Genomic DNA, 144,179 nt, shown 5'->3' on the forward strand with positions numbered 1-144,179 from the left:
CTCTATTGAATCCCTGGAGCTGCAGTCCTGACTTTTTTTTTTTTTTTTTTTTTAGCTTTGAGAGTAGCTTTCATTCATTTCTATGATCTGGTTCACTGTCTGTTTAAAGCTATAGAGATTTTGTTATACATTTCCAGCATTAACAAGGTCCCTTGACATATAAAACACTTCAAAATAGATTTTCCATTTGCAAATCTAACTCCATATAAACGTGCTCACTAACTGAGGATAATTGGTTGATTATATCTTTAAGTGTACGGGGATGCAATTGTGCAGACATTTTCTGACATTTGCTGCTAAAAACTGTTGCTCTAATACCACAGAGAGATTAACTGGCATATTATCCTCCAAAAATATGAACACATCAAAAATCAAAAATAATTGAAGGGAAAGGTTTCTTAAAGAAAAGAAGAACAGATTGACATTCTGAAGGATATAATGAAGCAGTGTTCATGCTTCTGCTCACCATTAATGGCACAATAAAAACCAGCCACTTCAGCCACTGTCTGTGACTTTGGACCATGTCACAGCCTGGAACTCACTGATTCATACAAAAACACAGTTTTCTGTGGCTTTAATTCTGCCTCAGTCCTGATTGTGCTGTGGAAACGTATATCATTTGGTATGATTTTTGCAATAATGTTGTTAGTGATCAATAATTAGTAGCAATCACACTCGACTTAATGTCACATTTAGTGTCTTCTTCACAGCAATTTGCTTTTATTTTATTTGTAGTTACATTTGGTTTAGGTAACAGAGCAAGAGCAGGCAATATCAGTAAAGTGTGGTGATAATGATGTTAGGAAAGTATCAGTGATAAAATCCAGTAACATACCATAATAGCTTCTAATGCACACAATGATTTTGTCGCAATTGTGGCACAATGTTGATGAATTTAGTTTGAATATGTTGATAATTATATTTTGGTTGTTAAAGTCCTATAGCTACTATCTTAGGTGCGGTGGTTTTGAGCATGGCACTTAGCTCTGTGGACATTACTGGTGATCCGCTAATCTGGCAGAAGTGAGCTAACTAGAGGCCAAGATCTGCTCTGGTTTGTCAGGGGAATGTGGCGCTTCACAGACCTACTATATGAACTCTGACCTCTAATGGTGTTTCTTCCAATGGGAGTATGCCCACCTTCTGCTTCTTGGTGTATTTTGGTGTTATTTTTATTTCATCTGCTGCAGTAAGAGCAAAACATAAGTTTCACAAACATATTGCTTTTTTTTTTTTTTAACAGCAGCCTGTGTCGTTATTCAAGAGACAAGCGACAGCACTGAAAGCCGTGTTTCAGAAACACAACCAGAGACAAAAGTGATCAGATATAGTTCTTATTGCGTAGTCCGAAGCTGTGATTACTGAAACACCAACTCGCTGAGCAGATCTGAAATTTTAGAGAATGAGTAAGAGGCTATTTTTGTGCATTAATGTGATTCTGAGTAAAATACACAGTTTTTATGGAGGAAAAACAGATTTTTATTTGTTGAGGTTTAACAGCTCTTGATGTGATGATGATTTTACTAGAAAATATAGTTTATATACTTTTTAACCAGGTTATGGCACAGATATAATTATACACACTTCGAATCACCCAAACCAAAAACAGCATCCAGCCCAGAGTTCAGTCTGACCCATCTGACTCAGCATGCTGAACGATGTTGCGATGTTTAAATATCAGCTCAATCAGGCGTAATTACGAAACGACATTCACCGGCACATCGGAAAGACAAAGATATTAACTTTGTAAAAGTCACAGCTGTGGGAGCAGTTTATAACCCGCTGCGTATCAGGAGGAATGCATCTCTGCTCTGTGGTCATTAACAAATGTCACCTGCCTGTTCACTGGAGAGAAAACACAAGATTACACAATAAATCCACTGCGTTTATCCAGGGAGGTTAACTGAGCCTGGCTGCTCACGCTGAGAGTCTAGTGCAGCCGTGCTGTTCAGCTGACGGTCATTGAGCTGCTATGTGAGGCCACATCCAGGTTAAGTGCTTCACTTAGCAGCACCTTTTCATGGGATTTGACCCAGTGACCTTTATGTTCATACTTCTGTCTTTGCCAGCTAAAGCCATCTGAATTCAGCACAGGGGGTTTTCTAACAGAGCTGTCTGATGTTCCAAAAATGTCAGTACTTTATCGCTGGTTTTAATCAATAATGCAACGTCAAAGTACTTTAAAAGCCACTGACAGTGTGTCTATAAGTGATTACTTCCATTAAAGAATCAACTGTGCCTCTGAAGACAGCTCATATTATCTTCTCGACCACATGAAAAAGCCTGCTGTAATGACTAGTAAATGGTTTGTCAAGCAGAGACGTGAGTTTTTAATGTAAGGTGAACTATTATCTTAAGACCTGTGTTCTGTGCAGTCGGATGATTTATTTATTTATTTTTTTAATTTTTCCCTCTCGTGGCACATCCTTTGTAGAATAGCACTGCTGCATTAGTGTAATGACAGCCTCCAGCTCTGGTCACACAAAGTTAAAACTGCTGACTTGCTTCTCAAAGTTCCTCACTCCGAGAAGTATAGGAGAGGGTTTCTGCACAAGTGATTACACTGCAGATATTTGGATGAATGATGTACACGGACAGGAGCACACACCCGGGCTGAGCCCCGAGACAGGGGAGGGAGACCAGAACTTGTTTTTGGTGCTACTTGAGTCTAGATTTGACATAAAGCTTGTTAACACATGTAACAACATTTTAAATGTTGTAGCTGCTCATGTAGAGACAATAATGGTGGTGCTGCTAAGAGAAACACAGGTGCAAAGTGCCCACTCAAACATATCCCAGATTAACTTTACATTTCTTCCTTCTGCAACTTTATTTGAATATATGTCAAGGACAAAACTGCTGGCCATACTTATGGAAACAAAAATCAATATCTCTAAAAGCCTTTCATTAGACACACACCCATTTGTCTACGTGCAGCTGCCAGGGAAACTTGTGTCTGGAAAAAATCCTGTGGTCCCCGTCATGACTGAATAATCACAAACAAAGCGGACAGAAAAACAACCATCGCTGAGGCTGGAAACCATTTAGCTGCAGACCTGTCTAATTACTGTGTGTCCAGATTATTTGCTGGTTATGAGGAAGTTGTGCTTCAGTTTCAGCTCATAAAAGGTCATTTAAATTCATTTATTTCCTGGAGCCTTCTTTGTGTGAGTGTGCACCAAATGCTTGGTGGTTTTATAGAGCTCCAGGAATTAGTATCCTGCAAAGCCGGCTCTGTGTTTTAATGCTATAGAATATCCAGTCAAACTATCAGTGATTGTTGGGATTCTCACATAATTCAATCAAAGTCCATTTACCAGATTTTTCCAGACACAACATCCGCAGTTGGAGTTTAGTTGCCATGGAGATTAACCTATTGATATGTGCCTAAATTTCTAAAGCAAATTAACTATTATTTTGAGTACTGATTAACCTGATTATTAATTTCATTATTAATCAACTGATAATTTTATTTATAGTATAAGCAAGCACCTGAAGGGTTTGACCAATAATCAAAAAAACTAAACAAAACATAAGAAGTTAAAAATTACATGGAGGGAGACAAGTGTTATTTTCTCATATTGTAACATTTGTTCTTGACTTGTTTTTAACTTTATCATCAATGAATCAGCTCTTGAAATAGTTACTGATTTATTTTGTGTTGATTACCTAAATAAACTGAATAACTAACTGTTGGCATCTGGTTTCACTTCTCAGGACTCCTCAGGACGTCAGTATTGGCTCAAAAGTTAAACAATATCTCAGATTTTGCTAAATAAATGTTTAGTGAAATCAGGAAAACGCAACGGTGGCTTATACATATACCTATAATTACAGTACTGAAAAATATATCACAATAGTAATATATTTGCAGCATTACTGGTGTGAAGGGAATTGTTACTGCTAATGTGAGCAGTCCCGCAACTGCAGCTTCACATTCGAAAATGCAACTGGTGAAAAAAATGAAATGACTTTTATGATATTAAGCAGTCGGAAGAAAAAAAAGTAAGCCCTGCATTTACTGCTCATTAACGGTCCGTAAAATTCACTCTAGACTCTGAAGAGGCTGAAGAGCCTTAAATTTTCATTCTATCCCATAGCGACCAGCGGGGTGACTCCGCTGGCTGTAAATGGGAGTCAGATTATATTGAAGTGTATGGGAAACTGGTCCTGCTTCTAACTTGATCTATTGGCGCAGTGAACATTTTCCAAATGAGCTCATGGTCTCAGTCTCTAGTTTCAAGCCTTTTTAATACACCATGGTGTTCATTCTCATTCAGAGGAAAAGTAATGCATTAGGAGTACAGAGCAGGTCAAATCCAACCCCAACTCCTCCTCGGCGCCACTTTTTCCACTTTTTGACGGACAAATTACAAGCTGTAGGCTTCAAAAGCACAGCTCACAAACCGATGGATGACATCACACTGGATCGCAACTCGTTACTGATAACATTAATCAAAAACTACCCATCCATTACACATATTACTTTTCCTTACAGGGCTGCGACGGGGCTGGAGCCAATCCCAGCTGACACTGGGCAAATGTGGCATCATACTACACGGGGGACATGAAGACACAGCCATTCATAATCACATTCACACCTATAGCCACAAATGAACCTTAACCTGCAGTCCAGTCTTCGGACTGTGGGAGGAACAGTCCTCACACAGGCACAAGGAGAACAGAAAATCTCTAGCTGGCCAAAGTGGACCTAGAACCTTCATCCTGGCAGTACCAGCCAATACATCACCATGACATTCCTGTTCATCAAAAATGACAACAACAACAACAACAAGAAAAAAGACAATGTTCACTTCCAGCATTTCCTTAGGGAGTGAAGGAAGAAAAGGAGCAGCTGCACTGAGTAGCACATCTCCACGTATCCATCTCTTCGCATTGTGCTCTCCTGCTCACATATTCGAGCTCTGCAGCATGAAATCAGATCATGGGTGCTAACAGAAAGATGGAAAGAGGCAGATTAGTTTTTGAATTATTTATTCAAACAGCTCTTCTTTGTTTTGTTGTTTTGCTGCACCAAATGAACCTGGACGTAAAGGTTGGAGATTACCACTGAAAAATTGGAATTAAGTAGTTGGAGTCAACAACCTCCTCCTTAAGAGAAGCTAAAATGTATTCCCCAATGAATGAACTGTAAAAATGAAAGCTCAGTCGCTCCTTCTCCATCATCACTGATGGTGATATGATGACCATATTAACAGATGGAATGCTGGAAGATGAGCTTTACTGCTGACGTCTAAGATTGTTGCTGACACGTGGATGAAGCAGTAAACATAGTTTTTCAACTTGAGTGGACAAATTGATACAATAGGAGGTTGATATGGCTGATTGAAGTTGAAGTCAATCCCCCTGACTTAGTGGTTACTTTGCTCGGTGCTGATATTTTTCTCTCTCTGTTGTTTATATTAGGAAGAAAACCTCTGCACCTACAGTAACATGTCCCGGTTTCAAAATGACGCTCATGTTTGAGCATAGTCAATTTTTTTTTTACTACTAAGTAAAAATTGTACAGTCGCTATAACAGCATTGGCCGCTCTCAGTGAAGAGCTTGATGAGGGCCGTTGATATCTTAGCAGCCCTTTAATAACCAACTGAGCTTGCAGTATCACCAAACTGTGTGGATGAGAATTGATTCATCTCACATGGGGACCTGCTGAATGGATATTTAATGAAGGCTTTTCCTCACAGTTTCTATTCAATTATCTTTGTTATTCAGTATAAACTAAAACTCTCTACACCAGATGTGTTTGTTCCATTTGTCTGTCAACTAATGAGCTCCATTTGCCAGCAAGGTATTTCATATTACAGCTAACTCCTGCATAGTTTGTTCATCTGTTTCTTCATACTGAAAATGATGCTGTTAATGGAATTGCTGAGTGCTTCATTTCTCACCTAAAACTTCTCCAAGGGAACCACAGCTGCATTACTCTGAGTGCTCTCAAAGTATATATATATATATATATATATAAAAACAACTAAAATGTTTCTTTATTTTTTTTAGATCAGTATCACATCTATATTTTTACTGCAGCCTGGACACTCAATCCAATTTTGAAATGTCTTATCAAATGCAATTATCCTGAATCCTGGATCTGGTGCCATATTGTTAAATGGCTGGTAGTAATTTGATACAAATAACAAGTTTCCCTCCAGGCTTCTTAAAAACTGAGAGGAGTTTTACTGAGCTGGATTCCTTTCAGTAGCTTGGAACAGAAAGTGTGACAGAGAGGCGGTGGGGGGGAGGAAGGGGAACCCTGGCAGCGTCAGCATCCGCAGAGTGAGCCGGGCGTCAATCAATAGCTCCTGCAGTGGCTGCTGTTTACAGACGGAGCCAGCTCTAAACTTGCAATAACCTCTTTGGCTCGCTGCCACCTGCCACTTAGCAGACAACTCCTGGAGCATCAAAAGAGCTAAACGGTGTAGTTCTTAACAGCAGCCGCTTATACAGGGAAAGCTCCAATTCAGTTTAGTTTTCCAGCTGCTCTATTTTTGCAATTAGTCCAGTGTTTTCTGCTGGACGGCGAGACATGCTCAGGCCGAACCACATGAAGGAACGAATGCGTGAAAGAGAAGAGAGGTGACAAATCAATGCGCTTCAGTCATATGGTCCACCAGCCGAGACGCTGAGGAGGCAATAAATGCTTACTGATTTATGATGATGATTTGTGCCCCTTCACAGCTTCCTGTGGATTTACAGAGACATCACAGCCCAAAAGCAGGACCTGTTATTTCATACATTTAGTTAAGAGGTGCAAAAATTTCTGTTACTTCCATCCCTTTTCAGTACTGATCAAGGATGATCTCCATTATGCATCTTTGCCTCAACATGCATCAATGGATGTGATTTGTCCACATGGGGAGCAGATGCATTACTGTCTTTTCAATATGAGGTGGAAAACCTGTAGCTAACTGCATAGACGTCCAGCAGATAAGGAGCGCTAGTATCATTCATTTGTAGTTTTAGATTCTTGATGAATATAAGTCAAATATTTACTCTTTCTACACTTTTAGCTGTGTTTTGGTTTCAACCGACTCCTGAGGGGAATATCTGGCTCCTTAGCTGCTAAAAGCTAACAAGCTGTTTGCTGACTGCCAGGCTGGGGTTTGGTGCTGGGCAGCGGCTGTGCAGTTCAGTTCTGATTCTTTTTAACTCAAAACTACCGCCTGCTGTGACTGGACATGATGCTGATAAGGGCAAAATTGAATAATGAAGTTTAAAACCTTAAGTTCTTATTTATAAGATGATAAAATACTCCACAGGTCTGAGGGGAACTGTAGAGTCAGATAAAAATTCAATCAAAATGAATATTGATTATAGCAGCTGCAATATGAACTCCAGGAGAGGAAACAAATTTAACCAAGCGATCTTGAAAGTTCTTAACATGATTTGTGGTGTGCAACAATGGAGTATTAAAAAAAGATTGACGAAATGAAGTAGGTAACACTGGATGTGACAGAAAACTAAACCTATTATGATGTGAACCAACATTCTGTATCTACAGTACAGGAATGTAATCATGTCTCACATTTGCTCCTCCCGAGGCCAAACAGATAATTTACCTTCATTTTACTGAAGGCGGCAGTTCGAATCTAGCTCTGAAATCAGATCTCTGGGTAGGGATGGGAAACTTAGCTGACGTTGGGGCTGTGATGAGGCCTTGGCTGAGGGCTGCTGTGCTAACAGGAAGCAGCAGTGTGACCTCCATATCTGTAGGATTTCCGGAGAGGAAGTCCAAAAGCTCTGAGCTCATTACCTTGTCTGAGTCAGGTCCTTCAGAGGACACATATACTGGTGGGGATGTTTACTGGTCACTTGGTCAACAACTGTGAGCAGTAGGACCTGAAGCAGTGACCTGCCTGATATGAACCACAGCAGCTGTATTTCGACATGAGTTGTAGCAGAACACCTTTGGCCAAACAGGGTGGCCGGGTCCTGTTAAAGCCTCCATTGTTAACTGTGTTTGGTGTTGTGGCCAGAGGGCCATCTGGGGTGGAAACAAACAAACAAAAAAAACCCTCTAGTGCAGGAAGCTGTCAAGGCGACTCTTTTGGGCTTCGTTATCCCAATAAAGCTTTGGATTAGCTGACAGGTGTTGGCAGTCCAAAGGAACTGCAGCCTGTGTGTACAGGATGAGTTTGGTGAGTTCAGTGAAAATTTTTTTGATTAACCTCAGCTCTGGCAAAACATCAGACACCTCCGGAAGTACCATTTTTCCCAGACGTGTGTAAGTATTTCCTGTTTGATGACAACTGGCTACAACTTTGCAAAAAAGGGGCCATTTGAGGAACTTTGGGCATCAGGTCAGAAAGCCTCCTGGATATGTCAAATTGGGAGGACACCCTGAGGCAGGCCCAGAACTTAACAGGGAGGTTCAAACGTAACTTTTAGTCTGTGAATGCCTCAGGATCAAGCAGAAGAGCTGGAGGGCATGGTGGAAGGTCACCACTGAGATGTGGAACTGGATGAGTGGTGATGATGGACGAATGGCACATATTAAGAACTCAGGTAGTCTGTTACGCTAAGACGATATGTTATACAGCAACCTGCTTGGAACACTTCCCAAAAACATTTTTTTAATTCTCAAATACACAAATGCACCATAAAAGAAATCTTTGCTGTGATGTTAGCACCTAAAAAAAAAAAAAAAATTCCGGGGAAAAGAAATCGACAGCCACAGCACAGGCTTGATGTCAGGGCTTGTGCACTTACTGGGCTCCACCGGCTAGCTCGGCTAAATTAACACTACAACCTGTGTATGTAGGACAGATGTGTATTGATACAATCTATTCAAATATCTGGCTGAAATCAATGGAAATTACAGAGCAAATATGGAGCATCAGAACGTGACCATCATCATTGTTAAGTTTTGCTGCAAAGCAACATCTGTTGTTGGTAGTGACGATGACAAGAGCGAAGGTAAAAGTGCAGTGATGTCATTTGTGACAAGGTCAGAGGTTTGGGTAGATGGATGGATCAACAGAACACAGGAAAGCCATGTTCGACTCCCATTTGAATTGTTTCTACTAACCAGTCTGGTGCTTGACAAAGTTATCTGTGTTGTTAGATTAGTAGCCATGGCGACAAAGATTGTCCGATGTTGAGAACGCTAATTTTAACCAGAATTTTTCCCACAACCTAACCGAGCCATGACTTATTATAGAAAGCTAGGTCTGTCACCCTCAGGCAAAAATGTGTTGTACTGGAAAATGAACAAAATACACAATACGCTAAATGTTACAAAACACGCCTTTATCTCATCTGGGACGCTTCATGAATGTGAGAAAACATTTTAATTCATGGACACTTTTGTTTTTATGCAAACGGGAAAACTAATTAATCTTTTGGTTCCCAACATTTCAAGGCGATAAAGCTTTTCAGAGCTTTATCCCTTTGTCAATTTTAAGAGACTCCCACTCAGAAGTGAGCGCAGCATGAAACGTGTCGTTTCTTTAATGATGGCATTGAAGTGCAGCTTCTGAAGGCATAAAATAATTATTTACTGGGTGGAAAGCAGATAGAGGGATGATTAGTGAATTATCATCCTCCTACTCTCTGCACCGTTCCTGGAGATTCTCTGATCCATTTTCACTAAGAGCAGGAAACTTTGAGTGCACGAACGCCAGTGAGAAGTGCATCATATGAAAGTGATCCGGTGAGGCCGGCTGGGCCCCCAGACCTCCACCCTGGCTACACGGAACTGTAATGGGCAGCAAATTACCAATATTACAGATAATTACTAATACAGCATGAATGGCGATTAAGATGTCTGTTTGAAGAATCTGAACGTTTAACGAAAATCAAGATGTGAAGGTTTTTCCTTTTTCCCGATCAATAAATGAGCACTGACACCAAAATGATAACAGGGTGATCAATTTGTTTTATTTCTAGGAATATAAATAAAGTAAAAATGGCAAACAGACAAAGAAGCCAAATCCCCAAAAAACCTAGAAATCACAAATCAGAGTGATTCCATGAAGTTCAACAAGTACCACAAAAAGAGTGAAAGACAAAATGGGTGAAAAATGCACGCCCATATACTAGAGAGGATTAACTTTGATGTTACTACAAATAAGATAAAAATACCAAGAATGAGTAAATAATGAGGAAAAAATGCAGAATTTGTCATTAACAGTCTTTGCCATTTCAAAAATGACAATAAAGAGAAAAACAAACTCCCCAAAAAGTGTTCCTTCACATCCACAGGTGCTTTATACAGATGCACGTTTGGTTTTACAGGCATTATACACAACAGACAACAGCTGGTTTGATAATCATGAGACAAAAAGAATTCTAAATGGCCATTGTATGCCCACATGATGTAAGTGTATCATGTAACATTTAACAATGCGGTTAATCTGCAAAGGAACACACAAAGAGCAGTCTACCTTCCATTTCATATACAACTGTAGTGATGATAACATGCTAAAAGTCTTCCAAGCATGCAGCTGCCACAGTTGTTCTGATCCATTTCATGGGCTGTTGGAGATTTGGATACAGAGGAATGATTTCACACAGAAAATGTTGTCCCATCAGATTTGTGAGAAGCTGCTCGGAGGCGTCTTCGTGCATCGGTGCAGACAGGTTCTACAGAGAATCCAGTGTTTTGGGAAAAATAAACCCACAAAAAAAAAAAAACAAAAAACAAAGAACCGGTTGGGATAAAAAATTCACTGTTTCCTCTACAAGCTGAGAAAAATCAGTGGAGATAACTTCAGTGAATTTGATCCAGACGCCACTCCCTGTTCGTCATTGTAGCCTTTAGAGTTATGCCCTGTGGTGTTTCTGTGTCTTGCTGCTCTCTGAACAGACACAGGTTTCCCATTTACTCAGCATACTGAGGATCTTTCAAGAAGTGACACCTCTCAATTCCAATTTCTCATTAATTTAACTTGAGGACACCAGAATCTATAAATGGACAAAAAAAAAAAGAAAGAAAGAAAGAAATATAGCTCCTATAGAAACTTCATTAACAGATCAATTAATCACAGTGCAGGCTGCAGAAGATCTGCTGCCAGCCCTTTAATATAAGATACTATCAAACTCAATAACAGCACTTTCTCAAAGTTTTCACGTCTGTGCAATGCAGCTGATGAGATGCAGAGGGATGCTGCATCATTCATCTTCAGCTCTGTAAAACAAACCAGCAGTCCACCAACAGCACCAGCAACATTTATTTTCATCTATCTGAGCAGAAAATCCATCTCCATCGGAGAAAATGTATGAAGGTTCAAAAACAGAAAAATACATTCATATCATAAGACAGCAGCAACACAATTTTAGAAGTTGAAGACGTTCACATGACTTGAGGGGGAAACAATGAGTCAGGCTCTGTCTAATCTAGACAAAAAACTGTATAAAAACATCAGGCTGTGAGTACCTGGAGTCTGTTGAACTGTCCCTTTAAAGATACGAGTCTGCAAAGATGCTGTAGATGATTATCTGCTACAAAAACTATTTCCATCAGCTTTCGTCTGACGTCCATGTGAAGGTTTGTATTCAAATACATACAGGGAAGGCACTTGACAACAGTGTGCTGCCAATTTAAAGTAGGATCAATTCGGCTTTGAGCCTGGATACCTCAGAGCTAAATATGAATTCTGCTTCTGATGCAAAGCAGCTGACCTGCTGTGATCCATATGCAGGCTAAGTCTGTCAGTGACCCTGTCCTTTCAAATGGAAATCCTTTTGTTTGTCTGACTTCTCAATGTTGTTCGGAACATTTAAAATTCCTTTTTCTGTTGGTGTAGTCGGCGCCGAGGTCCCAGTTCCGATCAAGGTGAGTCAAAGCAACAACTGAAATGGGAGCCAAGTAATGACAAAAGATCGTCTCGCACAGGAAATAGCCGAACAAAAAACCCTCACACCGAACGCCAGCATTGCTGTTTTTTTTTTTTAACTTTCTAGGTTTGGCTTCTGCTTCTTTGACATCTGCAGTGGCTTGGGGGATGTCAGTGATCTTAGCCTCTGGCGAGATGTTGTTTAAAAGCAGACAGCTCATCAAGGTGAGTGACAAGTGCTGGGGAGGGAACTTAAGATTCACTTTACTGCCTGTAGCTGAAAAGTTACATACTGTGGCTGTAAAAATCACTAAAAATCTTTCAACTGGATTTTTTTTTTTTGGACACATCCCAGAGGGTAATGATGTAAGAAGTCATAATCAGCAAGGAGCTTTGAAGGAGTCACAGCTGTTCATCGACACAATAGTTGCCCATAAAATAAGAAAACAACTGCTGCAGTGGAAGTTGTCACTCTTACTTTGTAGAGTCCCCCTGCAGTAAAAGACTGTGTACAAGGGCCAGGAGGCTTTTGATGAATTAACATAAACAGAAGTATTGAGTTTTGATGAGGCTTGGACCTGCTGCTCAGATATCTCAATTTTCTGATTTTACTTTTAAAATTGAGTCCAAGCAGTCAGTTGAATGTTGTAATAATAGCCTGCTCCATGAATGTGCAGCAAGGCAGTGATTGATTTTTTTCGGCTCTATATTCTTATTGCTTTGGATGATGGCCAGTTTTGCCTGATTTACTTATGAAGTCCTTTCAGTGACACAGAAGGAACAGATCGAGAAGGAGTTAGAGAAGTTTCTCAGTCTGCACTGCCAGAGTCTGGAAAAGTAATATGAGCTGCATGTTAGCAATTGTGATGTATATACGGACCTACGCTCATTCAGCAGAATGCATTAGTATCAGCCAACTATTGAACACTGTGGGAAATAAAGAAAAACACAAAAGCACAGAGTGCACTGAACTGGCTCACATCTTCATGGAGCTGTGCTGTAGGTAAATGAGGACTGTTTTTAACACTGAGCTCAGTATTTGTGATTGTACATTCTGCCTCAGTAGGATTTAGCAGAAAATGTAACAAGGAGAAAAATACACGAGATAAATTTACGGCGAGAAACTGACACAGACTTGATAACTGATTGCTTGGTGTCTTTGCCAAGTTCATCAAGTCTGTTCTACGTGCTGCCTTAGACAGATTTTTGTGCCTGAAATAACTACAGCTAAACCCTCATTGAGACACACTGAAATAAAACAGGCTTTAAATAAAAACATGTGCCTGGTGCTCTTACTGGGCCTCACACCTCTGGTTGACATATGAGGGAGAAATGTTTGCCAAGATTCCAAAATTGTGACTGGCAAAAAAAACAAACAAACAAAAAAAACCCCACTTGACTAAGAGCTCTCCACCATGGTGCAATTCATACATTGGAATGTTTCCTTTAGTGGGAGCAGATGAAGGCTGGATTAATTGAAGACTGTAGGGGATTACTGGATAATGTAATGAAACATTTAGGCCAGTATAAGATAATTAATGTTGGTAATCTGTGAGGGCAGACATAGACTCAATTTGATTCACATCCCACTGTGGGCAGTTTGGTTCCTGTTAGCCTACAACAACATAAACTTTAATACACAGTAGATGTTTTGACGTTGGAAAATCACAGGTGTCAACATTAACAATGCTTCTGTAGTGTTAAAAGGTCCCAGTAAGCACAAACCCAAGACCCCGGAACTAAAGCAGCATCCTGGAATTCATTCGTTTTATTATTAATACCTGAATCTTTCCCACTGCAGCAAGAGGCTCTCTTCAGTTTGGTGGTCTATAAAATGACTGTCATCAAAAGGGTTCAGCTCCACAAACAGGCAAACATCACATGTTTACACACTGCTCAACATAAACACAGCATGTTTTCCTCTGTGGTATTAAAGTCATTAAACTACCCATAGAGCTAAAACATCAAACTCTGCGGCTCACTGTACACCAGCCCCTGAGGTAATGTGTGGTGGTTATACATAGAAAGTTATTCTTCAAAATCTTATTTACATCATTTCATTATTTCTCATCCAGAAACATTTCCTCCAAGGGAAGAATAAAATAAACTGCTCACAAAAATGCATTGTTGGAGCCTTCTCAAAGCAGATGCCCAGAGTGCAGATGAATGTTTTTTTCTGAAGCATCTATTCACACATTGTGAAGAGATCAGTATACTGCTGAGGGAGGATAAGCATGCTTTAGTGCGCGTCATTCTTTCCAAGTGTTACTTACACACAGATGTGCGTCTGTAGCCTTTGACTTCTGAGGATTCCTTGATGAAAGATCTGCGTCTTTGGCAGCCTAAGACTTATTGGAGCCATGGCTTTGCTCCATCGTGTTGAAGAAGAGACAGACTCCTGCAGTGAGCAGCAGGTGCATGGACTCGTACAGTAATTTGGGTGAAAAGACGCTCCATACGAAGAGATGGTAGCGCAGCACAGTCACCAGCACAATGTAGGCTGCAGCTGGCACAGACCTCAGCAGAGCTAAACAGTAGCAACCATGGCCGACTGCGACGGGGCTCCTGCAGAGAGAGAAAGGATTCATCAGAAGGGAGGGAAGCGCTGCAGAGAGTGAAGGAGGCCACTCTGCTGTCAATAACAGGAAAACTTCCTGTTGAGGAAAGCAGGAATGTTTGTGTGGCCAAGGTCATCCTGAGCGGATTTAGTTGTTTCTGAATGAAATGTAATGATGTCGATTCAGCAGCTGCAGACTGTTTTTGATCATTCAAGTCATATTTCCACATTCTGGGTGCATGTGTAAGTTTTTACCTTACACATGCACCCAGGAGAAGAGCCTAGTCCAATTATCTTCTCACATTAATGCGGGTTGCTGCCATATTCTGAAAAATAAGTAAATGACTTTAAAACCTGCACAACAGGAGGAGTGAAGCAGGAAGAAGATTAAGAGCTGATGATGTAAAAGTGAACACACATGGATACACAGAGTCATGTGTACATTTGATCTATGACGCACTGAAACACATGCGTGAATTGCGCAGGGATCTGTTCATTCCAACACGTCCAACGGTCCCAGCTGAGGGTGTGGAACTCCAAGCCTTTTTCCAAGACAAGAGAAGACAAACTGATGATGTTGTCCAGCTTGGAGGTGGCAGTCCAGCCAAAAGGCCAGTTTATAAGAATCATCAAACACAGACCAATAATCATATAATGTGGGCAGCAGAGAAACGTGTAAGTGTAGCTGTCACAATGGTATAAACCTGGTTGGACTAATCCAATATTCCCGGAGGTGAAACTGAACTGACACTGTAGATCCCTAAGTTTTCACATTGAGAAACAAATAAAGCCAAATGTCGGCTCAGTTCAATATCACGGCCTGCTGCCTGTAAAGACGATCGCTATACACTGGACTGTCTAAGTCATGCCTTCAGTTTTAATGGTGTGACTGGTTTGAAACTTGTTAGTAATGTCTAAATACACACAAACCTAGTGATGAATTTACAAGTAGCGGGTGCGACACACTTCTGGTGATCAGAATTGAAAAATCTCTCCAGTGTAATGCAGACATATAAACCACTTAACTGAAAAACAGCAAGTGCTGTGATGTCCCTTAAGATTCAATGCTAAAGCTCTAGACGTGCATAAATACAGTGAGCACAGCAGCTCAAAGTGGAAGCAGGACTTAGGCCTTTAATTTCTGATACATTTTTCCAGCTGATTTTTTCAAGTTTTCCGTTGTGAGGCTAGTAGAGTCACACATTATGGCAACAGCTGCAGAAAAAAAATTCAATATGAATAGATACAAAGTTTGATCTCACCTAACAGCAACTTCCACAGAGCCGCTGTTTTTATTTCTGCCTCTTGTTTCAAAGAGCAACTCAGATGGGTTAGCAGGGTGCACAGGCCAGCAGTGTGGGGAAGCTATACCATGACACTGACATCTTCTCTAAAGTTTTACAAATGAATGAGGTGGAAAAGCGGCTTAACTCCACTTCAGCTGGGTGGTGTTCATCCAGAAGGACAGAAGGGGAGAAGAAGAAAAGTTACAATGCACTCAGCACTTTCTTCTGCTGTCATAATGTGCAAAATGAAGGATAAATGAAGCAAAGCTGACTGTCCTTCAGGGCATTGTGTCAGTAAACCACCTCACTTTTGAGTGAACAAAGAGCTGCACAAAAGATCAACAGCCTGTCACCACTTGAGCAGTTTTCCTACTTTTACCAAAAGTGATATGAAAGAGCCACGTTGCATCTTGCAAAGAGAGGCTAAAGTAAAGAATGATCTGAAAATGCTTAGTTACATCTCTATATGCCCATTTATGCCAGCATATGTGACTTTGTAGACATTTTAATGAGGACAGTAAAGTAGTCATCAGCCAGTCCTGAAGGTGACTGCTCTGTGATTTTATGAACTAAAACAATGAAAACTTTCTCCTCAACTGATGGTATTACTTTGGGTGCAGTGTGACAGTGTCAAGGGAAAGTCATTGAATAGATAATGATCAAAGCCCATTTCCAGTACTCGGCTTGTGGTTGAGCTGCTGATGGTGCAGAGTGAATTTTAAATGAGCTCTGGTACTTTGCATCAGAGTATTTCAGAGTTTCATTCTTCCCTGTATCTCTTAGTGCACACTACAGGTGGGGTTTCTTTGGAAAGCACCACGCTGTGAATGATGTCCAGCACTGTAATGCAGCGCGTAATGTTTACAAGGCGCCTTAATGCGGTATTAGTTTGAAGGGCATCACAAAAGAAGATTTGAATCCCTGCAGTGGCTTCTAGAGGCTGCAGTCAGCGAGCTGGTTGGGTGAGGGGTAAACCCACAGTGATGAGTTGAGGCGAGGCAGCCAGGCACCAGCACACCTCACTTTAGTGGCTGTTAGGGAAAGGATCAATCGCGTCGTAAGACTGAATGAGATTTACCGTCAGCTTGCATTGTTGTTGCACTTTAGGTTCACGCATGAAACAGATCGATGCGGGAGCTGCATCTGAATTTAGTTTGTTGGAGGAAATATTTTAAGCAGAAATTTGATCTCAAAAAACACAAGACCTCAAAGGTGTCATGTTGGTCACTCCCGAGTGCCGCTGTATTTGAGATCTGACGCGCTCTTCTCTTTATTGCTTCCAGTAGAAAATGAAGACAGTGCCACAGCTTTACCAGACCTGCTGTAATATGGCTGAGTTTTAATCTCCTGTGTGAAACTACAGTCCTCTTTGAGTCATTTTTAATATTTCTATGTAGAAGTGGAATTCCTAGGGTAATGACAGTGAAAAGTTCCTGAATATATGGAAGCTTTCTGCCATGCCTTGATCGCCAACATCATGGACTCATTCTTTGGGGATATTCAACATCTATATCAGATATCACGGCGAGCCAGTCAAGCACTTCACTGGATCAAAATATTGGATGAATGAATCGATAGACTGCTTCTAGCAGTGCCAAAAATTTGAAGATGGCTAAAACCTTTGCAATCAGAGACTGGACTCCTGAAATGTTAAATGCATCATATTCAAATGTGGGATCAGGGATCATTAACAATCTCAATCATGCATGGATGTCTCCTCACTCTGCAGTCTAATTTCTGTCGGACAAAATTAAAAACTTACCTTTTACATCACTATAGTGACTTTTAATCACAAGGATGCAGCTGATAGACCCTTTAAATGCTGTTATGGACTTTTAACCAACAAAGGCAGGTAACACAAATCCCATTTATTGAAATACTATCCTTTGTCTACATTAAAAGGGCATCTGAGTTTTGGCTCTATTATCAGGACAGCTGCTGCCCAGCCACAGACATCATCAGTCAGAGCTGCGAAGGGGCCTCATGCTGAGGGGAGCTTGTTATTACTGGCAGCATTTACACATATACAATGACTAAGCTTGCGCTTCTCTCCAATTTCGGTCTTATGCAGGTTAAACTGTTTGCATGCATCTTGGATCGTTGCCACAAATAAACCCAGGTAACAGAATATTTTTGTGCCCTTGTGCTGCCCTAATAGAGAAAATTCAGAACAAAAGCCTGAGAGAAGACATCACCAATTCTCCTGGTGGATGTGCTGTTACAGATGGTTTAAAACCAAAGCAAAAGAATTGTGTGTTTAAATATAATGTACTTCCACCTTCATGTTTGAAATGTGTTTAAATACAACTATTTTCATGTTCCAAATTGTTAATAACATCAAAATATTTATGATAATATCAATGTTTTCATTACATCATATTGTCAGTGTTAAGTTTGTATTGACCAAATGGATTTTATAGTGTGACCACTTGGAGTGAGAGAAGCTGGACAGCTCAAGCTGTTCCATCACTTTCACCTGGTTACATTTTATTTCTAACTCTGCTGTTTCTTTTAACTTTTTTTTGTTCATATTTTAACAATTTATCCATTACTATAGTTCAGTATTGCAAGTGTGCTTGTGCACAGTAGTTTTCAGACTCAGGCTGATGAGCAGTTTACCAATCCTGGCCCACATTGCAGTAAAGGCCGACATCAGTTTCTAATCTTATTTTGATGTTTATATTCTTTTAAACATGTGCAGATTATATATTCATACAAATGTTCATTTTAATAAGTTTAGTTCAGTAGATTTAGTGAATTAGACTTTCCACCATGGACACTGCAGTCATCCCACCAGAGCACAAACAACCTGGTTGGATGTCAGTGCCACAGAGTGACGTGCAGTCTGACGCTTACCTGTCTCTCTCTGAGCTGAGGTAGCAGACGAGATGACAAGCCCACAGGAGGGGCCCTGCATAAGTGTTGAGGGCCGTTAAGAAGATGGCAGGTGCTTCTACATAACTTTCCAGTCCAATGAATCCCACAGAAATGTCGACAGTGGCAATGTTGTTGGAATTGCCCTGCATGGACACACAAAAAACCTTATTTTAGCATTGCCAGCATTGCAGGAATAACTTCTGCCTGTTTACAGACCAAAAAAAGAATACACAACTATCTGTGGCTGAAGCTTTGTAAACATTTCGGGCCTTAAAAGAACAGGCCGTTGGCTTTATCATCATTACACTGAGCTCCTGGCTTCCAGCTTTGCCTTCCCAGCAGCACAGTTGTTTGTATTTCCCCTGACCAGAGCAGCACACATAGCTTTCTATCTGGAGCTGGACTCTTGTTAGAGCCATTCAGGCTCCTGTGTATGTGTGAATATATGTGTGTGCCAGAACACACGCTTAGTTTATACTTAGTTATGCTTTAATAAACAACCAGTATTTCTGATAAAAAGCCAAATATGTCTGCAGTTAATTGAAAACATAAAACTTTTCTCAAATTATTTTTCTTATTTCCTGTCTAGATGAAGATTTTGAAGATTTTCTCCAACACAATGGAATCAGGAGTCACGGCCACAGTACAAATGGAACACACTTATGTACGTGTAGGATATATTCACATAAAAAAAATTAGCCTTGCTTCAAATGCAACTCAAAAGAGGGGCTGACAATATATGCAGATACGAAGAAAGATGTCAGAATCTTTAGATGCACGCTTCATCACAAGCTGAGCCTGGGGGGGAGTCATTATATATAATCTTTTAAACTGAAGAAAAATATATGAAAGCGTCAACTTCATTTTTCAGATCTATGGCTGGTGCAGACTGAGTGTCTCAGAGACAAAACACATTTTGTAGCTTAACCTTCATAATAATAATTATTTAGTCCGAAGTTCAAATAAGTATTCACGTTGAATCAGCTGCTGAATGTCATTTCTGGGTGGCACATTTGGATATTTTCCTACTAAGTTCAAATTCATGTTCCTTGTGCATAAAATGCCATAATTACCTTTAAAATTTATTCTGACTGTTGGGTTATTGTGATCATGTCTTAGCTCCCACACAGACAGACAGACACACACACACACACACACACTCACAAACAAAATAACATTTAAATGCAGACAAATAGACAAGGACAAAACCAGTGTGTGATTCAGGAGAGCTCATGGATGGCTGTCTTGCTAAAGTTGAATGCAATGATTCATTAACTGTGTCACTGTTTGTTACTCTTTCCTTGCACAGACAAACAGAACATAAACAGCTGGCTCCATTTTTAACAAACAAGCGGCGAAGAGCAGTGAGCAGGTTGGCGGCTGCGTGTGCATGTTTTCGACTTGATTTTTGCTGAAGCCACGCTGTGGTCTTTCAAATATCGTCCAGTACCATCAACAAATATATCACTTATGAAAAACCAGGAGAGCAAGAAATGTTTTATGTATGAATTTCAGACAAAATTGATTGTCATAACAACTGTCAGCGAGTGAGGTTGGTCAAATTGAGCTCTTTGCTGTAGTGTACATCATGTGAAATAAATAAAAGCCTGAAAAACAGATGATTCCAGAAAACTCAATATTGATGTCTGTTATTTGTGAGATGAGTAGTTTTGTGTTGCCAAAGAGAAACACCTTCTGCCTACTGCACATTATTGCGAGTTACTTTTGTTAGATTTATTAAATGTGAGCCCACCTTTCAGTGCGGAGCTCTAAAAACATCCCTGTGATGGTATTGATGATTCATAATTTCTCCAGAAGGTTGCTATATTGCATCTCAAAACCCGTGAGGTGACTCGTCCCTTCTCATGTAGGAACATTTGCACAAACTGTCTCATTTCTGAAGAATAAACACCTTCTTGTTGCTTCACTGACCATCTGGTTTTGGTACGGAGATAAAGCCACAGAAAATCTCCAGACTCGTCCATCACTGTGAATGATCAGGACAACTACACACAGGCCGCCAAGACAACTCCTGCTAGGCGGTTACTCCATTGTGTAATATAATTTAACCCTTTCCCTGACATCAGCAATGTCTCTGCAGGTATTGTGGAATATTTTCCACAATCCCCATGTGTTTCTGTATGTATCGGTGCCAACAAATGTTGACACAGAAAAGAACAGCTTTCAGACAATATTTGTAACAAAGCTTCTGACAACACGAGAAAAAGCCAGTTCTTGGATTCTCGAGGTCCCTGATCAGCTGTTCTCGCTGATTAGATTTTAATCCAATATAATTTAGGTTGTTCTGAATGGCATCAGTTTTTGTTTCAGAGCAGCAAGTTTAAATCACATATGTTGCAGCTGTACAGAGCCACAATGGTTACAGCTTGGATGAAAACATTATTACTCAAAGGCCTGTAATTACACGTCTGTGGTAATAGTATCATAGCCACATTTGAGGAACATTCATAGCTCATAACACCATAACGCAATGATAGGAAGCAAGCAGTCCAGTTGGCCTTCAGGAGTGCTGGATGAAACTAATATAATTTATACGCAAACACTTCCTCAAGTTGCCACCTATTCCTTTCCTAAATGTTGCTACACTCTGTCACAGCATTAAATTAGGTGTCTCTTAGGATCAGACAAGGAAAATCTCAGCTCAGGGTTGTTCCTTGTGCACCTCCTTGTGAGGTTAGCGGCGATGTGCGTTGCTGTTAAAATGGCTGCAACTTGTGAAGTGGTCATTGTTGATCATTTATTTTGAGATAAGACTACCTTGATATAATGTGAATGATAAAATGTTTTCTGTCTTTGCACAAATTCCTGAAATGAGCAAAAGCAAAAAGAGGTGCAGCACTAAACCATCCATTCGGGTCCAACAGGCTGAAAAATTAAAGCTGCAGTTCCTGGCTCCAATGTTAAAATGTCTCAAAAATGTGTAAATTCTGTCCAGACTTCCGTCCAGATACCTGCATAATTGAGAATGTGGAACTTTGAGTGACAGGGGTGTGAGCCTATTCTTACCACAAAACAAGCCCCTCTTAGCTGCCCATTTTTGAATTAGCAAGGGGTTGAGCAGAGTTTTGCACTGGAAAGACAGCAACGACTACACTCATATTTATTTATAGTCTATGTTAACAAACCAACACCAGCCTTTACAAAATCAGGTCTCCAGGGTCGGACATCACTTAAACACCACCTCACCTCACAGTAATACGTGTGCAACTGAAGTAAATCACACTTCAGGCTAGATCACAGAAGGAAGTGACAGCCTTCACCTGCACATCTTCCCTAATCAGTTGGTTGGTAAGATCTTGTTGATATTTCATAATGTTAACAGCCACATCACAGACTGGACAGAAACACCCTTTTTTAACATTTACTGTAACTCGTCACACCCCATACTCTTTTCATTCGTTTTTTTCATACTAATCTGTAAAGTAGCTGTTGGTTTGCATTAGCAGAAATGCTACTTTGCAGTTTTCACTGAAACATCAATAACTCATACCAGACACATTTGATGATGTTCAGGATTCAAATAGATACAGATCTCACAGGATGTTCACTTGGCTGGGCGTGGTTAAGTGCTTGTCAGCTTGATGTTAGTTACCCAGTAAATTAGTTTTAACACATGCAACATAACACTGACCAGACATGATGGCAGTTTAAATGTATGGTTAGGGTTCTTTACCTGAAAGTAAAAGAAGGCCTGACCGAACCAGTAGTGCATGATGGTGGTCTGGGCTGAGTCATAGTGGAGCTTCTTCCAGATGAACTGCGCCATGAGTGTCTGGATCAACAGGCAGCCGCACAGTACTGGCAGGTTGTGAGCTCGGAACAACAGCGAAACCAACAAGACCAAGCCGCTGTAAATCTCCCACAATCCCCTGCTCTTCAGTTTGGCATCTGCTGTGATGATCTGGGACCGCAGTAGGTCCTTGGTGCCCGTGAACAGGATGCCCAGAACGAAGACGTAAACAAAGCGTGCCTCCACTGTTCCCCTAGAAGACAAAGATTCCAGACTGTCATTTTTGCATCTGCAGCAAGCCAGTATTGACTTTCCTCCACAAAACTCCTAGTTCAATATTCAAGTAATGGTGGTGCATGACTCTGGGATGTGGATTCTGGCGCTCCGGCTCTATTTGTTCATGCACTTAGTAATTGAAAAATGATTTTATGAAAAGTTTATATACTGAATGATGAATTAAAAATAATGCCTCTTATCAAATACAGTTGGCAGCTAAAGGTAAAACAAATGACAAGTGCAAAGTCAAATCGTGTTAACAAAAACAAAATAAGTATTCACATCACCTCTGTGGTAGTAACAGCATCAGCAGGAGCACAAAGAGCATAAGGCTCAAAATAATGCCTCATATCAGAGGTTTTCACATATGACAGAAAAGAACTGATCTACTGTTTAAAATACCTGAATTAGTCTATATATGTCAGCCCTGTGTCTAATCATGTTCATATCCCTGTCTCCTGATAGACAGGATTCCTTATGTTTCTGTAGCTTAACCTCTCCCTCTCCTTCATTCAGTATGCAATGTGTCACTGTAACAATTATATTTAAAGACTTTGTCAAACCCATCACTCTGTCTATTGTGGTTGTTTCTGTATCATTCGGATTCGGGAAACGTAGTAACATTATAGTGCACTTTGAGGTTCTGTGACATTTCATCCAAATCCTCTTCCCTAAATACAGTGCCATGTGTTGTAAATAGTTTAGGATAATAATAAAACAGGGTCCAAACAGCAGCAGTGAAAACTTCAGGACTGCCGGCTGTTTTTGATGGTTTCAGAGAAATTTTACATCAGCTGACCCTAAATGGAAAAAATAAAATAAAATAAAATAAAAAACTTTTGTAGGTGTAGTTTTGGTTTGTCACCATTAAAGACTGAAATGACAAAGCTCACTGGTGTATTACAGCTGCAGCCATGGGGCTCCCACTATCACTATGATTATTATCATTATATAACAGCAAATGCTTTTCCTCTTTGACTTCACAAACTGCTACTGGTAAAAAAAAAATACAGACATTCATTTATATACACAATTATACAACAGACTGACAAAGATAACTGAACAAAAAAGTGAACGCAGCATATTAGTCTTTCCATTTTTCATGAGTTACAGTAAAATTAAAGTCTGTTTCTACAAACCCAAAAATGCACACACACAAATATTCTGTGAAGAGACATTGAGGCCAATTGTCATTTATCTGCCACCACCCCCTTATGTTGCATCATGATGAAGTTGTGGAAACTCAAAACATCCCAGTCTGTGCGTGGCCTGTGCAGTGACTAAACACAACACCCACTGAGCAAGTTTGGGATTCTCTCTGTGTACAACATGAGCTAATTCCTGCCAATACACAGAAACTTTGTCTATCTCTTGAGGACAAGCAACAAATCAGCAACCTGATCAGCTTGTTTTCTGATCTGCCCTGCAGCCATTTGGCCAAAAAATGCACATCTGTGCGTCACATCACACAGTTGAGTACCTAATAAACTTTTTTTTTCCTCCAAAATAAACCATCAGCACTTTAAAGTGGCCTTTTATGATGGCCATCGTGAACAGCACCTGGTCAGTAACAACACTGCCTTCAGGATTTTGATGAGCCACACCTGTTGGGTGGGCAGATGATCTCTGCAAAGGATATCCGCTCACTAACATTGATTAAACACATTGGTGGCAAAAAATTTGAGAGCATTCTACAGATTTTACTTTAAAAGGAATTGCAGCTTGTGAAATGTTGTGTTTATGGTTTTGTTCAGTGCATACAGCCTCTATTATAATTGTATAATGAGCCAAAGGCATCAAAGCTTTTATAGGGTGAAGTTAAAGGTTAGTTTGCATTCAAAATTTTTTGTGAAGTGAAATCACTTGAATGGAAACCTCCTATGTATGCCAGAGTGAAGGTTTATATTTTTTAGTTGTCCCTGATGGACATGCAAATGGATGGAGACTTCTCAGCATAATGCAATACAATGGAAAATCACCACAAACTGCAGTTTGCATAAACTCAGTCTCAGTCAACACCTCCCCAATGCTGATGTATTCGACTACAAAGGTTCATGCATCTACTGTAGTAACCTGATTTCCTATTCACACATCACTTGATTCTGCCAGCAGAATTGACCTCTTTCTCCAAAAATTTATGCAATAAGTTTGAATGTTTTGGCTATGCAAGTTATGAATGCAAGATTTATGCAAGATTCAAAGATAGCCTGTAATGGATGCCCTGAGCTGTAGAAGGGAGCGTTTGTATCCAAAGTTTTAAGTAAATAGAAGGTTAAAATAGTTTCCATGAAGCTCTTCTCCTTCTAAATGGCTTACTCTACAAAAATCCTTTTCCAACTATCAATAATTTATCTGCGCAAAAAGTCCCAAATTTAAGTTTTAAAGTAAAAGTGCTTCCAATTATGAAGGCAATTACATTTAGTCTAATTTCCACTCCAGGCTTTCAGCATATGCTCTTATGCACCGAACTGAAATGGAAACGAAAATCTGCTCTTTAATTAATGTAAATTCAAAGAAAAAAAAAAAATTACAATGAGTAAATTAGCCATCTGAAAATGAACGAATAAACAAGCAAAAACAAAACAGACAAGAAAAGGGTGATAAGAGCAGTGGCAAGTAGACTTATTCTATTTACTAATGGATAAAAAGGGAATAAAGAATATTACGAGCTAATGAAGTTTAGGAAGCCACTGAATTTTCATGTTTCAAGTTACAGCCAGGGGAAAATGATGATTTAATTTGTATTGCCTTCAAATATGTGGAGATTTATCCCAGATCAAGATCAAGAATACAGGAATTATACTGACAACAAAAGCATAGATTATATTCACAGTCATATCTAGTATTCATTCAGGGTAGCTTCTGGTAATCTTTCCTGTTGCCGTTTGAAAGGTATTCACACATTTAGAAGAAAGTAAGACGTCGAAAAGACAATTCGTTTTTGGCTGAAGGTAATGGCAGAGTAAAGGGACATCTCTTTTGCAGCAGGATGCAGTCAAAGCTTGAAGAGTACTACAGGATAATAGCTGACCCTGAAGGAGTTGAACAAGTATTGGATATGTATTATTAATCAGTGTGTTTTATGGAAACTTGTTCCAACAGAAGAACGGCGCAGACCAATATGATCCATAGAACACTATACTTTATTATTCACAACTCCCCCAACAATGGCAGGGATTGCATTCATCATTATTTTATGCGAAGAAAAAGCAGAGAATCCTGGCCTGGATTTGACTCTGTGAGGACAGAGATGAATTTGAGCTGCAGCTTAAGTTAACAGAATTACTAGTTGATCAGTTGTTCCTGTGTGTTTGTGCATAATAACCAACATTTGGTCATGGCTGTGATCTGGCTGTTCTATTAGTCTATATATGTAGTTCATGTTCACTAACATGGACTCCCTTCTGGTACCTCCTGAGGATTCTCCTGATTATAGTGAGTCACACTTTTTCTACAGAGAAAAATGCACGAATGGAAAAAAAAAAAAAAAACCTTTGCACTAATGGATTCCTCAAAATTCCAAACCCTTACTTGAATTGGATTTGTCACAGAGCTAAGGTAGAGTTAAGCCTATAATTAACTTCCAACACTGGAGAAAATAAAAAAAAAAAAAGTGCATCCACTCTCTCATCCCTCCTGTCCACTTAGAGCATGATAGTTTGTAATAGTCCTAGGATGAAGATGTCATTTTTAAATGGTGAGCCAATGCACAAGAGTAGCACATAACCATGGAAAAAAATCAATCCCACCGACCCTACACTGTTTGTTGAAAAAGGGCTTTTCATCTCTTGGCAGTGCTGTAGTTCAGACAGCCAAGCAAAGAGCCAGGTTATGGTAAGATCAATCCTATTCTGCAACAATAGCAATGAAGAGGGCAAAGTTGTTGGGATAATGGTGCTCAAGGTGTCTTGCAGCAAAGCACATTTGTCATACAGAACAATGCTCAGAGTGCGTTATGCTATTGTTACATTGTTTATTTAGATTTCTTGTTGATTTGTTACGGCCCTGGGCCGTACTGTGTCTGTTCTGTTTTGTTGTTCCTGTGTGTCCTGTTTGGTTCCCTTTTTTGTGTCTGAGTGAGTCTTCTTCCTTCTTGTAGCAGCTGCGCTGATCCTGCCTTCCTCCTGACAGCAAGTGGTGTCGCTGTCCTATTGGTCCCTGCTGCTGCGTTCAGAGATTTAAACCCAGTCACCAGTGACGTTTATTTTTGGTGATTTACAGTTTGAGAACTGTGTCTAGCTGTGTATTTGGCGATAAGTGGTGTAATTTTGGTGGTGGGTTGTGATCTCTTTTTGTTATTAGTTTATAGTTGATCACTGTATATATCTAGCACTTTTTTTGTTTTGCTCTGACGACTAGTCCTTTTTTATCTGTACATCAGGCCTTTTTGTTAGGAATAAACCTGTGGTTATTCTGAACCTAATTTTGGACTGTTTAGATTTGGTACTCTTTTATGCCGTGTCCCTGCTCCCCTACACTGGGGCGTAACATAAAGTGGGGGCTCGTCTGGTCTTTTTTTCTACTATTGGTAAGTTTTCTTTTGTGAGTTTGGTTGGAAGTTTCTACTTGAATAGATAATATGGCTTTCGATTTTGATGATGATGTTGAAGATGAAGATGCTCTTCATCGCATTATAATCATAACTCATAACAGGAGCTCAGTCTTTGGTGGGTAGTAAATGAGTCATCATTATGCACTGACTGTCATTTTCACATGTTTCACATGTTTGTGACACATTGCTTTGTGGGATCGTGAGTAGAAAACACTTCTGAAGCCATGAACTCAACTTTGGACTTTCAGAGACCAGTGAAAACTTAAAAACACCTGAAAGAATAATAATAATAAAAAAAATAAATAAATAAATAAAATCTGACCACTGGAAAGTTGCATGGTTGTGTTGAAACCTCCCCCACACACTCTGGATGGTGCAGAGGTTTATTATATCTTCCTATGGAATGACAATTTGTTCTCTCAAGCCTTGACAGTTACAATCATTGAGGAAAACCTTCACCTTTGAACTGAGCATTCAGGGACTTTAAAGCCACACACATTACATAGCCAGTCAAATCTTATTTGCTGCATTGTGTAGTGTTAATAAAAGTGACAGTGGACAGAAAATAGTAGCTTGTCAGTGCAGGACAGAGGAGCTGCCTGGATGTAATGTTATCTCGGAAACAAGCGCCGGTGTTCTGGCAATAAGAAAATAAGAAAAGGTAAGAGTCTCTCCAACCCTCAAAATGTTTAGTATATCCCCTTCATCACTTATTACACAGTAAATCAACCACAACAAGTATGTCAGTACTGGAGGAAAGATTTTGAAGCTGATGCCTGAGGATGAGGAGACCCTGCCCACGTTGTCTGAGCCCTGGCCTTTCTGTTGGATACAGTTTCTCAGTCTGTCCAAGTTGCAACTATTGAAATGCCACAGGGAGTAAGTGGCAGGGTTTAAAAACTGTGGTTGCAGAAAAAAAAACATCTAATTACACAACAAAGCACTAAATCAATAGCTGCTTTGCTGGCAGCATGTGTTGATGTTTCCTTCCTCAGCTGTATGTTTGATTAAAAAGAGCATTTGTCTGAAACAGCAGTCTGACTTAGAAAGATGAAGCACAGAAAAAAAATCAGATTTTTGGAACAATACTTTAAAGTCAGAGGATAATAGTTTGTTAAATGTTACAACTGATATATCATATGAACAGAAAAAAGCTTCTAAAACAGGAGCATAAAATTCTTTATCTCTTGGGTAATAAAATTGGAAACTAAATTCTATGTGTGTGTGTCTCAAGGTGTCTGTATGTGTGTGTGGCAGGGGTTCACAGGTGTTTTGAGACGAGTTTGAATACATTTCCATTTTTAAGTTGTATCAGTATGCATGAATATTTTTAAATTGGGAACCTGCACAACAGCCCCTTTCTAGATCGAGCAGTACATGATAAAATAGGTCATGTTTTGTGCAGGTGAGAAGACACACAAATGAAAACATAAACATCTTACATGCTTCTTTGTGGCTTTATGTCTGGTTAAAAATGTGCCACAAAGTCAGAGGGGGGCTGCTGTGATGCATACAGGCTCAGACAGATCTGGCTCTCAGCCGGCTGCTTTGATGTTGAGCTACTTCCTATTGAAACACTTATTCAGAAAATTGAATTTCATTCATCTTTTCTGTTAAATTGACTGAATCTTTCTTTATGAATGTTTTATTCTGATAGTCATCAGGTAGCACTGAGCGTTCTCTCAGTATTCAGCTATATACAAAATAATGCAAAGCACATTCTTGCCCTGTCAGCTGACTGTTTTTAGCTGTCTATTTTTAGGTTTGTTTCTGATGCCACGAAGAATGATGGGTGCAGGAGAGATCAGAAAACAGACAGAGAGAGAGAGAGAGATAAACTGGATCCACAGTGGCACCGATCTGAGTAACTCTTTGGATCATTTAACGTGATCACGATCTGTTCTCTCCATTAGCCATTTTGAAAGATGCAACAGTGCAATTAGGCAGTTGGTACGAAGGGAAGATGAGGAGACGACCAGGGAGGTGTCAAGAGGCTTCACTCTGATAAAAACACACAAAGAGTAACCCAGGAAGAGCACACTTTAAAAAGGGTCATTATACGAAGTCATTCCTTTTTATATTCACATTATAGTGTGAAGGGGAAAGCAGAGCAACTAAGAAGTGAGAAAGTGTAACTGTTTTTCCTGGGCTTTTTTCACTTCAGAGAAAGAGAAACAGCTTTGATATTGTATCTAAAATAATCATAAACTCAACTTTATGGTTCTTTAAAAAAAAATATATACCCGTGGGAAATAAACCAGAGTGCCAGAGTGCTTGATTCCAACAACTCAGCAGCTGCAAGCTACATTAAACTAAAATCAAAGCAATGGTTTAGTACAAATGCATAAGACTAACGTTGGTCTTAGCCATACAGTGTTATACTCTACCCAAGAAATCATGGTGTGCACTAAATCTAAAATAAATCCTTGAGGTGGAGTATCTTAATGATCAACTCGTTGAGGTGTGAAGAAAAAGTTGAAGGGCTGGGTCAACCGTCAGCCAATCATCAATCATACAGTTTGTCAAAAAAGGCCAGAGTCCCTCTCTGGCTTTAGTTCAGGTGTCTTTGTATGGGTGAGAGTGAGAGGTTCAGCTTTTAATTAGGTGAGCAAGTAGCAGAGGCTGCCAAGGAGACCAGGAAAGGTTAGCAGAGGCCAGGTACCCGGGGTAGATGAAGGAAGGTCAGGAAAACTAGACAGGAGAACTGTGTGCTGCACACTCGTTATTTTCTCCGACGGGGGTTAGTAGCAGATAACTCTGCGCCAACCTATAGTATGCAGTGTAAAAATTTAACACATTTAGGAGGTGCACGATTTTCTAAATTCCCCACCTATTTGACAACCCTATCAACAAGTTCAAGTCTTTGTTGAATGATTAGATAAGGCACCTGTTTTCAAGACGACTTATCTGTATTTATATTGTTCATGATGAGTTCAAGGACAAAAAACATCCAAAAAGCACCTGACACAGCAGGGTTACGTATGATAGAGAATGTGCCATGTGTGTAAAATTATTCAGATTGTCAACTTGGTATGATTGATTAGGGCAAGAGGACATAAGGACCTACTTTAAGTTCCTCTCCAGACATACTTTAACCTCTATGAAATACTCTGCTATCATTAATGTTATGCTGAAGTGGTTTTCCTACATATAAAGTGAAATTAAAAGAAAAAGTGGTTCTTGGAAGCTCATCTATTTGCTGCCGCTGCCTGTGCTAAGTTGTCAGTTGAAACACCACAGCACAACAAGATGAAGGAAACATCAGTCTCAGGTAGATGTCTGAGGTTCATTCAGAGCCAGACACAGATTATGGAGTCTGTTGTAAACAGAAGCAGAGACTAACAGATGCTCATAGTTAGCATCTCACACTTATTTTCTACTATTTGTTTGTAACAGTGTGCAGGGGCTGACACGGCTTTGATGATTGCACTTATGTTGATTGAGCTATACTTTGATGTGCTGACAAGGTTTCAGGTTAATGTTTCCATCAGCTGGCAGGATGGATTCTGTAGCTTATGAATAAGCCACTGGTTTTCACTGGTTCACTGAAGTTGGTGGACATATGACGTCATGGCATTGACTGCTCATTTTGCTCACATCTTGTGTTAAATGAAAAACACAAGTTTCATTGGAGAAGGGCTTTTAACAGTAGACTTCTATTGTCTGTATGCTAACATGGAGAATACTACTATGGAGATAGTTAAACATTTTTATGTAGACAATTTAGGTAATATTTACCATGTTTATTTAATATTAATCAAAGTAACCAATGTAGAAGACAAATAATTTGACCTGATAATTCAGTAGCAGTAGGTGCTCAGAATCCAAATTTCAAAAGTCTCTGTCTGGTATATCGTATATTCAACACATGTAGAGAGTCCAACAAACCCACTATGAGCTGATGTTTATTTCTGCTCAGCACTGGTTACAATATAGTGAAAAAAAAAAAAATACAACAAACCAAAACAAATTTTCAGGCGAAATTAAATGCAAATTTACCTGAGCATTATGCCAATATTCTGGATAGTGATATATTACCTCCTCACTTTGCCTGTTCAATCTCTATTTCTAATTAACTTGCTTAGGCCTCTGTGTTGTGAAAATGTGACTTTGTGCTGAGGACAGGAGAAATGAGGAGGGTAGTTGGCTCTGTCATAAACTCGTATTAGAAGAGAAAAAAAATCTGTCATATAATTGCAATTCTAAGTGGCGGCCAACTTGAATCAACAGTTCTAGATTTTTTCATGACTTTAAATGTTGTTAATTTCATTTTTAAAGACTTGAAGGTGCCGTGAATAGCGCACACTTACTATATAAAGCAAAAAAAAAAAGTACAACAGTTCATCATCACAGTTAAAGTGCTAAGAATCTGAGTGCCAGATGAGACATGCAGCACTGCAGCCTGGACGCTAAGCTGCATCACAGCACAACTTGGCCCTGCAAATCTGCTGACTAATAGTACACAGGAATTCTCAAACTATTATCATTAATGTAATCATGGTCCTGGATTTTATAAAAAAAAAAAAAAAAAAAAACAACTTACCTGGACATGGTGTGACCAGACTGTTGCCATGGAAATGAGACATTGTCGACAGCTGCCCGGTAGCTGTAGACACCCAAAAGTCCGAGGGCAAGTGCTACTTTGGAGACCCATGAGCATCGTCTTTGAACAAGGAGGTAGATAAGAACCAAACAGAAAGCAGCCAGCAGGGAGAGAACCATCTTGTGTTCAGAGCTAGAAAAAGACAGCAGACAGAAAGTGTCATATGGGGGTTGAGGAAAAAAAAACCTAGCAGTCAATATGAAAGAGTTCAATGAAATTCATTCATTTCTATCATGTTGGTGTAAACATTTTTAATATACTTTCTTATTTTAGGCCAAATTACATGAGGCGTGAAATTGAATTATGTGATTTCAAATGAATAACTGAAAAAAAAAAGAAAAAGAAAAGAAAAGCAGAAAGCTCAAGCCCCATAGTGAGGTACTTCCTGAGCAACGGGAAACATTTTGATAAGATAAACACTGTCAGTCATATCCATCAGCACTAGTTTAAACTTTAAAGGCTCAAAGACCTTCAATTGTTCACTGGATTTTAAGGCTCTACAGTGTGAAATCACACCACACTGAGCAAAGGAAGGAAATAAGACCTCAACAGACATATCAAAGCTGAGCGAAAGCTGCGTATTTAGCCATTAGCAGGATCAGACAGCAGTGGAAGTAAGGTACTTTGAAACCATATGAGGTGTAACACTACCTATATCTCATTAACCCAACAACAGGCAGTGCAGGGACAAGGGGCGATGCTGGACAGGCAAAAGGTCAGAATCCACATCTCTATTCTGTGATGAGATGCATGTTAAAAAACAAACCATAACCCTCTGCCCGGATCTCTTGACAGAATATTAATGGCCTTGAAACAGTCACAATTTTATAGAGAAATAACAATTTTTCTAGAGTCTCAGAGAAAGCAACCTTTCTATATTCAATCTGTATTTGGAAAAGGAAAGTAGAGGGTAGAGGGTCCTGTCAGCTTGTCAGCCCCAAACCCACACATCAAATTATTTCAGTGTTAGAAGAGCAAGTTTTACCTTTTAGTGTCTATGCTGATCAAATCATTTTGTTGGGAAGTGAACCTTCTCAGCACATTTCAGTCAACCAGCCTCCTGTATTGCTTTTTCAGTTGTCAAGAGCCTACATTTACCATAATGGCTTTCAATACTCTCCAGAGAGCGGGACTGAACTTCTTACGTTGATCTACTGTATTACACTTTCCTGAAAGGAATGTGAACATCTTGCTATTTCGTTCCCCTCTCATTCACTGGGACACCTGTCCTTAAGAAAAATTGGTGCATTTCCATTATGAATGAAAACCCATGTGACTATTGAATATGAGCGCTTAATAAAAAGTCACTCACTCCCAACTACAGCTGCTTGGATATTGTTTTGTTTTTTTTGTCCAGTCACCAATACAGCCACATATAAAAGAATAATGTACTATACACTATAACAAAAGATGCATAGTCCTCAGCTTTGCTAGCAGCCCAATGTTCATTACAGCCCACAACGATACTGCTGTTACTGTTTGTCAGAACAAACAACACACTGAAGGCTGTTGGTGAAACCTGAGATTTAAAGCTATAATGTTTGTCTTGAGCAACACATAAAGTCAAAACACTCAACAGATTTACACATGCATTTAACAGATTCTATAGATATATATTCTCCTCTTTTGTGTTATTTAACAAAGAACTCCGAAGACCTAACAGATACTACAGGGAGACACGCAGTTATTTTTGTTACAGCAGTGCATTTTTCCCCTGAGAACATAATAATGCTGCCAAGGTAATTCTGACTCAACCAGGTAGCTGCTCCAGTTAACACCCACTCTTTGCTTTGATGCCTAGTAAAATAATTCACAAGTCCATGAGCTGAGGCAGCACACTAGCTAGGATTTTTAGCCATGTTGAGTTCAGCTTAAGATCTGTGTATCAACAACATAGCAGATGGCAATTATCAATTGACTCTACAGTTCCCCTCAGTATTACAGTGCCTTTTAATGTCTCTTAGCACTTTTTGTTGTTGATGTTGTTCTTGTTTTTTTAAATCAGATAATTTTATGCACAACCACTGTATTGTTTTGGCAAAAAAGATAAACACAATTTGCATGTGAGACAAAACAAAATGAGAGTGTAAATTCTGGATTTTTTATTTTTTTTTAAAGTAAGTAAGTAAGTAGTAAGTTAAAATTAATGAATATAGGGACCAATTTGCTAACAAATTCACCATTTGGGTGGGCTTCCTCCCAGCGTCCAAAGACATCATGTTTGGGGTACTAGGTGTCTCTAAACTGTCTGTAGGTCTGAGTGTGAGTGTGAGTGGTTGTTGGTCTCTGTCTGTCTCTGTGTGTTGGCCCTGTGATGGACTGGCAGCCTGTGTAGGGTGACCCCGCCCTCACCCAGAGTGAGCTGGGATTGGCTCCAGCACCCCGCCTGACCCAGTAACAGATAAGTGGTAGTAGAGGGATGAATGACTGAATTACAATGTTTAAATAAGAACAAACGCAAAGAGTTTCTCTACAAAAACATGTGAAGGATGATTTAGATACTGGTTGAGAAATCCCAGATACTCTTGATACTCTCTTTTCTAAGTGTTACCTCCATCTAGCTTTGTGATTAGTTATTTGAAATGAAACTTGTTTATTTATTCTTGGCCTTTTAGGAATTTGAACTTTTTATTTCATGCTTATCCAATTCAGCTCTGTGTGGCAGCTTGTATTACTTATAATTTTAGGAGATTGCCAAACCCAACCTGTTTAGCCAATGTCCAACGTCAGGAAGGTGAGCCCACTGCACCCCAGTCTGGTTGAGAGACCGCAGCAGCCGGCAGCAGGCAAGAGTGAAGGGTGGTGTGGCTAATGCTAGCCACTTCTCTGAGTAAATCTCTCCCTTAGGGTGAGCAGAGGCATGACAGTTCTTAGACGGCAGGATTTGCTCCTCTTCTTCTCTTGAGCCATTTTTCTCTCTGAAGTACTTGCGGCAGACATCCTGGAAGACGGCGAGGCAGAGGGTGTTGAGGAGAAAATACCAAGTTTGGTGCTCTTCCTCTACGAAGCTGCTGGCTCCCAAGCTGAGAGTGTGTCCAATTGTGCCAGCCAGTAACAACACATCCAGCTCCGACAGAGACCACTCGCTGCTGCTGGTCCTCAGTGGAGACTACAGAGGAGGGTAAAAAGGTAAGATGAATATTACACATTCACAGAACAGAACATTCAAATTAGGTCACATTTTTTCCCTTATCATCATCTGTTTATGAGCTGGTTATCTTACAAAAAACACCCCCCCAGAAAAAACAAACAAACAAATTAAAAACAAACAAACAAACAAAAAAAAAAAAAAACAACAACAGCAACAACAAATAGATCTGGGCCTTAAAATATGTGATACCATTCAAAAATAACAGACTCAAATCCAAAATCACAGGAGTGCGTGGTTCAAACAAAAAACCTATGTAACTTGATAATTTCTATTTACAAATTGTGTAAGAGAACCAACTACCACAACCACACAGGCCAAACTAGACTCTCAACTCGTTTCCAACTCGCCCACCTCGGTGCTGTTAATCCATCAGCAATTACAATTTTATTGTCCAAAATGTGTTGTGTATAGCTCAAATCAGTGGGATAATTAGCTGGATCAAGCTACTGCCTGGGTGATTCACATCATTCTACTCGGTACTGAAATAAACTGAGCTAATGAATCTCATAAAATGACCCATGTGCTCAATACTGAAACAATTCAGTTTACAAGCGCTTGTACCTGCTCTGTTATCTTACCCAGATCATTTTTACACTATGTCTCCTAAAGAATATTCTGCTCACACAGAAACACAACTCTGCTGTTTCTCTTGCTGCTGATCGATAGACAACAAGGAATTGGTCTTCAGACGGTGACCATGAGCTGTCATTTTTAAATTGTGTTAAGTCACTTATGAATGATTTATATCACATACTTTACAACTGGTGTCTGTCCAATCATTTTCTAGTATGCAGTTTATTTTGACTGAAGCTGATAGCACATTGCCACGCAAAGCAAGTTCAAATAAAGTTCCTCCAACCTCAGTTCAGCAGCAATATTTTAGCTTAACGTCCAAAAAAATTCACACCTCGATGACAGTGAGAAGCCGAACCTGTACGCACGTCATAAAGGCTTGTTTAACAGTGGGACTGAGCAGTTTCTTACTAGTTCTGAGTTTGTTTTTCAGGCTATTATTGTTTCACACAATGTGCTGTGATGTTAAATATTTGATGCTGGCAGTTGTGTGAACTGGACAGAAGGGAGTGAAAATTTTGGATTCAATTTCATTCAACAAGAAGCTTCAATTTGTTCTGTGCTTCAGTCTGAGAAACACTGAAGTATTGAATTATGTAAATTTTAAGAACCAAAAAAAAAAACAACAGGGACTGTTCTAAAGCCTCTGACCATGAGATAAATCGAACTTCAGCTAAGCAGAGACTGAGTCTTACATCATTGACAGGCGAGAGTGACGTCCTGTGCATCTGCAACTTCTTTGTTTCTCTCAAGCATGTCACGACCAACAAGTGACCTGTAATATGCTTTTCCTGTTCCATTGCTTCCTGCTCTAGTGTGTCTCTCCTTCAGTGGTTCTCAAATTGTAAAATTTCAATTTTAAACCTGTGGTGTTCATTCAATGGTTTCAATGAGGATGAGATACTTGGCACCATGTACTGGAAATACATTTTTTTTCTAAATTAATTTTGAGAAAGATTTGCATTTATATACATTTGATAATCTCCTCTTTGTACACTACCGATACAACTTTACTTATTATTTACATAGTCAAAAGTTTGCATTTATTCATTTTAAGGGAATAAAAGAGATTTCATATGAACTATTACTTTGCTATAATTTGAACTGAAAAGGTCATGAAAAAAAACACCATCTGTAAACAGTAACTATTCTATTATCATTAGATTCATTGTTGCTTTTGTTAGTTGATCATTCAGGATTGAAAGCTGGACTTGGCTCTGTGTGTCTGTGCTGAACTCTTCTGGTTCAGGTCCAACTTAAAAGAAGAAAATATTTTTATATCCACTTTCACCCTTCTTCTCCATGTATGCCTGCAGCCTTTAAGGCAGATTTTTCTAAACAACCTCATTAATCACCATACTTGTATTGACAACACTCACAACAGTATGTGAGTGTCACGTTTGATTCTCACCACATTGTGAGTCAGGCCAGAAATGTGGGTGTTTACTGGGATTAGGTTTTAAATTTTAGCAGTCACACTGACTAAGAGGATTTCTGTCTCTAAAAGTTAATCTACATTCATCTTGAGCAGCTTCAACTTTGTAGCAGTCTTTTTTTTTCTCAGGTCCATTAAAGAAAACTTCCAGGCAACTTCAAATATTTTGTGCAGGGCAGAGAATTGATTGTAAAATTCGGCTACTGATCTGCTAATCACTTGTTTGATTTGAACCAAATTATATTATTGGTTATATAAAATCTTTTTAGAAAACTGCTGACTTGTGACTTGGGTCTGATATCTTTTGCTATGAGCAGGGAATTCAGGATATTGCTCATCTCAGCCAAGAAATTGAAAATGACATAACTTATAAAATGTCAGACTGTCATTTTTATCCTTTGGTTTTTGGATTGCACAAACAAGATATCCATTATCCATACCACTAAGGCATGCTGCCGAGGGGCTGTAGACAATCCCAGGATATTTTCCAAAATATTGAACAATTTTACAACAACAGTTTTACTATTGGTGTCATATAAGATAGCTTGTATGTGCTCGTCTGTTAAGTTATTTCAAAATCATAAAAAGTTTAAATACTCTCTCAGCTGCCTCAGGGACTTTGTATCCTAGAAATTCAATCAATCAAATCCTGAAGTGAAGCTGTATGTGTCCAAAATGTCTTTGTCTGCATTGTGACACAATGAATTATAGTGAAATAACAAAATCACTGTCTCGTCTGCATTAGTGTCAGGAAAAACCGTATTTCTATTATTTCACACAAAAGTAGTACAAAAGTCACAAATCAGTTGCCTTTGGGAATCTTTTTGACTCAATCCTTTATAATAGAGACTGAATAATAGGCTCAGTGAATACATTTGTTATGGAAGTCTCAGCTTTTTTAATATTGCAGGTATTCTACTCAGCATTTCTGTTTTTTTTTTCCCTTTTCAAATATTCTCCTATTTGCAACCTCAAGTTCTTAATAATATATATTCACCTTTATGTTATTAAAAATCAGTAGGCTGTCATTCCAATCACATTTTGGTTCAAGTGGTGAGTTGGTAAATGTGCTACTTTCTCCAGCTCACTCTGTCTAGAAGAGAAACTAATCCGGATACTTCTAATACAAGTTTTGGATCTCACCCATAATGCAGTCATTCATCAAGCAAAACCTGGCACAGCTTCCACTTTAGATCCAAACTGATCCAAGTGATTATATAATCTAACAACCTTGTATCTGACTTCTGATCATTTCTTACCCTTTCCTTACTTCATTTCAGAACATCACCGCACAGCATTTTACATTTTTTTTTCTCCTTAAAGGTAATTTTCACTGTATTTTTAAAGCACTTTGGTAAATTGAGGGTGGTTGAAAACTTCTAAAAAGAGGTAAGACTGGCAAAATCAAACCTAAGAAAAATCCAATTTCCAATGCTAATGGAGTGTAACAATAAAATAGCTTTCTTTGTTTTAACCTCAATATCAAAATGACTTTGATTCCACACAATGTATTTCCTCACACAGGTTATTACAAAGATGAAGATGTTGTCCTTGATTCTAAATACTTAATCACTGCTTCTGGAACAGGACATAATATACATCATGGCACCAGGCACTGCAGGTCCTCACACCCCCAAAAATAAAAAGAGCAGATGGGACAAATCAATGTATAGCTTTCAAAGTGATCGATAAGATTTTAAGATTGATTCCAACTTTACTGTAAGTGCAGGTCGATATCAGGAAGCTGAAATGCTGGAGCAGTTTATATGATCCCTCACTGAACAGTTAGATGCAAATATCTGATTACTTCAAGTTTTATAACTGAAGAGAGATTACAGCTCCATAAATATATAAGTTATACATTATTATAGTCTGTATTATTGTATTGCATGGCTGGAAAGATCTGTCAATCAAGTCTAATCCTGATTCTTCTGCAGATTTTTTTCTTTCCTACTTTTGTGTTGCTCTGGCTTTTTAAAATAAACATTTCTTAGACAATGGACAGTAGAACTGAAACACATTGATAAATCATTTATCTAGCAAGATGCCTGAACACTCTCCAACTTCAAAAGTGAGAGAATTTCCTCCGAGGATAGGTAAATTTAATATCTTTCAGTTTCAATGTGTAGCGTTTGTAGCTTTTCCCTATTCTCTCTAAAATGTAATGGATGTTTAATCAACATTATTTTGTTATTTACAAAAAAAGAAAAGAAAAGGAGTCACAGGGTAAACGATGATGAAATCAATCATTAACAGAAAATAATGAGCTCTTTTCATTTTGAAACCACTGTGCCACATAAGGCGCAGACTTCATTGTGAATCTCTGGTTGAAACTGAAATTTGTTTTGGACTTGTTTGTTCGCCTCAGCTTTCTATCCAAAGTCTGGTAATTTGTTAAGAATCTGCTGCTGGATGAGGAGACCCATTTCACTTTACAGGCCCAATCATTGAATGCTCTTTGAAATATGAGCACATTGACATTGGTGTGACATTTGAACTCAAAGACAGAACAAGAACAAAAAAGAACACCCATCTTTATACTGGTTTAAACAAAGAACTCAAAGCTTTCACCTGAATAACTAGTACTCCTATATGTGATTGAAAGCTCTTTGTCCTACAAGTTCCAAGGTCTATTGATGGTTGTTTAATGTGCGTTTCGACTGACATATTAATCAGCAATCTCCTTGTCTGTTTACAGTTAAAATAGCTGAAAACTGACATTTATTATAATCTAAGTGACCTTTGGAGCACTGATTCTAATTAAAAATCACAATAGAGTCAATAGTGTTAGATAGGCCATATACTGCTATATTTGTTTGTTTTAAAGTTGATCCTGTTGTTCATAAAACCTTCCTGTAAAACAGCACATCTACTGTACTATTTTGCCAAGTGCCTTTATATTGACAGTAACAGTAGAGTCTGGTTGGCCTATTTTCACTTTTTCCACTGAACCACAAAGTTGTGACCTTCCTACGGCAATAAAAAGGTAAAGTAAAACTTTCTGTGCTGCAGAGTGGAAGACACCATTTTTCCAGAGACACAGAATGATCTGCCCAGATTCAATCCTGACAGACTGGAACATTTGAAATAAGCACAATTTTTCATACGCAACAGCTGTGTTTAAAAAAAAAAACAAAAAAAACGAAACATATGCTATTTAAAATTATATATTATGCTCATTAATGCAGCATTGTGTTTCAGAAAGGTGAGCTTTTTAAAATGGATATTAAAAAAAAGTGGAGGCCTGTGAACTCTGGCATGTAGAACGTACAGCAGAACAGACTGCAGCAGCTCACAGTTTGTCGTGCTGCTGGATTTCACAGACAGAGGTACTGTCCTAGTTCCCCTGTTTGATGCTCACAGTCTGCTTTGTCTGATAAAATCCCTCTTATAGCAACATTTACTTTTACCTATATATTACTGGAGAGTAATAACATTTTTTTTTTTGCCTTCTACCTTCAAAAAAAAAAAAAAGCTGTAAATATAACAATTCACAGTTCAAATCAATTTATTAGGTATTTTCTGGAGGGATTGATTCACTGTTCCACGTTGAAGAAAATCTTCTAAAAGGTTTTCTCAGGCTTTGTTTCACAGCAAAGAAACATTCAAGTGATTTAAAGCTGCATTCGTAAAGACTTTGCAAAACTTTGCTAAATCACAAAGTGGGTGCATGATAGACAAGAGCTTGCCATCCCCCCTGAGCCTGAGTAGATTTAATAGACTTTCTCTTAAATAAATTCTGATGATCTCGTGGGTAATATCTCTTTATTTGTAGGAAGCAAAGAAGCATTACCTAAAAACAAATCTCTATCTTCTCAGCATCAGTGAGTATATATATATATATATTTTAGGTGTAAAAACTTACCTTCCCCTGAATCTTTGGCCCTGGCGAGAGACGTCGTGTTGCCATGGAGATGAGAAGACAAAGTATTGTTGAGGAGAAAGCAACAGCAGCAAATACGAGACCCCAGGGGAGGCTGCAGAGGTAACAGGAGCTCTCAGCAGATGTGCACACCAAGACATGAAGTGAAGCGAGCAGCAGGCACAAGAGGTAGAAAGGCAGGGAGAGCAGGGATGAGAGGACTGGTAGGTCCACTGCTGCTGCACTGCTGAGGGCTTCCGGCATCGCCAGCAGTAAGAGAAGCAGGAGCTTAAAGGCCAAGAGAGAGTGACCAAATGAAGGGAGAAACATAGAGAAGTTTTTGAGAACTTTTGTTTAAGCTTTACAACTTCCCAAAAACAAGCATGGCTTGAACTGTGCAGATTAATATTGGATAGCTAATTTATTTACCCTGGCAATGAAGCACAATGACACAAAGAAGTAATGCATATCGCAGCAATATACTTTGTTTATACCAACCTTTAATTTAATAATAATTTTCAATTGTTGACATGACTTTAAATTTGTACTTTTTCCCCCTCTAAACACACTTGTTAAAGTGTTTAGGATGAAATTCCTCTGTACTCACCTGGAATACAAGGACCATGCCTGCGATCATGGAGTACATGTCGTACTTGCCCAGTTGTTTGCTGAGAGCTGAGCTCATGGCAGTCAAGGCTTCCAGGTACTGCTTAAGAACTTTTTTTCCCATGTTTGTCAGCACCTCAGAGGTGTTTCCCTCAATGTAGAGCTTCATCCAGCTCCCATGAGCCTTTTCTGCCACACGGAACTGCTCGAAACCAGCCTCTGGATTATGCAGAAGTTAAGGGGGAGAGTGAAGAGGTGCTTTAGTGCTGATATTAATCAAGGATTCCTTGACACGAATGTTTGTTGTCAATTACTCAAAGATTTGGCACTAATATTATACAACCAGATTGCTGCAGCTATTGCATTCATAAGTATTTGTCAAAATGAGGAGGAGAGTAGCAGCATCTCATTAATTACCGCTATGAGACTGTTGATTCGGTGTCATATCAATTTCATTAAGTGTATTTAATCACCAAATACCATGCAATGCACCAGGTAAATCAATTTTACTTATGAAGCTAAACAATCTAAGCTTTCTAATCACGCAACTCCAACTTCTGTTTACAGACTGCCTCTAGTATAAAAGCAATACCCTCACTATTACAGGAGTGCTCTGTTGTCACTCATTGGCATCATTTACTTGTATATATAAACTGCCACTAACTGTGATAAAACACAGAAAATTGAAGGAAAGTCAAGACACTCTGGAGAGCTTCATCTCACATCAGAAAAAGCCTCTTCAGAATGCTGCATGTCCTGTTAGATTTCACCATTCAAAAAATACAGATGTTTTCATTTCTTTCCAGTGTTGAGAATCTCTTGAAATTGAAAGGCATAGCGTTCTTGTTGTAAAAACATGTGTAGTTCATGCATGTATAATTCACCAAGCTCCTCACTATGACAAGCTATGACTCATTTGTGTGTTTACTCAAAGCAGATGAAATGATGACTGTTTTCATCTTATTTCAGTGCTGTAGGAGCCTGTTCAAGGACAAGGCACTGTGGAGTTCTGATTTGTGGTATCCTTCAGTGAAACTCACACACACATACACACAAACTGTCTCACACACACGCAATCACCTAAAAACAATATTTTGCAGTATAACACCTATCTCAGCAGCATAGGCATAGAGATGATAAATAACACGTGTGGCTTTGCCAGACAGAGGGGTTGGTAGAAATATTAGAACCTTAAACCACGGGCATGAATCATACAATATCGATGGTCCTGGTCATGTTTCATCTGTCTGAAAGAACAGGGATTGGTTAATGGCCCTCCAAAATGCCTGAGGTTAAAAGCACAAAAAACAGGAAACACAATATGAAGACTGTAACAAAGGAGACAGACATAGATTGTGGCAGAGATGTGGAGGTAAAGTAAGGTTGTTCAAACTTTGTAGGTTTAATAGGGTATTCTTACTAACTTAGCTTAGCAGAAACTGCACTAGAAACCCTAAAATATCCAATAAGGGAGACACACCAAAACTATGTATAATACATCTTTGCAAAATATATATTTTTTTTGTTTGCAATATGTTTGCTTCCTTGGCGAGACATATTTAGCGAAACCAGCATAATTTCTTTACAGACAGATTGCTTAGTCCATTTAAGCAATGTTTTTCAAACCAAAATTTGACACCAACAGGTGTTGAACAGACACGCTATTTAAAATATCATCCAAGAAAATTTCCCAGCAGTGAAAACTATTACATTCCACTGCAAAACAGTCATGATTACCCAAGTGGATGGATTCAAAAAATAAATAAAATTTAAAAAAAAAAAAAAATCAACATATTCAAATGTAGGTCTGCAGTAATAATTTCCATTTCATCCCATCACTATGGAAACCTAAGACCAAAATAGAGAGGAAAATGTGCTGCCAGAGCAGTAGTTTGTTTTTTTTTTTTTCATGGGAAAGAAAGTAGCTTGTTTCAAGTCAAGTTTTAAAAATACAATATTTGCTCCCACCTCGAAGTTTGTGTCTGTGTTTCTTTTGACAATGCAGTCGACGCACATTGCAACATATTATAAGACAATGCAAATTATTATTACTGCCATCAGCATATGCATTGGAAAGTGGTCAAAAACTTTCAAATGTGTGTGTGCCCAAATAACACATTAACACAGACCCGAGCATACCATCAGCTGTAAACCATGGCAGCATGTACTGTACAAATGTAATGGTAATCCATCCTATAGTTATAAAGCTATTCAATATGAGGGGGAAAAAAAAAAGAGAGCAGTATGTTGCAACACAGATCGATCCTGTCCCACTGATTCATTCATCTAAATTATTGATCTCATGTAGAAAACAAATATAAAGAACTACTTTTAATGCTATTGAGTAAATTCTGCTATCTATGGGCTCATGGCTATGGTTTTAAATCAGTCCTGCAATGTCTGCCAAAGATTCATACATAAAGAGTGTCAGTTTTTCATTTTCTGGTCATTAGAGCCTTTCTTTCTGCCCTTATCTTTGTTCAGAGATTTTTCATTAGGTAGGATGGTTGCAGATTTGTAACCTTGGCATCATCAATTATTCCTTTGGTACCAATATCAAAAGCAAACTATTCTACTCTGATGGTAAAACCAGTACTGTAAAAGGAGAGAATTTTTTTGCAGAAAAATATGACTTCTGAAGATGAAATCTTAAATTAAATGCCACACATCCAATTACTCTATGTGCCAAAGGAGCCACTTATCAGTGATTTCTCTATGCTTCCAATGCCTTGTCTCTTTGCAATGAAAGAAAAGATAAATTACTTCTGACCTATCAAACATTGGCAATGGCAATTGCTGCCATTGATGTATCAAATGTTTATGAACTTGAAGGACAGCAACACAGAGATAGAAGGAGAAGGAGAAAAACAATAGGCATGGGGCAGAGGAACAAGATGGATAACTCTGACAAATTGCGTGACCCCGGATACAAGTGACGAGCAAAACTCCTCGAGGATATGTGCATGCATTTGCACAAACAGTGGCCAGCATTAATTCTCAAGAACAAACCACAGACAGCTTGTTAGCCTTCCATGTGGAGTCTCCACAGTTGTAAGGTAATTCATTCGTGGACTTTAAGAAATCCACGTACAGCTTTACTGTCACTTCCATCCTGACAGGACAGGAGTCAGTGTGATACAAGGAGGTCAGTATTCATGGAGGCTTTTCATTCCCTTCTTCTTAATGCTAATGTGATTCGTCTGCACTAACCGGGGACGGGGGTGGGGGTGTTGCTGCTGAAACATCTGGAGGATTATCTGACTGCATGGTGAGTATTTTTTTTTTTATGTGTGAGCTACTATTAGAAACCATTTGTCAAGATATAATCATGCCTTTAAATTGATTTATTTTCATCTGAGTCATATTGAAATCTAAATTTCCCTGTTTTTGTATTAGACTGCAGTGTTGATTGGTTTTAGTATGGTGAGTAAGTGGCAGATGATTCTACCCTTCTTTCTAATCAGACTGCTTCTGGTTAAATGCTTGGAGAAGTCGCTTTGATGGAGTTGACAACATGAAGTGAATAATGAGACGATGAACTTCTACCTAAAGCAAACAACTTTTGAGTCAACTTCAGTCTACACCATCTGTGTTGGTTGAGTGTCAACACAGAAAACTGTGTGTAAAATGTGAAACAATGAAATAGTTACCTGACCAAAACAGTGATCATCTTACTCTTAGTGAGCATATATTCTGGCTATGCTGAGTGTGTAGTATTCAGAGTTTGCTGGGTGTAAAAGACACCTGTCAAAACATACTGACACTTAAGTGTTGTACCTTCGATTTGAAAAGTGGCTGATGGCTGAGCAGCATATGCACCTCTAGTGCTGTGGTGTTCATATTCCAGCAGCACATTTCCTTTCCCCATGGCAGGTGATGCAGTAGGAGACAATTGTGAGACTGTCGCACTGATGATTATGCAGAATTAATGCCTGTGGGCATTTTCATGACAAACGTTGCCATAAATGCATTTTCTTTTTGTTTTAACAATGTTAGGCTTTGACACTTCTACTACACATTTCTCTCACCTATAAAAACCTATTGGGCATCATTTTCAAATGTATACAAACACAGATGCAATGTAAACTTGAAATGTAATTCCACAGTAACATTATAATTTCTCACTTATGTTTGTGTTATTTTCGTACAAAATGCAGTCATTAAAATGTTAAATTAAAATGCATGGGTTTCATTGCAGCCTCCAAAAATATCATGTTTGGGTTAACTGGTGACTCTAACTTCTGTAGCTCTGAGAGTGAATGTGAATGGTTGTTTGTCTCTGTGTGCTGGCCCTGTGACCTGGAAACGGAAAAGCGGTAGAAGATAGATAGATGGTTGGATGGTCATTACACATTCATTCATTCATCGTCTACCGCTTTTCTACCATTTCTGGTTTGCGGTTGGTGCTGGAGCCAATCCCAGCTCACACTGGGTGAGGCCAGGATGAACCCTGGGCAGGTCGCCAGTCCATTGCAGGGTCGACACAAAGCATTGCTTATAATGTGTGTAATCTGATTTATATAGAGTAAGCTCTGTTCTCTTGACCTGCTTGAAGCTCCAATATTTCAATATTTTAGTGACTTAGTTGCTCACTTTGTTTGCTGCTGGTAGGTTTTCCAATGGAAAAGATGATGGTAATAAGGTTATATGAAGGTGATAAGAAGAGTGACAATGAGCCAAAACTTTACAGGTTTCAAGGACGGAAAAACAAAATAATGAACTCAAAAATGTTTATACACTCCAAACAGCTGAGAGAACACTAGAGTCAGGGAATAATTTTGTGTGTTTTCAAGTGATATGACAGACAGTATTGTGAGTCACTGTTAGGGCAAAAGTGCAGCCTAAGCATGATTGAATGAGTGGCAGGTGGCAGCTGATGCTAATCATTTTGGATGTACACGTATAAACCAGATTATTAAGTTACAAAAAATTTGAAGATACTGTTGAGTCCAAATATATGAATTAAGACACTGAACATGATGCATATTTTTATGTTTGAGGGAAGCTGAGCTGTATAATGGAACTGATACGGAAGGAAACAACATAGCCAAGAAGTGACAACCTGAAAGACAGTATCCTGGCAACTCCACAGGTGGACAAAGTGAATTGGTAACTCACCTTTCTCATAATTGGGTATGCTGTCTTTGAGCAGGCAGCTGAGCTGATGGCCATTGAGATGCAGGAAGCGCAGCTGGTCTCGTAGTGAGATTTCCTCCAACACACCTGGGATGACGTGGCCAACACTGTTTTGAGATATGGGCAGACCAAGTCCTAGGGCCAGGGTTGGGGTCAGATCAACCTGCTCAACCACTTCAGGGTTCTCCATTCCCACTGACATGACAGGGCAACAAAACACATAAGGAAGACAGTAAGATTGACTGTGCCTGTAATACTTGATAGTTTTATGAGGCATAAATTAAAGGTAGTTGGATTTTAGCTTTCTTTTTTTATCAGAAAACAACACATTTCAAGCAGGTCACTGAAAGCACCAACTACTGGGTTCTTCGTGTTTTTTTTATACAGCAATGACATGAAACACTGCACCACTTTTTGCATTCCTAAGGATTTCGTCCATTAAAAACCTACAATGTCAGACTGACACAAAAAAATGACAAAGCTTTCACAGACTAAGCAAATGTTGAATCACAATTGTGTCACATCAATCAGTAAATAGAGGGTAGCAAAACATGTCTATTTGTTTATAGCTTTCATTACTCCAAGGTTTAAAGCCAGTCATAGACAAAAACTATTTGCATGATGGACATGAGGAAATGGCTCAATATTCATTATGGCTGCTGTTGGAGATCTCTGCACTGACTCAATAAGAGCTTGTCTCAAAGAATTTCACATAACTCATCAAGTTAAACTAGACAAAGAAGATACTTCCAGTCAGAAAACTGCATCAACACTCCAAGTGAAAATCCCACGCCTTTCCTTTATTTGTAAGTCTGTGAATATGTATAAAAATATTTTAGAAACATATCACTAACCCCGCAGCAACAGCATCTCAGTGCCACTGCAGTCTTCATCCCCTCAGGACAGTCAAAAAGCGGTCACAGAAAATTACAAGAGAGTGGAAGTATATCTACAGCCTCTTTCCACGATTGAGGCAGAGTGCATTCATGCCAATTTATCTGTTGATTACAATTAGGGAAAAATAGAAAGCCTCAATCTTCACACAAAGAAGTTTCATAATTACTCTTATATTTGAGTCTGTGGATATGGCCATGGGGAATCTTGTCACAACATGACAAACTACCAAAACAAAAGAATGAATAAAACAAAAGAGATTAAATCATTATTATTTTAACTGTGGTTTTCACTTTCCATGGCTCTCCTGTTAAATGCTTATATGTTGCCACTCTCCTTACTGTAGAGAACTTTAAACAGGACAAAAGCGATGGGAGTCATTTTTCTCCATGGGTCTGTTAAAGGAACGTTTTTCAGGTTGCAATGATGAACTATACAGCTGTACATGTTCAATACATCCAAAAATGAACTGCACAGCCTGTGTGTGAGGGGGCGAGACAACTGCAGGCTAGGACGAACCCCACAGCTATGAGCTAATTTGGTAATTGCACACAATGAATTAAGATGGGGAATTGTCCATTTTAAATTAAAAGTACACGGATTTGCAACAAGGACTTTTGTATTAAGCCCACAGCTATTCAGGATAATACCATAAATTGACCAAAAATATAAGGTTTGTTTGAATCTGTTACTTTGCAATAAATGTCCTAAAAATGTTGAAGTTATGGTTTTAGGTACAGCAATTACACTAATGTTTTCAAGTTAATAAGCCGTCTTTTTAAGGAGGAATATTTTCAGACCCATGGAGAAATTAACTCAGTTGAAGGTGACAGACTCTGAATGCTGATTCACTGATGAGAAAACTGCAGCTGATGACAATTACTTGTGCATTATATTAGCTAACTCGCTGATATTGTCTTTGAAATACCATCATTACAACTGTACAGAACCACATATTGTAGATGGCCTTGTTTAAATGCTATGACAATAATAAGATTAGCAGCTACCTCAACAATTGTTAGCAGTGTACTCAGTGTACTCTCATTCCTTGTGATTAATTTTGTCCCATCGAACATCATAAACACATATATGGTACCATAGCAAAATCCATTAACAACTCTGTCACGTCTGAGGCCTGATATTTTGTCTATCGATGTATCAAAGCATTCTTGCGTCAGTCATTGATGCAGTTGCACCCCTGTTGCTGTGCGGTTTGAGGCTGGGAAGTTATCACCTTAAGCATTCTCTGGTAATGTTTTTTTCTTTGCTTTGACTGCAGTACAGGAAAATAGAGGGGTAGCTACTGAGGTAAACAGTGACGGCATCGCTTCTGCCTACATTGTCTGATTAAAGTGGCAATGCCTCTCAGGATCCACCCCACACAGTCAACTAAATGTTCCACCAACCTGCGCTTGGGGGGCTGTTTTCTAAATAATGCATTCAGATTAAAAAGTAAAGCTCAGGTACTGAGCCAGTAATGAACTTGATCCTACGCAGACATTACTCCTACGTTAAACATAACCAGTTCTGCTCATGAGACCACTGATTGCACTAATAGCTGCATTTAATGTGATACATATTCAGGTCAACAAATGTAAATCCAAGTCTATCTTGGAGGTAAAATTACAAAAGACATTAACAACCGTCGGTTAAAGTCTTGTTTTTCCTTTAGAACGAGGTAACCAGGTGCGTCAGAGGATGAACAAGGATGAACTTTCTGTCAAAGTATAACTTTATGTGAGTGGATTCCTCTGAGCAGGTTTGAGTATAACGCATAGGAGATTTCAGTATATTTTTCTCTGTGCTCATCTGAAGTGGGCAGGGCTGGTACATATATACTTCCATGCGAAAATCAGACTATTTTCTCCATGGTAATCAAAACCATGCCTACACAGTCTTGATTGAGCTGAGCTTTATATTGTAAGCACCAAAATATCCTTTTACTAATAAATATTTAATGTATTGGAAAAACACCAAGTTTTAAAAGGGTTATATTAGGTTTGTATTCTACCAACACAATGAAACTAAAGAAAGGCTATTTTAGTTTCAAAGTTAATGAAACACAGAGAGCCATGTAAATGAAACTTAAGAAATTAATTCAAGTAGCTCCTGATACACTTCATATCAACAGAAAAAAGACGTTGGCATTTACTTCCACAATTGTTAAATCTGATTGAGAAAATCCCAGTGGTAGACAAGTCATTCAAGCTATCAGCAGCACAGGAGGTAAAAAGTGTTGAAGCAAAAGCACGAGTTCTGTAGCAACAACTCGTCTGAACTGTAAATGATTAATTAACATGAATGGTCTATAAATAAATAAAATCTTTGCAAGTAAAGATCTCGAAAATAGACTTGGCTGAGAAAGATGCAATTATCACGATCACACTTTTTCACTCAACCACATTCATCACTGCAAAATGAAGCTCTGCTCAGGAGCTTATTTGCACTCTTTCAACATGACGCTGCTGCACACACTAAAATTTTTAGCAAGTCATGTGGGAGCACTGAGGAAAGTGTTTCATTTCTAAATTGTATTTACAAATTTGGTTTGCTTAATTCATAAATATTTGTTGTAGATAAAAGACATTCTGTTATGGTTGAACACTCTAAAGACATCATGAGATGGTCCAAACCTTAAAACATTACATACCCTTATACATCTATCTGTATATTGAATGGTTACAGTTGTAATGGCATTTGTGTGATCGTAATTGAGCTAATAGAATGTGTTTGATTTAATTACAAATCCTCTATATTCAGCCCCTTAACACTGACGCTTACCTTTTCTTTTGAAGGCTGGACTTATGAGCACTAGGGGCGTATTGACTTCTGGCTCTGAGGAGCCTCCATGGCTGCCAGTCTCCGACATGCCATGGTCCCCACACAGCACCAGCAGGTAGGGCAAAGATCCCTCTGCCTCCTAAGAGAACAGACATCAAGGTATCAGACTCCCCCTGTATAGACTGATATGGGTGGAAAAACCTTAAAGCATCAAGAATAAATAATTCCTGGCCCCTAACGCTTTCTGTGTCAGCAACAAAATTTAAAAAAGATTAATTTTAGAGAAACAGTGCAATAATATAACATAATGGCTGTGGTGATGGATTACTTCACCATATTTTTCATGTTAATATACTGGAGACATTTAATAGAAGCTGAACAAAGGGAAACAGATTAAATTATTACTTTTGAAATGGAAGTAATTCTTGGCACAGTTTCATTCCCTCTCTAGAGCAAAAATAAAGACTAAAAAAATAAAGCAAAGGCAGCAAACAAACACTGAGAATGGTTTACTTATTGAGAATGACAGACTTTGATCAAGGATGGTTTCTTCCCTGAGTCATTCCCTTTCAACTAGACTCAAGAGAACCTTCCATTGACTACAGATTTGACAGGGATGACTTAAGAGTCGTGGTGGTGGGAGCTGACTTAAAGTCACAAGTACAAATGTTATCAAAAACAAAAGCCAAAACACCCAACACATTACAACACTCTTAAAAAACTCAAAAAACCAAAGACTCATTTATTATTAAAGCTCGAAAATTGCTTCCTATCACGCAGACATAGGATGAGAGTGAAAAAGCAGTTATCACTGAAGAGCTGAGATCAATTCTGCTTTTGTGTATGATGGGAAAGTCTGATCAAGTTTTACTCTTATTAATGATGACTTTAACAAAACAGACACGTAGCAAAGCCCAGTGTCAACGTACTGTAAATATGGCTGAAGCTGTGCTGATACTTACGTACATCTTTTGACAAGGACATAACAACTTGCTTAACACAGTGAACAAACACTGCAGGTTGAGGCCAGAGTCTGACACTGTGCTATACTGTCCCATTATATTTGTTACTTAGTCAGCACAGAAGAAGCATAAGTCGGACCTCTATCCTAGATTTAATTTTTGAATGCACTTTATAAATGGCACTGGACACAAGGGACACCTGAAGACCATTACCAAACACCACCGAGGCCCACACTGAGTGAGCCTCATTTTAGTTAGAGATAAATCAGTGTTCTTCAGGATGAAGCACAGCTCTTTGGGGGACTTTTTCCTACTTCATAAGAAGCCTTTTAAATCAGTGATTTACCAACAAGAAGAACCTGAACCGCGGTGGGCGGTTTTACATGTACAATATTTGTTGGTATGTAGAGTTTGTCTCATTAATTTAGCGTAAAAAAGAGAAATTCCAATTTGAGTAACATAAAAATTATGTGCTCATATTTGTCTTAAGCAGGACAATTAACAGCTAAGTCAATAAGTTCAGAATAGAAAGAAATAGAAATACAAAGTGAATAACTACCTTAAATGCTAAACAAGAAGAGATATTTAGTGTTATATCTAATGAGTAAATTGACAAAGCAAGATTACACTAATTGGCAAACAGTGTTGAAGTGTCAACTGAGAGTAGAGTGATACAAATAAAATCATTATCGTAGACAAATGCATAAAGTGTGGGGGAAAAAGTGATGGATTAGCAATTAAATAGTTCATTAGTTAATAGCTAAAGGTAATCAATAGTTTACAGGGATAAAGACTTTGAAAAGTAATGGATAAATGGCTGAAGTATCCCCAACCTTAGTCCAAGCCCTAGTGGTAGGGTAATTCAGTTTTTTTAAACCATTACTGTATGATTGTACCAAATAAAATAAAATAAAATAAAATGAAAATCACAAGGAATACAACACAGTTGACTGTACATTTGTACTGTCAGGTGGTGCAATTATAACTCAGCAAAAGTACAAAGTTCAGGTCTTCTGTCAGAGCAGAATATTATAAGAAGAAATAAAAAATAATCACATACAGCTCCAAAATGTGCAACAGTGAATCTCCATTTAATTTATCTCCCTCATGAAATACATGGCTCAGATTAAACACAGTCTGCAGGTCGGGTTTAAGAAGTTTTGCACTTCAAACAGCGAAACCTTAAAATCTCAAATATCTAACAAGAAGATTGAGGCCATGTGCTCTCCATTAACAGGTAGGCTCTGATGAAGGTCTGTATAACAAGGAGATCCTGCTTTCCAATCACGTTTTAATGGAAAGTGTGCAGGTAGAGCCATTTCTTGGACCCCAATATGAGGTTGCTGAAATAGGCTACTCACATCACATCACATTACAAAGAGACTTGCGGGGCTCCCTTGTGAACGCTAGCTCACTTTTCTCAGTTCCTTCTAGTACTTCAGCATGCAGCAGTAGGCAACGTTCACCTTACATTTGTAGTCAAACACCATGAAATTATGAGATTACAACCCCCAACATGTTGAGAGCATGTGCTGATCATAGAAAATGTAGTTGTTTTTGCAGAAGCTTCTAAGATGTCCTGCGGGACCCCACTGGGCTGTGTCTATATTTAGGTCACACTGCTGCTGTAGAACGGAACAGCCAGAACTTTCACTAATGTGACTGAAGCAAGACTTTCAAACACATTTCATTCAAAGAGCTCACTGGGAGTGCATATGAGGCTGCCATTGCCCACAACACAGTAATGTCGCCATGAGCCAGAGAGAGCGGATTTAAAAGGACAGAATTAACAACTTTGGGGATGTGGTGAAATGTTGCATCAACATTTTCAGAAATCCCCTTCGCTGTATCTTTTCCAAAGAGGAAAACTTCACGAGGATATGTGTACTTCGCTTCTGTTCTCGCTGCCAACGCAACAATGCAAAACGATGGAAAGAGGAGGGAGATTGCAGATACGTTTGGACATGACTTGACAATCTAAATACAACACAGCTGAATGACAGCGAGACAATGCTCATTAACAACACGCACACACATGGTGCAAAGCCAAATGCATGCACAGCTGTCATGCCACACAGAGAAAACAAGGCCACAAGACCTGCACACTGATCAAAGACAAAGTTAAAGATAGAAAAGCTTAACAGATTATTAAATCTCTGGGCCTGCTGCTAAAGATAACATAATTAATGCTGGAAACAGTATAAATGATCTCAGTAATTAAATGACCATCCTGAAACTGATGATTTGGATTTTGTGATCATATCACATTAAATGATCGACTATTGAGCATTAGTTCATATTTGTAAATTCATTTATTTGCCTCATAATAACAGCTCATTTAAAAAATAATAGCCCTCAAATCACTTAAAAAAAATACCATTAAAAATTCACAGTGGGATGTTGAGTTTTAATAGAAACAGATGTTGACAAGCAAGAATTAAATTAAACAGCAGTTCAGATTCACAAAGCAAATGGGTCTTATTAACTTGATTCGAAAATTAGAAACCTGAGCCAATTTTCAAAGACAGTGTGTAAATAGATAGTGTGTAGACAGATAGATTTTTATGTTCCATCCTGTTTCTATACATTTTATGGTTGAAAGAAATTTGCTTTTGCAACAGCAATGCAAGTACATTATTGTATTACATTTGGCCTGTTGATGCAATAATATCCATTGTTGTTGACATGGTGATGACTGTTTTAAAGCTGCATTAAACAGATTCTGGTAACCCAGGACTAAACACCATGAACATCTGAATGTTACACATGCAACACATTTGAGATACAGTGGCAACATTACACCTGTATGGTGCTGCATCAAACAAAAAATAAAGATGTTGAAAGACCAGAAAGCCCAGATTAATGTCATAAAAATGCTAATTTTGACTGATCAATATTCCAGAAGCTAAAGATATTCAGTTTATGATTAATATGTACCGGAAAAGAGGCAAACACTCACTACTGAGAAGCTGAGACTGCTATAACACTAATTATTTCTTTGCTGTTGTCTCACTAAATGATCAGTGAATTCATCATTTTAGCTTTATGGATAAAAGTGTAGCATCACCATTCACTCCTCACTAGCATCAACAATCACTCCACTTCCCCATTATTCATATTAAAATACTGATCAGTGCAGTTTAGAATTGAAAACTGAGCCTGAAAATCTGTTAACAGATTAGAGAAAATTAAATCAAAAGTTAATAAACTGTGATATTTTCTAACAGCAAAACAGGCAAATTGTGTTCGTTTTGAAGAAACTTTATGTATAAACTGAAAATGAGAAATGAAAATACCTTTAGAATGAGGGCACTGTGGATCTTCTTTAGGATGTCATCCATCTCCAGCAGCTTGGGCTGGATGAGTGAACTGTGGGGTCCACTGATATGACCAATGTGGTCCAGGCCTAAGTAGTGAAGAATCAAAATGTCCCAGTCATCCCGCTTGAGAGTGCTATCCAAATGACGGGTCACATTGTTGTCAACCTAGATGGGAACAGGATCCATTTACTGACACCCAGGATTTCAGCTGATAATCAGTTTTGCTTGAAATTATTCAAATCATCCCACAGAGCAAATTAAAAATGGGCAGAAAAGAGCTTTACCCAAAGCTGTGATAGAGGTTGATGATTGTCTGATAATCACCGGGGGAATATTTTCTGGCATATATTTACCTCCATCCGGCCTTTCAGGTAAAGGGCTTAAGAATCAGCCCCACCAATATGCTAGTACAAACAAGAGCAGATTGCATACAGTCCCACTGTGCATTTGTAGCTACAGCATACAGAGCTAATTGATGAGCAGCTTTTTGTGTGGTCTCAGTTCTGTGCCTCCGTGGTTGATCAGCTGCTTCATCTCTTTAATGCAAATGACTTGGCCTCGTAGATAATGCAGAGGTTCAGTCGTTTCCAACTGCACATGTACAGCATATTACATAGAATAGATACATAATCTTTACTAAATTATGTAAAATATTTGTGGTATCTATTGGGCGTTCGATGCAGTTTAACATGCTTCAATGTGCAGCTGCAGCAGAACCATGACAACTTGAGAAAACTGTGCATTAATTACATTGTGTGATGTAACTTAGGTTAGGTAACCACACTGCACATGCAAGAGTTTTCTAGTATGGAAAACAATTTGTAGAGCATTTATAAACCGCTCTCTTTTCAGAAAATTGCTATATTTACAGTATAAAACACAAGAAGCTGAATGTATGAATTCATGTTACAAAACTATAAGCCTCAACATGTTTATTTCAAGCTTTACAATCTGCACAACATATTTTTAGGTCTAATTTAAAATTGTATATGCCATAGCTGTCAGGTGCCTTAATCTTTGATTGAGATTAGCATAAACACACATCATTCACATGTTTCACCCAAGTCCCTGTAGCTTGCGTCATACATACCTCTGTGTAGTCGGACACAAAGAAAGAGGTTGTGCCATCATATTCCATGAAGTGTTTGGGGAAGAGGCGCACCCAGGTGTCGTCTCCGTAGAAAACTATCTTCTTTCCTGCCACTTTGGCTTGCCAAATGAGGTTGTCTTCCAGCAGTGCAGGCGAATTTAGGTTCATTACCACATCAATGAAGCCTGGGATACTGCCAGTGGTGAGAGCCTGGGGAGGGATGTGTTTTTGTCATTGTCCTTTGAACAATAATTGTCTTTTAATAGAGTTATTCAACCTTACAGACTTTCATCACATTAATCCGACTAATTAAGATTTGCACTGCAGTACAGTGTTTTTAAAGTTTTTAACATATTGATCATCTTCAAAACAAAATAAATCACATTAATTAATCTTCCTTTTATATGGCTGGTGAGGGCATTGATCCGAAATCAAAAGACAGACTTATTCCCACATCCCCAAACCAATCTTATTGCCACAAATGGCAACTGGAAAAAAAAAAAAAAAAAAAAAAAAAAAAAATCAGGTGGATAAATGATATTTATGAAGAATAGTTTCTTCGGATTTCATCATGGAATCTGCAATAAAACAACAATAGCCTCAATTTGACTGACTGGGAAACCACAGCCTATTTTGGAAGTCAGTAAGGAGCTTGGTGTGTTGTGGGGGGGTGGTGGTGGTGGGAAGGGGGGCTACAAAGGCCTTGTCTTCATGCACTGGAGGAGATGTGATATTGCAGATGCTGGCAGGAAACTCAGTTATTTAAACCCCCTATGTGCTGCCCTGAGCACAGCTTCAGATCCTCCAGGAAGCTCAACAATCCGGGCTAGGACCAGAGTTACACAGCTTTTATTATGTGAGGGGTCAGGTGTTCGGGGAGCCTGTTCTTTTAAATCACTTCTTCAAACTATATTTTATCCAGTTTATCATTGATGCATTTGTCCCCATATAAATCCCCATTTGTCATTTTGCATTCAGATGTTTTGTTAATCTTTTTTCCCCTCACAAAACACTTTGCAGCAGGATTTGCGTGGTTACTGTGTGAGCTCCACTTTAGCTGTTCTGCAGCAACTCTGTGGCTACTTCACAGACACAAGGGACAGACAGCAATAAACTAAGGATACAACGCCCCCACAAAGGCTTTAAGAACTGACATGACATAAACCTTTCTTTATTTTCTATCACCTTTTCACTGTACACAGGGCCATCATATGTTCAAACAATGAAATAGTTTAGATGTATGGGAACAAAATTCAACCAATTAGAAAGATTTGTCTTTGAATTTTTTTTATAAGTAATAAAAACAAAAAAAAAAAAAAAAAAACAACAACCTAAACCTACTCTAACACCAAGCAATGTATCAGATCAATGTGAGAAAAACCTGTCCAGCTAAAAAGTGTGAAATTTTGAGCCCCGTCTTCTGATCTCGGTCCATGAGCTTAATTGTTCACCACTTCCTTCCCTGCCATTGTTTTGCAACTGCCAATGCAGATGCCCGTTTTATGAAGAGATGGATGGTTCCACATCAAGTAATTGTCTCTGTCTGTCTCACTAAGGTCTCCAGTCTATTATAAAAGAGCTGGTCTGAATAATAAAACCAATGCTTCGGCCCCTTTTTTTAACCAGCATGGTAGCAGAGTTTGCTGTCATAATAAAAAATAAAATGGGGAGGTAACAAATTCCCTGTAAATATCATCTAAAGCTATATAAAAGTTCACACTTATAAACCGGTGGATCTTAAAATCTTATAAGATGGTGTAACAGGGAAATAAATCAGTGACTCATCAACTTACTAGTTACAGACCCACACTACATGTTGAGTTTCACAAAGGGACACAAATGTCTGATACAATATCACTGGGATATACAGACACTCCCTGGCATAGTGTTAAAAATGTGTCGATATGCCAAACTACAAACAGAAGAGACTAGCTTTCAAATCATTTTAAAGGTTTAACTGTTCATTTTCAGCTCCTGCTCTCAGTTGATTAACGACAGAACTGTAACTGTCTTCAGTCATCTCTGACTTCATGGGATATTACCTATGGTTGTAAATATGCACCTGGTGGAGTTTGTCCATTTTCACTAGGCAGACTCAAGCCTTTCAGACACCCACAGTGCTGCTGCTGATGCTGCTGCTGCTGTTGTTGTTGTTAGAATGAGATGAATGCATCGTCCAAATCTAGCAGCTCAGAATTGTCCACTGACTGGTCTGTGTGTTTCTTTACTGGCCACATGCAAAATACATTAGTAGGGAGGAAAACTAACTTTTTTTTCCTGCTCCTGTCATGGTTACAAAAATAGATCAGACTGGAAAAAAATACTGTTAATCCCCCTGGTTAGTGTTCCCAATGTAAAAACCGATTCCTGCCTATCCCTCAAAAATAAATAAATGGAAATAAAAGAATAACTGACAGAGCAGAGGCCGGACAATAAAACCAAACTGTGAAATCTGTATCTGAATAAGACTTCAAATTCGGCTGCGTTGTGAGTCTGCAGGGAAATTGTAACTTTATTAGAAGCAGTGGAGGGAGTGCAGGGTCTAATGTATGTGTGTAAATTAATGGCCATGCCACAGAGATTATGATCTAGGTTAGTTGGCTGTGTCATACCAGTTAATTGGGTGCAATGCAGTAATAGTAGGTGCTCAGTGGCAGCTGGTCTGTACTGCCACCCACTGGTGCTTCACCAAACCTCGCAAGCGAGATAGATCAACTTTATCTCAATACTGACGTTGATGAAAGTCTACATTAAACTGACTACTGTATGTGACAGTGTGCCAAAGACTTCAGCACTACGTGGTGGAATTTCATTAGAGTTTCTTCGTTTTGTATCATTACCACAATAAAATGAGTCTCACCTTAAATTCCTTACATTTCCAATTCAAATTCTAATTATCATTCAAAACTCCTTCAGTATTTTACTTGAAGAGTTTTTCTACAGATAGAGGGAATATATAATGGCACAGCCCCCTCATAAAGGTGTTGGGCCTCAAACCCTCCATAACCGTCCTTCCCCCTACACTGTGATTAACTGTCCCTCTGAAAGAGTTGATAGCTCTCACCAGACCTTCAAATCAAACCTACAAGTTTACAGAATGCCTTTTTCCCTTTCTGCTCCCCTTCCACTGTGTCTCTGGGACAGTGATGAGCAACATGGGGCCCCCACAAGGGACTGTTCTGGCTCAGTTCCTGTTCACACTGTATACAGCAGACTTCCATTATATCGCTGAGTCTTGTCACATCCAGAAATACTCAAATGACACTGCTATTGTGGTGTGTATCAGGGATGGACAGGAATCTGATTACAGGGATCAGACAAAAGCATTTAGTGACTGGAGTCACAAAAACTGGCCCGTATTAAACATCTCAAAGACAAAGGAAATGAGGCTGGATTTCTAAAAGTCCAAGCTTCCTCTTCAGCCAGTGAACAACCATGGTTTGGGGATGAAGGTGGTGTCAACCTAAAAATATCTGGGAGTACACCTGGACAACACTTTGGACTGGTCCTCTAACATAGATGCGTTCCGCAGAAAGGGGCAGAGCTGCCTCTTTGTCTTGAGGAAGCTCATATTCTTAGACAGCTGCAGAAAGATGCTAGAAATGTTTTACCTGTCCGTGGTGGCCAGTATACTGTTCTATGCTAAAACAAAAGGATGCAAGGTGGCTGGACAACCTGGTTGAAAGACCTGGCTCTGTGATTGGAACCAGATTAGACTCACTGCGGGCTGTGGTGGAGCGAAGCACACAGAAGAAGGCAAAAAGCCATCTCAAAATACAAAGTCAATCCACTTCCTAACATCATAGTGGAGGAGAGAAACCTAAGCAGTGGACCATCTGCAATGCATGGTGGACAGATACTGTAGAGAAAATCATTCATTCCCACTGCCAGACAAATCCTTAACTAGAAAATAAGACACCAAACAGCAGAATTCCCCTGCAGGGATTAGTAAAGAAATTCTCATTCTGATTCAATGAAGCCTTCGTGTTTGTTCTTGCTTATTGATTTCCCCTACATGCACCTGAGCCCTCTTTTCCTACATACAAAATCCAAGTTTCAGATTCTCTGTTGTTTTTCCAAGCTATTTTAGAGCCACTTCTCTCCCTCATCCACTGCATCCTTCTCTAAATCCTTGGATTATGGAGGAACATCTGTCTCCCTTCAAATCACCTGACTCAATCTCAGCTCAGACCCAGAAACCCCACCTCCCATTCAAATTATCACTGACCTACAATCAGCATCAACTCCACTGTCGTAGAGTTCATTCTGTTTAAGAAAGTGTTCCTAGAGCCACTGACAGCACAATTTTTACTAAAATTACCAAAACTAAAATTACACTAAATAAAGATAAATAATAAATAAATAATAAATTACCCAATCAACAGAACATTGGCAACAGCAACTGGTTGAATTATTAGTTTGGGGGAAAAAAACAAAACAAAACACACACACCTATAACTAAGTTGATAATAGAAATTATTTTGAGCTTTTCCACCTCATCATATCCAGCTCTGTGAGATCAGGCTTCAGAGAGGATTTCATGAGTACTGCTCTTCTAGTTCCTCATTGTCATCATTCCCCCCATCCACTCTCAATGATGCTGTCAACCAACACACACAGTTTGGCCTGTAGCAGACCTAAAGGTTACTGAGTCAGCCCCCCTGAAGGCTCTGTGTCCGACCACAGTTATTGGACATAAATGGGGAGGACTGTGTCCTGTTTGTGTATCTTCAGCAGTAGGGTTCTCAGACTATTGGCTCCAGTCATTTCCTATTTTTACAACAGCTTGACACATCCCTGTACCTCCCACTACAGCTAAATCGTGAATGCTTCCTTTTTATTCTGCCCTCTGGCACCAAGGTTGAATATTCTGCTTGACCTGACAGCTTCAGTTAAATTCCTTCCCACCATCAACAGCTCAGCACTACCCAGTATCCTTATGGAAAAAACTGAGCTCCGCTTTTATCTACAAATTAATTCCCTTTGCAAAATCTCTCCAAAGCCACTGAAACAACATGCTGACTTTATCTGAGTCTGCCCACATTTGTGTGTGTTTCAGCTCTACCAACTGTCAGGCAAGGCACATATAACAGGACTGTAATTTCGTCCTGGCTCTGCTCCAAAAAAAAAAAAAAAAAAAAAAATCAGAACAGCATAACACATCATCCAAAGGTGACAAAGAATCACATTTTCACCATTTCCAAGTTTTGTCATGTGAACAAATCTGCCGTTATAGGCTGAAAACCTAGTACCCATTTTAAGATGCTCACATGATTATTCCGGGCTCACAGGAAAGTCGTCAGGGCATATTTGACTTTTCATTTGCATTGCCTATGATGGGACAGAGAAATTAAAACACTTTCTATCTGCTACACTCATTAACTGGCATTTTCACAGGGCACAAAGAGACTAATTGAAATTGTTGTCTCTGTATCATCAAAATCCCTGAACAGCCCAAAAGATATTCGAATTAGGGCAGGACAGTAAAAAAAAAATATTGCAATAGAAAATGAAAAGTTTTAATAAGAGTGATATGATTTTAGAAAACAATTCCAATTTATACATTGACACCATCTGTCATTGATTGAGGTTCATTAAACTGTGCTGCTGTCATTTATTTTGCATTCAAACTGTGCAGAAAGAGCAGAACAAAATAGGTTATATCGATGGATCCTGAAGTCACCACAGGCACGCAGCCAGTGCTCAGCAGTATTAGGCTGTAGCTGCTAAATCTTTTCCTCTGACTGCAGTAAAAATGTGACTTAACAAGCCTCCACAACTAATAATAAAGCAGACAGAATAGTTGATAAGAGAGAAGAGATGAATTCAGTAGTGTGGAAATGACGAGCAGGAGGAACACATCAAATCTGTCCACCATCTGAAGCAGTTCAGCTCCAGAGAATCATCCGAGAGCCTGAGAATGAGGCACCATAGGAGTTTGAGCCTAAACAACATCACCACCCCACTTTGGTTTTTACTGTTGCTCACGCTTTTTTTCCTGTATACTGTATCAACACGGGCCACTTTTCACATCGATTTAGACGAGAATAAGAGAATCAGCCTATTTTGTAGTTTTAGTTGCAGCAAGTTAGTTTAAAGATATGAATATTGACAAAGCCAATGTTTTTGTTTATTTGATGGCGATGTTATGTTCTTGTTTGTATATGAAGCCTGAATACAAATAAAAGGTGAACATTGCACTACTATTTTTATATTTAAAAAATACAGTTTTATTGGAGGAGGATTCATGGACTAGGCAAACTGATTTATTAACCTACACACATCCTTTTTGGGCATTCTTTGCAGTTTTTCTGTGAATTTTATAATGTTGATATTGATATTGGAAGTATACCTTATCGACTGAAATTTTGAAACATATAGTGATATGAACTTTGGCCATATCATTCAGCCCAAATTCAAATGATACAAAACCGAGAAAGGAGCAAATCCTCAAACGAGAGTAAATCCCAACTCACTCTGGGTGAGGGCGGGGTCACCCTGGACAGGTCACCAGTCCATCACAGGGCCAACACACAGAGACAGACAGAGACCAACAACCACTCACACCTACAGACAATTTAGTGTCACCTATTAAACCAAACACAATGTCTTTGGATGGTGGGAGGAAACCCACACAGGCACGGGGAGAACATGTCAACTCTGCACAGAAAGGCCCCAGGCTGGAAACTGAACCTGGGACCTTCTTAGTGTGGGGCAACAGCTACACCACCATGCTGCCCCTAAACATATTTATATGAGAAGCAATTTACAAGATTAATTACACGCTTGTTTGTTTTTTATATAATTGTTGTTTTCATTACTGTCATATATAAATAATTAATACAAAAATGAATGAATCAACTGTGACTGATCCTAAATATGGGGCAGCAGTAACAAGCTTCAAACTCAAACAAGATATTATTTATATATACCTTGAACTGAAACTAAATATTCCTAAGGGTGTGTTAGACAGGGACTGAAAAGCACCTAGCTGAATCGTCCCTTCTGTACAGGTTTTTCCAACTTATAGACTCTCTGTCAGTACAAAGGTAGTGTTGAAATAAATGAGTCACACTGCAGAAGGTCGTACTGCTAAGGAACACAGGAAGAAGTTCAACTGGATAGTCAGAGGTTCACAGTCCAGTATTAGAAGAAGAGAACTAGACAGGCTTCGTGTAACCCAACTTGATGGAGCTGGTTTGAAATTACCTGAGCAGGACATGTATGAAAAGTGTGCATTTGTGACAATTTCTGTAACAGCAATGGGACAAAGTTTCTGAATAATGCATTTCATCTCCATCTTATAAAGGACATAAGTGTGTTTGGCTGCTGGGTCAGTGAAATATGTAGATTCATTTTTAGATTTTAAATAGCTATTCCTTTAAAAAATAAAACAAATACGCATTATCTATTTAGCTTGTACTTTAATTTTCAGTAAGAGCTTGAAAAAGTATGGTGTTTGAAAATTTTTGAGCACTTGTGTGCTTTAGTATAAAATATACCTTTCATGTTATTTGTCACACTTTGGTTCTGGGTCAAGCTTTTAGAGACACATTTACACCATGTTGACTTTAGTCTTTTTATGGCCTTTGCTGAATTTTAGAAAAATATTGATTAAAACCAGCCTGCCTGATCCTATATAGAATTACATATTAAAGTGATGGTTCACAGGTCATGCCTACTGTATTATTAAATCGATGTGGTTTTGCATCATAATCAGCTTTAAACAAGTGTAGCAAAGCTACATGAAGTTAGTGCTTCTGTTCTGAAAACAAATGAAATGACGACAACTGTTCATTTGACCTGATCGGCTGCCTCACCACCGCAACCACACAAACAAAACCAACTTTGCTAACAGACTCGTGCCAGGTATGTGGATAATGACTTGATGAGTCACAACATCTACCTTGATCCGGGGCATGGTGACTGTGGGGGGTCTGGCCTTGGCCACAAAGCTGTGGGATGAGCCCCTCTCCACCACATGCCGGGTGTAGGGCATGAACATACGCCCACTGGGTCCGAACACAAAGTCCTCCCGGAGCGCGTCCACCAGCATGATCACCACCCGTTTAAACAGCGGGTGAGGGAGGCGGGACGAGTTGGGGGAGCTCCCTGAAATTTAAGCAAACGTTTTCTGAGTTTTTACAGACACCAGTCGACAGCGGCCACACAGATCGTGGTCAGTCTGAGCCAGACCTGAACTCACCTAACAGCGGCTCCGCCGGCAGGTCTGACAGCTGGCTCTTGGATGAAAGAGAAGACTTGACAGGTGCAGGGAAAAAACCCCGCAGGAAGAGGGCAATGCCGAACACCTCAAATATTAAAATGAACGAGGCAAAGACTGACGAGCGGACTTTCATCTTGGCGACCGGAGCGAGGAATGCCTACAGGAACGATTAAGTCAGAAAGATGACCTGCTAGCTAGCAGTAGTTTACCCAAACAGAAGCCGGAAAGTCATGACGTCCCATTTCAGATGGACACGTGGTCACACAACATGGTGCAAGGCCATGTGCCTCAGTATTTAGCTAACTATGTCTTTCGACTGTATATTTGTGGCTGCAACTGAGAATAAAAACACTAACACCAATTAGCGCTGTAGCCATTCGTTGCAGCTTCCGCGTTGAGAGCATCAAACTACGGGTAGGACTTAGAACCAAAAACCAGCAATGCGCCTTCTACCGCACCGTGTTTACTGGTGGTCATTGTGATATAGATGGAGAGGATTTCACTCGTTAATAATTGCTGTGGGGTAATGAACTCTTTGCATTTAAATCTACATTGTAAAATTTTAACTGATAAATAAAATAGTCAATAGTGAAAAGTCATCAAAATTAAATATAAAATCAAAGCATTACACGTTTCTTGTGTTTTCTCTAAATTCCGATTCAAACACGATTGTATAAGAGGCAGTTTAAACTTTCACCATCAAATACTCCTCCATCCTATCATCATCATCATTAACGTGTAGCAAAGTTACTGCTGACATTGAATTAATTCGTTTATATTTAGAAACCTACAGCCCTGTGATCCAACAGTGGTAGCAGTGTTGGTTTCTCTCTCATGCATTAGGGTGACACCTTGACTATTTAATTCGAGAGGCACCACACATTTATATGTATTATACTTATCTTAGTTCTTTTTTTTTTTTTCCATTTAGCACCAATGTGGTCAATATGAGTCATTAGCATGTGGGTTTAATATTGCAGAGGATATTTCAGGAAGTTTAAATGTAATTAATGGTAACTTTCAAAGAATTTCTAAAACCCTTGTTACATTGTTATGAAACCAACTTTACAGCACAATGTTATGGACTAAATTACTAATGTATGAAGGAGCAAACTTGTATGAACGTATTCATGTAAGTATGAACTTAAGTGGATTATTAACTCTTTTTGTTAACCTTAGGTCACATACTGAATTTAGTTTGTTGTTGAGCCACATTTGAAAACAGGATTAACAAAAAAGGGAAAAACAAGGGCCTGCTGGGTTTTTCCATTTAGGTGGAAGTTTAACCAATCAACACAAATGTATGTGAAATACAAACACAGATTTTTCTTATTAGACAACATTCAGACTTGTTTATATTGTCAGTTTGATTTGTCACAGTGGGTGAACAACAAGTGTCACTGTGTTGGTTTGACTCACATGTCAATCTTATTCGTCACATCTGACATGTCTTCATTGATGTTTATGTTCCTAACCCTTCATCTAAGAGCACGTGTCTGAAAATGATTACGAGTCTCAAAAATGTGTCATCTTCTTTTACTGCAGTTAAATACAGATGAGCCCTTAAACCAGAAAGTGCAGTTCACCGAGACAATGAGATATTTTCTTCCAGCTACTCCAACTGCTGAGCAGAGAATAAGTGTACTGTTGATTTTTTATATGATTTAAAAGTGGCATTGACAGCGCCTTAGGCTGATGGGGTAGGAATAGGATTTAGCTCAGAAAAGAAATACTTTTTTTTTTAGCTCTGTTGTATGTTTGAGGTACTGCTGCCATCTAGTGGGAACACTTTTTAAGGAACTGACAAGTGTTTAAAATGCTTGAAAATACCAAACTCACAAATCTGTACATTAATCCGGGTTTCAAAGGTCATAGCCAGCAACCAATGATCAGCTAGCAAGGATTAAAACAGTATTTCCATGCCTACATTTATATTGGTTTCTGAACTTCTTTTTCCTGAATGTCCTAACAAATTACTTTAAAGAAGTTATTAATTATTTTGGGAGATGAAATGAGACGATAACCTCTATTTTTCTCATGACTTGTTTTGAGTCTCTGACATGCCTAACCAAAGGATCTCTACAATCCTTATGTAGATGTGTATTAAATGTAGAGTGTACTGTATGCTATGCTAATATGCTAAATAACCTGGATGAATGACAATCTTCAGATATTAGATTGGATGATCAATGACATTTGCTACAATTAAAGTATTGATTAAAAATTTGAATAATTAGGATAAACAAATAATTGTTTATGCTTTGGAAAACAAATTTTAAAAAACTAAAATTAAGTTCCTTGTAAACTAGCTGTCAAATGTCAAAAACAGGAAGTCCAGTATGAATACACATTTGTATACAATGACCTCAGAGTAGTTAAAGCCCATGTGACCTCAGCAGGGCCTTTCAGTAAGACTTGTTTTATAGAATAATAATCCGTACTTAATACTATATTGATAGTATTTATTGTATTAATAATAATTATAGTATTGCAGTCTATTTGTCTTTTCTCTTCAGAACATTAATGAAGGCGTCTTTTGGAACTTCCACATTGCCAATACGTCTCATCTTCTTTTTGCCCTCGGCCTGTCTCTTCAGCAACTTCATCTTACGTGTTATATCACCTCCATACTACCAAGAGAAACAAAACATAATGATTTAGAGTTGGCTGTACATTTTTGTTCAATGTTCAGTTCAACATGTTTTTAGAATAAAAGAAATCTTCACTCACACATTTAGCAAGAACATTCTTTCGGTAGGCTTTGATGCTGAAAAAGAGGCAAATACCGGCATTTCAGGTTTTTCAGTCAAGTTCATTTTTTTTGCACATTTCATACACAAAGACAATCATTGGATATACTGACTGTTTTGTGTTTCATGCAGTTGTTAGAAAACGTTTTCCATAAGTTGTACTTACGTCTCTCTAGCAATGATCTTGCTTCCAATAGCTGCCTGTACAGCTATCTCAAACATCTGCCTAGGTATGGAGTCTTTGAGTCGCTCACACATAGCTTTCCCTGTATTGTACGCACGGTCTCTGTGATACAACACACCAGTTTAAAAAAAAAAAAAAAAAAAAATAGCTGTAAAATTCTCCTGCTCGCTGCCGATATTATGGACAGAAAGAGTGCAATCAACAAATTAAATCTACTGTACACACCACATCGCTTAAAAAAATACAGTAGCTGATAATAAAACATACCTTCCCCATCCTCCATTAATTCAGTTAACCCTTTCAATAAAAACTAGTCACATCATCTGTCAAGGTTCATTTTTTTCAACTTTTAACAAAGTTAAACACATATAGGTTATGTGTTGGTATGTGTAAGCTTTAGAGGTGTTAGTGGGGTATTTTTGAATTCCAGAGATGGTATCCTGCACAAACATACATGTACATTTAGACTGGAGGAGCGGCTTTCTTGCTCTATGCCCTGAGCCCCAGCTGACCTCCTAGAGTCAGGTACTGTGATATAAAAGCCTCCACATCTAACATAGAAATGACTTCTCTGCTAGACAGCACATCCGTGCCATACTTTGGTCCTGTCACGTGCCATAAATTTCAGGCATTCTTTAATGGTCCTGCTTTAAATGCTAATCTGCTCTGCGAAAGAATAGGGCTAGTAGTATTAATGGTCAGAAAGTACCTACTGTAGGTGAAGCATAGTGCCCTTCAATTACTAAGACCTTCACTGGCCTCTATAGTGTCCCTGATAGTAAATGCATTATATACAGATCTGCTGTGCGTAATCCCTTTTTCCTGTGTAGTTACTCTATTGTCCTTGTCACAAATTAAGTCCTCTTCAGGTTTGTAAAGTCACTGTAACAGATAATGGTAACAAAGCCTGCCAAGGGGCCACAATTTAATGTTATCCTGGGTACTGAATACATTTCATGCTCCATAGGCTCAGAAGAATTATTCTGGTAATTCAGGAACAAAAACCGTTGCAATTATGTAAATCATAAAAAACATTTTTTCTCTGAAAGCAATGATTTTAATTAAGTTGCAGGACACTGCTGTGGTGGGGACAATAGAAAAAGGCTTTCAAGCAGAGACAGTTTTTTTTTTTTAATTTTGGTAGCCACTAACCTGTGTACAATTGTGATGAGTTCTTCCACTGATCGACCATTCAGAAGGATGTCCATCTTTATCAAATCAGCTGCCTGGTAGCCTGCATTCTCGTAATCAAAGCTAAAGCACAGAAAATAATACTAAAGTCTTGGTCGGCTAAATGCATGGAATATTTTCACAGTATCAAAGACCTTGATCAAAATAAGACACTCAACTATCCCATTGGACAGTAAATAAATGTACCCTTACCCATTGGAACAACACCATAATAAATATTCTGAATAGATGCTAATCTACTTTTAAAGATGCTACTTTGGTTTTGTGTATCTATGTTTATGCACTTTTTTCAATACTCTTCTGTTCAGAACTCTGTACCAAGTCTTGACAACAGATAGTACCTGCTTATTTTTACCTTGCATATCCAGATGACAGTGATTTCAGGAGGTCATAGAAATCCACAACGATTTCATTTAATGGGAAGAGATACTTCATCATGACGCGCTGGTCATCTATGTATACCATGTTCTTCTGGATAGCTCTGCGGTTCTTTAAGAACAGACAATATAATGATATGATGATGATGGCAATATGATTTATTGCACATTACTGGCTCAAAGCAATAACATATATATTTTTAGCACATATATATTTTGAAACATTTTCTGTTTACTTGCACATTTGTATATTTTGCTCGTATAAATATTTTTTATTTATGTTGTGCAGTTTCTCTATTATGTCTGATATCTGGCTGCTGGAACAGAAGAATTTCCCAGCTTGGGATCAATGAAGTATATCTATCTCTCTATCTATCTATCTATCTATCTATGATAAGTGTCATCTGCAAAATAAGAGAGGAGGTGGATTTATCTGTGCTTTGCTTTTCCCTTTTATTCCAACTACCCCTCACCCCTTCAGCTTCAGAACAATTGGAAGAGCATAATTCATAATTCAAAGCATAATTCAATTCAAGTAATATAATATCAACAGTTATATTAATTTCATTGGCATCAGCATTTGCCTCTTACTGAGCAGAGAGCCATGATCTTGCCAGTGTAAGCGTCTGGAGCCAGAATGGTCCCGAGCACCATGGGCTCCAAATACTCAGACACAACTGATCTGTCTGGGAACTGGGCAGGGTTCACGATGGTTATCTCCTCACTGCCATGTTCCTGTAAGGAAGACCGATGTGACATAAACCTGCGAATAAAAGTGCTGAACCTCTTACAATTTCATATATTTACTCTTTTAAAACCATTCAAGCTAGAGAGGAAGCCCGAACCAAAGTTGTCTTTGTCGACAAAACATTTTCATTATAGCACATGAACTGTATACTGTGGAGAATAAGTAAGGGTGAATCCTCGTGTAGGTGTGCTTCAAACGGTTTTAATGCACAACGTGAAGGCGAAGAGCTGCCCAACATGCAAACTAGTTCTTCGCCTCCACGTCGTGCATTAAAACCATTTGAAGCACACCCACTTGTGGATTAACCCTTTCTTCATAATTAGTCAAAAGGAGTATTCTAGAACTCTGACCTTTAGCAACCAGATGTCACTGGGATGACATAAATTTTTTAAGGGGTTTGTAACATTTGTGCATTTTCATCCTCATCCTATCAAGTATCTCCAATATGAAATTTCAACATGACAGCAATGCCAGACAGCCTCTATTTATCAGCAACATCCAAGTCAGGTGAGAATGCAGGAAAAGCCAGGCTCCAATGTGAGAACAGAAAATATACGAGCAGGAAACAGCTCTTACCTTGATGAGCTTGGCTGATGACAGAACGGCCTTGTACGGCACTGTGGGAGCTGTTACTATAACAGAGGCATTATATTCCTGCTCCAGCCGCTGATTGAACACCTCCATATGGAGCAGACCCAGGAAGCCGAGCCTGCAAGGGGATGGGAAGGTCAACAGGTTCACCCAAGATTTACAATTCATATTTATGCATTTTAATTACAAAGAGCCTCTTTGGAAAGAGTTCAAGAGTCAGTGAGACTTCTTATTAAGTGAAGTGCAGTACCTCCAAATTATCTAAATGAGGGTAAAATCATCTGGTTTGATAACATGACCTGTCACTCTTCCTTGGTTGCCCATCATCCCTTAAATTCTATACTAATAAGAAAGTGATTAAGATTTAATCATAGAAAAACAACAGCATCTTAACATCTGTTTTTTGTGCTCACTTCCTGGTACAGTAAAATCCCTACTTCTCATGCTGAGGACTGTAAAGGCTCTTTTCATTCTCGTACATCACATCCTCACCTCCAGCCTGCCCCCAGGGCCAGACTGCTGTCTTTCTGTACTGTGACACTCGAGTCATTCAGGGTCAGTCTTTCAATGGCACTGCGAAGGCCTGGGTATTCTGACTGGTCCATTGGATACATGCCTGGGGGTTGGGGGGGGCAAAGGGCACATCATCAGCAAAAGACTCTTTTCAATTGGAAAGTGCTGGCTGTACTTTACTCTACCAGCTTCGGAAAAAAATCATGCACTGAAGGGTGATGTGTGCGTTAAGGAGTTACTGTATATAAAAGCAGCTCTTACCAGCAAAGACCATGGCTTTAGCAGGTTTAAACCCTGGAAGGGCTTTCACTGGCTGCTCCTGGAGGTACAGAGTGTCACCAATCTGCGCCTCTTTCACATCTTTCATCCCTGCAATTATGTAGCCCACCTGGCCAGCATACCTACACAAAACAATGTAAACAAGCACCTTAGTCGACAGATGGACAAAAGCTCCTCTCTTTGGATGAGAGTTGTAGACATTAGGTTGGTATTGATGTCAGAACCAGATTTAAAGCTATAACCATGTCATTAGTTGATGTAATTAGTAGTGTTAGAGACACAATTAAGACATTTGGCTGTTTATTTGGCTGAGTTTAGCACAGCAAATAATAATGGATTTAAAAACAATATCCCTGGAGACAAACAATGGCTGAACTATTTAGGTTAGTCTGGATTATTCTCTTTCCAACTATTTCATTTAAAAAGGTTTTTAAAAAGTAACTGGCTCAGAAATGGGGCTGCACAGTAAGCAAAACAAAAGTCATATTGCAATTTTGTTGGTAGATACTGCGACTGTGATATTCAATATGGTTTCAATTTAAATAGTTTTTGCATTTTATTCACACTATATATATATATATATATATATATATATATATAAAATTGATGTTTCTTTATTTCTGTGGCCTCTGCAACCGGACAATATTGTGATACTTTTTACCTGATATGGCAGCTCTTCCAGTTTGGTAATTGCATTTGGATATATTATATTTTGATTCACTGTGCAGCCTTATTCAAAGATGCTTATTTTGCAGATTATTTTCTTGATCAATTTATAATTTTTTTAAGTGATCTATTAGTCATTTTGTGTAGTTAACTAGTTGATTATTTGACTAATGAACTTAGCTCTGGTCCCAGTATTAGCTTTATTTGAGAAAATGCCAAATGTAATAGGTGACATGAGGACAGGAAGAATGCCACATACAGCCTCTGTGTCGGGTGCTCATCTGGTCGGAGAAGCCCAATCTCATTGACCTCGTAGGTTTTGCCAAGATGAGCTGACACGATCTTGTCCCCCTTTCTGACCCGACCTCCAAACACAGCAATGTTGGCCACCACTCCTCTGTAGTGGTCAAAATTTGAGTCAAACACTAGGGCTCTAAATGGGTCATCACTGCTCACCGCAGGCCTGAGGACAAGCAAAGAAAAAGGCTTTATGTCAAACATGTTTCCTGTGAGAAATGAGAAAACTGATTTTACACTGAGACTTCTTACGGTGGAATTCTGTTCACAACTGCTTGGAGAACCATCTCAACATTTGTTCCATGTTTAGCTGAGATCTGAAAGACACGCTATTTTCAATCAGAGGTTGCACATTTGAAAAATGTGCAACCTCTGTGGAACTTCATGCTCCAGCTCACCCGGATGCAATCATCACGTGGGATATCAAACACCTTTTCTATCTGTGACTCCACTCTTTTTGGATCAGCATTTTTTAAATCAATCTGAAAGAGAATGTGTGTCACAACAACACAAATCATTCAAGTGGAATGTCGCAGAGAGATTCGACTGAATATTGGCTGGTCTGAATGTACCTTGTTGAGGATTGGGATGATTGTCAGCTGAGCTTCAAAAGCCAGGTAGAAGTTAGCCACAGTCTGCGCTTGAATCCCCTTCACATGACAATACAGCGTTAACGACTGTTTAACATGCAGCCACAATAATTCACTAATAAAAGTCATGTACCTGATTGGCGTCAACAATCAACAGTACACCTTGGCATGCCGAAATGGATCGAGACACCTCATAACTAAAGTCAACGTGACCCTAGAGAGAGTAAAATAAAGGTTAAAAAAAAAAGGGGTCAACATTTTAAAAAGTGAATTTCACATAAAAATTTTATGTAAAACAAATAAGAACATTCACATAACCAGACTTATATCATGGATGAAAGGTTGAAATCTCTCCTGCCATCAAGCTCTCCAAATTAAAACTAAAAGAAATAAATGGTATACATTAAATTATCTGCTTCAGACTTACTTTATGGATCATAGGAAAATGTTGAGCTCTCCTAAGCACAAAAAATAAATAAATCTGCCTTTGAATTAAAAAAAAAAAAGATTAATCAAGTGTCCCCATCACCATTACCTCCGCACCTCCAGCTGAGGACTTACCGGTGTGTCGATGAGATTCAGGAGGTACTGCTCTCCCTGGTGGCTATAAAACAATGAGGCCGTCTGGGCCTTCACTGTGATCCCTCTTTCCCGCTCCACCTGAAGCTTGTCCAGCACCTGCTTGTTCTTCTCAGTCTTTGCTATGGCTCCTGTTCAGTGATATTACAGCTGTTATCTTTTAATGACCAGCTTTACTTATTGTGAAACCTACCAAGTGTGTGTGTGTGTCTGTGTGGTGGACAGTAACATTTTGATCACAGTCGAATCCAACCACCAATATCAAAGTGACTCTCTATAAAGCACTCTTGAGTTGGCGTGCAAACCTCTTGGAGCTGATGGGAGTCCATTAGAGTGGACTACAGTTTATCTAAGTGCCACGTGAGAGCAGACGTACCCGTCATCTCCAGCAGCCTGTCTGCCAAAGTGCTTTTTCCATGGTCAATATGGGCAATGATGCAAAAATTCCTGATTTTGTCCGCGGGGAACTTGGACAGGTCAAGTGTCTCCTTCAAAATAAAAGGAAGGAAGCTTAACAGCAGCTGAATTATTACAGCCACCAGCCTTAATGTGGTAATTACATTATTAGATCAAGTAGTCCAAATGAGCCTGAGCCATAACATTGTTGATTTTGATTGAAACGCACCGTGGCAGTAATATGTCATTGCTAACTGATTTACCTGTTTGTCAGTGTGAGTGCTGAACATCCTGAAGCTACCGGAGACAACAGGCAGCCTCTTCATCCAGCGGTGTCTGAACACGGCGCAGCTCAGACTGTGGCTGTGGATTTTCCTCCTGTACACCTTCAGCTGGGACACTCGTCTGAACAGAGAAGCAGCCATGTTCTTTCTGTCGGAGCAGGCAGCCTTCTCCAGCAGCATGAAGAGGAAGATAAACACCCCGCTGAGCTTTCACCACCTTAAAACAAAAACCAACAATAATACCCCCACTGCATGACTTCCTAGGGTGCTGCCATTTTGGGTGGCAGGCCACCGGCAAAGGCTTATGGGAAATGTTGTTGAATTCCATTCAAAGATGATGAAAAGAGTCAAGATAGATCTCTCTAACGGCTTCCTCTGCAGCGGTAAAATGTTTCATCACTAAACTGTCACACTTTAATCTACACAGACCGCGTTGTGAGGTTTGAAAAACTTAATTTTATTTTATTTGGTGTCATTTTAAAACTTCAGTGGTGTGAAGACATTTTCCAAAGTTATTCAAAATAGGATCCTATTTTACATTTTGCGTTTGATGGGCGGATTTATATCTTGTTTTATCTTTACCTTTTGGCCAGTTTAGACAGGCGGAAGTCCCGCCTACGAAATCTCAGACGAAGGATAAAAATGGATATCAGTTGCTATGACAACGAGGCAGCCTTTCGCACAAGAATAGATTTCTGCTTCTCTTCTTTGTGTCTTTGTGCAAGCAGAGATAATAATAAGCCTCCATTAGCCCTCTCATGAAATCATCTTTTGTTCATGTGAGACCTTTGCACCGAGGATCGCCTTTGATTCACAGAGCTCAGCATCTGTTTTCCTGGAGACAGGGCCAGCCAGTTAAAAGAAAATGAAATCCTCAAATGAATGTTTGATAGCACTCGGCCTCCCTGTTGTGAGGACATTAGCAGTTTCAGCCCCTCTAATATAACATGTAGTATAAAGGTTATTGCCATAACAGTTTCCAAGCTGCAAACCAGTTTCTGAAATTACAGATGGACGACGGCAGCAGGAGACTCTCTTTTTTAATATGATCTGAGAAATCATGAACACAAATACTGTCTGCAAAACCTGAATTTCTCATACCACAGGGTATCTGTCATTAGCACATCAATTCAGCTGAACAAAAAGAGTTTAAGGATGTTAATTTTGCTTTTAGGGTGGATGGGTGGATCAGGAAATGTCCTAATTGATCACATTTTGGATATCTCCTGACAAATTGTTGCTTAGCCCTGTGACATGATTTAAATTAAATCACAGACGCAAGTATGAATTATCAGCAGCAGGGATATTTAGTAGTATAAAATCTTATATTTGTTACTAGTTACAGCCTGATATGTTAGCCCCACAGAGTGCATGTGAGAAACATTTCAGACTTTCTGCATTTCCATATTCACTTCAATGGGGTGTACAATGTGAAGGGGGTCTCCCTACTTCAACTTCAACCCATAGGGTAGAGGTAAAAGACATGTTTCAGACTTTTTGTTAAGTTAAACTTAACATCACTTATTGTTGTATAATAACATCACTTATTGTCATTTCATTGTCGGGGCTATGTTAGAAGAACACGAAGATGTTTGTTTACTTCTTTAGTTGGAGGATAAACACGGACCGCCTCCAAAGATACCCAGGTCTTCGTCATCATCTCTATCAAAACACTACACGCTCACAACAGCAGAGACTAACAGGTTACAGCAAGCCCAATATTTGAACTGTGACCAGGTGTGAGATGTTTTGTTACAGAAATACTCAAAGGATGGATTATTGCCCTTCTGAACAACATAGCAACATCTCTACTCTGTGGTACGAGCCATACACGCACACTCGGTGGCAGAAGATATGCCACGATTAACTCTTGAAGAACACACAGTAGTGGAAAAGATTGTGCTTGGTGATCAGTCAATTACTTTATTAAAATTAGAGGGCATTTGTAGCCATGGTTACAAAAATAAAGTCATGGTTATGGATATAAAGACTATGGTTACAAAACAAAGCTGTAATTTTGAAAATACAAATAGCAGTCTAAGTTTCCTAATTGTTGAGCCATTTATTGTGTCAGGGATCATCGTGTGGCATTCACACTTCCCTGGTTGTCACTCACTATATTTTCACTCAAAAAGAGGAGGAACACCATGCAATTAATGACAGTGAAGAGGACCGTGTTCCATTAAGTGTCTGCGCTCACCTCAGTGGAATGCAGCCATTGTTACTTTAGTGCTCACATCAAAATATCTGTCGTAACGAATTTTGACACGTCATTAGCTTCGTAGACTTTAGAGAAGGACCCTCGTTGTCCTCCAGGGCATCGAGCTGTCCATGCATCAGCACAGGGAGCAGGGTCAGCTGTGGACCGAGGAGATGGAGCTCAGAGTAAAGGAGACCTCACATTGAGGTCTGTGCAGAATTTGAGCGGTGGAAAGATCAGGCTGGAAAAAGAAACTTGAGCGGGCTATAGCTCAGTGCCACAGGGCTTTCTGGGGGTTTTACCGACACACTTGTAACGATAGTCTCTGGAATTACAGGAGCACTGGTTGACAGCATCCTCTCCTGCTGAAGAAGGGCTGAGCTGCTGCACTGCTGTTATTTATCTATTAGCATCCAAAACTTGAAATTTGGTTGATTATCAAAACTATCATAACATATATGTCTGAGAAGATCTCTGTGTGAAAAATTAGCCTACGGATTTTTTACGAATTGTTGTTCATTCATGTCTTTATTCTATTTATAGGCATTGGCAACTCAAACAACCACTCTGAAGCTCGTTTTACTGCATGTTAAAATAATACATTTATCTAAGTTAGAGTTAAGCTGTGCTCATACAGTATAAGTCAAGAACTAGCCAATAACACATTTTTCTGAAGAACAAGGGGAAAAGAAATTGTAAGTGTTCATTTTAAGTAATATCCCAAAAATGTAAATTCAGTTATAGCCATTGTTCCGATGGCTTCTCTTTTAACTCAAAAGCAGAGTCTAACAAATATAATTGGTTTTCTGAAAACCTAATTTATATTTCATACTTGAAAATGTCACGCACAGTCCTGTTATACATCTAGACACATGACAACACCCAAATATAAAGAACTGAAATAATATATGTTTTATTCGAAATTCGGCACTGACTCAAGCATCCACCTCGTGAACAATCATTTTATCTGGAATGTTTAAGAGTCTCTCAATCATGCAAACTTTGATTCAACAAACAAATGAAGTTCAAATTAACAGGAAATATGTACGTGAAAAAAAAAAACAACCTTTTATTTCATGGAAAAAGTCACAAGTTCTGTAAATGGGTACTGATAAGGGGCTGCATATCAACCATATCTTCAAAACGGATTTCACAACACTTTTTCCCTTTTCTTAATATGTTTCAAGGGATATTTAACCAACTACAAAATATTTCACTAAAGTCAACTCAGTGCTCGATGATTTTTCTACTACGTGTCCCATGAAAGTACAATCATTACTTGTCCCTGGTATTTTTCACTGATGAAATCTGTATATGGCTTTTGAGTTAGTCGAAAGATTTAGCAGCAATCAATCTGCATAAGAATATGAGATGAACCTACAAATTAATGCTAGTTTTATGACAGAAAATATCCATGTTCCCCCAAATTCAAACTGTATATTCTCACTTCAGGCCTATTACACAACAGATTTGCAGGCAGAGAAATGCGATTATTAAAAGAACCTCCCCACGTGATTTTGTGTTCACACTGGCACTCAACAGGTTGATATTTACAATCCAATGCCTAGTCATATCTATAATTACTTGAAAATAGCTGGTGGGAGCATGAAATGTGTTGGAAATAGCCAGACACTGACTATGGATAATGAGCAAAAATTGGAATGGTGAACATGCTGATTAGGACTGACATGGCACACAACTAAACACTAACAAATCCACACTGCCCTCCAAAGATAGTAACACTATTGGTAAGCCGCTAAAAAGCTCTGATATACACATTTTACACGAGTTCTAACATAATGTGAGTTTATGTCCATGTAAACCATACTGTAGTAAAGAGTGCATGAAATATGGGATTTCCACCATTTAGTGCAAATGTAAAACGTACTTTGAAAGACATACTGAATAATGCTCATTAGTGGGCATGTGAAGAAAAATGCTTACCCTCTTTTCAATTTTCATTTATCACTTAATACATTGTTTGAATAATCAACACCAGATTCCCTGTACTGTTGCATTTCTGCTAAACCGCAGTGATGATTTATTGTCACCTCTTAATACTGTGCTTAAGTGAAAGAGGTCACCTGCGATAACATATCTTCTGCCCCAAACTATGCCAGCCTACAGCAATGTCTCATTTCAGGGGCCACATCCTTTGAAGGCTACAGTCTACAGATGGCCTCAAGAAGTAATTTGCTACTTATATTTCATGGCAGTTTCATTTGAGCGTGCCTTGTTCTCTCTGTGATCAATAACTGTGATCAATGCCGTAAAGTTGTGTGTTTTAGTTTGAAAGGATCACATGATGGCGGAATGGAGGAGCCAACAAAATGGCTTTAAACTAATGTTGTCTTTGAAGGCTGGATCCACTGAGATACAGCTTATGTTGTCTTTTAGCCCCCCGTAGCTCATTGTTTTGCTGTTATAGTGTCATATTAATTATGTGTATGGTTCATCACCTCTCATTGGTCTCATCTCATAAGTGGTTAAATTAATTAACTCTGACAAACAGGCAAACAAATGACAGATTAAATTAGCATCTAGGGCTGGGCATTATTACTCTCAGGGATTATTGGATACTGTCACAGAACTTCAAGGAGAGTGATCAATGGATTTATGTGTGATGTACCAGAAAACTAAACTTCAATGAGATGATACAGTAAATGGGCATTTTGCTCGCTAATATACTAATGTTATAAGGCAATATTGTGATTTCAGTCCATGGGGTTTCTCTTGACAATAACAGCTGTGATGCAAATTAACTTCATAATTTGTACAATTGTACAAGTTGTTGTACACTTGTTGATAGTATTCAGTTATTACAGTTAAATTATAAATCACAGCCAATAGATTAAATTACTTTCAGAAAACAGAAACTGACTAGCAACGCCTGACATAATAGATGTTTAAACCAGGTTTTCAAAATTTAGTCTCTTCCATGTCATGATTGAAAATCACTTGGTAAATATACTGAGCATTCATAATTGATCTAAATGGCATTTCACTCTTCAAAATAGCATCTTTCTGTTTATTTTAGTCATTTTGTTTTAACTCGTATAGTATTTATTAATATATTATCCAAAATTATATTGATGGAGAGTTTTTGTTTTTTCCCAGATTTTTGGCTCGGAGTGTTTCAGTCACTCTGGAGGTCAGTGTATGATTGCAGCCCCATATCTGTAGTAGAATGATAAAATTACTTTTACATTGTAACAATATTATACAAGTGTGTTTTTGCATTGGCTTGGACAGAGAAAAGCCACTCTGATGAATAAGACAGAAAGAAATATGATATTAGCACTTCCTTTCACGCAAAAGAAAAATATACATATTGTAATATCAAGAGAGGGGGCATTACCAGCAAAACAACACATTTAGAAGTAATCCTGACAAAATGTATGTCTTATTGTTTCAATTGATTTTTATGTACAGTGGCCACATACAGTAACTGGAAACATACTTTCAGGGAAATATGCACTGTAATCAAAGTCATCACAATATGTTACCGTGAAACCATGAATATAAATATACATACACATTTACAAAAGCCAGACTTCTCAAAAGTGCTGCAGACGTTGTAGAAAACAGGCAGAGAAAGAGGATCACACTGCAATCCAGGACTTGATTCTGCAAAGGTATGTGTACACAGTTGCTGGAGGTATTCGGTTCGTGCCTTAGTCCCAAGACCAGAACCATTAAAAGTGGTTTCTAATTAGAGGGGACCATATCCTTTATAACAGGTTCTCTGTTTAAGTAGGTGGCCCAATACACAAGATTGAACGTGCCGAAGAGAACGGGAAATAAAATCCTTGACATCCTGTCAATTTTGCTCACGCTGTTGAATGTCTTCTTGCTTTCCTGGGCTTTGCCATCTGCTTTGGCCTTGTTGGGCTCTGGTGTGCCACCTTTGGCAATGGTTGGAAGTGTGCTGGAGTCCTTGGTGATGTTGGGGGCATAGTTGGCCACTGCTACAGCGTAGGCATTATTCTTCTTGATAACAGATGCCCTCTCTTTTTTCTGTCAAAAGACCACAAGCGTTAGCAACCTCACCTGTCACCACCTAACCATGAATTTAAAACACATGTAAATGAAGGACTGCTGTGGCAGTGGGCTGGGCTGTCAGAATGAAGAACAGCAAAGGCCAGGTATGCTAACAGCGTCTTAAGGATGGTCTGTCACTCATATAAGGATGTTAAACCCTTACAGTACAAATCACATAGATACTGATACCTATGGTAAGCTATAGCATGAGGTGGAAATACAACTGGGGACACAGAGTGTGATATACTTACTGTAAGTGTATTTCAGAATAAATTGGATGTGCTGGGGTTAAATGTAAACTTCCCTTCAAATGGAGACAGTAATTTTAGACTTCTTACTTAGCCTTCCTCAGTTCTTTCCAGTTGGCTAACAAAACAACTAGTAAAACCTGAAGACGACACAAAAATAATTTATATCCCTACAATCTTCTCCTTGGCAAGAACACTTATTCTGTCCCGTTGTCAGTTGGTATTATATTATACAATGTTTTGTGAAGGTTAACATGATATATACAGTAAAAGCATTCAGATAAAACAAGCAAATAATGAAATCTCTACACATTCACAATAGAAGCCTGTGTGAAAATGGCCCTGCTTCTCTTTTCATTTATAAGCTTTTTGATCTCTAATTTCAAGTGTTCTTCAATATAACAGGATGTCCATTTTTAAAAGATGATCCCATAATCCATCCCAGCGGAGAATGGATTATAGCGATCTGCCTCACACTCAGGATCAACTACAGAGCACATTTCTTCGAGTTTCAAAAAACAAAATGGCTAAATTACGAACACCCAGCGTTTTTACTTTTCGTTTTTGCCCCGATTCTCCTCCTTCCCACTTGGAATAAGGAAGGCAAGGCAACAATTTTCTGATTTTCTAACTTTTTGGGGACAAAGGAGTTCAATCTAATCTGCTGCTTTATGCACAAGTGTTTCGGAGCCAGTCATCATTAAAACAAATATGATACAAGAAAAGAGATACAATGGTCCAATTGACCTTGAAGTGTATTGATATCAAAAATGAAATGTTTTCTTTTTTTCTTCAATACTCTGTAACTCCAAACCCATTGTTAAAAATAATACCTTGTGCGTAGCCAGTTTCCCTTATTTATGGTCCTAGCTACTCGCAAGGACAAGACAAACTCTTTAATAAGAACTGTGATGCTTGTGTATATCTGTGTGCTTTCTACAATATGTCTGAATCTATGTCTTCTGTCTATATACAGTATAGTCTTGTCTGACAGCTACATTATCACACTGCTAATACTGGAGAACTAATTAGTGGTCCTGTTGTTATAGCTCATGTTATACCTGAACCCGAGTTCTTGTGTTTTGTAAAAACAGTGTTTTGCCTTTGTCAAGCTTTAGTTGCCATTATCCCAAACAAAATGTTTAAAACGCCAAATCCTCAGTGTAAAATTATTGCCTTCTTCAGAACAATGTGAATGAATTTTCTTTGAAAATGGAGCCAATCGAAGAATCTTTTTCTCCTCATTACCTTGTCATTCACGACACTCTTTCCATCCCAAGCCCAGCCACGCTTTGTGAAGTAATTGACAGTGGCAAACTCGATCAAAGCAGAGAAGACGAAGGCGTAGCAGACAGCAATGAACCAGTCCATGGCAGTGGCATAAGCAACCTTGGGAAGGGAGTTCCTTGCACTTATACTGAGTGTTGTCATTGTGAGAACAGTAGTTACACCTGGAGAAAACAGAATTTCATTTGATTGTTATCTTGAAGTTCAAGCAAAGGCTGAGATGATGTCCTTTAGAAACAGTATACACAGTGCATATATATGTATATATCCAAAATGATATTAAAATTCATTAATAATCTCTTCTCTTCACATTACCAGTTCTCATAGTTTCTGTTTTATCCATTCAGAATAATTGTTAATGACTCATGTTGTGTCTTTGCAGTGTTAGCCTCCTGTATTTTCAGAACCACTGACCTTCAGTTTTCCTTCAACATTCTGACTTTGTAGCTTCAGTTTATTCTTGACTTGTGCACCCATTTTTCTTTTTGAGCTGACCATTCTCAGGTCACTGCTGTTAGTTCCACTTGGCTTATGAACAGGTCCAACAGTAGCCTGTCCAACTGGACTGAGAAAGCATTGAAGCTTCTAAAAATTTCTCATCTTTTTTTCTTCGTCCTGTTTTCTCCTGCGCCCACCATTTGTCATCAAATTTCATCTGTTCCCTGCTCTCATCCCCAGTGCTGACAGATGCTGGGATGAATTGCATGTCTCATCGCGTGTGTTGAGATCACACATTTATAACACTAGGCTTAAATTACATTAGGGGCATTGGGAACTGGGGGATTTCAATAAGACTGAGGTTTATTGCCTGAAATTAAATAAATGAACCAACAAGAGAAGAAAAGTCCTGCACTTACCAAACACAGTCCGAGCTGGCACCGATTCTCTATTCAGCCAGAAAGACACTTGGGAAAGAATGACAGTCATGATGCATGGAAGGTACGTCTGGATGACAAAGTATCCGATCTTCCTCTTCAGGTGGAAATGAGCTGTCATCACTGTGTATTCACCTGTAGAATATTAGGGTCAGTTCAGAAAGAGAGCTGCTCCTTCTACCAATTGTAATTTGGTATTTGAGACCTTTTGATTAACTAATGGATTTAATGGATGCACTGATATATACTATACACAGTGTTGAGATGAATTCTCTGAAAATCCAATGACATAGAAAAATTATTCTAGTCTTTTCTGGCAGAACTGGAGGTATTTCTGGAGCCCCTAACCTACAACTGTCTTGTGTGTGTGGATGTGTGTATATATATATATATATATATATATATATTAAAAACAATTTCAAACTTGTAGTCTTCAGTGTGAACGACCAAAGGTGAAATCACTTAAGGCAGTTAATGAGATTTCTTATAGCTCTTTTGTTCAAACATCACATAATACTCATAAGCACTGGTGAGTTGATATTTTTCCTTAAGTAAAAATACTGCATCCCTCTGAACCACTCTTACTGCACAGGAATGGGTTGCAGGAGAAGACTGCTCAATGATAGTCAAATAAATATATTAATGTGGCCCACCACTTTCATTTCTGCATATATTTACATCAACAGAGTTTTTTCTTTTTTTTTGATGAATGCAGCTTTAACTGTCTGCAGTCTTAGACATAGTTTAGACAGAGCACTTAAGCTGTTAACACTTCATATTTATCATATTAATCCATCCATACATATTAAAGTAGGCAGCATGATTTCCTAGCCACCGACCAAAGCCTAATAGCTGACAAGGCCGTGAAGCAGTGCCAATGTAGCAAGCAGACCAAAAGGAAGATATCTCGAAGAGAAGCCAAGATTAGACATGTGAAGAAAAAGATGTGTTACCCGTGGCAACAGAACAGAGAAATATAGCTCATTTCCTGTGATTCTGAAATGAAGGCCTTGATACACACTGCCACTTGGCAGGAGGAAAGTCCTTTTCAGCAGTGGTAAGGGGGAGGAGGTGTCAATTCCAAGGACTAATCCCAAAAGATTTTTATTCTCTCTTTTTTTAAGCAGTTCAGTTGTATTGCCTGTGATTCTACCCGTTATGTGAGGACGGATTCTCTCTCTGTCACCACACACACAAGCACATGCATGCACAAAAACCCACACACACACTAACTCAGGCAGAAGAATTTAGAGGAATGGCGCACACACTCAGCACCCTACGGAGCTCTATATCTTGTGTAATTTAATTTTTGCATGCCAGCCCCGTTGCCCATGTTGTGGTGGAGGAGGAGAACGTACAAGGAAAGAATCCAGTGCGAGTGGCTGAATTTTTTCTAGAGAAGCCTGTGATCGCTTCACCGAGAGGGAAGACAGTAAATATAGCATGAAGATGGCAATCACTTCCTGCTGAAACCATCGGAAACCTTCACTCACTAAGGACACGCTGTGTGGGGTCAACTGTGCAACAGAGAGCACAGACAACAATGAGACAAGCTTCACAAATGTAAACTTCATTTGAATTTAAACGGTTCAGTAATAAACATGGGATTAAAATCCATTGATTGTAACCTGTCAGTCTGAGGAATCTGTCCCAGAGACAAGATGCCCCTTTAGTATAAAACATAATTATCCGTTATAACAAGCGTTGAGGTCATTCTGTGTAGAAGTAGAAATTCAATCCTACATTGTCCATAATACATAGCCCATAGTGCTTTTTGATTAGCATGGGCTTTATCATTTAAAGTAGCCACTGCAGTTTGTCACACAGTTTTTACCACAGACTACAATACAGAGAGAGAAAAATAATTCATGGGGAGTTTTTCACAGAAACAAAGTTGAGAACGACTGTTTGAGCGTCTTTCAACTTATTGTTGTAGTCTTCTGTCCCCAGTTTTTACAAATGAGTTCACTCTCACTGATCACATGACGTTGTAAACCTTATGGGCACTACTAGCGTAGCAACACATGGCAGACTTAGTGGAACATTCAGCAGCTAAAGAGCCACATGTTTTCCTCTGGAGTAGGTGGAGGGCAAAAACATGGGCAAATTTTTGTTTTTATTACTTGGCCAAGAACATGAATAAATGCTTTGTCTGCTGAGGGCTGTGCAAAAATGTGTTTGCCATAACTCTATGATGCAGTTGCAAACAACGACAAGTGAGTCAAAGCCACTGAATCTTGAAAGTGTTTTAAGGTAACACATCAAACACAACTGTGTGTCACATAAATGTATGGCTGAATAGTGTTTTGTTTTGTTTTTTTTTTTTTGTGACAGCGTGTGGGTATGTTCCAAGATGTCTGCTCCTGTGAAGCCTGAGAGCACAATCAGTCGTGCCAAATGACCTAGTTTGCAAGTATGCAACACCAAACACTGACACACTAGTAATGAATGATTAATTTAAAGTCAGCCAATCAGATAATGTGGAGTGACTAGTTAAACGAAGAGAAGCAGTCACTGGCAGGCATGCTGCCTTCAACCACAGAATCATACAGCACTTAACCTAGATAGGAGTATTTAGTGCATGAAAGGATATTCTTACTCAATGAAATTGAAGCAGGAATTCCCCTGATAGTGCAATGCAGTCACTGGGGATATATTGTATGCTGGTAATTGATACCTAGGCTTAGGGACATCACTATCAAGCATGTTTTCTGTCGAGATTATGCAATTTCGAACTGTATCATAAATTTGTAGTTACAATCTACACTTGTTCACACAGCACGCATTTATATACAGAGATAATATAAAGTTTTATATCACTGGTTAAAATTCTTGCAAACCTATTAATGCTACAGGAACACAACGTGTCATTGAATGTGGAGTTTGATTCAAGATTTTTTCATCTACTGTCCGAAAATACGAGGAAACATCAGCACAAAACGTTCTAGGAATGAAAAAGGAGCAGCTTGTGCGGGAAGTAGGACTCATTGTACATGCTGGTGGACATAAGGCAGACGTTTATGTCCTCAGCCATGCTCTCCAAACCAACCACTCCTCCCTCGACTTCACAGTTGAAGTCTGGAGGTGGTTCCCCCTGAGGTAAATACTCCACCAGCAAAGTGTTTCCAAACGGTTTCATATTCGGCATTCTTCACATTTTATGTGAACCAACATTATCAATGCATGCAATATCTTATTTTCCTCTTAAATGTCTATATAAAGTTCAACAGCAAATTCCAAATGCCTGAAAATATAAATGTGAAACATGGTTCCAGTATATACCTATACCTATTAGCCAAAATGAAGTAAAAACAGCAGACTAGTAATTATAGCACACCCACACATCTCTCCCAATATTATCACTGTCAGCATCATCCTGCAAGAGCTGCATTTCAAAAAGCTTCTTCCATCACATTTTCCTCAGCAAAGTAGTATTGCTAAAATTAGATCATTGCTGTCGGTCAGTGACAGAAAATTGTACATGCTTTCAGATTTCTCATCAAACACGACACTTTTTTTAAAGTAAGAAGACAAACAATGGCATTGTTGCAGGCTGTGTGAAATCATGCAGAAGGATTGCTTCCTTTAATGTTTTGTTAAACTTATTTTCAGGGTATTAAGAAGCTAGCACCACGAATATGGCAACCAATCATAATAACCAAAGAAGTTATTATTTATCATTAACTTATTATTATTTCTACTTGATCCTTGCTACAACCCACACCAAGGCCAAGGTCTCTGATTCACTATACACACTCAACATAGCCTGCCGTCACAGCCATTGTCTCTATGAGCGCCACAGAAATTCAATTTCAAGAAGTATTAATCAAAAAAATTAAAATTAAAACATTTTTTTCTTGCATGCCTTTAAAATGCTTCATTCCAGGCTGAGCTGTTTCTATCAAAGATGACTGAAGGGACTTCAAACTGCAAACTTCTGTGCCAATTTCATTTGAAAAAAAAAAAGAAAAAAAAAAAGAAAAGTAACAAACCTGAGCATCTGGGCATGTTCAAAGACTACCAATTACCAGATTGGGAAATGCTGCTTTGATTCACTTACGATGCCTCTGTGTCTCTCATATGTCCTTTTACAGCTCTCGCTTGTTAAAGCTTTTGTGACTTCTGTTTTGAAAAGTGCAATATAAGTACTTTAAGATTAGTTTATCCTTATGTAGCCATGGCAACATGCATTGTTACCATGACAACATGCTCCATGCTAAAATTGTGTGTCTTTTGAAATTTGCCTCATCAGTCAGGTGTATGTTGAGACACTCTGGGGTTTCAGTTATTGTTTCGCCGTCCGTTCATATTATTATTATCACAGAATAATAAGAAAACATATTTTTTTATGTTTCAAGGCCATTAACGACAGCACAGCAATGTCCCCCTCTGCTGTTACAGTTACCCAACCGTATCCTCAGCCATCACATCTCACTGCACTGATCTGGCGGCCTATTTAAAGACCACCTTGTTGGTTCACATTCACTCTGCACTGACGTGTTTGCCTGTGTTACTGCTGCTCCACTCCACCCAGCCTCCACCTGCTTTAGTTCTGCTCTGTTTGTACGCACCCTGGAGGGCATTTATTTTGAAGTTAATAACCACTGGGGGATTATTTGCAATGGTCCCTGCGTGTTATTTATCACGGTGCTATGTATTTCATTCTGTTACACTGTGTTGCCCCGGCAGGTAGCCTTTTTGAGAGGAGAACCATATTGCAGAGACAATTTTGTGTTTCCATTTTATTTGGGTATGTGATGAAGAAATGAACAATTGACAACATGGATGAAAAAGGAAAGATCTTGCATATCAAATCCTCTCATCATCTGAAAAGACTGGTGTCAATGTTCACGTCTTTGATCCAGACTTGTGTTCTAGTCATTTCAATAATAAACCCCAGACAGAACAATTTCTCCTTCAAAACGTACACAATGCTCCACACCAAATGACACAAACCACATTGCTTTGCAGTTTGGCTTCACTCTCCAGTGGCTGCCTGTACATTTATGCACTCATTATTTTAGACTTATAAGACATTACATGCCACCATCACTGGGTTCAGTCTTGTCTTCATATAATCTCCAGTCAGCATGTGTCAGATTCCTTGTCACTCCCAACATGGTTAAGAAACAGCTGGCAGCCATCTCTGATCTCTCTAATCTGGAGGAGGCCTACTGGCTTCACAGTGTCTCAGTTTTGAAATCCAGACTCAAAGCCCACTTACTGTAATTATCACAACTTAGTACCAGTTTTCGAGCTTGTCTTCTTTCCTCTTTCCCCTGGCTATATTCTAATGTTGTATAGACAAAGTGAAAATCTGGCTCTATTTTTGGCATCCATGTTAGTGAATGGCATGAAAAGTGTTGCATCTATTTTTAGACCTCACTTGACTAACTTGAGTTAGAATACAGTCAACTTGGTTACTGTTGCTATTCCTGTCAGCTTTCCGTTGATGCCTACCATAATAGCATACTTTTATTTTTACTCTTGGTTATTCTTGGTGAACAATGGAGGAAAATGGAGTTTGAGAGCTGCTGCTCGCATACCAACTGTCCTACTCTCATTTCATGAAGATGACCTTACCTTAAAAGTGTCAGCTGTTAGTTTTGGCTGCATGTTATTCATTAGTTCTCTTGTACAAACCAGCACCTCAGACACAAGCTCCACCTAGTTACCATTGCCGAGCCTTTACTGGACAGTTGCTTTGTGAGTGGAAGTAGTTTTTGTGGCCTTGGTGGCTTTTTTTTTTTTTTTTGTTTTGGCCTGTGAGAGCCAAACCAAATTGAGATGGTCTGGTCTAGACAGGATTTCCTCTTTGCCAATCCAGCTGTGCTGATCCTGTCATCATGCTGCCAACCTGTTGCAGCATGATAAAAAAAAAAAAAAGTTAACTGTTCAACGGCGTACTACATTTGAAAGTGTAATCATCAAACTATGTTGCTGCCGTGATATTCATTATCTGTAACGATGCAGCTCGTGAATTAAGCCACAGCTAATATCTGCTTGATTCAAGAAAACAATGAAATAAAAAAAAAAATTATATATATACAAATCTGCCTTCAGAACATTTTTAAGTGAATTTTCCATAAATGTTTTTGAAGTTTTATGTCCTGGTTTTTACTTCAAGTCCATGTTTTTAAACTCTAGACATAATCAAAGTTAATTATCCAACCTACTAATGAGCTTGTCACTGTTGGATTCCCTTGCTAATGTCTCCTGCAGGTCAATTCCAATGAAATGCCCCATTTTCAATGCACCAAGTCATTCACTTTGTGGGCTGAAAACATAGATTTCCTTTGTCATTTCATGCGTCACTGCACTTTTGTGAGACACTCCTGTGTGTCTTCGGGCACCAACAGAAGAGCACAGCAACCGGTCTTTTCTCCTGGAGCTCTGTTAGTTTCTTAGCCACAACAGACAGATGTGCTGCCGTATGTTTAGTTCTGCATCAGCATCTCTCATTTTTATTGACATCCGTTTGAAGCACACCCAAAGAAAGTGCACTGCTTTTGAATGCAGCTGCAGCTCACCTGCCATGCTGTTTGGTTCTCCAGACCATGCTCAATGCAGATTCATAAAATACAGAACAAAGCAGGAAATGTAAAGAAATTTAAGATGCATGAATGCCAAATCCCTGTTTTGTTGAATCTTTGTCAGCCTGAAGAAGCCAGACCCAACATTTCTGCATTTTTCAAGCCAAATAAAGTGAGTAATAAAAAAGACAAAACTTATTGAACTGTCCAGCTACATCCGCCTCTTTCAACATGTAGGCGGCAGGCAAGTTCAACATCCACCCAAGCAAGCACAGAATCTTCACAGTTTGGTTTTTAAACTGAAACAGTTTGAAACTGAGATGATAAAAGATATTTTAGATGCTTTTTTTTCATTCTCTCTAGACTTCTAGTAAATCTAGTAAACCTCACCTGTGCTCGACTTGATAGTTTCTTGTCCGACTGTTTGTCCCAGCAGGTCGTACTGGTTCAGTCTGGAGCTTTCTCCTTCCACTACCACTGAGTCTGAGGCATTTCGAGTCCAAGCATAAGTCACCTCTGAGATGGTGTAGGCGTCTAAAAAAAAAGAGAGGAGGATAAACCCTTAAGGGAAAAATCTATTGATGATTATTTAGAGAGATTATTTCTGTGACACAAATGAAAAGTCCCCACTACACTGTGTTTGACACTGGGTTTACAGAAAAAAGAGAGAGAGAGAAAAAAAAATCTCAGTGTTTGAAGATGTGGAACGCCAACATGCAATTGATGCATACTGACATTTGCTCTTTCCAATTGTTCAGAGCATAGGCTGAATATGAATTTTAAAAGCTTGTCCACCAACTTAAGAATGTCTAATGAGACAGAAAATAGTTTTCTTCTGTTTTCCGTCTTTATATTCAGTCATGCCTCCTGGATAACAGATAAGCAGTAGAAGATGAATGAAGGAATGAATATCCAGTCATTGAAATTGCTGCCAATCACGTGATGCTACAGATTGGTTGATTGCATGAGCAGGGTAGATAAGACTGATTAATGTAAATATTGTAGGTCATCACATAATTGAATGAAAGTAAATGGGACCTATACTGTATATGAAAAGTCAAGGCATTTCAGACATGACCCAACATGACTGACTTCCCAACTGATGCTGTGATATTTATTGATATGTTATTTTTAAACAAAGCCTAAAAGCAGCTTTGAGCAAAAGAAAGAAAGAAAGAAAGAAATCCTCATCCAAATGTAAAGAAGCCATGGCAGTACAATTGTCATCAAAACAGATTCACGTTCAAAAAATAAAAAATATTGATGCCAAATATGGATGAATTTAATTAGTTTTTTAGCGCCCAGTGACATTTCAGAGTCAGCCATACGTTATTTATTCAATGCTGATGCATATTTTGTTAAAACTTGTAGGGCCACTGCCAGAAAAACCGAGCCATGCATTCTAGCTTCACTGAGTTCTTAGGTTGCTTTCCTGCCAAAGAACCAGTGAGAAGAAGCAGAAAAAATAAAAAATAAAATAGCATTTTACTTAAAATTCCCTCAGGAGCTATCATCATCATTAGTGTTACTCACAGCTGCCAAATTTTAGTGGACAGGAATGAAAGTCCATGGGGAAATCCTCCAGATGCATTGGGCACTCTGCATGCACAGTTAACCTGCATCCAATTCACAGAAAATTAAGGAGACTTTGCAAAGGCAAGAAAATTAAACAGCACAGATTAGGCATGGTGTGGAAGAAGAGAAAAAAAAAAAAACCTCACAAGGCTCATGCACTATTCAAGATGCTTCTCATCTGTAATGCCTTGAGACAAAAATAATTCATCCTAACTGTAATCAGCAGAGCAAAGTAAACAAGGTACTGCAGAGACCAGCACAAATCAAGACTACTGTGCGACTGTGGTGAAATTGCAGGTCAGCTATGTGATAAGAAACTGCATTGTATGTAGTATCTCAAGCATAATTTAACCACGGCAAAAACATCTCTGAATATTTTTTCTGTCAAATGGATTTTCTTGAAATGTCAACAGATGTTGCAAAAAAAAGGGAGGGGGGGGGGAGAATACATTTGAACAAACAAAAGGATTCTCTATAGAGCACATATTTCTGCTAGGCGGCAACATTATTTAATAAATTCATTTTTAAAGGAATACGCTGACATTTGGGAAATACACGTAATGGATTGATTGTGAGTTGAGACCTCTCTAACATCTGTACGCTAACAGTCAGCTAGCTTAGTCTAGCACAAAGAAAGACAACAGAGCCTGGTCCCAGTTAAAAATAATGTCAGTAATGAACGAATGTTTTTTTTTTTTTTTTTATCTATTGAATCCATAAAAAATTGTGAAAACACAAATTTATGGTATTTATAAATGTGTTCATCTGGTGGCTGGAGCATCATATTTAGCATACAGACATTCATCGAAGTGATCAAGTGATTAAGCACAAATGTTATTACAGCTTTCTCCTCGGGGGCCACACTTCTGCCTGAATTACCTCATGGTGTACAGCAGAGTCCCGTCATCTTGGATCCTGAGCAGTTTATTGGGCATGGTCATGTTATGAGCCACAGACTTTTTTCCATTGTGGAAGAAGGTGTCTGGAGTCCAGATCTTACTCGCCATCAGGTTGTTGAGGGGCAAAATATTCATCGGCCCGTGAAATTTCAACCTTTCATCCTTCCAGCTTTGCCGAAAAAAAACATCTATGGTGTACTCCTATGGGCAGAGGAGATAAATGTATTACTTATTTTCGTATCCATTTTCATATTTCTGCTTCCACATGTGTGAATATGAATCGCATCCTTTTTCAAAAGGTGGAAAATAAAACGGACACCATACTCCACACCGTAATATGTGGGCGCTTACAAGCAGCAGTTCTTCATGACTGACTTCACCTGCCACTTTAAAGCTTGGCCATTGTGCTTTCTCTATTTGTCCAAGCTCCATCAAGGTGAGACCATGTGCTCTCCATGCTCTACACAGCTCTCTGAGCCGGTGTTCTCCTAAACTGGCTCTGAGGCCAAGACAACCCCTTGACCTACAATCCTCTGCTGTCAAAAGAAACCACACAAGAAAGGATTTAGGGCAGAAAGCAGTGCACTGTGATATGTGTGTACGTGAGAGCGCGCGTGTGCTTGTGTGAGTCACACTCAGCAAGTGAGAGGGAGAGATAAATTCAATTCCTCCAGAGATTTTTTTTTTTTTTTTTTCTCTTGACGCAGTTGAGAAGACTCTGACACTTTGATCTCAGGACACTGAAACCAAGATTGTTGAAATTCTCTGATGATGTATCAGCCCTTACAGTTACAGGACAGCTGTGGCTTGCTTTCATATTTTTCTTTGATATTTGTCATGATAATATTTAACCTTCCAAGATATTCTCTACAAGCCAACTGTTAACAAAGGATGAAAACAAAAAGGTGAATTTGGAAATCTGACTGTAATAATACAAATCATTTTAAAGTTATTATTATTTCCTTTACAGGTGGTTTAGGTTTAGTTTGTGTAGTTTGAGCCCAACAAAGCTCTCACTCTTCTGTCTTAAATATGAAGAGAAAAGAGAAGGCTTAATAGTGGGTTGTTCCTAAACATTTGTATCTTCCACAAGTGGACTGAGGACCATCACAGACCTTTTCACTGACCGTACAAGAAAGAAATAACTAGTCAAATCACTTAAATATCACTATGTAAGACATTTGATCTGTTTCTGATTCTCACCCCATCACTTAATTCCTCTACAATGTTAAGACAGAGAATCTAAATGTAAAAATAGAACCCAATTTATACAGGAGTTTGAATTCCAAAATACCTTTAAGCTCTTTGTTTTACTAAAGCTGGTGAAACCAGTGAATCCAGTATTATTTCTTTTTTCTTTCCTTTTTCTCTAATAGTTTTTCTTTCATCTACTAGTTCTGACTGCCGGCAGAATTTTAATAAATCTTATAAATCCTGGAATGCAACCACCTCAGCAAAACAGCTGAATTGTTCTAAAGTACGGGAATAAATCAATGAGATTAAAGGAGGCTCATTTTTACGAGACATCTGTGTGTGCAGGAGCAGAACTCAATAAATCTTGTTCCCTTTTCTGCAGTACTATATGTTAATTTTATTAATGAATATATCATTTATAGGATTTCCAACCTGATCATTCAATGAAATGATTACACCTCACTACTCTCCACTGGTCAGAGATATTTATGGGCTGCAGGCTCCAGTGGCTGTAATGTAACTCAGAAATGACCTCTGCCAGGGTTAGTGAGGGACAGGACGTTTTGCTGTCAGCTGTTTGTCTGTTCATCCATCTGTTGGTTTGTATGGTATTTTGAAAAAGAGACATCAGACTGTTCTGCTGGTCTTCATCAGATAATTTCTTTGTCTTGAAGATTTACAATTCTGTTTCTGCATCAATGGTGTTTTATGATCACCTGAGCGCCTCAGACTTTCCATATCTTTAGAGACCACTGCATTGAACTGGAACACCGTAACTATTAAACCAATAGATCAATCACTTGGAAAATGGCTCTGCAACAATAGCAGGGACATAAATGATATGATGTGAAGGTGGGTGCATGTTTCAGAATGATAAATGGGAAAGCCCAGGATAAACAAAGCAGTGACTTGAATAACAAGACGACTTTCAATAATTTATAAGATGAAAATTGCCAGCTGAATAGACATGGTGCGTGTCATGAAGGAAACTGGTCCCACTTCAGCATTGTGGTTTGTGCTTGTGTGGATGTGGGTGTGGAGACAAATAAAGCAAAAGGATGACATTATGAAAGGAGGGAAAACAATAATGAAAGTAGAAATAAAGTGAAATAAGTGTCTTTTCTTCCTTTGGGTATGAACAGGGAGGAAAAAGCCGTCTTCTGAGCTGGTGTTATTCTCTTTATGTTTATACAACAAGATGATGGATGAATAATTAAACACAATGAGTCCGACAGCTGGTCTCACCATGTCTGTGTCTGAAACAGGTCCAAAGCTGGTGACATAGATGTTTGTCTTCACCTCAGTTACCCTGTCTGGAAAAGAAAAAACACTTAGAGGCATCAAGAAAATAAACAATCAGATGCTGCATATTTAAAGTTTAAAGGTAGTGGCATGAGGCATGTGGCATTTTTCACTTAGTTCTCCACAACGGAATTTATCTGATGATTTGTTTCAGAAAAGCAGAATATTTTGTCCTTTCATTTTTGAAACAAATCAATGGAAATTGGTTTTAATCACTAGTAATCACTAATTACTATCTCACGATTTTTGGGGCTTTGATTTCATTCAAAACAATTTTATTAATTAATAAATAAATAAATAAATAAATAAATAAATAAATAAATAACCAGACCAGACCCCTGCAGAGAGTAGAGACTAGACCAGATCAGACCAAACTAGATGAGACACCGGATCCCACCTCCAGAGATTGCACCCCCCCTAGATGCCTCCAGAGACAGAGACTGGACCCCTGCAGAGAGACCGGAACCTGGTTTTTTCTCCTTTTTTTTTTTTTTGAAAAATACAAAATGGAGGCAGAGAGCCTGCAGATTTTTTATTTATTTTATTTTATTTTTTTTTTATCGATCCTGGGACATTTTAAATTTCGATACGATTTTTTGGCACGCCCCTATTAATCACCTTACAAAATAATATTACAGTGCTTGGTATTTTCAGTAAATTATCGCCTTGTTTGAACGATAATATGATCATATTTTTGCCAGCATTTCAAACACTAATATTTGCCATTTATTTCCCTATAAGGTAGTTTTATATTGATAGCTGTGGACACTGCCATTCACTTTTAAATGGTTCAAGTCACCCCTCACTGCTCTGGACACTACACTTTCCCACAACCACGTTAGGATTGTGCTTAGTTGCGTTTAATGCAAACTGAGGCTTTAACACTGTTGCTGCGTCACATTAAAGCAGTCAGCACAGGGGGGCTTTTTTCTGGATTCATAGGAAACAAAGTAGCGCTGACAACATCAAGAAATGGGTCTGCAAAATATGACACCTTTATTTTCAGCACTTTTTGACAGAGGATTAGTTTCAAAATATTGCTGGGAGTAACGGAGGAAGAAGGGGCAGCTGTAGTTAGTGCAGCAGGCTCAACAACAGCATCTCACTAACTTAAGTGTGTCCTGCTGGTGAGTTTAGCATGAAACCATATTGCAGGTGTCATCAAATCAATTCAGACTGAAGTCATCAGGATTGTAAATTTAAATATCAAGTAGAAAGCAGTACCTAATGTTCTGGGTGTAAGCAGAGTTACATACCTTCCAATAATACATGGCAAAGATCAGTTTTAACTGTTTAGGATCATAAACCATCGCATTTGCAAACTTGGCTCAACTATTCCTCTCTGTGCAAACCAGATTATGGGCAGTTCTTGTAAGATAAAATGTAGTGAGCCACAGTGACATGTGAGCTCAGATTTTAAGCGCATAAAATTTGTCCTAAATGTTCACACTGATGTGACAGATTGGACGAGCAAAGCCTCATATGATTCCTATTCAAGTGACAATGTGCAACCACGTCAGCTCTGCTGCATCAGGTCCATTTGCTTTCTCTGTCTCTTTCAATAATTACTGAAGCTCAAACTGTCATGGTCGGCCAATTCAAAAAGCTTTCACGTTTTACTTTACACCCTGTTATACACAGCAAACAGCATCTCACATACAATCTAGAGAGATCATTACTCCTAAGTGAAGTACTCTCATGCATGGCAGGGCCGCCAACCACATCCCCCTAACAAGACATATTATGGAAATGCTTTCTTATTTATGAGGTGATGTAAATCAAGAGCAAGTGACAGGTTGCTGGGTAATAGGTGCAATCCATTTAGCAAGACATATAGAAGGGTACATTTATGTATGCAAAACAGGCTCTTTTATGTGGACCAGACTGATTTAAAATAATCAGATTTTGACTGGTTTAAAGAGAAAGGTTTTGTATTGAGGCAAACATGAAACGACGACTCAGTAAAATCCATGTCATGCACTAAACACTGTCATGCTGCACAGCTTCTTGGTGTAGAAAGAAACAATGTGGTGTATTTAATCAAAACTGTGTAACTTCCCTTTACAAACTGGGCATCTTAAGGAAATCAGATAAATAAGTGAAGAGATTCTGCATAGTAAGTGCCAGCCATATATGTCTTTCATCGAGGCAGTGCTCTCAGAGGAGTTTCTTGAAAATAGAGAGGATCACCCCTGCTCTGACAGCAGCTAGTTTGTCCTTTCGTGAACCACCAATGAGAGATGGTGCTGCCAGATGACATTCATTGGAGTGGTCACAGTGGTTTAGAGAGAGCATCAGGACGATTGACTGAGTTCAAGTCAATTATGCTGACCAAGAAGTCTCTTAAAGCAGCAATGGGACTTTAATTTGATTTGGGGGGTCATAGGTAGCTGGTTAAAGTCCATGAGTAGTAGAGTGGCATGCTCCATTTGACTGATTGAAGAGCAGACAAGCTCATCTATTCTGGACCATCATTAAGGGTTTCACTGAGACAAAGACCTGCCACATGAATATCACAAAAGTGGATGTGAGAGACTGGACTTGGAACCGGGTGATGGACTGAGGCAGTAAGACCTGGTTTTCTGGGAGTTGTATAGATGTACCATGAATAGAGAAGAATAATTGGTTCCCAAACATGACAGCCAGGTGGTGAGGTGAATGTTCCCTCACCCATCCAGATACGTCAGAGAGATGGGCTGACATCTTTAAAGAAGCAGCGGGGTCAGTTGGCGTTACTGACAAGTCTAAGTGGATGTTGTTAGTGCAGCAGTAAGTGAACCACTGGACTCCAGGAGGAGATGGATAATGCAAACAGGAGTGGTCCCATTACAGAGCCTTTGGGCTCTTCAGTGGGAAGGGGAGCAGCTAAGGAAATTGGCCCTTGCTATGAGCCAGAAAAGAAGCACCCAGTAAGACAGGAATAAAACTGAGAAATTAGGGGTCTTTATCTTTTTCAAGATGCCCCTTTCAGAGGACAGAGAGAGCAGGTAGCAGTGGTTCACTGTATTGGAGGCAGCTGAGAAGCCACTGAGTACCATCAGGTATTGTAAGAAGAGATTTTTAAAAAAGTGCACTTTGACATCTGCCCTGTCTGATACATTATGTTAAATAGTCCCCTATACACAGTAAAATTATGTCTATAGATTTTTCAGCTACTAGCAGTGCTGAATGACATTAAATGTTAACGAAGAGAACTACTGTTGTTCTGGTTTTTCCAGTTTTTTGTTTTTTTTTTCAATGTCACATTACATCAGATATGTTGTTAAATTGTGTTGTTCTCCCCGTGTCTGTGTGGGTTTCCTGCAGGTACTCCGGTTTCCTTCCACCATCCAAAGACATCATGTTTGGGTTAACTGGTGACTCTAAACTGTCTGTAGGTCTGAGTGTGAGTGTGACTGTTTGTTGGTCTCTGTCTGTCTATGTGTGTTGGCCCTGTGATGAACTGGTGACCTGTCCAGGGTGACCCCACCCTCACCCAGAGTGAGCTCGGATTGGCTCCACCACCACCGTGACCTCGAAACAGATAAGTGATAATATGAAAGAATGGATGTTGTGAAGAGTTAAAAAAAAAATTATTTCAGAAAACACACACTCACAAACATGCTCATACACACAGAAAAACACACACAGACACATATATCTTGTTGTCATTTGGCATGTGAAATACCCAACTCAGGACAAACGACAAACTCAGACCAACAACAATCTGTGTCAACAATGTGTCGACATTTCTGTCACACCTCAACAGCAAATTCAGTGACCTGTATCAAAACCACCAGAAGATAGCAGAAAAAACATCCGAAGCCTGAGGAAATTAGCTCTAACACCAAGTAACAGCAGCACCAGTCCTGTTTGGATTGCAAGAGTGAAGCAAATTCACATGCAGAACCAAACACAATTGAATAAATTTTTTGCCCTCACAATGTACCCTCAAAACTTAGAAAAGCACAACCCTCAGGGAAAATATATGCTCACTGTTTGAAAATATCCAGAGTGGATTTAATTGAGAATGTAAGACACTTATTTATAGGAACAAGGACAATACCTGAAGCTCATTCATTCAGCAAGAGCAGTCGTAAATGTGCTTTTCATATCATCTGAATCATGTTGTAAAGATGGGCCAGCTGTACAGATGAACCGTATTCAATTGGTCAGGCACAACCTGCCTATGTCCGGGGACTGTGCCCCCCACTGTGCAACTACACAAATGTCAACTTAACTCTTGCCAGTTTGGAGGGAGATAAAAAACATTTGTAAACCCCAATGTTGGAGTATGGGATGAGTTAGTGGGAGTGAGTGGCAGCAGTTCAAAGAGATTAGATCTTTCTTCTCCAAGCCTGATTGTACTTCTTTTTTTTTTTTTTTTTTTTTTAATCAAACCATGTTTTCATAGCTCAGCTCTTTGATTAAATATCTTTCACATCTGATGTCTTGTGCTGTAAGTGAAGGGTTGTATTTTTGTGGAGTTTGCAAAATAAGCTTTGTAAGCATGAACAAGCGTTTTATTTCATTATTAATATCAGCAGTACGCTGTAGCAGTATTCACTGTGCCATGCAGAAAATACCAGAATGTCACACAGAGCGCAAATTACACAACAAATGTTCAACAATATCCATTTTTACAAGGGAAGTATGTCTTTTTTAGCCAGAGCAGGGGTGTGCAGCAAAACATTACATAATTACAATAACCTCAGATGCCTGCATTGGCTATGAAGCAACTGCAAAATTTACGAATGGCTCTTTAAAGGCAATAGAATCCCTTACTATCTGAAAACACAGACTTATGCAGCTTTATAGAGAGTTGTTATGCCTCAACACAAATTTTGACCGGTTCTTTAAACTGTGGAAAACAGATGCGTTCATGAATGTTTACTAATTGTGTTTAGGTTTCCTGTTATCATTAATGATGAATGAATGATGAATGAAATCTCTTTTTGGTGCTTATGACAAATCCACAGCACATTTTAATCAGTAAGAACAGCACTTACAGCCCTCGATTTATTTTTATTTACAGCTTAATTTATACTGCACTACAGCAAGAGGAGCGAGCTGACCGGAAAAAACCTGACCTGGTGAAGAAACAGTGAGATTGAGAAAAGAATTAAATCTTTACCACATACGATTTGAAACGTTTGGGGTATAAAAAGCTATTCTAAAATGCTGATGTAGCCTCACTTTTTATCTCTATCGGGTTAAATGCTGATGTAGCCTCACTTTTTATCTCTATCAGGTTAAATGCTGATCTTACCGGCGGACTCCATCAGGTAGTTGGAAATATGATGTGTGTCACCTCCGGCCATTCAGTGGAATCATTTCTCCATGAAAATGAAGGCAAACAGACTGGACAATGAGAAACACCCACAGATGTGAGTTTTTCACTGTACCGTTTTTTTTCTCCGGTACAGCTAGCGTGTTGAAATACTCATTGTTGAAATAATGTTTTAAGCTAACTACCAGACAGTGTTTTTTAAATTGTGCCGCCGACTGTTTTCCCCTCCGGTGGGCGTGGCTTTCGCAGTATGACGCGTTGCGCTCTGTCCTATCACAGATATTGACTGGTGTTACTCGTTTGGTAATCTTACTCGTCGAAATTACTATATCCATATTGGATACTGGTTTCAGCCCAGTATCCGGCTCAACCCTAGAAAATATTTCTTGGTGCAGCTTTAAAGCTGGAACATAATGTATAGATCTGAGCATGAATTTATAGTGAGATGACAAATTGTTTGCGTCAAAAAACAAATTAGCAGCAGAAGTGTGAATATGAACAGAAGTGAGCTGCCTCGCAGTCACACTAATGATGATGTGGGAGAAACTGTGCTTTCTACATTCACTCTGCAGCCTGGCTTGATTTCAGTGAGTGCAATACACACCAATTTCTGCATTTTAAAAGTGTGTGGTATTGCTTCAACACCCAAACACATGGCAAGTATGAAAAATAAATGCAGGATTAAAGCAGTTAAGATTACAGTTTAATCCACAGTAGTTATATTATACGTTTTGTATTAGATATACAAGATAGCTGCTTTTTGCGTCTGAAAGCAATAAGCCCATTTAGCAATCCGATGGATGTGGTTTTATTGAATGTGCTATAAATACATCCAAAAGAAATGTGCAGCATAAACACACACAGTAATTCATTCATTGTTGAATTACAGTAGTTTTTTTTCTCCCCTGAAACCCTGCAGCAGCCCCAAGGGGACAAGTGGGTTCATCTTGAAAACCTCTGCCCTAGATTCATCTTTTCTATCTCCCTCATTTGATTTTCAGTGCCTATAAAACTCACATCTATTGTTCAGTGCCATAAAACAGAGTAAAAAGCTCCTAGTGCAGATTTTTCTGACACAGTTTAGTGAAAACATCCTAACAATAACCTAATGTTCAACCTTTATATAGGCTCGTCCCATTTTATGTACACTCTAATGCAATCTACCAACAGACCTGCAACAATTCTACATTTTTCAGGATTTTTTTGAAGAAACTGTCTGAAAGGTGTTATTCTTCAGGCTGTAGTGTTATATTCATAACATTTTTGATCCTGTAGAAACGGAAAAGCTACAAATTCAGGCTGCAAAAAATTTTAATATGTGTAGGAAAACTGAATGTAATACACTCAGTAACTTGTAATGATGCTGTAAATAAATAATTGAATCAATGATTCATACAGAGAGAGTGCATGCAGTATACACTGGATTTCCTTGGGATACAGCCTCCTCTTTTGTGATGTGCTACGTGAACCATGAAAGCTTTCAAAGGGCCTGATTCTGTGTCCCTGAATATATAGTATGTATGAGTGAACACACTCATGCAGCTGTGATAATGTTCTTTTTCAGCCAGTACAAATGTTTTACAAGCCAGAGTTTAGCGATGCGTTAACATGTTTTTTTCCCACAGATGAGACATACAGATCTAATGTGTGTAAAATGTGGAAAATTCCATCTGATGTATTTTACTCCCATCTTAGGCTCAGTTCTGCTCCATGATGGCAGCCCCGTGTGTATAAATGAGTACAGTAAGTCACCACACTCTGAGAGTTGGAGTTTCTCTCCCGCTGGGGCCAAATCTGACAAAAATGTATGTGCTCGTGGTATATAAAGACACTTTGGATGAAAACATTGTCTGTATGTTTGAATGTTTTATTTAAATGTTTTCTTTCAGAACGCAGGAGTCTGTCGTCAACACAGTCACTTCTTCAGAGCTATCTGTTGGCAGGGAATGTCAGCTGTTATTTTTTTTTTTTTTTTGTCAAAATCAAAATTTTTATTATTATTGTTTTTTAGAAAATCCCATAAATTTCCCAGTGGGCTAAAAAATTTCCTGTTAGTGCCAGGGCTAAATAAAAAAATGTAAAATAAGATAGTAAATGTTTCTATCATCCAGGGATGCATCAAGTATAAATTGGTGCATCAAATATAATTTGATGGAAACAAGCCATAAAAAACAGCACGGCGGCATAGTGGTTAGCACTGTTGCCCCACAACAAGGGGGCCTTTCTGTGCAGAGTTTACATCTTCTCCCCATGCCTGCGTGGGTTTCCTCCCACCGTCCAAAGACATCATGTTTGGGTTAACTGGTGACTCTAAACTGTCTGTAGGTCTGAGTGTGAGTGTGCGTGGTTGTTGGTCTCTGTCTGTCTCTGTGTGTCGGCCCTGTGATGGACCGCTGACCTGTCCAGGGTGACCCCACCCCTTGCCCAGTGTGAACTGGGATTGGCTCCAGCACCCCCCACGACCCAGAAACGTATAAGCGGTTGAAATAAGAAGTGTCCTGGGGCTACACTGTCGGATTGGGCCTTTCCTACATAGAAAATAAACTAGCAGGTCTATTACTGTAGGTGCAGTTGTACAGGCTTGGCATTGCCTAGCTAAAGGAGGTCTGTTCCCCATATGGCAGCTCCTGGGCTGGGCTGATGGCCCCAGGAATTTGAATTTCAAATGGCACCAAATCCTGAGGGAGGGGCTCAGCTTTGGGTTGAGGGGCCAGCTGGAAAGAAGACACCAAACATGGCAAATGATAGGAGAGGAGAAGATGGAGAGAGAAGCACTGCGCCTACTAAAGATGACAAAAAGCGCAACACACAACTTCTATAGTGTCGCTACAACATTTTTACAAATACTACAAAAGTGTATATTAACAACAACAACAACAAAAACAACAACATTGGAGAGGAAATGTCATGCAGAGTACAAACAGAAACTTTCAGGATATTTCATTCCAGCTTGTGTTTAGACCTTAGTAATGGCTGAGCAGGTTTTGTTTGAATAAACATGAGCCATTGTGCTTAAAACCTGCACCTGAATTCTTCAAATATAAGCAGTCTATTCAGTGGAATGAGTTCAAACATGTCCCTGCATATAAACAACTATGGAACAAACATCATATGTCAAATTTGCTGCTGTTTCTTATTCCTGTTTCTTCCACTGATTTTTCTTATATATTGGACAGATTCACTTGATATTTTACAAGCAGCTATAGCCCTCCTTGGGATTAAGTGTGGCCAGTTTGTCGACTGTTACTTTCCAGGAAGTGAAGTGGGTGTTATATAACCTAAATGTTTTGTGCACAGTGTGTTTGTCAGCTTATTCTTGGGGGGATTGCTGCCAAAGGTTATCAGCACTCCAAAAGCTGATGCTAAATGAAATGTTCTCTCTCCAAATGAGCCATCATCCGTTTAAAGAGGCAGAAACCTGATGTCTCAAACAAAAAAAAAAAAAATTGAGATTGGATAAATTTTATGAAGATTCGGTGATTAATTCCTTTATCCAGTCAGAGTAAATAATTTCCTTACCCCCCAGACCAGGCCGTAGACGGTTGTCATATCCGTCCAACAATCTGTCCAGGATCCGCGTGAACAGGGTGATGTTTGTTTTAAAGGCATCAGATGTGGCGTCAGCATTTACTGATCTAGTCAACAAACACACAGCAACAACATGAGCGGCTAATGGACACTTCAACAAACAGAACTCTGATTAAAATTTTATGTTTTTTAGACTCATAACTCTCTTTTCCTCACAGGGCTGATATATGGAAGGAAAAGGGGGTTGCCATTATCTGGCAGAGACCTCATACGTGCCCACACAGACACACACATGCACATTGTTTCTCATCCACATGGATGACCCAGTTCAAGGCAGAACATTTGTGAGCCATCTGATCTTAGAGCCAAAACACAACCGAATGTGTTCATTGAATCAGAGCCTGAGATTCGTGGTAAATATCCAGATAAGGTGCTACATTAAAGCTCGGCATAATTACCAGCATCACCAACTCTGGTGTAGCAGCCTCAGGTTATGTTCATATTTTACTTATCGCAAGAAAATGGAATGTATATAATATTAATGCATTTTCACATCTACACACTCATCAAACTACCATTAGCAAAAGTGTAATGTGTTCTCCAGTATAGCCTCACATGGCTGTTTGACATTTCAACAGAAAACACATTCATGAGATAATTAGCAGTAAACGTTGGAGGAGGAAAGACTAACTGTGTGCATTTATTTACTTCAATTGATCTAATTTTCATAGTTTTGTGTTAACATCAGCCTCCTAAGGTTATCTAACTCGCTACTTTTTGAGGTTCTCCCTCTGTAGTCAGGCAGCAATAACATTGGTGGGACTATAAAGGAGCTTCATGAGAGCTTGTTCTCAATTCTGGTTGTCTTTGTTTTCACAACTGGTCTCTTCTGTCAGCACCTGAATCAGTTTTATGTCAGAAGACACTTTAATACCTGGGGTGACAATGTGAGATGTGCCCTGTTTATGTGGCTTAGCTTTAAAATGTATATATATAGAAAAGGCCACTTGGTCACAAATCCCTTTGAAATATATTTCCTATAAGTTCCTGAATTTGAATATGGTATTGACAATTCTTTATAGAGAAGTTATTATTTATTTATGTATTGGGTTTCTCTGGAATATGTTATGTCAGATAACCTCATAAACTATAAAAGCTGTGAATTTCAGGCCTGCTGGGCTGAGCTATATTTTCAACCAGGCAGCAGATAATTACCAACATGCCTTCCAGGTTATTTTTATGGTCAGACTGAGGGAGCTGAAGGCAGCAACTGTCTCCCCTGCTGCCTATTGATAACGAGTGGATGGATTTAAAAAAAACAAAAGAAAAGTGTGTAGAGCTGTACCATCCAAGGAATAGGACTCACCTGGTTTTCCAAAGGGCTGTGAGCGCCAGCAGGCAGACCAGAAGTAGAGAAGCGCTCTCTCTGCTCCACATGGCTGCTTCAACACCTACACACAACAGCACAGCTCTAATGAATGGGAGATCCATTTAATGGGGTTTGACATGCTATTGGATTTGTATCTGCCCAGTGCAGTCATTAAAGCCATCACTTATTCCCGGGGATTCCCTTCAACACAGACTGGGGGGGGCAACTGACAGTAATTAGTATTCACTAACACATCCCACGCCTCCACTCACTGGAAATGACTGTGACCAAAAATATTCCTCCGTTTAGTCCACCGATTTAAGGCCACTTTAAACCACAAAAAACACACCGCTGGTGCAAATATAAGGATTTTACATGAGAGAAGAAACGTGGAGGTGAGAATGAGCTCTCCGGCCTCTCCTCAGTTAATAAATACACGTCGAAATAAACAAAGATTGCTTTCGTGGTTGTGAGCGGACTCACCTCGAGCGCAGAAAGTACCTGCTGCAGCTGGATTCGTCGAAGATGCGGGAAAGTTGCGGGAGATTCACCGCTCTCTGCTGGTCTGGTGAGACCGGCTGAGTGAGAGTCTGTCATGAGAACAAAGCTGCGAGCAGGAATAAATCATATTCCTGCCCGGAACGCACTGGCTTCAACACTGTCCGAAAACATGGAGCACAGGGACTTTAAAAATAATACTCTGATGGAAGGCGGGCGGGCGGTGGGGGGTGTAAACCATTAATACATTTAATGCACACGAAAAATCATCTAAATCAATGAATTACTGAATAAAAGCAGTTGCAGCAGCTGATCCTGGCTTCATATCGCATCCTCCTCAAACAGGGTCGATGTGAATCGTGATAAGCAAGAAGCACATCTCAGTCTTCCTCATCTCCACAGAAAAAACTACAAAGACGGAGGAGCAGCGATCCTGGGTCCTAAAGGCAGCTTGGTATGCACTGAGCCTCCAGCTCACACCTTGAGGAGGGAATATGCTAATACAGGTTGTATCCACTAGCAGTCAATAAGTGGCGGTGTATTGATTAAGTGGCATTGCATTGCTGTAATGGATTATATGCTTTGCACCACTTTGGGTGACACACTTTGGCAGTGGAGCTGATACTTGGTTTTCTCAGGTCTACACGCATTTGATCTGGACCTGTGTATTTACTGGGCTTGGAAAAGCTCTGGCACAACAATCAGACACAAACACTGATGACTGATTCATTTAAAGGACAAGAATGCACACGTCAAACTTCGATGTGGTGATTTCAAACGAATTCATGCACCAAAATTCACTTAATCTTGTGCTTAATTCTTGTTTTGGTATGTTTAGATTTTCTGCATTCTGCTGCTACACACAACTGAAATGTGAGGGAGCTATAAAGAAACGGTGTTGAGCTGAGAATTCCAGAGTCCAACCACGTGTGTTTGTGTGAGGGGGACACACAGAGAATGAATGGCCCTCTTGACACTTTGCTGTTGCCAAGACTGTGTACTGTGGTAGAAATAACAGACCCGCGGGTTTATTTCTCCACATTGCCACAAATCAAAGACCCCCTTATAAGAATAAATGAAAGAAAAAAAAATCGAACCCCTCAATTGTTTTCTTGATATCTGTTTTTTTTTTTTTTTATTGAATCCACAACTGGCTACATGGACCTTTGGGAGCTATTCCTTCAGTCCTGCATACTGTAGACTGATTGGATATCTTCCAACAGCCAAATGGAACCAGATTTTCTTTTTTTTTTTTCATTCAAAGGAACCGAATGCAACACCAAACCAGTGACGGGGGTACCCTACATTCTCAGTTTGACATTGAAATCAAAAGTCCAAGTGTCAGCTGCCTTTGGCTAATCATCAGACCGATTGAATAAAGTGCATTACAGAGGCCTGCTTTCTAATAACCCAGCCAGCCCATGATTTAAGAAGCAGTAGAGGACCTGAGGACTCACACACACATGGATCAAAACAGACCACTGGCCCTCAGGGGTCGGACAATTATCAAGCAGTGGCCACCTCCCTCTGCTCTACCTTTGACTGGAAAGCTCTCCCATTGATCCATGCTCTAATTTATACCTGCGACAACTGATCAGTGAGGCAGGTCATCTCAAGACTGGTGGTCCTCAGGCCTATCATCAATTCCAACATGGCAGGCAGGTAGGAAACCCCCTACAGCAAGGGCATCAAGGAGATGGGAGGAGAAATCTCATCCTTTACTTTGTTAAACTGTACCTGGGCACACGCGTTTCTTTTTCCTCTTAACCTGGGCTTACTTGCACTGCTAGCTTCTGGGTTACACACTCTTACAGCACATTGTTTATTGCAAGATGTTGCATCACACTCTGCCTACCGCCAGGCCTTAGCATGTCCCGGTTGGGCACAATGAGTGACAATGCATATTGATCAAGTCCATGCGGGGGAAGGCAAGGAAATAATTTCAGGCTTGGATGTAAACATGAACATTTTATTTTGATAATGTTCAACATGTGTTTTTGGAAAAGCTCATGTCCTAGAAATCCTGGAAAATGGTGTGTAGAAACAAAAGGACGTTCATCTCTTCATTTCAAATCCTGAATATAAAAAGGACCATCCAATTATGCAACATAATTCATGATAAATGTCATCCATGAGGGGCTGAAATACTGTCCTTTTCCTGGTAACCCAGTCTTGTCCTTTAGCCATTTGTTCTTCCAGCCACTAGTTGCCAATAGACAGATTGCCTGTAGACAGCAGGAATACCAAGGGAACAATACAAATGCACATTCAGAGAGGAAGGAATTGACCGATGGGCTTTCAGTCAGTGGGAGAGCAACTCAATAAGGATCGGGTCAATCAAAAAATAAGGTGACAGACTAGTGTATTGCTGCTGTTGTGCATTTGAACAACCTGAAATGAAGCGGTGCATCTAAATAGCAGTCAGTAAGTCACAGTTGCTGTCTCTGCAGATTCGTGTTGTGGAATAGAGTCAAATATAATTTGAATAAAATGCTTAGCAGGCTTGTGAGTCACATGCATGCACAAATGTACTCGCGCACACACTCATGCACACAGACAAACATAAACTTGCACACTTCTGCTGTCCTCTGCTGGAGAGACACAGTAATGTTCAAGCACATAGACACACAACTCGGCACTGGAGCAGCTCACATGCTCATCTCCATCAACCACCTTTGATTTTCTGTATTGACAACTCACCCACAGTTCACCACACACACACAGCAGCTCAACATCATTCCATGTGTGGTATCTTTGATGTGATTCCCATGGAGGAATTTGCCCCAGCACCAGGCGGTTGGTGACTGTGATGACATTTTGCAGCGAAAATACCTGAGCCAGTCAAACGGCGTGTTGTTGTCAGTTGTATGTCAGCATGAGTTGATTCACCAAGCTCTGCTGGAAATGCTAAACTATTCTCAGGCCTGTTACCTCGGCAACAAGCCATGCATGGCAGAGGAAAGATGATGTGAGAGAAAAAAGATGAGGAGCTCATCAAGGGGCTTTGACACGCTTAAAGTGATAGGTCACTCTCAAAAATCATTTGTCAAACTGCAATGGCTCCGAACGCAGTACACAATACCAAAAGCTGACATCATTATGCTGAAACAGCTAAATGGGATGCTGCAATTACTCATGTTATTAGTCAAACCTGTCTTTGACAAGTCAAAATATCAGCAGTGAGAGAGGCAAATAAATCAATAGCTAAATGGTGACAAATGTTCAAGAACCTGTTACAGCAGAAAAGGTTAGGACATTATTAAGCTATGGAATTTGCCTGGGGGACTTCTATTTTGAAATGAAATGACTTGAATTTGTGCAATATTTTTGTGCAGACGAAATAACGTGCTCAGGTTTCAGGGAGCTCTTGACCACACTCCAGTGCTTGATTGACAGATGCAGAACCCCCTCAGCACTGAGTCCAGAGCACAACAGATGGAGACGAATAAAAGTTCACAGAGTTCATGTCATGAGCTGTCAGATAGTGATGCCAAGTCTCTACATCCTTTGTTTTTCTTCTTCTTGTATCCAATATAACTCAATAGATGAATCATATGCTTGGCTTTGAATATTTTAAAGGCCACCTTCATGACCTTGCCAATGCTATTTTTTTTATACCAGGAGTTTTCTGCACGGTCCGGTGACCTGGTGACCTGGTGACATGCTCTCAACCTGAGCTACTGGTAGAAAGTCAATGATGCAACAGAAAACAAATTGAAAAATATTTCTCTGCCAGGCTACTTTTATTATGCTTTATTTTCAAAGAATCTTGTCTTGACAATTGATAAAGCAAAGATGTTCTTTAAAGAAATAAATATTTTAGCCCAAAGAGATTCAAATCTTTAGTTTTTTGGAAATATGCAACGTGGGTTTACTCGTATGCAGCACAGTCTCTTTGAAAGTTGTGTGACGAGCCACTTGCTTTTTGCTGTTACATCTACAAAGATTGAGATTTCTCAATCTTTTTCTTTATTTTCTTTATCCATAATTTGAGGTGCTTTTTTTTTTTTTTTGAATATAATATGTTCACATACTTAAAAAACTAAAAACTGAAAAAGGAATTGCACAAAAGCAGTTGCTGGAGAAATGTCTGTCTTAGAAGCTATCACTGTACATGAACAAAAACAATGAAAACCTACAAAAAAAAAAAGAAGAAAATCAAATTGGACCAACTCAATTTCAAAAAGTGTTGCTACTTAAAAAGTTGTGTCCATTATTATAGTAATTACCGAGATAACATAAAACATCTTAAAATACTATGGTAAACTGATTTGGAGCAATCGTCTATGAGTTATCAACTTAAAAATTTGCCTTTTGGCTAACAGTTAGTAAGTAAGGCCTAGTTCAAATAATTTTTGACTGTAGAGAAAAAGCTAGTTTGTTGGTTCAATGTAACGTCGATGAAGTTGTCATAATGAAAAAAGACTGCAGGAAACTGTTGCGTTGCGTAAACGTTTCTCTTTAGAGCACAGGAAGATGTAAAAACAATGATTGTTAGCTTTAATTTCCTGAATCAGTCAGTGGCGAGTATGATGGAACTACTGCTGCTTGTCGAGTCAGTTTTACACTGAACTTCTTGTTCTTTGAAGTGGCTCTGTAATTGAAACAACTGAAACATGTTAAGGCAAGCTACAGTTCCCACGATGTTGTTTATTTCTCAGTTTTTGATGGCAGCACACCAACATTATAGTCACCAGCTTTGCATTTGATGAGTGAGCTGTACCAGCTGCTGTTTTCCTTCGTGAGAAACGGCTAAGGGAGAGGCTTTTATCTTTTTCTTGTCTGATGGTCTTGCGATCAGCTTTTTGAGGTCTGTTTTGAATTCACAGACAAATATACTGAACATAAAAAAACGTGTGCTGTTTGGAATGTTGATTACTCTTTATACTGAACAAGAAACAAAAGACGTATATATGAGAAGCAGCCCTGCTAACAGCACATGGTGAAATTGAAATATGCGAATGCAAGGTACATATGCATAAAGAACATTAACATGTTTGGCTATATTTTGGTATTGTAGACATACGCTGCATAAATCTATATCCATTCTAAGATGTTAATATCAAATAAAGCTGAGTTCAAAAGTCTAAAGGCAACTTCTCAGAATGGGAAAAAATATGTGTTTAAAATTAATGGCATTGAAAAGATCTATATATATATATAATATACTGATATAATGTTTCTTCTTTCCTTTAGATCTTGTCCACATACTAGAAGTGCTGCCTTTAATGTTATCACTGACACCTCTTGAGTGAGGCAATCAACATTTTTTGAACGAGTTTTCTGTCAAACCTGCACTTGTTCTTCTCTGTGCAAGCATATGATATTAGCCCTCTCGCTAGTCTGCCAGCAAGCTTTAAGCTAAAAGCAGCAAGCAGCTTGGCTGATGATTGTTTGTAAGCAGCAAATAGTCTAATGTCATCATTGTACCCTTACAAAAGCCTGAAAAAGAGCAGCCCCACGAAAAGGAGACAGAAGATTTATATGGTGGAATTTTAGTTGAACTTTAGTTGATCACAGTTCTTTTTTTTTATGTTTGTTTGTTTGTGTTTGGATACATCACATTCCCATTCCAAAGCTACGCTAAATTATTTAAACAAATTTTCAAATTATTTTGTGTAATCTGAATGGGTTGCTTGAAACAATAAAACCATGATCCGACAGTGCACTTCTCTCAGTTACACAGAGGATTGTAATGTCATTCACTCACTATTTTGGGTGTGGGAGTCCAAAGATTACAGGTTTTTTTGACAGTTGTTTGACAATTAATGTTTAAATGTGTTTATTCAAAACAGTGCACTAGATCAGGACTAATAAATAAAAGATCAGTTCAGAAAATATCTTTATCAGCATACTGACTTTAACAACTTGGGTGGAAGACAAATAGGTCAAATTGGAGTGATGTACACTTAGTACCATCAATGCAAAGCACGAGACAATTTTCATTTTCACATGTAAATTTCTCTCAGGCAATGTCACAGGAGACCATCGGCACACTAGTGCATTCAAAGACCTACACTTTTTCTAAAATAGTGCAACTTAAGGGCTTGTTAGTTTTTCATTAATTAAAGTGTATCTTAAATTCTTACGTAGTGGCAAAACATTGTAATGGGTGCTTTGGTGCAGCATAACGTCTATGTAAGGAAGCAATTTAGTTTCATTCTATCAGTATGTTTGTACAGTATTGCTGTCTGTGTGTGGCCTATTCTAATAGTCTAAATATTGCTTCAACATTTTAGGCCCTTCACATTCTGTGTAAAAATGTTGCGACACAACAGTTGGCAGCATGCCTTCATCGGGGGTAACTCCCAAAATGACTTGCACTTGTGCAAGGAAGTACATTAGAAATTAAACTATATTATCCTATTGACACCGAAGAGACTCCACATTAATTATTTTGGCCTGTGGCATTCCAAAAACTGGGCTAAGTGAGGTCTTATTACACATGGAACCACTTAGATGAATAGGCTGCATGAGATGTCATGCCCAAAGGAATATTAGAAAAGATAATGGTGAATTTAAGTCATTAAATGTGACAAATACAGCATCAGATAAAAGGTCCCTTATTGTACAATCCGTGAGCAAAATGCATATGAAAATATACCCCAGCTGAAATGACGCACAGCTAACAGGATACGGGATAGAGGTGATGAGGATCCAGGGGTCAGTGTTGCCTTTCAGCACTTCTTCACAACACATGAAAACAATACACATGAACAACAACAACAACAATAATTTGGTGTTTTTACATCAAGAAATCCCAGCTTCCCATCGGCAGATCTGTGGACCTGCTCATTTTCAGAGCATGAGCATTCTTTAAAGCAACAAAATGCAATGCATTTTGAAGTAAATGTAAATTGGCCTGTGTGAGGGCCTGATCTACCCAAGTAGTAAAGTAAAGGTGCTTTACTCCCTCTAGTGGTTCATTACTATTAAGAAGTGAGAGAAAATGCTGCTGCGTGTTGGATAATGTGATAATAATAACTGCAGTTTATTTAATTTCCTGCTGTGTCTACACAGACTTGCTTTCTGAAGGTCGTTCCAAAAGGCCTGAAAGATTGTTTTTGGAGAAGTTGCATTCATTCTCACCTGTACAAACACAACACGTCTCAATATTCTGCAAAACTGGTGAAGTTCAATTTTAATTTCTTTGAACACATGAAATTCTGTTTAATGTTATTAGATATGTTATTTAACAACTAAAGTGCTGACCAGAAAAAAGTGAATAACTTTGCAGCCACGTATGAAATCATTGGATCTGATAATCGAAATGATCGAAAGTCCCTCTGTTCCTGTATATTTCCTGAAAACTAAGCAAGTTGAATAAACTGGAAATGTTAGAAATTGTAAACACATTTTTGTCAGTATAATGTTCATGTTTAATGTTATAATGTTTCATGGTCAGAAGACGAAATGCATCAGTTGAGCCACTAGAGGGAGATGCAAGCTTTGGTTTACTTCAAAAGTTGTTCTGAAACCACAGAACACGTAATTTTACAGCACCAGCTGCCCTTTCCAGATTTTGAAAAACAAAAAAAAAAAAAAACCCATTTTGATTCATTGGAGCTATTTAAACAGCTGACATGACGATGTGTAACTGGTAACTTGATCTCCCTGTGGTTGAACTCTCCACAGACCTGCCATGTGTCAGCCTTCAAAATGGCACAGAGCCTGTGGAGAATCTTTAACTATCTGTCCGTTATCCAGAACAGCATGTTGGTGGAAAAAAGCACACTCACACACAACCTGTTGTTAGCAGCTCCATCAATCATGCACACATTTGGAGCAGCAGAATCACACCACATAAACACAGAACATCTGTTTGATGTTTTCAGGGTATCATTAGTACATGGATGTTGTGTGTTTTTATAACAAGACGCACTACCAGCCAAAGGTTTGGGGACACTTTCTCATTCCACTGTGTCCAAACGTTTGACTGGTAGTGTATATTTTTACATTATTGTGATAGACAGAGACCAGGGAGCAGAGTGAAGGACGGACAGGGAAGCAATAATGCAGAATCAGCAGGCATCTTAATCTGTCTATCAGCCTGTGTTTCTCACCACTGTGGCAGAATCTTAACTCCTGTTTGACCAGGCCATCGACAGGCGCCAACAACTATGACTCCATAGGTAGCATGACTATTACAGCAAAAAACGAGCTGCCCTCTATAGGTGGGCACTACTACAATGGAGCTGAGCTCATCCACAAACTGTTTCAGCTTCGTTTTCTGCAATACGCCTTTAACAAATATACCATGGATAATATAAAACTTATAAACACGTTTCAATATTCTGATGCTGAAGACATACAGATAAACTGTGGAGGGAAACATTTATCTACAGGCTCCAGAGGCTGCGCAAATTTATAGTTCAAATATATCTGAGATGGTACAGAGACGTGCAATTTACCAATAAAGAGGACAGAGCAATCACTTAAAATGAGGATAACTCAATGAGAATAAAAGTCCTGTTTCACCTCCACCAGCCAGTTGCTAAACAGAGGAGACAGTGGAGTGGACAACTTCATGATGTCATGTTGTGTAAGATCAGGTTAATGGCGTCCTTCACTCATTCGAAGATTCAATTATCAGCAGTATCTTTCGTTACCTCTGAGGGTCACACAACAGGAGGCTATTTTTAGGGATGTAGTTCTCAGTATGGGAGTAAAGCGAAGCCTGCACTGACTTCAATGGTGCATAAAAAGTGAAGGTAAAAGCAGAAATGTCTGTCATGTGTCGCCTTTTGTGTCTGCAGACAAATGAGTTCAACTCAGAGATCCACTTTTTAGAGAATACACTCAGTTGCTTTTCCCCCAAGAGGTAGATGAGAAGTTTGAAGCACTCCCGTGTTTTTAGGGCAAACTAAAGGATGATCAGCTCAGGAGACTGGAAATGGGATGGAACGTCTCGACCAGCTGACTGAATTCCTGGTGCCAGGCAACCAACAGAGATTCCAGGAAGACACTACACACATATATATATAGTGCGCCTTAATGTGCGTGTGTGTGTTTGTAACCCTAACCCTGGCCCAGGTACCAGTAGCTAAATGACTGGCAGCTGCCCATCAACTCTGGGGTTGTGTCAAGAAAAACAAGCTACCCCCCCCCAAAAAAAAAAAAAAAATTCTTTGTCCCACCTTCTAAATGTTGAGCCTAAAGTAGCACGTAGTAGTGTCTTCCCTTATCCAGTCATACATGAGATGTTTCTCAGCTCTAACACCATGAAATGCAGTGAAATATTGTAATATGTTAAAGCTGGAGGAGCACAGAAACAACTGAAGCAGGTTCATTCTCAGTCACATCTGTTAGACACAATTTAAGAAGGTGGATGACAGCAGTCGGTTCGTATGTCTCGCCTGTCTTTTATTATTCAAGCCAAACAAACATCCAGTGCAGTATTTCATCTCTGCAGTGATCTACTGATGAAGGGTTTTACTCTCTGCTCGCTTTATTTTAATCCTTATTTTATTGTATTTGAATCACTTTTTCGTCTACTCTTTGGCGACCCACTACGGCTTGAAAGAAGCTTAAATCTTATGGTTACTTGAATTAATAACTCATCTTTACTACTTTCTGCCTGACTGAGCCCAAATTACATCTTCACTATTTCCAGATTACGTAATCCATTTCATATAAGATGTTTTGTAAATTGGTGCTGTACAAGAGAGGCTTTTCATGGACGATCAAGTCCCAGCCAAAGCCCCACCCTGGGGACTTTCAATCTGACAAAGACCTCTCAATTTTAATTTAGTTGGACCATGATTTGGCCCGTATTCAGAAATTGAAGTTGTTGTTTTGTTTAAACAGAAAGTCCCTGGAAACCGCTACCAGAGCTCCTTTGTAGTCTCAAATACTTTGAATAATTTAGCATCCTCTAGCCTGCTGTCAACAAAGCAACACATCTTCATATTCAAATGGAAGTACACTGTAATCATTAAATATAAATCCATTTATCCTAATAAATGTAGATATGTACATTGCGCTGTTGCAGTTCATTTCAGGATAGTGGCTCAAACATTCCAACATCTTGCCAGGTGCAGGGTACAAAAATAGGAAAATGAAAAAAATCCCATGCTTTATCTTGACTGCAGGCCATTAGGGATCATTCGGCAGTTGAAGAGCTGATGAAAACCTTTTGAGCCTGACGTAGCAAGGTGTAATATAAAGAGGACAGTAGCATATTCCAGTGTGCAGGTGCTCCTTCCTGTGTTGACTCAGATATTTCTAATTTGGTTGATTTGTTCCCATGCTTGCAGTAAGAGGACCTTAGGAAGAAAAATAGAAATGTATTCTGAGTTTGTTCTCCTTGGTATCGTTTGAAAACTCTCATACTCCTCATTTGCTCCTCATTTGGAAAAAGAATAATCTTCCCTCTTGAATCCACAGCTAACTCTAGCCACCTTTTGCCACCATCGTGTCCTTTGATAAGTAAACCACCCAGTAGACCATGTTAAATGCCCCAAAGGACACTGGGAACAGGATCCGTGCATATTTGTCAATTTTGCTGGTTCCACCCATACCAGCCGTGGTGGGCTGGGAGCATGGAGTCTGCTTGAGCTCCAGCTTGTTCCCCATCATCTGGATGCGCTCCAGCTTTGGCCCCAGCAGATGCTGCAGAGACGAGGAGTCTGTATTCTGCTTGCATGGCGTCCCCGCCATCACATCTGGCGTGGAAGCAGCAGCCTGAGGCGAGCTCTTCACCAGCTGGGCCGAGGAGGAGGCCACGCTGAGCAGGCTCTCCGACTTGGGGCTGGAGCGGGAGAGGGTGGAGGAGCTGCCGTTGACGCCACTGGCCAAAGGTCGCAGTGGCCTCGCTCTTCCTACTCCTGAAATGCTGGTGGTGGACTGGGCTTTCTGATGACTGACTGGCTCCTGTTGGGAGTTATAATTCATCCGCTTTCTCAAGTTGCCGTTGGTATCAGGATTTTGCTGTGAGATAGAAGAAAAACAGTAATGAAATAACGTAATAACATAATAATAACCCAACTATGATGAAAAGGTTACAAGGTCTCTTTGTTTTTAAATTATCCAAAACCAAAAGCATAAGAGCAGAATGTGTCTTTGTTTGCAGTTGCAGGTGATTATCCTAACCCTAACCCTAGCAAATTCCAATCACATCACATCTCCAGCTAACTATCTTACCACCCACAGCAGCAACTCAGCCCAGTGTGATTCCATTCATTTTGTGTCTCAGCTCATGACAATAGTCCTGTATATCAGAGTAACATTAGTGGCTGCGTCCTGCTCTTTGTAAACCAGCTACTGTTACTGTGGAGATTTTTTTTCCTTTTTCAACTGTTAAATTTCAGAGTCATTTCAAAGTCATTCACAGAAATAAAGTTTTTTACAGCGATGCCTGTTGAGCTGAAGAAGCAAACATTTCAGTACTGACAGGATTAAGTGGCAAATATCCTGCAATTTTGCTTAAGAAACAAAGGAACTAAGCTGTGATACCTACAGTGGTACTTATCTTCTTTGTGATAATTTTGCACACGTGAAGTTGAATTGCTGAACTGAGTAACTTATAAAAGGAGAAATGATGTCAAAATGTAGGTCAAACATTTTATGTTTGAGAGGAAAGAATTTTGAGGGAGTAAAGCTCACTTGTGTGTCTGCTCCGAAGGGCGAGGTCGGGCAACATAAACCTTGTCATATTGATCTGATTACAGCCCCCCTAACACAGATGGCCCTCATCTGGAAACAGACGATAGAGTGTGTGCAATACACATGTCACTTATCAAGGATTTCACTCATTTCACACGCGCTTAAGCAGGAAGCACTGCGTCAGGACGGTAATGCAGTGTAGTGTCAAAGGAGCTTATCCTTTGAGAGTTAATGTTTTCAAGAGGCTAGAGTGTGATGCTGGTACTAAGGCATCTGCAGGAATAATCCAACCCCCCCCCGAAACTGAAAGGATCCAGCGTTATTGTTTCCCATGCGCAGCAGAGTAAGTGTCTGTGTGTGTGATCGTGGAAAAGGTTATCGGCTGAGGAGCTGGAACCATCAGCACACGCTGACCTGCGTGCCAAGCCCCTTCAGCAGGCCAACAGGACCTGCTCTCGAGGAAAAGAGTATTAATTTTTACCCCCGTGTCAGAGCCTTTCTGAAACCTATACAGATGTACCCAGGCTGTGTTGCCGTGGCAACCTACTAATCCACTGAAGTGCCGTTGTCATTAAACTGCATTCAGGCCTGATTACGCCACACTGGGATTTGGACTGGAGGGAGCAACTTAAAGTTGATAGTGTAAAACTGACATATGCATTGCTGGGTTATGTCAGCTTCCATCATCAGTTAACAGTGGACCTATGTATTTAATTTAATCCCTTTAGAAGAACAGAACGAAGAGGAAATGTGCACGTCTCCCTTCTTTTCCATCCTGTCTGTAAAACAGTAACACATATATGAGCAGTGATTTGTTCATTATATCTGAGTAAGAGCCGGAAAATAGTTGCGTGCCGCAGCTACCAAGTCCGATGAAATCCATACATCAACCATCATGGTGCCAATGTGATTTCCACTTGTGAAACCAAAACAGGAGATTATGTCAGTTTATTCATCCTCCTCAGCAAACGTCATCATTGAGAAACACACCTCGTGCTTCGCCACAGACATCTGTGAGGCTGTTCTCACATTCAGCTTTCTTTTTAATTTCTTTCCCACACTTTCACATTATTTCTGTCATCTCTGAACCAGAGTCAGCAAACTGGCTGCTTTCACTTTTGGCTGAACAAAAGCTGTATGAGTCCAGGCTGATGTGGGGATAACAGGTAAGGGATGGTTCTTAGCACATTTGAGCACATTTAATATGTGCTTTCGACAATTAACAATTATCTGTGTAACGTAAAGAAAACATTTCACTGCTGTCCGTCTTTTGCAGCAGCTTTGAGTGAGTCAGATGATGATGACATACCGGCACATCTAGAGTACCTATTAAACAAAAGGAAAAAAAAAAAAACATTCGAAGTGAACCTAGTTTTACTCACACTGAGTGAAACCTGTTTGCCAGATTTTTTGGTCTTGTTTGAACACACTAAAAAGAAAAAAAAAAAAAACTGTTTTCCAGAAAGCCAAACATAAGCAGGTCCCAGTGGTGTATTTCTAAACTCATGTGCTGGTCAGATTATTCCTGGTTTATTTCAGCTCTTAAGAGCCGAGCACAGTTGATAATCTTCAGGCAAGCTCAAATCTGGACATTCAAAGGGCCAGGCTAAAGTCCAGATGCAGTAAACAGATCATAAGGGACGTGTTTTAAAAGGAAACTGCCATCAGATTAATTGAGGAAAACCAGAATCACCTGCAGCACTTCTTCTGTGTCCTTGACCTTGACAGGCGTGGTTTGGGGCCCCGGGGGACATTTGGCTGGCTTCTTTTTGGCCCGCTCAATCTGTGCTTGCGTGAAGTAGTTTACAGCAGCAAACTCAATCAGGGCAGAGAAGACAAAGGCAAAGCAGACAGCTATGAACCAGTCCATTGCAGTGGCGTACGAGACCTTGGGAAGGGAGTGGCGGGCGCTGATGCTGAGGGTTGTCATCGTCAGGACGGTAGTAATACCTTCAAATGCAACGGCAAAAAAAAGAAGAAAATTTTATATGTAGCCATATATCTTATTTAGATTAAGGTTATGTACAAGTAATAATTTTTGGACTAGAGGAACCTAAAAATATGAGTAATTCTGCTCTATAAACACCAGACAGCATGTGAGTGACGTTCAGAGTAACATTTTCTACATGTCATTTGCTAAATACATGGTGTTGCTGATCATTTGCATTATTCAGTACATACTAAAAACAGCAGCTAATACACTAACAGCGTATACTTACCTCACACAACCACATCATGTAACCTAAACTATCACTCAACGGTGAAAGAAAACACTAGGAGGGTAAGCAAGGGCTACCTGGGCAAAGCTGCTAACACATACAGTCTCTTCTTTCACTGTGAGGGTGCTAGGCTTCACAGCATTACTACACCTTTTCCACTGGGACCTAAGCCAGTGTACTTCAGGGAGCCAAAAGACAAGCTGCGCCACCCTTCAGGGTTCAATTCAGCCAATAGGATTATCTCTGCCTGCAGAGAATCTCTGCTTCAGTCATGTTTGCATTACCAAAAGTCTGATGTGTATCAAACGATATTACTCTGAGGGCTTACAGTTGCCTGAAGTACATGTCCTACTTCACAGCACAAACACTGGGGACTACTGAGGAGTTTACACAAAACAGAGCTAAAGAAATGCATTTAATAACACTCCCTCAATGAGTCTACTTTTATGATTGCATGTCATATGTTCCCTGTTCACTTATCCCTTTACTACCCAGAGAGGGACTATAGAGATACAACACACCAATCTGGCCAGCTGACATGTGGCTCGTACAATAACTAAAGGTTACAGTATAAGCCTGCAGCCCATCATTTATCTTTGGTGTTATTAACCAATAGCAATAATATAAATTGAAGAAAATCCCCCTTTATGTTGGAGGTCTGGAACAATCTGTGCTGCAGAGTCATTGCACAACGGACCTCTCTGACTGCCATATAATTACCTGTCAGTCAACAGCAGCTAGATGACATTGATAGGTGAAGTGCGCCTCAAGCCCGAGGACTCTAATACAAAGCTGTTCTCTACATAAGCAAAAATGGAGATGTTGGATGGGCCTACTGGACCCACACTGTCTGTGTGAACGCTTTTCTGTTTACCTAATGGTGTTCATGTTTAAATAGTGCAGTACAACACAGAGGTCATCGCCTTACTGAGTTCAAGGTGGATTTATATTTTGTTTAATTTTCATGGTATACACTTTCACTTCGATTCAGGCAACATTTGGACTCCTTCAATTAGAACTTCACACCAAGTGCTTCATTTTCACCTGCACACAATAACACCATTTGCAGCCTGCAGGAGATATTTTGGTTCTTTAGCTAAAGCCAATAATAGAAACAAGTGTTCAAGTTTAAAGGATCGAAACAATCAGATTTCTCCGAATTCTAATAAATGAACTGTTCAATTCAGTTTTGGAAAATACACACTGTGTATTAGGTTTCTTTCCAGGTGTAAGAGGAGAGGATGATTTTCATAACAACATGTAGCTGCAGCGAGGAGGCAATTATCTAAGATTAGCATAGAGATTAAAAGCAACATAAAACAGCCGGCCTGGCTGATCTCAATCTGAAGTTCGAACATATACCTACCACCCCCCAAACAGAAATCTATCTATACCCTCAGTACTCTTGAAAACAGCTCACATACGGACACCAGAAGCTCTGGGTTGTGCTTCAGACGTAAGAAAACTTTGTTGAAAGTTGCACTGAACACATTGGTAATGGCATAATCATTTCCACGCTTGGAGCAGAGCCTTCTCAACACTGTGTTAAATGGATGGGCGAAAAAAGAAAGCCCCCTGATTCTGTTTGGCAAACAGTCTATATCACGTTTCTATTCCCTCAAACCAGTGAACATTGCATGAGCAAATGGTTTCTTTGTGTTATCAGACTTTGAGCTGAGAGAAGCCAATCGCCGCCCAACTCCATTTATGTTCTTAGCACTGCTCTCAGACAACTGTCACGGGCGAGTCACGGGCGTGACTCTTAAGATGATTCTTAAAAATATGCTTTTTACTTTTTACTGACCCGTCCAACTGGAGCCAAGAAGCTCAGCTGTAATCCTCCCTCCTATCTGTCTTCTTGACAAACTGCTCCTCTCGTACTGAAACGGGACACTGAGGCTGAGTCTCCGAGACAGGAGGTCAAAATGAAGTGTGGCTGCAGGGGAGCAGAGGAAGAAATCCCACCATCCTCCTCCCATCTTAACCCAGCCTTACCCAGCATAGCAACACTTGCACATTCAGATGCAGCAGATAGCAACAGAAATGTGCTGTTTGGAAGGGCAACAGAAGTTTTACTGTCAGGGTAGTGACGATTACGTCAGACTGTGTGGGGGGGTGACCTCTTCAAAACAACGCAATCATTTTTTCGAACAATTTTCAAAGTCGGGGACAAGAATCATCTGTGAATGAATCACAATAAACATGAATGGATGAACATGGGCAATACACTATCAGAGGCGGTTGTCCTTGAATGGTAAAACAGCTGCATCTAGCAACGGAGATCTAGTTTATCGAGTCTGTCCATCTTCCATCCTGACTTTGACGGACGCTAATCAGTGCATTTTAGTGTGGAGTCCCTAATTTTGTACCAGAGGAACTGGGGAGAGTGTAAATGGGTCAAAGGCTAAAAAGAAAAAACTGAGAGCAACTGATAGGGTAGAAGTTATAGATACAGCGGTTAAATGTGGTAACCTTTAACTAGAAAAATGGTATCTAAAATATAAGAAATAAGTCTGACAAAAAATGCATGAGTGTAATGAGGTGTAACTTTTCATACCAGCGGCAACTCACTTTAACTGTAATAACAGTGACAAAGCAAAAACTATAGAGAGTAAAAGGTAATTCAGAGCCTCGGGTTGTCTGCTGGAGGCAAAGTAATGCGCTAACAAGCCACAGAGGACAGATGCTCATTTACTTTTAACATCATGTCTGTGTCCAACAACTGGAAGCTTAATTATTGTACGTGAGTTTCTCAGTTGCTGCCGACTCAGTCCCTTCTAACGCTGTTATCGAGGCGGACCACCTTGTCCACCCTCAAGTCTCCTGCACCAAGCGAACACAGGACCAGTCTACTGAGAAGCCATCATCAGCCTCCTGATGTGACAGCTAACAGCTCACAGTAATGGGTCACTACTGTGATTAATAATGCGACAGCCCCATGTGGAGCCTCTAGCAGGGCATGTGTGTATTGTTGTTGTCTTGTGGAGGGAAGTGGATGCACACTGTCCTCCACCGACATTGTAAAAGCCCTTCCCATTGGAGTGTTGAGGAGGCTTAGTTACTTTGGTTAAGTGGACACATTTTCTGTTAAATAAAATGGATTTGTTTTATCATCTCTGCGTGTCTTCCCCAATCTGTTGTGGACTCAGAGCTGGGCCAAAACAGAAACTATCCTCCAGGACTCAAAACAGAAAAACATCCCTGCAATGCAAGTTATCGGCTTATCACAAGTGCTAACCACAGCTGATACAAAAAGAAAATCCACCACGATTATGTGATAGACTTCTGTTCAAGACAAGGACACGTCAAAAAGAATCTTCACATTGTTTGTTACTTTTGTTTCGTTTGAGGCCTAAACCCTGCGAGGCTGAGCATCATTAAAGTAGCACAGATTAACTCAAACATTTAGACACTCTGCGTAAATGAGAAGAGTGGAAAATTTTGTATTGCTCTTGATTGGATGTTTTTTTTAATGTAAACTCAAAAATCTTTAGATACTTAACATCCCTGCAGCACCATATCTATAACAACTAATCTTTCCCCATCGCACCCCCTGTTCTTGTTAAAAGGTGTTATTACATTTCCCACCAACTGTAGAGAGATATTTATAACATATTCAGGAGTATTGAGCGTATTGGTGTCTTGAAGTATCTCCTTTTTTTTTTAGTGCATTAAAAAAAAAAAAAAATCACTCAGCTCTTTCTTGGATTGTTTAGCCAGTAAAATCTGCTTAAACTGTGTACATATGTACGTGTGTGTGTGTCTCTGTGTGTATATATATATAAATTGGCAACCTTTCAAGTTTCCTGTAATCACAGACTGCAGCATCACCTTGTTGTGCAGAGCGGACACACACTCCAGCTCTGATTGCTCTGTTGGCATCAAATAAATAAACAAAGAGGAGGAGAAAGGCTGCACAAGGTGAGGGATGTGCGAAGTCTACATACCGAAGACTGTGCGTGCTGGAACTGATTCTTTATTTATCCAGAAGGACACTTGGGAGAGGATTACTGTCATTATGCAGGGGATATACGTCTGGATCATGAAGTAGCCCATTTTACGTTTTAAGTGGAAGTAGACTGTCATCACCACATATTCACCTGGAAGATGAAGAGAAATGAATTAGCTTGATCAACAAAGAATTAAAAGTTGGAGGCTGACAGAATTCAGTTAATACAGCTTGAGACAGATGTCACATTTTATTTGATTTGGATGATTTTTTCCATCTCCTACATTTTAGAAACACCCATCCATTTTCACTACCGCCAGCCAGCCGACCTCTCTGCTGCTAAAATCTTTTTGCCATTTATGTGAACTCACCCTGAAAAGCCTGCACTTACAGTGTTTACAGTGTTTGATGTCATGAAGCTTGGCATAGTCCGAAACTTTTACTATCAGGTCTGCAAGAGTTGAAGTTTCACATCTTTCAGATATCTACTTCTTTTTTGTGAAAAATATACCACAGACTGTGTGATATAATGTGCGATATAATAAATAGATAGACATTTTTCCTTTCAATTGAGGAAAACAGCTTTTAGATTTTGTAATCACATATATACCAACTTTGTTGAACAACTAACTCCCACTCTACAGCCATTTCTATTTGGGAGCATTCAGTGAAGATCAGTCAAAATGATGAAAGGATGAGCAGGTCTCACCTGTGATGGATTTAATGGTCTCGCTGGAGACCGTCTGGCCGATGAGGTCATACTGAACAAGGCTGGAGGACTCAGGCGGGACCTCTACCGAATGCTCAGGCCCTTTGGTCCAAGTATAGATCATCTCTGTTTTAGGGTAGGCATCTGTGGGAAGACAGCAGAGCCACACCAGTGAGACTGATTTAGTGTAAATTGAGTAGTCTGAAAAACGTATTAGATATATTCTGTGTGTGTGTGTGTGTGTGTGTGTGTACAAGAAGAGGAAGATCTTGTTAAGATTGATAAACTTAAATGTTGCTGTTTAAATCCATATTTGTATTGTCACTACATGTGTTCCACACACACGTACAGGTTGTCCTTACACAAGCAGCCGAGGTTTAAAGAATTACATGTTAATTGTGCAGATCCCTCTTTTCCTGAATAAAATTAAATTTACATCTGAATACAAAAATGCTGATATTTAAAGCAGCTGAAATCTCTTATGTAATAAACTCTTTTTAAAACTTATTGAGCGGTGACAACCCAACAGAGACCTATTACTCAACTTTATAGCTCACCTTCTCAGCTACCGTGGAGAATTTTATTGTCGTTTAAAGATCACTGTTTTGGATGCAGTCAACAACTTAGAAATTTTAATTCAGTCCGTCAGGCTAAGATGGCTCAAGTTCTTGTCAAGCCACAATCAGGAAAAAAACATCACGTTCAAGAACAGAGAAACCTTTCCAATCTTTAAAAATGCTCCTGAGGTGAACTGCAGAGTTGAGTAGTAGCTATCGGGCACGGCATTTTTTCACCAATTAATATATTGGCATTAATGATTGCTGCTCTAAATGTTAAAGGTAAAGTCAAGTTATACGAGTTATATGAATGTTTTTAGAATTCTTCCTGGCTTTTATGAAGCCAGCTTGAATGGGAAATGGGAGGAGAGAGAGAGTTGGGGATGACATATGACAAACCTGTTTAGTTTCCTGTTTATCAGGTGTGTGCTCTACACCACTTCACCCCAATACCATGATAGTTCATTCATCATCTTTCATTTAAATAGTCATTTTCAGTGAAAAGATATCGCTATTCATTGTTTCTCATAGGATTGTATTACTGTATTCAGGGAAAAAGCTCTGAAGCAGCATGACAGAAAAATGAAAATCTCCACTGACTAATTAATTTTCCAGGCTTAAAGGCTCTTAAAGGCAATCTGAGTGATCACCTCTATTTAAGCACACACACACACACACAAAACACAAACTCTGCAGTAATTAAATCACTATTCCACTTGGAAAATAAGATTGCAATGAAGGTTTTCTAAAGTGTAGTTCATTGCAAAGAAGGAGTTTTCGACATTTTCCCCCCTATCAGCTCCTCAGAGGACTTAATCATACATATACTGCTGGGGTTGACCAGTCTGTGACTGCACAGCTAAATGCCAGTTGTCTGAGCCAGTCACTCTCTATGGGACCCCACATCAGCTGGATACCAACTGTGCTGCCAAAATGAAATGACTCTGGTGTGTCATGAAGTGGAACGCAATGCCTGTACAGTCCAGGGTCCAGATGGAGAAACAGAATAGGAGACGCAGAGAGAGAGAGAGAGAGCGAGAGAGAGAGAGTGATGGCGAAAAAAATGAAGGCAGGGCATACAGAGAGAAAATGAGCACACACACAAACACACATCAGCTATGGAAAATAGCCGCATAGGTCTGTGCTATCCTGAGGCAGAGGAAGGGATTCTGACCTTTCCTTTGCTCCAGGCCACATCAGATCCATGGTCGCATCCTCCTCACTGGAGGGTAGCAGCAGCAGCAGAGCAGGATGGTGAAAGGAGGAGGATGAGGAAGGGGGGAAGGATGACAATAACAGAGAAAGAGAAATGTGAATTTGTCCTCTGCAATGTCACCACACTGGGTAATTGATGGCTGATTGGGCAGGGAGTAAAGGCAAACTCATCTTTCCCTTTGCTTTCTCTTGCAGATGTAATCTTTAAATCGCTTCTCTTCTCCGATAAGACAGAGCCGCTTTGTTTGAGAAACCCTTTTATATGAGATAAGTCATTTGTGCTGACCAGTGGGGCCCACTCTAAACACTGATGCTGAGTTAAGGCTTCATTGTTCACAATGAAGAATGCAATCCTTCATTATTTAGTATTAGCATACAGTCACTTTGTGTCTGACAAAGTGCTCAGCCTCGAAGACTATTTCAACAGAGCGCAGAGGACCGTCCAAACCAGGACAAACTCTGAAATGTGAGAGATTCCCTTACTTTCCCAAATTCTAAGAACACTGTCCTCTGTGATTAGGAATTGGACAAATGAATCACGAGGCCTTTTGGGATGCGTGCATTCGGGAAATAACTTCAAGCAGGAAACAAAGCTTGTCGTTTGCGACTGTTCCTTTTTAAACAAGTGAGAGCATCTCAGCAACTTCAGAGGTGATGATAGGTGCATTTATTTTGGACAGCCTGGTTGTTTTTTCTCCCTCTGTAAGTAAAAACTTTATTTGCGGATTTATGCAGATGACACCCAGTTTTTTACACTCCAGCAGTGTAGTAATGTTCCACTCATTACAGTGCTGTGCTTTTGATTTCTTGATGTTGATTTATATTAATACTTGGTGTATTATTTACTTGATAACAGTAAGTAATAAAGATGTGTGTGGCATCTTTAAACAAGATGCCACACAAATCGCATCTACAACAAGATTAACATTAACATTGTCATTTTAACACCAGCATATAGAAACTGTTGCATGTTTTCATGCACATATAAGTATGTGATTCTGTTGTGGAGACGTGGTCTCAGCTTCACTTCCTTGTTCAGAGACAGTGCAACAGTATTAGAAGGGAACAAAGACCCATGAGCCTCCAGCTGTCTGAGAGTGCAACAGCTGGTTCAGCTTGTCTTGTCAAAGCTAATCAGAAAGCATCTGGCTGTTTATCTCCTCACCTCCTTCTCACTTGTCATTTAAAGAGCAGGTTTGTGATGAAAGGAAATCGATTTGACAAACAATTTAGCCTCTTGTTTAGATATATTCAAAGAGAACATGCTGCGTACAGACAAAAACATCTGAGTCACATCATAAAGGTGGTTCCTAAGGTGACAGGTCTCCCATGGGTCTCCTTGAAAGCCATCTTTAATCAGCTGGTTCCCCAAAAGGCAAGATCTCTATTGTGCAGTGGGACAAAAAGTCCCTGAGTGCTTAAACCCTGATAAATTTGCAAATATAAAATGTGATTTTGTAGGTTGGTGGATTTTTTGTTTTATGTGCTCTATGTTTTAATGTTTTATGTTTATTGTATTGTTCCACTTAAGTCATTCCTTATCTGTTTTTTATTTGAGTGAATCTGGATCTGAATCTGAATCTGAGTTATTATTATGGTTTATTTATATTTACCAGGCTAATTTATATGTCTATGTTTTTGCACACACATGTACAACATGAGCACTTACAGCTCCCAAATTTGAGGGGACATGCATGTCCATCCATGGGGAAGTCCACAAGCTTCATGGGACACTCAGCACTGATAGTCAACCTGTTATAGTACAGAGAAGACCAAATAAACACACGCGCACACACATTCACTCATCCTCATGAAGAGTTTCTGCACAGGTGCACCAGAGTTTTAGAAAATCTGGATAAAATATGCATTTCACTATGTTTCTAATCTGGTGATAGCTGGTATTCTTTCCTGTTGCACTAAATGGTTAGCATACATTTCTGTAAATTTGCATATGACAGAAAAAGAATTGTTCAATGTGTGATAGGTTGTGTTTTAATGCAACCAGAGCCTTTTCACCAAGAAGGCCCAGTAAGGCTTCTTTGACGGCTTTAATTGAATTTAAGATATAGTTCAGCTGCCTCTGTGTTGCCTCTGTGCTGCCCCCACACAGCTCTGCACTGTTTACACTGTAAGCCTGCCTGTAATTGCTCAGGAAATCTGCTCAACTGCTCAAAATGAAACAAAGTCTCCTCCTCTCTGCTGCCATTGTTTTAAAGGAGCTACAATGTAGAAGAGAGATTTTGTGTAGAGTGTATTCTGCAATCAGAAATAAGCTTGTCAAAAGAGAAGCAAATACACACATCAAGTGCGGCCAACGCTGTTTGATACAGACTTTCATGAGGGTTTCATGGTGACTGATTGTATGTGGAGGTGGAGTTTCGTTTCATATTGCACCTCATGGTGTAGAGGATAGTGCCATTCTTCATGATGCGGAAGAGCTTGTTGGGGGCCGTCATGTTGTGGGCCACTGACTTCTTGCCATTCCTGAAGAAGGTGTCAGGTGTCCACACCTTAGTCACCATGAGGTTGTTCAGCCTTAAAATTTCTATGGGGCCTTCATACATCAACCTCTGGTCTACCCACGTCTGGCGAAAGAACACGTCCATGGTGTACTCCTAAGACAGGAGGGTTGACAAAAACAAGAAAAAAGGTTGGTAGGTTGGTGGTGTAGATGGGCATTCGCTGGCCTCAGACTTGATCTGAGAAAGCTTGTTTTTCTCACGAATACAAAGTGGTGAGGGTTTACATCCCCACGCTGAGCATGTAGGTGCCAATGCGTAAAGTTTGGCTCCAGGTTATTTATTCTGCAACTAACACATTTGGTTTGTTAACAGCATTAGTACAATAAATCCATAATTGGGAGCGTGCTGAATTACATTAGGGGTGTGTACATACCATTTCAACATCCGACACAGGTCCAAAACTTGTCACATAAATGTCAGTCTTGACCTCAGTCACAGGACCTGCACAGCCGATGACATGAAAACAAATGTTTCATTTAATGAGCATTTCCTTTTTTAAATCCTTCACGCCACAGCTCAGCCTCCGACACACACCAGTCTTAGTCACACTTCAGTAAAAACTTGCTTTACAGGCCTGCAGCACATCAGGGTCAAACCCAAAAGACATGCAGTAGCTTATCTCATCCACAGCTGTGGAGCCTCTGCATAATGGAAGTGGGGGAAGAATTCAGCTTAAAAGATGTAGAAAAACATAATCCTGTTTAATTTTTTTTTTCTGTCATTGAATTAATATTGAGGCAGACTGTAAGGGCGTTGTTTATGAGTGCAGGGATAAACAGAGCTCCGGCATGCCTGGACATTTCTGCACATTCCTGTTGACAGGCTGCTTTGCACAGTAAAAGCAGCAGCGAGGTTTCATCTCTGTGAGAATATAACGCTGCTTCTTAATGTGTCGTGGCTGCAGACGTGATGTACCGAAACCAAATCCGCACTTTTAGCACTTCAACTGTGCATTAAGCGTTTGTCCTGCAATGTACACGCGGTTATATAACTAGATTCGCGGCCCGCTCTTCAGACCTAACCCTAACCACACCAGGCTTAGAGTCCCAAGCTTCATTTAACACCAAACACTTGACCATGCTGCCACATGTTACACACCTTACAGTCAAAGTCACACACACACAAAGAGGGCAATGGAAATTATCCAAAGATTAAAGATAGTGAGATAGTCTAAATCAGATTTCTTTTTTTTTTTTTCAAATGAAAAAAGTTGACTCACTGAGTATTACTCTTTTTAAATTAGTTTATATTTACCTTATAGTCTTTTCACCAATGAAAAGTACATTAAAACCTCAATCGCTCTCCTGTCCCCTATTATAATTTGAAAAAAGTGTGTGTCAGTGTGTTTCGGACTTACTTTGACAGTTTAATAAGAGCCTTTTTTTTCCTACATACCTCCGAATCCAGGTCGCAGTCTGTTATCATAGCCGTCCAGAAGTCGGTCTAAAATGCGAGTAAAATTCTCCGGATAGATCTTCTCATCCTTTCTTGTCTGTCCAGAGATTTTCTTTACGCTAGAAAGAGACAGAAGATCATTCCTTAAGTTCAGTGCTGACAGGGAAAGGCTCCTGGACTCCAGGTTTCAGCACCACGGACAGAGACACTGTGGGCACTCACCAAGTCGCCAAACAGAAAAAGTAGAAGAGAGTCCGAATAAAAGCGGGACACATCGCTGTCACCATCTCCTTCTTCTTGGCAGAAACCATCTTTGCATGCCATACTTCAAGCCTCTTCACATCTCACCACGCCAGATGCCTATGTTCCGGGGAAAAGGAGGCGGGAGATGCCGGCGACACAGAGGGCAGCGCGGCGCGGAGAGAGGAGGGAAGTTGTGAGCCTCTCTCCTGTTCCCGCAGTCTGTCCGCCAGACGCGCAGCACGCGCACACACACAGTCACACATTCGTACACGCACACAAACACAAACGCATGCACAAAGCTTCACTCCCAGCCCGGTCACCTCTTAGTCCGGACCCGAGCTGACGGCTGATGCTGATGGTAGCTATCCGGAGAAGAAAACAATGCTCTTCTCTTCCTTTTCTCGCTAACTCTCTGTTTTTCTCTCTTCCTCTCCTGAATTGCTTCCCTCTCTCCTCTCTGTTTGCTTTCTCCCCCTCTCTTTCTCTCTCTCTCTCACTCGCTCACACACACACACACACACACACACACCTGCTTTGGTCAGGGCACAGATTTAAACGTGCACAGCTTTGAAATGACTTAAACAGAGTCACATCTCTGACTTCAGCCTCTGTTAAAGCTCAGAGGAGGATGCAGACTGTGTAGACCTGTTCATCTCCTCAGCAGCCGTGTCAGCATTCGCTGTTGCCTGACAGAATGACCTTCGCCTGCCTTTCTCACTCTCATTCAGTTTTTTGCTTGAAGACTCATTTTTCGTGTCTGTCTTACACGAAGAAGCTCTCTCAGTGTGCCCTTTGACCTTGGCATCAGTTACTGTCCATTTCTGTTCTATGACAATATGAAATGCAGCTGTAGCTTACACGTTGAACTAGTTTCAGGAATGCATTGGTGAGCACTTGTATTAAGATTCAAATGGGTCAGTCTTGTCGCAATACGCAATCACACACACACACACACACACACACATATAAAGGCATACAGGTACTGTAGAGGAACTGGGACAAGCCACATGCTGCTTCACAGATTTCTCTGCACCTGGGACAAGCGCAAGACCTTCACTGTGTGCATCTGAGTGTATGTCTGTGTGTGTGTGTGTGTGTGTGTGTGAAGTGAAAGCATGTGTGCTTGTGGTTTCTGAAGGTGAAGTGCGGGTAACTCTCGCAGGATAAACAAGATGTCTGGGTTCCACCACACTGGCTTTCCTGATTAGTTTTGAAGTGCATAAACACAGACACAAGCACACACAGACACACACACACACACACACACACACACTGGGCTGAAACTGAAGCTACTTAGTGTGAAGGAAAGGGGAGGGAACATTATGTAGATACATTACATTACATTACACGCAAGTCGAAGTCATGTAGTCTTATAACACAGCACCCAATCCCCTGCACAGCCACCCACCCTAGTCCTCCCACAATACACTAGAGCAAGGCGGCTCTGAGGGGGATGAGTAATACGCATGCTCTTTGTGGGGGCAGGCTTTCATCCAAGTGATTTTTTTTCTCATGCCTTTTCTCTTTTAGACATTTGATAGCAATTGTGCTTTTAATGGAAGCACTTTAGGCACACTGTACAAAAAGGTTGTAATATTTTTCATTCAACAGCGGCAAAATGTCTTGAAATGTCAGAAGTACAGTTTCAGGAAAAGTCACATTGGCCTCATTATGCCACATTGACCTTTCCCTATAAGTCAGTCCTGTGTTTAAATTACACTACATAATGTATTACTGGGTTAGCATTTGTGGTCTAAAAACCACGTGTTAGAGATCTCTAACCTAATTTATTTCATTGAATTCTTCTGTGTGTGTGCATGATGGAGTTTGTCTTGAGGTTCCTTGAAACAGGCCTGGCTTGCTTTGTAAGCCATATGCCCTGCAGCAGATATAACTGCTACAATAACCTAGTTTTGTATCAGTATGAGGTTGTGCGTGTGTGTAAAGGAGGACGTTAAGAGAGGTGAAACATGCCTCGATGATGGCTGGTGAGTGTGGGGTTTGGCAGCAGTGCTCCGGCAGGATCTGTGTGGGGCCTGATGAGAGCCTTCAGAGAGTCCCAGCCAGATGACACACACCTACAGCTGCTGCAGAAGAGCTTGTTAGCAGGAGCTCAGCACCCATGAAAGACTGCTGTCTTTACTGAGGAGCACTTACAGCCAGATCTCATTAACTTTGCAGACAGCGATTTTTCGACTGGCAGTCAAATAAGCCTCACTATCAGGCCTTTGTTCAACAGTAAACAGGATGGAAAGTAACTAAGCCAAGTGAAATTTTGAGATATATTTGTGATGTTTTTATTTAAACATCCAAAATATCTTAAAGGCATCCATTTTTTGTCTTGCAACGTGTATCTTATCTTTTCTTTTCTTAGCTTGTCACGCTAAAAAAATTAATCAGTGTAAAGATTTTGTATTCAAATCGCATAAAAACATAAAGTATGATCTAGTGCTCTGGTTTGACCTGATGTACAGCATCACCTGAGCCATTAATTGATGGTCTTTTTTTTTTTGAGTATTCATGAAGCAGAATGGTATTTTTTGGAATATTGCACTGATCCTTCCTACACTCAAGTACTCCAGCTTATATGATTAAGATTATGTTACGTTTCATTCGGTTAAATCTGCATTAATAGGTTTGGTGGTCGAAACAGAACACCAACATAGAATCACCTTTTAAAGTTAATGCGTTCACATCCTGTAGAGACAGAGCAGCATGAGCTCTCATTTGGAGTTTTGTTTCATGAAAGCCGATGGATATGAAGGTGCCAGTGTATTCCATGAGAGGTTGCCCATTCATTCTTTACATGTCGATTTTAAATTTACATTTAGCTCATTTCATGTGCAATGAGCAGCTTCGTCACTGAGCCTTCAAATGGAGAATTATGAACAGCAATCATTTCAGTTTCAGTCAACCTTTAGCTCCGTCAGGCACCATGCTTTTTTGGTACAGGCCAGTCAAAGTGCAATGTGTCATAATAAAGGCCTCTGCTCAGTGATTATTATTTATTTAATAGTTGGATCTTTGCTCAAATCTCTAACCCACACTGTGCACGAAAACAACATGTGCCTACATGAAATACCAGAATTAGTTTTCTGGTCTGTTAAAGCTTGAAAGGCTAAAATCTGGAGATCATTTTCACAATACTTCATCTTTTGACAGCATCTTTGCCAGAATTGTTGATATATTTCCCTGCACTGAACAAACCTGCGCAGCTTCTAGGCTGCGTTACGGTTCAAATAGAGTCATACTGGCCAGGTAGGGAAAGAACAGCTTTTTTGTGCTGGGGGTTACAATTGATGAGGCTCATTGTGGCGGTGCAGGGAGCTAATGAGTCAGAACCACGAAAGCTGTCGGGAAATCACACCATCCAAAGAAAAAAAAAGGACAAAAAGAAATGTGACAAGTTCTACACCAAGCAAATGCGGAGAGGGAAAGAAGCACAAACTGCCTGGCAATGAGATGCCAGAGAGAAGAGCTGATGCCACTGATTTGTTTCATCTGTAATTAACTTCATGAACATATATTTCAGCTAAACCACACACAAATTACAGTTCGAAAATGTGAAAACAAGAACCTCTTGAAATCCAGCACACTCTTCAATAAACACAGTACCTCATGACAAAAGGAGCTAAGAAAAAGAGTAAAATGTCTTTTTAAACCTCATACTGTGTAAAGTCTGGTTTCTATGAGGTCTCTATCTCAATAAGCCGTTATATTACAGTGACAGTGCTCATTCAACAGAGAAATGCTCAGACCCTGTCATCAGAAACTGCCACAGCAAAGCGGCCATTGCCCACCATCTCTCCCTCTGAGAAATACTTATCACAGCAAACCTTAAAACTGGTTTGTTTATCCATTTCCCATATCTTAAATGTTTACTCACATTTATCAGGGGTGTGTTCATCCAGCCCTAATGCACTTAGATAGCCCTGCTCATGCTGAAACAAATACGAGCAGTGAGTCCATCCTTCATCTGGAGGACTGATCACGACTTCTGACCTCCCTGAAAAAACGAGGGTGGAGCCAAAAGCAGCATCTGCACTCAGGATTCAAAATACATTGCTCGCACATGAATATATAAAAATAACATCAAATCCATACACCATCCATCACACATTTGTTTTCAGAGGAAAAATATTGACATAATCCTTTCCTTCAGGGTTCTAGTTACCGCCTTGCAGCCAGCATCACTGTTGGCCAGGGTGAACTTTGATCATGACTTTATGGAAACACGTGGGGAGATCATTGCGCTCCGCAGTCTTGGAAAACACATGTTTTTTATCCAAATGAAAAGGAAGTGTCTGACTGAACCATTATCCCCTTGTGAATCTGAGTGATTGGGAGTCATTTATGCTGCCCTCTTACCTACCTCAGTGGGCCTGTCTGACAACACTTGAGTGCACGGTGATATACAGATGGCAGAGTTCCCTCTCTAGACAATTACAGCTCTGCCACACTTACATGAAGCTCAGTCTGGGCTGCTGAGTGCGTGAAAGCACGGACTCCATCTCCCTTTCGGAATGAAACTTCATGAAAGACAGAACTTTCATATACTTTACTAAGCTTTTTTTTTTATTGTTTTGTCTTTTCCTCATCTTTAGTCAAATCAGTGGAATGACCACTCTAGAGTAATATTATGCCCACTTTACCCAAATGTCCCAAAACCCCGCTGCGTCTGACACCCTAGCTCCTATGTTTAGCCACCTAATTTAAAGGGGCAGTTTGGTTTGTGGGGAATTGTCCTATTTTTTTCACACTAAGCAGGAGAATAACTCCTGGATGCCTCTTTTGTGCTGCTGTGCTGCTTTGTGCAAGAGCTTTAATGCTCTCCTCTCACAAGTCCATTAACAGCTTTCTTTAATGGCAAACAACTGCTGCTGCAGTGGATTTCATTATGGAAACATGTTTTCTGATACAATCAGTTTTTCTTTTATTGGGGAAGTAATTGTTCATAGCTGCTAATTAATTTAATAAATATTTGATACAACATCGGAGGCCTAAAAGTAAATTCAACCAGCAAATCAGATGAGTCTTCTCCAAATTTCAGGGAAGCTCCAACGTGTCCTGTAGTACACAGAGTTAGCTTAGCTTAGCATAAAGGTGCTAGCTGCTTCATCTTTATGCTCCCTCCAAAGTCAAACATTCACAGCTTGATGAGTCTGGCCATATTATTCTTATGCAGTAAAACACAGAAACAGTGTTGATGCAGTCATGGACATACAAAAAGGAGAGAAACTGCAGGGAGAGGCTAAGAAATTATGGTGAGTCCTAAATTAGTACTTTGAGGTTAACATATTTAGCCTCCACCAGCAACACTGAGTGGGACAAAAAACATCACAATTCAAATGAAAAAGATTTGACAGTTTGACTGGATGTTTTCAGAGTTGCTATGTGCGATAACTACTTCATAAGTAATGCTAACTAGTGTGTATTGGCAGGAACATCCAAATCCAAGTAAATGGAGTAAAAACCTGGCAACTTCAATAAGAAGTCTCCATCTCTCCACTAAACCCAAGGACAGCGGTGATTTTGTGGTTTCTGTGGTGTCAAGCTACTAAATGATTCAGTCAATTTCAGTTTCAGAGTCACAATTGAATAGTTAATGGTTAAGTTTGAGTCCATCATGGACAGGAATAGTCAGCTTACAGAAGAGTAATGTTGCTTTCATTTTGTTATCTAAGCGTAGGTCTAGCATTTGAATGAAAATGGATTGAAATAAAAATGGAGATGCACGTGTTTTATGTGGAATATGCTAATATACTACTAAGTTAAGAATTTTTTGAAAATAAATTCATAAAACATGGCTGCCTGTAATCTTAGTAGCAACACATACGCTTCAACATATAGTCCGGCATGCAGAAGGAGCACAGCTGTTGTAGGCGTTAGGCTTTTTTCTTTTTTCTTTTGTTTAACACAGTAGGAAATGAGACGTTCGCACATTTATAGATCATTTCTGGTGATGATTTCAAATTTGTCCATAGGGGTTGTAGTCAGTGGGAGGTGCAGGAAGAGGCGTAAATGTTGGTGGGAGAGTATATTCCCTGCAGCAAATGGTGTGTGAGTGCATGTGTCTGGGCACATGTGCATCTGCAAGTGTGGTTTCTGTAAATAAATGAAACTAGTTTTAAAAGAAAAATTGCAAAAAATAAAGACATAACAGTGGCAGGCAGATGTGAAGAAAGAAATCCATGAAAAAAGCATTAAATTAAAAGGATCAAAACGAGAGTTCATCATTGCCGACAAGATTGTAAATTAAAAGTAATTGAATCAGTCAATGGTCTTTTATTTTGTTGCTGATGTTTGCTGAAAAGCGCATAAAATGGTCATTGGTTGGAATCTGGTTAATGACATTTGATTCTCCGTGCAACCAAAAATGAACAATTCCCAGTTCTACGTGAGGGGCCCACAGCATTTCCTGTTCCGCTTCCTCGCTTCCTCACCACAGCAGCCCGGCCCCCCACCAGTAGCAGCAGATGCAGCCACAACACTTAGTGGAGACACTTTGCTGAGCCATGACAATTGCGACAGAAACAGGGTGACACCAGATAACCTTGGCATCAATGACATACAACGCACACACACCCATGGACAAACATGCTATATCACTATTGCAATGATGTCATCATTTTAATCTCTGCAGGCAGCATGGGAGAGAGCTTGGGTTCCAGTTTCGGAGCCTGTTTCTTTAGCTTGACAGTGAAATTATGGACACAGAAGTTAAAAAAGACAAAAATTAAGAGCAAGTGATGTGAACAATGGCACTGTTAGATTTTACATTCATATTTATAATAAATATCAAGACATAATGACCTGTAAAATACCATTTATACCTTCCCAGATCTGCTGATTAGAGACGTGAAGCAGATTGCTCTAGTGCCCTCCAGGCATTTTAGCAGCCATAGCCTGGAGCAGACATATTAGTCTTTAGAGACTTCAGCAAGGGGAAAAGGAGCTCTACCAACCTGGACAATGAGTCTAATGAATTCTGTTGTGTGAGAGGATCCTTCCTATAATGTGTATGTTTCAGCTCACAATCAGCACCCGTTTTCCTTTTCAAGGGGCTGAACACTTTAGATTGTTATTGTTGTGAAACAACATGAACATGACAGAAATCAACAAGATTCAACATCATAATACAAAAAATTTAAATCAACAGATTTCTCACTTACTTTAATCCATTCATGTAGCTAACTGATGGTGAAATGTCATCATATATTCATGCAAATGCACATTACATTACATTACATTCATTACAGTTGATATTTTTCGAAAAGTAAAAATAAAAAAGCAGATTAAGAGCTAGACATGACTTTTGTAATAAGGTAAGTCGCTTGAAACAATTAACCTCACAGTCAAGTAATGGACTTTATTATATTTTAGATTTTCAGATAGAATAGTATTTTTTATTTATGTAATATTGTTATTTATTTAACATTTGCGTTTTAGTTGCCTTTCAGAGTTGTAACATTTTTTTAGAATTTAGCGTCTTGTAGCTCTTTGGCTTATGATCTGCAAAGTAAGTAGTCTTTTACTCAGTTTTCAGATATATTCTGACATAAAGCTCTGATAATGTGTTCCACCAAACAGCAGGGTGACAAACATAGCAGATATTTTGCTGAGACTGGGTGAAGGCTCCATAGTGCCAGCCATGCTAACTTCAGATAATACCTAAGTGTTGTGCTAACACTGTCCACAAGTTGGCAAAAATTCTGTGGATGAGATTCATTTGGAGTCAAGATGTTACTATGAAACATAATATAATCAGAAAGTACCCATTGATCATGACTCATTGTTGAATTTCTTATATAATGTGTTAAATCCTGGTCAAAATGAGCTTTACTATCAACCATCATTATCCCAATTTCTAACACGGTGTGCATGTTCACAAACAAATTCTACTACTGCTTCGACCTGGTGCTTGACACTAGGTTTTAATGACGCTTCAACATAAAGCATGCAGTGTTGTACTGATTGAATTGATTGTGAGAACTGTTGCAATGCCACCATAGTAGCACATGGCTTGCAGTAAAAATGAGATTTTGATGCATAGAAGCCCTTAGTTTCCTGGCCTGATTGCTGGGAAGATCTTGCTTCATTTCACCTCTCCATTGAGGCAGGCGCTGTATAAATAGGCACGCTGGAAATAGACCGTCACTCTCAGAGGAGCCTCTCAAGAGAGGGCCTGGACCAGCGGCCAGGTTTCCAACGCTCAGATATAGGCCAGCACATTACAGACATCTGGACCGTACTGATGTTTTGTGGAATCCCTTCATGTTTTCAGAGGAACTTGTAAACAGCTCTTTAAACTCTTTTGAATCAGCATGCCTGTCTGATTTTACAGTAGCATCTTAAGTTTGAACATATGATATTTTCTCCTGCAGCCAAAACATGTGTTCATTTACTATCCATTTACCCTCTCACGCCTCATTTACTGAGTGTTATGACGTCAGTAATAGTTATCCTCAACAGTGTGCGTGCTTGTGTTTGCTTGTTGTTCTACATCCCTGTTGTGAATCATGTTGTCAGAGTGATGTTATACATGAATGGGCTTGTTTTCCCCAGAGACCTCCATGTTCCCCGCAAGGCGCTAATGAATGAAGATCTCACAATGGTGTCTCTTTTCTCTATGTGATGACTGTGCATCTCCAGGGTCTGACTTGTGAAACATGAAACGCATTTTGTTCATTTAAATATTTGATTTAGAGAGGTATCGGTTAGCTCTTCACTATGTATCGCACCATTCCTCACCTGTTTCGTACTCACACAGTGGCAGGACCTCAGCAATAATAATGCTGCTTAAACAGATCTGGTCTAATAACTGAGTGTCCACCATTTAGCTGTGTCCCCTAAATATTGTATATACTGTGTTTGATAGGTATATGTATATGTGTTTGAGATATTGAGACACCCAGTGGCAGGAAAGAGAAATAGGTTGGATTTGATAAGGCTGAAGCAGGGAGGTCGGAAACAACACAACTGCACTGTAAACTCAGTGATTACATGTTGTCTCTTAAAAATGGTGATATTACTAGGGAAGCTGTCTATTTGCACACTAAGTACATTTTAATTTTAGCTCTGTTTTGGTCTGCACTTGCTGCTGATTTTCTGTTAGTGTAACTTGTTCTATGTTAACTAGCTCTGGCTGTTGTTTGGTATTGTTAAGGGGTTTTTCTTTGGTTGTTAATTTTTTTGTTTGTTTGTTTGTTTTTTTTCCTGAAAAAGGGTCCTTGCCTTCTTTGGAAAAAACACAACTAAAAATGACCCAAAACAGTAGATGTGTGGCGCCTGAAGCCAAAACTAAATAAGCTTAAACTTTGAAATGCTTTGTAGACCTGAGCAGAACTGCAGAGTAGTGCAATAAATCTTGTTTGTTGGCATATATATAGGTCCTTAATCAATCAGTATTGATTGATTAATGCACCTCAAGTCACCGCCTGAGTTGACTGTAGGTTGTCACAAGTTCTCGGTGTAAGAACAGTTGGAATTTAAAAATGGTTCAGCAGAAGGCTCTGAAATGAAATATTCATTTTTCAGGTATTTCACAATAAAGTTCCCTACTTTCATTCCACCGCTGAAAGCACAGCTCTGCCCACAAACCGCCCAGAGCTGCACTATCCGAAGCACTGGTCCTACTAATGACATTGTGTTGGATTGTTGTTGTTGTTAGGTTTTGCTGTTGTTGTTTTTCTTTTTTTCTTTTTTTTTTTTTTTGTAACGGCATTTTTATATTGAATTTTCCAAGAATGCATTGAATGGAATGTGTTTGACAAAGAGAAACAAGGGTGTCATACTGGAGGGAGGTAGAGAGGGAGAGAAAAAAATTGCAAAATGTCAGGGTAAAAAAGCTGCCTAGAGGAATCTAACCCAAATCTCCTTCATTTTTCACTCCCTTGAGTGGCACAGCACTTCAAGGGAAACTGATTTGCATGCAATTGTCTTCTGATTAAATCCTAATCTATTTTTACACCTCAGCAATGAGACAGTCTTTGTTACAAGTTCCCTTTCAAACAGAGGACTTGCAGCACCAGTCAGCTGAGGGGTGACGGCCAACACTACGCCACCTGATGCAGGTGTACAGGTGATGGCTTTGGATCAGGTGGTGCTTTGGATTGGTTATTATTTGTCAGGTTGGTATTTCAGTCCCCAGCTACACTATTTAGTCTCTGAGAAAGACACAAGTCGCTGTTACTCTGCTTTCCACTGTCCTGTTACCTCCATAACCCTGGATATCTCAGCGATGGAGGAAGAAAGGTTAAGTGTCCAGAGTACTGCTGTACAACACCTCATTGTCAGCATCAGCCACATAATCTCTGCAATCCCCCTGAAAAACATAAAATATGGAAATGTGGATGAAAGCATTATGGGCTATTATTACTCACACAGTAAATGATTGCAGATGTGGGAAGATTACTGGTTTAAATACGATAAATTTGTGTGCCAAGGTGAACTCATTATCCTTCATCATTACCAGTTTAGTCCAAGAGGTGGATCCCATATTTCTTAGCAGTTAGTTTTAGTCTTAGTGTTTCCTGCTATGGCAAACTCAATAAGCCAGAAGGAAATGTTGAGGAAGTGGCAAAAACTACAGACAACAGATTATGTAGGCACAGGTCAAAAACTGAGATTCCTTGTCTAGTTAAATCTCTTCTCTTTAAAATGTCCTCGTGTCCTTGCTGCCAAATTGTCACCCAAGTATCCAAATGCAGACAGCTCTTTCTCCAGACAAGACCGGTTGTCTGTCTGCTAACAAGTTTTTAATTATGTGAGGATTAATTCTGTTGGGATCAAAGCCGACAGGCATGGATGGATCCCACCAAAATTAATTTGGACAGTCCCAATGACTGACGAGCTCATCGGTCACAAAGTGCAGACAGTTTCAAATGCATACACAAACAAGAAAGCATTCATTCTTTGACACAGTGAAGCTTTTCCTTGACTAATATGGTTTGATAATTACTCAACATTCCACCACTGTATGATCTCATCTTTTTGTATCTCTCCTGAAAAACTTCCAAGTACATTGAAAATGGTGCTTTTGGTTATTTTTTTTTACAGCTGCAGTAGTTGATCTATTTAGATAGATTGATAGATATATATTTATTGATCCCCAAGGGGAAATTCACCTAGTCAGGAGCTCATCAAAATAAAAATAAAAAATCTTAAAAGCAAAAAGAATACATTATTCAGTCAGCAGGGGTTGAAATTTTGTGCCTTATGGACAGACGGAAAGTAATTAGTTACTTTACATGATGTATTTTTGTCCCAAAGTCGAGCTCAATCAAAGGTGCTTTTTGACGCTTTTAGCAGGCAGCTAAATTGACATTGTAATACTCATTGATAAATAATGCACGAATAAACACAAACAACAACTAATGGCCAATGGCTGGAACTAATGAGCACACAGAAATTTCATGTAAATGCAAATTCCAAAATGCAATTGTTCAATTATGCTCTGCTTCTGATTTATCTGTGATAAGTCAACAAATGTAGTATGTTTTGTCTTTGTTGTCTCTAGTCACACAGTGAGCTCTCTCTCATCGCTTACTATTTAAGATGGTGGAGTCGTCTGCACTTGGCTTTTTCTGTAAACTGCAACCTTCCTCCAATTTCACTGCATTCCTATTGTAGTAGTGACACCACCACAGGAAAAAAGAAAAAATGTGAGTGTTTCGTTGAGTATATTTTCTTCTCTTCTCTCCTCCCTCCTGTTTCAGTTGTCTTGATTCCACCAGTCACTAATTCAACATCAACAAGGTTTTTTATGGTGGTGGTGGTTTTAAGTATGGCACAGAGGAGCGAGTGTCTTGGCAGGATTTCAATTTAATTACCCATCCAGGGTTTTAGTGCCTTCAGCACATGTGTAGTATGAATTTAGACAAAGTCTTCTTCAAAAAGTGATCATCAAATGTTTTATGAGTAGAAGGAAATTAAAATGTTAATACTGTCCGACTTTCTTAGCATGACATTTTTGCATAAACTGAATTGGCCCGGTTGATATACAGACCTCTGGGAGATTTGAATAATGTTTCAGTTTCTGCGCTTCTTGGGGAGCTGAAGATTCACTCATTTTTCAGTAAATAATTATTCAGTGTAAACTGGCATTAGACATGCCTCTGAGTGTCCTATATTTAGAAAATGTCTTTGCAAATTCACAATTCGCTGTGCTATAATCCATTCAATTAAACAGATTGTTTGAGAGAACACACTCAAAAAAGTGAACTCTGTGAGTTGTTGAATTAAATAAATGATCATATATTACATTTAATTAACATTTCTGTGTTTGGTTTTAAAACCAAGTCCACTTTAATAAGTCTAACTTAAAATGAAAACTTCTCAAAGCAAAAGAAGCCAGTTAAGTAAATGCAACATAACACTGTTGAGTGAATTGCACAATCAAACTAAGAATGTTCTAGATGGCTTTCTGCGCATGCTCAGAAGCTGATTCCACAAACTGTTGCCGTGTGCAAATTGGCGGGGGCTGTGTTCTGGTCAAGTTTTTACCCTTCATCCATTGGCATCTATCTCTGTCTGAGTAAGTATATTTTTTTGATGTTGGAACATTTGTGAATGGTTAGAGTGATATTGTTGGTGCTATTGTACTTGTCTTGCTAAAATCTAGCATATATGAGCACATGTTAGCTCATGCTAGCTAGCTAACAAGCTAGCCAATTAACAAAATGGCAGATGACAGACATACATTAAAATAACAATTTAATTCTGGAATTCTAGTTTTAGCATCTCACCAAATGCAACATTACATTGGTTTAGTTTTAATGGCGTTTTTTAAACAGCTTGGTTAAAAACAGTGTCATTAGCTTGTGTTTTAGCTGCAGGCCAGCAGCTAATGGTAAGATAGTTGAGTGACGTTTTTTTTTTTTTTTTTTTTTATGCTAGCGGAGTGAGTGAGTGGGCGTCCAAGAGTGAGGGAGTTCAGTCAGGGCTTGGTCAGGACAGACTGCGCTGCTCACTCAGAGCTGAGTCAGCATTTGAAAAGGAATATAGCGTTGTGTGTAAGTATAGAGCCACATTTTGTGATAAAATATACTATGCAGTGCCTTTGAGGAAAGCAGAGTTTGAGAAATACGTCAGATGTGGCTGTATGTTGTGATAGAAAAATGAATTTTGGACCGTTTTTTACCCCTAGCCTAAACGATAGCAAAATACAAAGGACATTTTAAACTAGCATGGTTAGTTTTCCACCACTATGTAACTGTTGCTGCGTGCTTCAGAATTGGGGCAGACACCATAAAGGTCTACTGATTACCATTCTGCTTCTTCAGCCTTATGTTCTCACTACAGCCGTTTTGGTACTACTGAATTACATAACTGTTAAATGATTGGCTGTCTGTCTGTCTCTCATAGCGTACAGGGATATGGTAGGCTGTTTGAATGAGCCAGGCAGGGATCCCTGCACACGTGGGACTGTCAGATGATTGTACTGCAGGAGTTTTGAAAACATTACTGATGTAATATATTATCCTAGTATATATTATTATTTCTGCATGTATATGTTTATGAATACAAAAGGTTATTCTGTATCATTAATAATACATAACTAAATGTGGATGATGGTGCAAAATGCATGAAAATAATAATATTACTAATGAATAACCAATTTTATATAAAACAAATAATGCTTTCTTTACCACGCCCAGAGTTGGTTATGTGTTGAATGATGATCACTTTCAGGTTTCAGTGCTATTCCAACTGTAAAACTGAACATGTGCTTGCTCTCAATATGTTATAATAGTTTGCTTATCACAAGTGTAACTGATATTTAATAGACTGTACTTGTATTTTACAGGTCTTCATTTCTGAGCTTGAGGACTGGACAGTCTGGATTTGTTTGTGGCTCTTCAGTAGTGGTAAGTACAGTTACGAAGTAATACATCCAAACTTACCCTTTAAGTATCCACAGATGTTCAAATCGAATACTCTATATGGGATGGTCTTTTTTTTTTTTTTGGTTGTGTTTCATTTCCAGTATTATGAATGTGGAAGTGTAGAGAGTGTGCTGCAGAGGAAACGACAAGGTATCAGTTATTGAAGCACTATAGGTTAAAACATGGCCACTTTGGCCGCAAACACCCTTATCCATGCACATATTCAAATTGCCCGTGCACATTTAAAACGTGGAATGCACTGCGAAGTCACCTGTGTAGATCACATTTTGATCAGACCTCTCAAAAATCAGTAGATTGCACAACATTCAACTGCCACCATTGTTCAAATAGCCACATTGCTTCGTTGAAAGAATTTTTAACTCATGTTAATAGCCATCTAAAAAAACACGAAACTATATGTTGCATTTTTGAGAATTGTTCCTTTCAAACAAATATTTACGGAACATATCAAACTCACAAGAACAGAAAACATAGGACATATACACGGAATGATTTAAAAGCTGGAATTGTGAAAAATGCCACAGCAGATTCATTAAATTGTTCTTTTGGAGGAGCATGTCTGACAGATAGTAATGAGTCACTTGACAATGCTGAACTTGAAGATGATGCACTGATCCCAGAACCTGAGGATGTGCCCAAAGTTATAGAACAGAAATTGGCATCTGTCTTATTAAAGTTGGAGAATTGTTTCCATGTACCAGCCTCGGCTGTTGATGAGCTGTTAAATGAGTTGCATTATTTAGTTAATTCTGCCCTGGTGCCTGTAGCTAACAACATTCTTGCTGACTTCTTTAGGAACCGTAATTTGCAGGTTGACCAATTACTCATCAAAGAGTTAAAGTGCACACTTTCTTCATCTAACCCTTTGTCAAAAGCTTTGGGAAAGGAGGGGCCATTAGCCACTGCATTTAAGCGGAAGCAATATTATAGAAATCATTTTAATATTGTTGATCCAGTTGAGTTTATACTTGATGCAAAAGCTAATAGAAGTTTTCAGTATGTCCCTTTGCTAAAGGTTTTACAGCAGCTACTTAATCAGAAGGATGTACTTAGCAAAGTTATTGAAAAGAGAAGACTCCAACAGAGAGTGAGTGACCAGCAGCATTACAGATTCTTTGAAGATGGCCAGCACTTTAAGAATAATCTATTTCTGTCAGGAGAGGAACTAAGAATCTCTCTCTGTTTATACATAGATGATTTCGAAGTTTGTAACCCCCTCGGTACATCACGGAAAACACACAAACTGTGTGCTGTCTATTGGGTTTTGGGAAATTTGCCCCCTGGCAGCCATTCCTCTTTGGCCTCAATATACCTGGCTCTCCTATGTAAATCTGATGATGTAAAGATCTTTGGCTATCACAGAATATTTGAGCCACTACTCCAAGATCTTGTTACCCTAGAGCAACAGGGTGTTTTTGTCTCACATTTGGGTACATTTGTGAAGGGGACACTTCAGAGTGTGGTAGCAGACAACCTTGCAGCACATGGAATAGCTGGGTTTGTGGAAAGTTTCTCTGGCCAGTATTTTTGTAGATTTTGCACGGCTCAGCGGGAAGAAACTCAAGTCAAAGAAGTAAAATCAGGTGCATTTACCCTCAGAAACAAAGAACTTCAACACTTACATGTTAATACTGCACAGGCAAAAGGAGGTACTTTTTTTGGTGTGAAGAAAGCTTGTATTTTCACAGAGAGACTTGCCCACTTCTGTGTCACATCAGGGTATCCCCCTGATGTTGTCCATGATCTTTTTGAGGGCATAGTCCCTGTTGAGCTTGCACTGTGCTTGAGACTTCTCATTTCCAAGAAGTTGTTTTCACTTGTTGACCTTAATAATCACATTAAAAACTTTCAATACAGGTGG

The 144,179-nt window shown here is 39.4% G+C and overlaps 4 protein-coding genes across 9 annotated transcripts; all 4 read right to left on the bottom strand.

Annotated features, from left to right (window-relative positions):
* Positions 1–9,885: 9,885 nt before the first annotated feature.
* On the bottom strand, positions 9,886–64,130 carry pigg (phosphatidylinositol glycan anchor biosynthesis class G (EMM blood group)). Of its 5 annotated transcripts, none has more exons than XR_003841164.1 (14): positions 63,715–64,130; positions 63,415–63,620; positions 55,509–55,718; positions 54,395–54,583; positions 50,137–50,275; positions 46,444–46,656; positions 41,327–41,544; positions 40,723–41,007; positions 34,404–34,807; positions 31,639–31,830; positions 22,211–22,520; positions 18,496–18,659; positions 14,070–14,361; positions 9,886–10,924 (listed from the first exon to the last, which is right to left on the bottom strand). XR_003841164.1 is itself a non-coding variant. In XM_029512747.1 (14 exons), exons 1-14 carry the CDS (start codon positions 63,866–63,868, stop codon positions 14,139–14,141), a joined length of 2,883 nt encoding a protein of 960 aa, XP_029368607.1. In that variant the 5' UTR covers positions 63,869–64,130; the 3' UTR covers positions 12,064–14,138. The 5 variants fall into 5 exon arrangements, 4 of the variants coding, with proteins under 4 accessions (XP_029368607.1, XP_029368606.1, XP_029368605.1 ...); XM_029512747.1 differs by lacking the exon at positions 9,886–10,924 and adding an exon at positions 47,525–47,538 and having other exon boundaries at positions 12,064–14,358; positions 41,351–41,544; positions 46,444–46,645; XM_029512746.1 differs by lacking the exon at positions 9,886–10,924 and adding an exon at positions 47,525–47,538 and having other exon boundaries at positions 12,064–14,358; positions 46,444–46,645.
* Positions 64,131–65,068: 938 nt separating this feature from the next.
* Positions 65,069–73,461, bottom strand: guf1 (GTP binding elongation factor GUF1). The gene is made up of 17 exons (XM_029512640.1): positions 73,160–73,461; positions 72,877–72,988; positions 72,483–72,631; positions 72,055–72,135; positions 71,904–71,981; positions 71,730–71,813; positions 71,584–71,648; positions 71,294–71,497; positions 70,351–70,490; positions 70,069–70,192; positions 69,562–69,694; positions 68,829–68,972; positions 68,216–68,349; positions 67,822–67,923; positions 66,652–66,771; positions 66,466–66,502; positions 65,069–66,365 (listed from the first exon to the last, which is right to left on the bottom strand). Exons 1-17 carry the CDS (start codon positions 73,358–73,360, stop codon positions 66,231–66,233), a joined length of 2,043 nt encoding a protein of 680 aa, XP_029368500.1. The 5' UTR covers positions 73,361–73,461; the 3' UTR covers positions 65,069–66,230.
* A 2,980-nt stretch (positions 73,462–76,441) lies between these two features.
* Positions 76,442–104,369, bottom strand: gabra2b (gamma-aminobutyric acid type A receptor subunit alpha2b). Of its 2 annotated transcripts, none has more exons than XM_029511848.1 (10): positions 104,002–104,369; positions 103,498–103,582; positions 102,123–102,238; positions 93,278–93,345; positions 90,819–91,039; positions 89,898–89,980; positions 88,755–88,898; positions 81,814–81,966; positions 80,918–81,120; positions 76,442–79,397 (listed from the first exon to the last, which is right to left on the bottom strand). In XM_029511848.1, the coding sequence occupies exons 2-10, from the start codon at positions 103,566–103,568 to the stop codon at positions 79,089–79,091; spliced, it is 1,368 nt and encodes a 455-aa protein (XP_029367708.1). In that variant the 5' UTR covers positions 103,569–103,582; positions 104,002–104,369; the 3' UTR covers positions 76,442–79,088. The 2 variants fall into 2 exon arrangements, with proteins under 2 accessions (XP_029367708.1, XP_029367707.1); XM_029511847.1 differs by having other exon boundaries at positions 103,984–104,369.
* A 10,021-nt stretch (positions 104,370–114,390) lies between these two features.
* Positions 114,391–128,479, bottom strand: gabra4 (gamma-aminobutyric acid type A receptor subunit alpha4). The gene is made up of 9 exons (XM_029511982.1): positions 128,391–128,479; positions 128,169–128,287; positions 127,147–127,214; positions 126,646–126,866; positions 125,921–126,003; positions 122,480–122,623; positions 121,769–121,921; positions 117,296–117,552; positions 114,391–114,927 (listed from the first exon to the last, which is right to left on the bottom strand). The coding sequence occupies exons 1-9, from the start codon at positions 128,477–128,479 to the stop codon at positions 114,391–114,393; spliced, it is 1,671 nt and encodes a 556-aa protein (XP_029367842.1).
* Between the last annotated feature and the right edge of the window lie 15,700 nt (positions 128,480–144,179).

The sequence above is a fragment of the Echeneis naucrates genome, chromosome 10 (genome assembly GCF_900963305.1).
Source record: "Echeneis naucrates chromosome 10, fEcheNa1.1, whole genome shotgun sequence".
NCBI classification, from domain to species: domain Eukaryota; kingdom Metazoa; phylum Chordata; class Actinopteri; order Carangiformes; family Echeneidae; genus Echeneis; species Echeneis naucrates.

Excerpts from the sequence above, each read along its gene's own strand:
- pigg (XM_029512745.1), bottom strand. The coding sequence starts at position 63,868 with ATGAAAGTCCGCTCGTCAGTCTTTGCCTCGTTCATTTTAATATTTGAG. Across the intron at positions 41,008-41,326 it reads GCATGGTCCTTGTATTCCAG|CTCCTGCTTCTCTTACTGCT; the intron begins GTGAGTACAGAG and ends TTGGCCTTTAAG. Across the intron at positions 22,521-31,638 it reads TCTGGTCACACCATGTCCAG|GGGAACAGTGGAGGCACGCT; the intron begins GTAAGTTGTTTT and ends TTTGTCTTCTAG.
- guf1 (XM_029512640.1), bottom strand. The coding sequence starts at position 73,360 with ATGCTGCTGGAGAAGGCTGCCTGCTCCGACAGAAAGAACATGGCTGCT. Across the intron at positions 72,632-72,876 it reads CAGGCTGCTGGAGATGACGG|GAGCCATAGCAAAGACTGAG; the intron begins GTACGTCTGCTC and ends ATCACTGAACAG. Across the intron at positions 71,649-71,729 it reads CACGTGATGATTGCATCCGG|ATCTCAGCTAAACATGGAAC; the intron begins GTGAGCTGGAGC and ends CGTGTCTTTCAG.
- gabra2b (XM_029511848.1), bottom strand. The coding sequence starts at position 103,568 with ATGTGGAGCAGAGAGAGCGCTTCTCTACTTCTGGTCTGCCTGCTGGCG. Across the intron at positions 93,346-102,122 it reads TCTACGGCCTGGTCTGGGGG|ACAGGGTAACTGAGGTGAAG; the intron begins GTAAGGAAATTA and ends TTTCTTTTCCAG. Across the intron at positions 91,040-93,277 it reads CTGTTTCAGACACAGACATG|GAGTACACCATAGATGTTTT; the intron begins GTGAGACCAGCT and ends CTCTGCCCATAG.
- gabra4 (XM_029511982.1), bottom strand. The coding sequence starts at position 128,479 with ATGGTTTCTGCCAAGAAGAAGGAGATGGTGACAGCGATGTGTCCCGCT. Across the intron at positions 126,004-126,645 it reads ACTATCCTCTACACCATGAG|GTTGACTATCAGTGCTGAGT; the intron begins GTGCAATATGAA and ends GTACTATAACAG. Across the intron at positions 114,928-117,295 it reads ACACAGAAGAAGTGCTGCAG|CAAAATCCTGATACCAACGG; the intron begins GTGATTCTGGTT and ends TCTATCTCACAG.